Raw genomic sequence first — 129,602 nt, forward strand, 5'->3', positions numbered from 1 at the left:
GAAGATACCTCCAGGACATGACAAAGTCTGCGGCAAACAGCCAGCATCCCAGGTAATAAGCAAACAGCAATGGTTCCATGAAACTCAGGGTGTAGACAAGAATGTGGATGCTCACAACTTCTGCCCAGTCCAGACTCCAAAGACGCCAACAATTCAATCCATCAACAAAGACGCAAGATCACAATATCTGACAGGACAAGGCAGAAGCATTGCTACTTGCATACAGTATGACTGTCTTCCTGGAAACCCCAAGGAAACCTGGGAGAAACCACGGGACAAATGAGAATGCTCTTTAAGGCAGCTGGCTAGGAAAGCGATATTCACGAATCCAAGTTTTCTACACACCAGCAATAGTTAATTAGCAAACACCTGTGGAGAAGAGGAGCCACTATAATAGCAAAAGAATTTCACTCACCATAGTAATAAAGGTCTAAAACACTGAGTAATTAACTTAATGTAACAAGTAGAATTTCTATGGAAAGGGCTATAATGACAGGAGCTGCTCAAGAATGTTTGTTGAATATATGGGATGGGCTTCAGAACACACTGTCCCCAAATCTGGCACCTTGACCTTGGCATTTGCGAAAATAGCAGTATCAGGAAGGCCACTTTCACCTTCCTCACACCCTTCTCCCCTGGAGCAGGTCACAAAACCTAAAGTGGTCACTCTCTGAGCTTCTCCCACCCTTTTCTCTTGAAGCAGGTTGGAAAACCCTCATCAAGAGATGCCCTTCATACACCCACGGGAAAGGAACATCCTTATCTCTGAAGACACAGGAACACAGGGGAGAATCTGAGCAAACAGGCCTCGGCAAATTCCTCCCAATTTATTACTATAAGATCACACTCCCTTTGTCCAATCAACTATCTCCACAACAATCCACTTTTTCATCAAACCTAAGAATAAAAATACACAAGTTTACCTGCTTCTTTGGGCCTTTGTTTCCTCAGGCAGGCTCCTGTGTCGTATGTAAAACTTATGTTAAATACAGTTGTATGCTTTTATCTTTTCTCTTTACTCTACCTTTTGTTATAGGGGCCTCAGCCATGAACCTAGCAATGAGTGAGGGAAAAAATATCTGTTCTTCCCCTACAAATGAATAAATACGACTTTCTTCCAGAGGAATATGAAAGAGGTAAGAATAAAAGATGTACCTTGCTTCGGAATGTGAAGACTCAATACTGCAAAAAGAATTTATTCTCCTCTAATCAATTTCTAAGTTCACCAAATTCCAACTAACATACCAATTCTATGATTATTTTTAGAGCCCAACAAAATGATTCCAATATTCCAGTGTAAGAATAAACAGGGGAGGACAGTTAAGAAAATCCTTGCAAAGAGAAGGTGCATCACAGTGGAGACCTCCCTTGTGAGAGAGTAAAGTATAATATAAGGGGAAGGTGATTTAAATAGCAGGACACTGACCCAGAAAGCATCAGACATACCTATGGAATAGAATATAAGTTCAGAAACAGACCAACTATATATAATGTGTCATTTCAAGTAAGCAAAGAAATGAGTCATTCAACAACTGGTATTGGGGCACTGGATTAACCATTTGGAAAACTATGTATCATTAGAAGTTTACTTTATAAAAAGTAGATTCTAAACATAAAGAGTTAAATATTTAAAAGTCAAATCATTACTGTAACCAAAAGGAGTTCTAAGTGAGTTATTTATAAAGCCCTGGAGTATTTGCAGGACTTTCTAAGCATGACACCAAAAGCAGAAACCACAAAGATATAACTCTAGCTATGTGAAAATCTTTAAAACCCCTACATTGGGCCAGACACGTGGCTTATGCCTGTAATCCTAGCACTTTGGGGAGCTGAGACAGGCAGATCACCTGAGGTCAGGAGTTCAAGACCAGCCTGGCCAATAGGAAGAAACCTCATCTCTACTAAAAATTAGCTGGGCATGGTGGCATGTGCCTGTAGTGCCAGCTATTCAGGAGGCTGAGGCAAGAGAATTGCTTGAACCCAGGAGGCAGAGGCTTCGCTGAGCTGAGATTGCACCACTGTACTCCAGCCTGGGCAAGTCAGTGCAAGACTCCATAACAACAACAACAAAATATTTACCACACATATGGGAGAGAAGATGGATTTTGCCATCTTTTTTTTTTTTTTTTTTTTTTGAGATAGAGTCTTGCCTTGTCACCCAGGCTAGACTGTAGTGGCACAATCTCAGCTCACTGCAACTTCTGCCTCCTGGGTTCAATCAGTTCTCATGCTTCAGCCTCCCGAGTAGCTAGGACTACAAATGACAGCCACGACGCCCAGCTAATTTTTGTATTTTCAGTAGAGACAGGGTTTCACCATGTTGACCAAGGTGGTCTCAAACTCCTGACCTCAGGTAATCCACCCACCTGGGCCTCCCAAAGTGCTGGGATTATAGGCATGAGCCACCACTACACCTGGCCTGATTTTACCATTCTTAATACATAAAGCAGTTTCACAAATCAGCAAGAAAGAGCTACTCATATTTTAAAAAATAAGCAAGAGATACAAGTCAATTCACTAAAACTGAAAGGCTCATTAAACATTTAAATACATTCAACCTTTCTGATAAACAAAGAAATGCAAATGAAAGCTTACCCAACTGCCCAATTGACAGAGCTTTCGATTTTTTTTTTTTTTTTTTTTTTTAAGAAATAATTCTCAGTCCTGTGCTCTAGGAAAGGGTCTCCACATCCACTGCTGTCTGAGGACAGCTCAGCAGGAAGAACACTGTCGGATGCCAGTGGAGGTCCTGCAGTGGGCTCAGGGGGCTTCATCCCCTCTATGCCACTGCCCAGCTCTGAGGTCTTGGGCAAGTTACTAAACCTCTTTTTATTCCGCCCCCACGCCACCCCACCCCAGATGGAGTCTTGCTCTGTTGCCCAGGCTGAAGTGCAGTGGTGCAATCTCGGCTCATTGAAACCTCCACCTCCCAGATTCAAGAGATTCTCCTATCTCAGCCTCCCACATAGCTGAGATTACAGGCATGTGCCACTATGCCTGGCTAATTTTTGTATTTTTAATAGAGGCAGGGTTTCACCATGTTGGTCAGGCTGATCAGGCTGGTCTCAAACTCTTGACCTCAAATGATCCACCCACCTTGGCCTCCTAAAGTGCTAAGATTACAAACGTGAGCCCCTGCACCTGGCCCAAGTTACTAAACCTCTCTAAGCCTCAGATGTTTTATCTTGAAAGAGGAATAATAACAGCTCCGACCTCTGCTATGAAAATTAAACGAGATCATGCATGTAAAAGCCCATAATAAGCTGTCCACAAATGGCAGAGACGACTGTGTTAAAACACTGAAAGTTTGCATCCCCTTTGGCCCAGCCAAGGCCAGATTCTAAAACTAATCATGGAGATGCACATCTATTTTGTTTCAGGGCTGTATGCAGCAGCCTTGTTTAGAAAAGAAAAAAAAACAACAACAACTAGAAATAACCTGCATGTTCAACAACAGAAAATTATCCAAATAAATTATGGCCTAGTGGAATTTTGGGAAACCACTTAAAAATATGAAGTAGAGACTCTGGCACAGCCAGAAAGCTCTTCAAGATATACAGTAAAAGGAAAAAAGAAGAATGCATTTTACCACAATAAAAAAAAAAATGGTGGTAGGGGGTGGGGTACAAGTAATAAGCAGCAGATGATCTCAAGTCTGTTTTTTTAGTGTGATGAAATCACCATGGTATCAACAGTGATTGTGTTAGATAGTCAGGTTACGAGTGATTTGAATTTTCCTCTCTTTATTTGCATTTTCTAAATTTTCTACAATAAACATAAATTACTTCTATAATAAGATAAAAACACCACTAGTTATCTTTTTTAAAATGCAAACTCCAATATGAAAATAGGAGTTTATTGTTAGGACGATTTTTCAGAAGATGCAAATGTCCTTGTAAGTATGCATTTCCCTTCCCAGCTGGGAAAGGTCCAACCATCAGTGGTGACGGATTCCATCGGCATGATATTGGCTAAAATCCAAAGTCCAACCAAAACTGCTCATGATATTCAATGATATCTATCAATTCCTTGGTACATTCTGGAAAGGGGGCTTGTGATTCCAAGATAACATATCTATCCTAAAACATCAAAACCAAGTATTGTGTGATACTCTACAGTAACATTTCCCAAAAACAGAGTGAAAACAATATCTATGGTAGAGATAAACCTTGCCCTATCCAAAGCTTCTCTTACTACGGATCTGTATTTCATCAGCACAATGTCCTCTACTTGAATTTGCTGCCTCAAGGATGGAATTCTGGGCTTTCCTTAAGGCCAGCTCCTGCATTACTACCTCCTCCACAAACTGTCCTGATAAAGGCAGAAGGAAGCCTTGTTCTGATAGTTAATATTGAGTGTCAACTTGACTGGATTGAACGATGCAAAGTATTGTTCCTGGATGTGTCTGTGGGGGTGTTGCCAAAGGAGATTAACATTTGAGTCAGTGGGCTAGGAGAGGCAGACCCACCCTCACCGTCTAATCCGCTGCCATCATGGCTAGAATAAAAGCAGGCAGAGGAACATGGAAGGACTAGACTGGCTGAGTCTTCTGGCCTCCATCTTTCTCCCGTGCTGGACACTTCCTGTCCTTGAACATCAGACTCCAAGTTCTTCAGCTTTTGGACTTTCGAACCTACATCAGTGGTTTGCCAGGGACCTTTGGTCACAGACTGAAGACTGCACTGTCGACTGCCCTACTTTTGAGATTTTGGGACTCGGACTGGCTTCCTTGCTCCTCCACTTGCAGACGACCTATTATGGGACTTCATCTTGTGATCACGTGAGTCAATAGTCCGTAATAAACTCCCCTTCATATATACATCTATCCTATTCGTCCTGTCCCTCTAGAGAACTCTAATGCACTTGTCGAATGAATAAGGGCATGAATGATGCTTCAAGCCCTCAGTGCATACCTTCTGATTTAAATTATGAATTATTTCTTTCAGGTGTCTATCTCCCCACTAGAATTTGAGCTCCAAATGTGCAGGTCTTCTGTTCCTGCATTCTTGGATCTCTTTGTCCTAAGACAAAGAGTGTCTTCTTGATTAAACGATAGTTTTTAATTTTATTTATGTTTAAAGACAGGATCTCACGCTCTTGCCCACGATGTCGTGCGATGGCACCATCATAGCTCACTGTACTCTCAAACCCCTGATCTCAACACATCCTCCTCATCAGCCTCCCAAGTCGCTGGGACTACGGCCACGATCCATCATGCCCAGCTAATTTTTTTTTAAAGAGATGTGGTCTCACTATGTCGCTCAGGCTGTTCTCAAATTCCTGGCCTCCAGTGATCCTCCGGCCTTGGCCTCACAAAGTATCGGGATTATAGGTGTGAACAACTGCACCCAGTCTACTAAACTTCAGTCAGGCTCCTCTGCTCCTCTTCCCAACTCAGCATTGACCTTTGGGCCTCCATGTCTTTGTATCATTCAATTTTAACAATTTTACTTAGCTAGAATCCTTCACCCTTGATATCTGATTAAATTCCTCATCCCCCACCAGCTCCCAGGGATGTCTGATCTCCCCAGTTGGCCTGCCTTCAGCAAGAATCCTGTTTAGGCCGGGTGTGGTGGCTCATGTCTGTAATCCCAGCACCTTGGGAGGTCGAGGCAGGTGGATCACGAGTTCAGGAGTTCAAGACCAGACTGGCCAACATGCTGAAACCCCATCTCTACTAAAAAATACAAAAATTAGCTGGGAATGGTGGCTTGTACCTGTAATCCTAGCTACTTGGGAGGCTGAGGCAGGAGAATTGCTTGAACTGGGTCCCTGGAGGTGGAGGTTGCAGTGAGCTGAGATCGCACCACTGCACTCCAGCACTCACTCTACAGAGTGAGACTCCATCTCAAAAAGAAAAAAAAAAAAAGAATCCTGTCTAGTTGGTTCAGCCAGAATCACCCCTTATCCGACATTTCTTCATAATAATTTCTCATCCCTCCCAACATGCTCTTGGGGTATGGCTCACCACTGGTCCATGCTGTATTTGGAGCTGAGCCCAGTTCTATCTGCACTGGGGTCTCTTTTCCTCTATTGCAATAGTCCCTGGATAAAATCTGTTTTTTGTTGCTGTTGTTGTTGTTGTTTTGAGACACAGTCTCACTCTGTCACCCAGGCTAGAGTGCTGTGGGGTGATCTTGGCTCATTGCAACCTCGACCTCCTAGGTTAAAGTGATTCTCCTGCCTCAGCCTCTCGAGTAGCTGGGATTATAGGCACACGCCACCACACCTGGCTGATTTTTGTATTTTTAGGAGAGATGGGGTTTCACCATGTTGGCCAGGCTGATCTTAAATTCCTGACCTCCAGTGATCCATCCATCTTGGCCTCCCAAAGTGCTGAGATTATAAGTGTGAGCCACCACACTGGGCCTAAAATCTATTTTTACCTCTTTAACTTCTGTCTGGCTCTGGTTTTCTTTAACAGCCACAAACCCTGCCCCTTATCCAGGGCTCAGTCACTGAAGGGTCCACCATCCACACAGCTTTAGCTCCTTGCTTCCTCCCTTTCTGTCACCCCTACAACCCATCAACCAAATACAACATCCCTCCCAGCTCTACCTCTCCCCAGCCCTGTACCTCCAGCAGAGCCCACATCACCCCCCTCAACAGAGTCAGTGCTTCTAAACAAACAAGACATGTATGACCTTCTTCCGTACCTTAAACTGGTTTCCTGCCCTGCCTCAATCCACAGACTTCCCTGTCCTCTTGGCCCTCTCCTGCTGAGGGCTGTCAAGGAAGGCCAGATCTAGACAGTAGTTAAAGCAGTGAAAACAAATTTTATTCAGGATGTTATTGCAATGGGGGCAAGAGACCTCAGTCTAGACATGGGCTCAGTTCCAAGCAGAATAAGGGCATGTGGGGATTTACAACCAAGGGGCCGGGTGAGAAGTCAATGGATGGAACATTACTATGAGGAAATGTCAGGCGTAAGGGGGATTCTGGCTGAACCAACTGGACAGGACTCTTGCTGAAGGCAGGCCAGGGTGATCAGATGTCACCTGAGGCTGATGGAGGATGAGGAATTTGATCGGCTATCAGGGGTGATCAGATATTGAGGGTGGGGAACTCTTGTTCCACTGACTTAGCAGGATTCTTGCTAACATTGGGTGATGCAAAGATGGACACAGACGCCCAAAGGTCAAGGCCTAGTTGAGAAGAGGATCAGAGGAGCCTGACTAAGGTTTGGTCAAGGAGAGACTGTCAGGGCCACAGCGCTGTTTCCTGCCCTGCTTATCTTGGGGCCTGCTCTGAGATCTAGCACCCCACTGTGTTCTCCACCTCCTGATTACACAGCTGCCCACCTTGCAATGACTGGATTTTCCACAACCCAGTCTAGCACCATTCCACAGGTCCTTGGCACCACCCACACGCAATGCAGAAAGCTTATTAGCTCCACAGGACAAGGGCAATGCTTGGGACCAGCCACCAATGCCCATCGCAATGCCTGACACACAGAGGTCTTGTAATAAGCATCTGTAGGAAGGAGGTAAAAGGGAAGGATCTAAGATGAATCCAAGGCCACCAATGGAAGTGTTTTCTCTCATTTATGGGCATGTTTGATGGTCTTACTGGGATCACCTTCCCCAGTACATGCCCCAGAGGACACCCCTTCTCAGCAGACCTAGGGGCTCCAGCCTGCCAGGGTAGCCTGAATTTACATGAACACACACTGAGCAGCAGGCCTCAGCTTGCCTGCCCTCCAGAGATCATAATGAATCACGGTCAACAAGGGCCTCTGCCTTTATTCACACCTACTCCCCCTAAGGCTCATTGATTTCGTCTTGTCCTTAAGCAGTTGGTTTTTTGAAACCAAGTGTCCGATGACGCAGTGAATCCTGAAAAAAGAATCTTGGAATCCTGGAGCAATGGAGTGAATGTAACAAGAGGAAATTTGTTTTTGGCTCTGCCATCTCAAATATTTGCTAATCCTCCTATCTTGGCATCATCAGCAAAATTTGATCGGTATGACTTTTATGACCTTATCCAAATCACTGATTTAAGAAAGAATATGTGGTTTCATATATATATATATATGTGTGTATATATATATATATCTGTAAGTAATCTGCGATGGTTGTCATATATATATATGACATGGTTGACGTATATATATATGTCTGCAGGCAAAGAACAGAGTCCCATGGACAACCATCGCAGATTACTTACAGATGAACATCTTTTGGGTTTGGAGTTCCAACAATTAACAGGTGCACCTAAATAGACCATCTTTATTTTGCTGAAAAATTATGAGATTTTGTCAAATATCTTCACGGAATTCACATCTGTTAGGACCCAGCCCTCTGATCTAATCAGTCTAGCAACTTTCTCAACAAAGAAAGAATGGTCAGTCCTGCAGGTCTTGCTCTAAGTGAACCCAGGGTAACCCCAGTGATCATCACTTCCTCTGGTAATTGTTCAAACCACCCTCTGAGCATCCACGTTGGAATCACAGCTGGTTATAGTTCCCACCAACCTCCATGTCACCCTTATGCAGGCCTCTGGACAGCAGGAAGGGGCATTTGAAGGAAGGGTCCTGGCAGCCAGGTGAACCAGGCAACACAAGGAGCACCTGCTGGTTCTGGAAAGGGAGAGTGCAAAGCGTGATGGAGATGAGAAGGAAGAGCCCGATCTGAGCCAGATGTTGATGTTGCCCTCACTGTCTCAGAAAGGGGAAGCACGTTCAGGGCAGACAAACCAAAGGCAAGCGCAAATTTCTGGAGGAGGTCACCACTGTCATGAAGACTCTGGTTCTAGTCCCAGTCCTATTGTGTGGCTTTAGCAAGTCAAGCCTCTTTCCTTCTCTGGGCCTCAGTTTTCTCATACGTAAAATGGGGATAACAATCAGATTATCTGTGGGAAGACAGGCAACTGCACCAGTTGATTCATTGAGGTCCCTTTGAAAGCAAGACATAAGATAGTGGTGCATAATGTTTAGGGATGTGGGCCCTGGAACCAGACTGCCTCAGTTTGAATCCCAGCTTACGAGCCATGTAACTTTAGTCAGGTTATTGAATCTCTCTGTGCCTCAGTTTTCTCATCTGAAAAATGGGAGCAATAAGAATGCTTGCCTCATAAGGCCTTGGTGAAAAGTAGATGATTTACTACATGTAAAGTGCTTAGATGAGGCTAAGACTGTGGAATGTGTTTGCTTTGACAATGCTGGCAGTGCTAATAGTAGGATATGCTGCATTTTTTGCTCAGACAAGCTCATGGCTGCACCTAGTGCATGTAGAAAATAAGCAAGGATTCCCACACTCCAGGTTTCTGAAGGATCTTGTACGGCTCCAAACAAGAGGAGCTGGACTGCAGAAAGCAGCTTTTGCAGCTAGCAAAAGAGCCAGGATCATCCTCTACCCCCGACATCTCCTTGCCCGCTTTTCTTCAAGAGTCAGAATGAAAGGGTTTATGGCAGTTACTCTCTTCCTGACGCTATTACGTCAGTTATCATTACATATACCATACAAAGATCTGAACGTTTTTAAATTGGCTTCTTATACACATCCAAACCATACAAGAAACTCTTTTCAGGATATATTTATTTGTCTGTTCAGGTGGGCCTTAAATCTACTCTGACATTCTGACTTCTGACTTCTGGCTATGGAGAAGGAAAGAATCCAACTGCCCATTTTCTTCCTTACAAAGTGAATTCCGACTTAAAACAAGAAGAGATAGCTCAATCTTTCCATCTACTGCCCTATTTCCTCCTCAAATTGCAAGGACACCTACTTTAGTCCCCATTATCGTGGCAACACTGCTGTTTCTGCAGCTTCCATGATTTCCTCCCGCACACGTTCAGACACCTGTCACAGCAGGCTCTCATGGAAACACTTCGCAATCCCAGATATGCCCTTCTTGACTTTGGTCAAGGACTTTCCAGTGCCATTATCTAATTTAAGCATAACATCACCCTGAGAGGGGTTGGGGTGGGTGTCTTCCCTCATTTTACAGGTGAAGAAACGGAGTCACAGAGAATCCAAATTTCCAGGAACCAGGACCAAGCTTTCCGAGATCCAACCCTGTATTCTGAACACATCCTTCCCTTCCCTTGGGCTCCCCCAAAGCCATTACAACTCTGTTTTGCTAAACACCTAGAACTGATTTATTTTTGGTAAAAATCCAATTTCATCTTTATACATCAGCCTCTTTGTCAGTGGTTGTAAAAAAGCACTGTATTGCTCTGTTCAGAATCTCTTCCATCCAAATGTGTACAGAAGAAAAAGCTCGCCCTTCTCTACCCAAAGAAGAAGACATCTGTGGCAGGTAGCAAGGGGCTGGAACCCGGCAGGTCTCAGGAGGAAAGCCATTCAGCATCCACACTGGGAACCAAGACCGTGATCCTCTCAAGATGGGCTGATTAATCCCTAGACTCCAGAATGACAGTGGCCCCCAGGAGCTCTGCTGTCCAAACCCAGGACCTAGCCCATCAGGGAATAAAGGAGAACCCAACCCTGGCCAGATATGCTGCTACACTCTGACAGAGACAGGTCCTGGGGACCAGCACTGTGTGTGGCTCACCTACACCAGAAGGGAAACTTCCTCTGCAGCCAGACTGGCCACCCATCAGCCCAAGGGACAGCCTGCAGAAGTCAGCACCAGCCTTCTGCCCTGTGACTGCACAGCCAGGCCTGCCAACCTGGCCTCCCACTGCTGAGTTCTACGACAGTTATACCAGAACAGATCACTGCTACTCTCTGCTTCCCTTCATCAAGAAAGCCATTAAGAGAACCGTAAAGCTGATTGCATCTATTATGTCCACCTACAGACCCAACTTAGAGTAAGCTTTAAACTCCCTCCCGGGCACTCTTCAAGACCCTGAGTCATTTTTCGATTGCTAAAATTAGAATGATCTCAGGGCAGACTTATTCCCAAATCTAAGTGATGTCAAACAAGGATGGGTCCCATTCCCATTCAGTGTTATCAGGCATCCGTAGTGTGCCCAGCTCCAGCTGGGGTGTTTGGGAATACATACTCTCATCCTAGCCTCACAGACACACCCTGCAAGGCAGGTAAACCCATATCCCTGTTGCACAGGGGGAATGACAGGCTCGAAGATTTACAGGGCTTGTCACTCTGAGGAAGTGACAAAGCCAGGGTTTAACTCCAAGTCAGCCTAATCCACCTTAGTCTAACTCCAAGTCAGACTAATTCCTGTGCCCTAGTCTTTGCAATGTCCCTGGAGGTGACCTTGCCCACCTATCAGGTGACTGGGGATGTGTTCTCCAGCTTTGACCAACAGGAAACTCTTTGCCGACAGCAAGGCTAGAAGCCAGGACCTTGCGGAGGCCCTCGGTGAGCACTGATTGATTAAAAAATGTGCTTTCAGCCACTGCCGGCCAAAGGTGACTGCTCCCCAGGCCTTTCGGCTCTCTATCCACAGTGTCTCTCACGGTCAGGCACCTAGGTGCTGGCCACATCTGCATGGCTCAGCATTATTCCCTCAAAGTCTTACCTTCCAGGCTTTGCTCGCACAATTCCCTCTTCCCACAGTGTTCTTCCCACATCTACTACCTCCTGTCCTTCAAGGCCAGCTCAAAGTCGCTTGCAGTGAAAGGCCCTTCCAGATTCCACCCCATGAGAATTCAATTCACCACCTCCTCTTCGTGCTGCTGGAGTTCTTATCACTGCCTCTGCTAAGAGGATCTTCAAATCTTCCTCACAGCATTTTTGTATTTGACACTATTATGGCACTTACTGTGTATCAGGCAGGGTAGAAGTCCTCAGCCGTCACTGATAACCATCAATTTGGTGGCCATCCTATGAGGCAAGCACTATCAATATCACCCCATTGTACAGAGAAGAATGCTGAGATAAAGTGGCTTATCCAAAACTAACACAGCTAGTAGATGTTCTTACCATGTTCTTACCAGGGTCACTTGTCTGCATGTGCGTGGCCTACATTGTCCTGTGAGTTCCCTAAGGCAGAGGTCACACCAGAGTCAAGTTCAGATGGCCCAGGGCCTGGCAGGAGGCAGGGGCTCTGAGCTTGCTCCTGAATGGAACACAACGTGCAGCATGAGGCCGCCTCCCCTGTGTGGCAAGCTGTGATGGTCTGCAGTATGGATATTAGTCCACCCAACATCCAGCCACTCTGAGCGCCTGCCTAGGCCACCTTTAGAGTCTTTCTTGAGGTGCTCAGGAGGGTGAAATAGAAAGTGCATTCTCATCCATGAAGCCAACAGTGTCTATACATACTGCTCACCATCTACAACCCTTCTACCCTCCCTGGGGCTTGAGTTAAGGGCCTTTGGGAACAGCCATGATAGGTGATCCCGGAAAACTGGCTGGATCCCAGGACCCCAAACAAGAGAACAGGACCACAGACCCCACCTGGCTGGACTGCAGCATGCCTGGCAGCTGTGGGTGGTGCAAAGGGCACTGTGCACAGAGTCAGGCCAACTGAGACTCGCTGTCTCACCCCAGGCTTGCCATGCAGAGCCTCAGTTTCCCCAGGTATGAATGGGACTAAGGGCAAGAATTCTTCTCTTGTCGTTTAATCTTTAAAATAATACCAACAATTAAACAATGAGAATTACAAATGCTGTGCAGTGCTAGAGTTGACAATTTTTTCCAAATGCATCGTTCAGTAACACCCTAGTAAGAGAAGAACCATTTTATAAGAACTAAATGAGAAACCAACCCCCTTCAGACTTTACCAGGTTGATAGAAATGACATATTCCTTGGGATGCTCAAAGAAGAGATGGGTAGAGCAGTCTGGGCTTCCTTTCGGCAACATTTGGCCCAGTTCCCCCTTGGCCCCCGGCATGGCCTATTGATGGATACACCTCGAGGTTCCTCGATCCCAGCCTCTGAGCCAGGCCTGGCTGCCACCCTCGGCTCCCTTCTGCTCTGCGTTGCTGCCATGGCCTCATCAGAAGCCGAGGGTCTCCTCTGAAACCAGGATGAGGTCCTGCCTCCTGAGGCAGCCAATCTTGGGATGCAGGCCTCCTTCTCCAGGGCCAAAACAGAAACTGAGTATTGCAGTCCTAGGCATCGTGCACTGATCCACACAGTTGCCATCCCTGCCCCGACCCATGAGGTCAGGTGGTGGCGGCCAGGGGGCGGGGGTGCTCCAGTATCATCTATATTTCCAAACTAGCCTTGCCCTTGGCAGCCCATGCTCTGGGTCCCCACTTAAAGCAAGGTCTCCCTTGCAGATCTTTTTGCCTTTTCTGCTAGCAGGCCCCACTGCATCCTAACAATCTCAACCCAAGTCTGGGAGTCACTCTCATTCCTTTCCTTCCCAGAGGACCCTCTGTTCTTTAGACAATGTGACCACTGATCCAAGGTAACTTTAAAGCTTCCTAGGGGGAGGGGCTTATAGAATGTCATCTCAATACAGAGCCAGACCAGAGCTCAGAGTTGACCCCGGGCCTCTCCAGCTCACAGGTTTTAAGCTCTTTCTACTACACCTTGCCATTATCCAGGTGCACATATGAAAGCAACCACACAGTGCCCAGCATATAGTAGAAATTCAATAAAGACCTGGCCCTGTCACTTTGTTTTCTCTATTGTGGATACAAGGCTGGAATTAGGTCTTCCAGGCCACAGCATGCAGAGAATTCTGAGCAGCCAGGTCAAAGCTCATCTGATGGTCTAAAAACCCAGTGTCCACAGAAGCCTAGGTGCTCTCCTTCTGAGGAGGAGGTAGCCAGCTAGCAACTGGTACCCCCAAACTCTCAAGCCAGATTCATCATTTCCACACTGCCTGGTCCAGAACCCTGAGATCTCCACCAAATATGTGTACATCTGCTTGGAGAAGTCAAAGCTCTTTCTGGAGAAAATGAAAACAGCCCAGCACAAAGGCATTCCAGCTGCCCACTCCTGGGCTGCAGTTGATTGGCCCAGTCTGGGTATTTCATATTTTAAGCTGCTGGGCTAGGCTCTGCCCCAGCCATCCAACTAGTAACCCCTCATGATTTGAGGTCCACCTCCGTTGACGGCTGGGATCCCAAATTGATGCTTACAGAAGACAGCTCTCACTTTCTGGCCCCCAGGTTTCTGCCCTAAGACCCCTGATCAATAGCCTGGCAGTGGATGGCCTTGGGCCTGACACCTGCAAAAGACAGATGACTGACTTTTAAAGACATTTGACAGATGAAAGGAAACACGTTAACTACCTCTCGTCCTAGGCTCCTCGGTAAGACAGACTGCTAGGGTCACAAAACCTCAGCCCCCTGAAGAACTGCTTTCAGAGTGTTATAATCTAATAGTGTCTTCCTTTATTAGGGGGTTAAATGAATCACTTACATGAATGAGATCACTGTGTCTTCTATAAAGATGTCATTGGAAATATCCAATGGTCCTGAGAGAACAACCCAGAATTAATGACTCTGTGTGTTTAGTTTCAGGCGTCTCTTATAGCTGCACCTCTGTACAGCCTCCTAAAGCCCTTTCACATTAATCTTATTTCTCTCCCTTCCTCACTCTCTCTCTCTTCCTAATCTCTACAATAACTCTATGAAAAAGCAGAGCAGACATTACTATTCTCATTTTATAGATAATTAAACTAAGGTGCAGAGAAGTTAAATGACTGGCTCAAGGTCATCCACTAGAGTGTCAGCACTGGGTCACCCATGGAGAATCCAGAGCTCTTTCCACTGAGCCGCCCTGCCTCTAACCTAAAAGATTTGTCTCTGGAACCTAAAAGGAAACGTGTCCTCATCACACAGGGACATCGGAGCATCTCTCTCTCGCCTCCAAATCCTGTGTTCAACTGGAGCAAGCCACTCCTCACAGATGCCCAACATCTTCTCTGTCTGTTCCACTTAGGGGCTCAGTGGTGATTTTATTCAGAATTGCTCTCTTTTACCTTGTGTTTAGCACCACTCATGCAAAATGCATTTGCAATGTGCCAGGGGCCATGCTGGGTGCTCCGGACACAGAGACCTTCATTCACTCACAAATATTCTCGAGTACCTGCACCTTGCCATTACCCAGGTGCACGCTCTGTCCCAGGCTTTGGAGTATGGCAGACACCAAACGGATGCTATGTCTGTCCTCATGGGCTGGCCCAACTCACAGCCAGGTGGGGCAGTGGACAATAACCAGCAGTGATTATAAAGCAGAGTTATAAAGCAGATTTCACTGGGGATACTAGCCCCAAGGGCCAGTGAAGGGTTCACCTCGAAGCTCTCGGTGTACCTCAGATCCTTCCAGAAATGGATGGGGCTTAAAAACATCCCTTACCTTAAAAACCCTGTTCAATGAAGCTCAGACACAAACTATAACTTCTTCATTGGCCTCAAACACACAATCCCCCACTGAAGTGAACCAGTTTTTACACAGTTACATAGTGTTTCACATTTTCATATGCATTATAATAAAATAATAGTAAAAGTATTAAATCTACTCAGTGTGGACCACTGTGCTCAATGCTTTACATGAATGCTCCAGGTCAACCCTCAAAATAACTCTCTGAGAGAGTATCATCCCTGTCTCACAAACAAGGACACTGGGGCTCAGGGGACAGGCAGTGTTGGCATGCACACGCAGGTTGACTGATGCTCAATGTCTTTCTACAGCGTCCAGCTGTCTCCCCCACACCCCACATGCCCTGAAAAACAAACTAGCATGCCGTTTATAAACATCAAGATTGGCCTCAGAATCCTCTGGTGTTCGTTCATTCAGTCTACAAATAGTTACCGAGCACCTGCTACGTGCTAGAAAGCGCACTGGACATTATGGTGAGCCAAACAGACCAGTTCTTGCACTCATGGAGTTCACAATCCCCTTGTGGAACAGGAGGGAGACCAACAGGGATCAAATAATGCAACAAAAGTTAAACTGCAGCTGTGATAAGCACTAGAAAGGAAAGTTCATGGTTCTTAGAGAAAACCTGATAGGGGATTTTGCCTAATTGGGGAGGACAGAGAATGCACACTTGATCAAGCATTTAAGGGATGAAGAAAGGTGGCAAGAGCATTCCAGACCACAGTAACAGCGTGTGCAAAGGCCCTGTGCTGGGAGGAGCACACTCACCTAAGACACAGAAAGGACCATGTGGCTGGGCCCGAGTAAGAGAGGGAGAGTACTCAGCAGCAATGCTGGGAGTGAGCAGGGCAGACCCCAGGGGGCCTGCGAGGCTGTGGGAGAAGCTGTGTTTCCATCCCCAGAACAATGTTGAGTTACTGCAGGGTATCAAGCTGGGAGCCGTTGCACCAGATTGCTGGGTGAGTGGTCTTAGCTGCCTTCTGTACCTGGGGTGCCCACCCACAACATCACACTCCTCATGCTGTATGGTAACAATCCGGGGGGCTCCTCCCACATGTGCCTTTGAAAGCACAGCTATTTTGGAGTTATGTTCGTATGCTCTGTAACAAACCCAGGGCCTGGCACCAAGTAGGTCCTTAGCAAGTATAGCTCAAATTCCTAGAGGAAACGCCACTCTTACCCTTGAGATGATCTATCAGGAAACGCACTCAGACATAAACACTGCCACCCTGAGTAAACACAACTGAAGGTGACAAGTTCTGCAAGTGACAAGTTCTCCAGGTGCCAGGGGATAGAGAGCAGATCTGTGCGAGTCAGGTGTGTAGACAGACATGCTTAAAGTGAGTAGAGAGTGCAGGGTTGGCTGTGTATGACTGAGTGGGAGGACAGAGAAATGGGAGAGGGTGGGGTTGAATCTGAGGGAGAGGCAAGCAGTTGGGGGTGAAATTTGCAAGCAAAAAAAAAAAAAAAGCATCAGCTACTGACAAACTTGCTGCTTGCTTTTATGGGTGGAAGATAACTATATGAAGATGGTGGCTTACTCAGAGCAAAAGCTGCAGAGATCAAAGTCAGATCATCCAGATTCAAATCCCAGCTCGACACTTGGTTGGTTGTGATGATGTTAAATAAGTCACATAAGCTCTCTAAGCCTCATCTGTAAAATGCAGACTATAAGAGTAAGGACCTCATAGGATTGTAGTGAAGACTAAACGAATGAACGCTGCAAAGCACTGACATAGGTGCCGACATAGAGTGAGCGCTGGATGAAGGTGAGCTGCTGTTGTCTGGCCTCTTTTTCTTCATCTGTCCACTGCAACTAAATGTTTCCATTTCCTTCTCCTTTGTTTATGACCATGAGATTAGAATTCCCAGAGTCCAGGAAGGACCTCTGAAGGGTCAGTGGGGCTCCACAGGATGCTTTGTGGAGTGACAACAAAGCCAACTTTCCCTTTTTTTTTTTTTTTTTTGAGACGGAGTTTCACTCATGTTACCCAGGCTGGAGTGCAATGGCACGATCTCGGCTCACCGCAACCTCCGCCTCCTGGGTTCAGGCAATTCTCCTGCCTCAGCCTCCTGAGTAGCTGGGATTACAGGCACGCACCACCATGCCCAGCCAATTTTTTGTATTTTTAGTAGAGACGGGGTTCCACCATGTTGACCAGGATGGTCTCGATCTCTTGACCTCGTGATCCACCCGCCTCGGCCTCCCAAAGTGCTGGGATTACAGATTTGAGCCACCGCGCCCGGCTTGCCAACTTTCCCTTTATCAAAGGCAGGGCACTCTTTCGGCTGGGCTGGGTGGGGGCTTTCGTGTGGGCTCTGGTCATCTGCCCCAGAGTGAGCATGCGGGTCCCCATCTGCCAGTTAAATCCCTCAAATAATTCTGGGCATTTTTTCAGAAAGGCTTTAGTGAATGGTATTTCTAGAAACAAGACGATTTGGATAATATAGTGATGATTATTATAAGTATGGCTGTTGCTTTCAAAATCAGTTCTCTCTGAACAAAGTCAAGTGGATCATAAGAAGAGTGTGAAAATATCATTTTTCTCTGTGCCACCTCCTGACCCCGTACCATGAGAGCAGCAATAATGCATCACTCCACAAAGTCCTTCTTTGACTAGATTTTGTCTGAAGAGTGACTGATGATGTCCTTGCCAAATGGCAGGAAAAGGGGTCTGCCTCCGCCAGCAGCTGTGGAACATGGGCATTGATGAAGACAGATGTGTCCATTCACTCAATACTTTGGATCTACCACTAATTTTCTAGATGACAATGACACTTCATCCTTCCAGGATTAGACTATTCTAAAAAGAGTAGAAAAGTAGAAAATTGGCAAAAGAATGCCCCAATCAGCCCAAAAAAGTGTTCAACATTCATTCATACAGGCAAGAATTTTCAGACTCTTCAACTCCAGCTCATAACCAATTTACTCATACTTTACTCAGTATTCTAACAAACTTGGTTATCTAGTTCAGGGTACAGAACTATACTGTCACCATCAGAGAGATGGTCCCTTTCCAGCTGAGCATACCCAGTTCCTGAGTCAGTGCTGGCCATAGAAGTATAAAGAGCGGAAGCTTCTGGCCCAGGAGCAGGGAGCTTGGAAGAAGCCTTGCTACTGGGGGATTCCAGGGCACATCTTTTCTCACTATGCCCAGACCCGCACTGGACCACCTGACTCACCACGGCTGATGACCTGGCTTCATTCCCACAGTTTCTACTAGGACAAGAGCCCAGTCTAGCCTCCTTTGGCTCTCATGCTCTCTGGAGGCAAGAGTGATATATCAGAATCTGTTTCCTAAGTCCTCCATCCACTGGTTAGCGTATTGCTGCAATAAACTGACCTCCTAAAACCATAATGCTTCTCAGAAGCTGGAAAGTATTTATTTCCTAGGTTTTGATATGCCTTGGAGGATGCAGCATATATTTGTCAGAGAAGAAGAGAATGACATCAGCTTTGCACAAAATCATCTATTGGAACATCCAAGCACCCTTTCCTCTTTTCACACCACAACTACAGAGCCCCCGAAAGCACCAAATAATAAGAACTCAAAAGAATGAATAAAGAGCAAGCAGAAAGCTCACCCCCACACGGCTTGGCATACAAAGCATTTCCTCCATTTGTTAAAACTCTGCCCATTAATCCTGTTAGAACTGGAAAGCTGGAATCCAGGCTTTTAGATCTATTTGTTCAATAAATATTTATTGAGCTCCTGCTCTGTGCCTGGCCCTGAGACAGTGCCTAGGGGGAACACAGAGGAGCCAGACACACCCAGTGCCTGCCCTTTTGGTGCTAACAGTGGGGCGGGGACCCTCCATCAGTGCTGCAATTCACAGAGAGCAGCAAAGACTTCCCTGTGGTCTCGGCAACTAAACCCAGCACCAAACCCAGATGCTGACCCTGTCTGGGGCTCACACGCCCACAGTTTCAGCCTGCCTCCTCGGTGCATCCCTGGAAGGCCGGGTACAGAGGGGAAGACATTTCACCAGCCTCACTGTGCACAGTTACATAACGTTAAAGAAGAAGAAGAAAAGAAAGAAGCAGATAGAACCCAGCTGCTCACTGGGCAAACTATGCCATTAAATTTCCTCACCTTCCTAAAACCAAATTAAGTAACAAAAAACATTAGAGATAAGAAGTCACTTACATTTCACTCCTGAACAACATGAAGGATGACCAACCAAGTGCCTGGAGAAGGGGAATGCCTTCCCCGACATCCTCTGCTAACCCCGCCTGTGGCTGGGCCACGCCACGTGTAATTGATTTTGTCAATCTTGATCACCTGTTGGACCGTGAGCTCCTCAAGGGCAGCAGCTGTGTTTCATCCATCTCTGTATCCCAGAGCCTAGAACATGGCCTGGTGTAGTAAGTAGTATGGCACTGTGGAAGAAACAGGCACTGTCTATGGCAGCCAACCACGTAGGCCCCACCCTCCTTTGAAGATGGAACCTACAGGAGGAGATGCAATCAGCTAATGGTTATCAGCTGCAGTACCTTCAAGGCCTGCCACAGCCTTCAAGCTAAGAGCAAAATCTCCCATGGCAGATCTCAGCCAATAACTGAATTGGGTGGGGATTCTAGAGCCTGGTTCATTGGGTCTGAGAGGAAACTCCTGTAAGCAGGCAATCTTGGCTCTGGAGCTCACCATTTTGCCGGCCAAGACTTTCTGAGAACTGCATTCCAGTCTGAGACTGTTTCTACCCAACTCTCCTTCCTTCCCCTTCTCCTTCCACAGGTGTCAGAACAGCATCATGGACAGAGCATTTCGCCACCTATTTTGTCTTTCATTGGTATGGTTTCCAAGATCTCTTATGCTTACAAGACTATCTTGGCATCTCCTTCCTGAAGGAACCCCAATCACAAATGTCCACAGCATCCAAATGCTCCTTATGTTTCCCAGCCTCCTCTGTCATTAGGCTTGCCATTGATTATTTCTGGCCAATGGAATATAGGTAGAAATAACATGTGTCACTTCCATGTGAAGGTGGTTAAAAGTCCAGTGTGCCTTCCTCTGGATTCTTCTCTACCTTCTTGAAGCCTTAAGATGGGAGAGTCACAGTACAAAAGTGGCCTGGATCCCTGCATTACCACCTGGAGGAGAGCCACCCAGGATGACCTCTGACACACACTGGACTTTGTGTGGGCAATGAATAAATTTACTGTGTTAAGCAATGGAGATTTCAGGATTTGTTTGTTAATGCAGCATAACCTCATCCACCCTAACTAACAAAAGACATATATTCTACATACTATTTGTTTAGTATCCCTGTTGCATCGCTATCTTACGCTTCCAGCTTGCTAATTTCCCTGCTGAGATCTCAGATCTTTATATGAAGAAGTTGATATTACCCTGCCCACAGGGAGGGAAAGCCAAATACACAAAGAAGTTCCCTTTAAAGATAAAGTTAGCATGCTAAAATTCTTAGGCCAATACCAAACACTAAACAGTTCCACCCACCACTCCAACTCATTCTTGAAAAAGGAATTTGGGGACAGAGAAGGTATGCCCATGAGTGCCTGGCTAGGTCTAAGGAATTTCTGGGGTGCTGGTGTGGGCAAGGCATTGCCCTCATATTGGGGAGCTCAGGGGTTGGTGCTGGTGGGCATATGCAGAGGGCAGCTACAGCTCAGCAGTCCGCTTAACCCTGATATGTGGCACCACCTCAGTCTTTAAATGAGGGAGGAAGACCCTGGAGAAGTGACAAGATCAACCATCCCAGGGGATGCTAACTCAGAAAGCAGGCTCCAACGGATGCACCAGTTCAGCTCCTCACATTTACTCACAATAGTTCACAATAAGCCCCATAATGCCCCGAGGGATGAGGCTGGCCCTGCCCTCAAGAGCTGCTGGCCAGCAGGGGAGAAAGTGACAAACACAGCTATGACACAAGGCAGAAGGAAAGACACGCCGGGAGACACACATGAGTCAAGGCCTCAGTATCTGCACCCTCTTCTGCCAACACACCTTCTCTGCAACATGGCACCAGAGAACAAGAGACCCGTCACATTGCTTTGTGTTTACTTGGGGCTTTGAGCTGCCTCACCCACTACACTTATTCCTTATAACAGCCCTGTGAGGTCAGCTCAACGATCCCCAGATTGTACGAAAATGGTAACAATGGGAACAACAGAGCAGCAATATTTCCTGAGCTCGGGCAGTGTATCCAGCATTGATTGGATTACGTCACCTGGGTCTCTCGTTTGTCCCTTTACACACCTGATAAGGCAGTTAGTATATCAACCCCATTTCATAGGTGAAGAAACCGAGGCAAACAGACCTCCCCAAGGTCACGAAGCAGGTGAGGGGTACCCAAATGAAGATACAAACCCAGGTCTCCTGACCCTAGAGCCAGGGCTCATTCAACAGGTGTGAGGTGAGCATGTGGCCCCACCCCTGCAGGGGTCCTCTCTCCTTGTTCCTCTACAGTGCATCTAATTCCAGTGACTGTGCTGCCAACAACACACACCCCCTCCCCAGACATCAGTTCCTTCTCTGTTGCCCTCCTGCCCCGTTGGGTCTCAGTGCTGCCGGTTATTCACACCACCCCCTCCTGCCTCCCTGTCTCCATTCAGGCCCCATCACCTCTGCCTTCAACTGTTACAGTAGCTTCCCTGCCCCTCCGACTCCAGGCTCATTCTGTCTCCAGTCCAGCCTCTCCATGCCCACCAGCCTTGATAGGATCACACCCACGTTCAAAGTCCTCCTGTGGCTCCTTGCAGCTCCAGATTAAAGTCCAACCTTCTTGACACAGCATTCAAGGCTGTCCACACCCAGCACCAGCTACCATTCCTACCCTGCATTTGGACAAAAACATAACATCAGTGATCTCCAAACACACTACCCACTTTGTTGCCTCCATCTTTGATCTTGGAAACACTTCCTGGTATCCAGCGTCCATTTTCCAATGCCCCCACCTCTCTCTATCAACTTTATATTCACTCTTACAGGCCTATCTTCTCCTCAAGGAGGCCTCTCTGGACCAATATGATCTTCCCTTTCTCTTAATGCCCCTGGCTTCTATTGTTTCTTTCTTCAATTTAGCACTCCCTAACTGCCTCCCTTGGTGGCTCTTTGTGATCTGTCCCACTAGTATACACACCCTCAGTGGCCTCTGATTTCCCTGGAGGAATCACCTCTCCCCCACTCTGTATTCATGGGATTGGGTGAAGCTGACCTCACCTCCCTCTCTCATCATGAAAGGAGGACAGAAGTTCCAGGCCTGGCCCATCAGGGTCACGTGATTTGTTCGTGGCTAAACACATGACCCAATTCAAGCCAATGACGTATAAGCTTGAGACTTTTGCTAAAACAGTTGGGAAAGAAACACTCTTCTTACTGGAGTTTCTAAACTGGAAGTGTGTAAACCTGCAGCTTCTAGAGGCCATCTGTGCCACCACCTGGGGAGAGTCTGCCTGAGACTGAAGCCAACACAGAAGAAATCAAAGCCAAAAGGCAGAGAGGAAGATATTTTTAAAGACATCATTTGAGCCCCTGGATTCGGCCATGCCTGAATACAGCACACCTCAGGATTTTTCAGTTCGATGAACCTGTTAAAGCTGGGTTTCTGTCACTTGCAACAACTAAACAACACATTAAGGGCCAGGCAGCATGCTGGGCAGCGGGGTTGCAGCCGCGAAGACGACGTAAGCCTGAACCTGAAAGAGGTCAGGTTCTTTTTAACATTTTTTAATTTATTTTTTTTTTAATTTTTGAGACGTTCTTGCTCTGTTGCCCAGGCTAGAGTGCAGCAGTGCAATCACAGCTCACTGTAGGCCTTAGCAATCCTCCTGCGTCAACCTCCCTAGTGGCTGGGACCACAGGCACATACCACCGTGCCAGGCTGACTTTTACGTAGAGACAGGGCCTCCCTATGTTGCCTAGGCTGGTCTTGAACTCCTGGGCTCAAGCAATCCACTCACCTCAGCGCCCCCCAAAGTGATGGGATTAAAGGCATGAGCCATCACACTCAGCCTATCTTTTTTATTTTTAAATAAAATAAAAATTTAAAAATTATATATTATTGTATTGAGATTTAATTAACTATATTGAGACTTAATACAGTTAAATCTGTACTGAGATTTTAACTTAAAAGGGTGATGTTTATATCTAGATATCTAGATATATAGATATATATAGTGTATAATTCCATGGTTTTTAGTATATTCACAGAATTATGCAACCATCTCCACTATCATTTTCTACGTTGCGTTGGAAATGATGAATACGTTCTTGCCCTGTTCTCTATTCACCAGCTGCCTCTCTCAAGCCCAGGGCTATGTTTAACACTTTTCTGCAGCATCAACAGCTCCAGTAGGTGCTCAGTAAACACCTGCTGAGCTGTACTCAGACCTTTTAAGGAAGCACAGTCTCAATTCAACAGTCCTTTAAAGCCTTTCTAGAGCATAGTGAATAAGGGGACAGATACTTGGCAAAGCCACTCAAGAAAAAAGACATGCTCACCAGTCACTGGGATTTCCACGTTGGATCTTGGCATCAGGGTGGTCTTTCTGACCATTGCACCCCTGAACTGGACTTTTTGCCTCCCTGGACTTTCCCTAAGTTTATTATTGAATGATTTGAGATACTAACATGTGAGAAAACATGTAAGCCTAACAACGGAGGAATGATTAAATACATATGGTACAACCACAGGATAGAATAGTATACAGCCACCAAAAAATCATCTTTACAAGAGGATTTGAGGACATGGGGGAAACCCACGATACCATGTTAACTGAAGGAAACAAAATATAAACGAGTACCTGGAGTATGATCTCAAGTATATCAAATAGTAAAAAAAAATGGCAACTGGAAGGGAATTGTGCTAATTATTAGATGTTATTTTTGTGTAGATGGATTATAAGCAATTATTTTTTATGCTTCTCTGTAATTTTCAGCTTTCCCACAATGAATATTAATCAAATTTTAAAAACCAACATTACTTTTAACTTATTCCTTGGCTATTATATTATTTTATTAATGTGACTACCAAAGAATAAGAACCACATGGAGAACATTTCTGAAGGCAGGAAGATCACTAGAGCCCAGAAGGTCAAGGTGGCAGTGAGCTATGATATACCACTGCACTCTGGCTTGGGCAAGAGAATGAGACCCCCAGGTCTTTAAAAAAACAAAACAAAACAAAAAGACATTTTCTCTCAAATTTTTAAAATCGAACATGTAAGTAACATGGTACATTTATCTTTTTACCTTGACTGCCGGGAAGCCCAGAGCTAAAATATAGTACTCAGGGCAATAACCATTTTAGCCCAGGTTCTTCGTACTGTAACTTCTATGTTTCTGCATAGTTTCTGATGCTTTCTTTTATCTGCATTTTCACTTGTCTTGTTCAAATCCTCATTGGAATATATAAACAAGTATTTGCCGAAACCATTTGACATTACACCAGAGAAGCACAGGTTCTGATAGACAGGTATTCTGTAAGACTGTTTCATTTTTACCAACACATGGCATTGAGTGGGGCTTTGAAAACCGACCACTATTCTACTTACAGAAGAGAGTCAATCTGGATGTAGGAGGCTCCTTCATTGAGACAGATTGTCCTCAATGACCAGATTAACCCATTCCTTGCTAAATCTCCATCTCCCTGCAGACCATATGGATAAAGGTCCATACTAGTATCCACAGTCACTGGCTATTGAGGCCACTGACTGACAGCAAATATCCACAAATCCAGCCAAAATCTGTTCACCACAGCTACCCTATGTTCAAGTCTACAAACAATGTGACACAGCCTGCAAATAATTAGGCAGTATCCACAAAGGCAGCCAATCTGAGTAAACTGGGCCCTAAACACTCTAACACTGGCCACAAACATTCTTTAGATCGCTCTGGATTTTGCTGCAAATTACCTAGACTGATCCTTCCTTCACTCCGGCTCAGGGAGAAAGCACCTCTACTTAAGACAAGGCCACTTGAAAAAAATAACTAATTATATCACCTAGACACTCTCCCAAATGTGATACCTCATGGCAGGAGATAATATATTTGATTATTAGCCAGATTTCTTTTTTTTTTTTTTTTTTTGAGACAGAGTTACCCTCTTGTTACCCAGGCTGGAGTGCAATGGCGCGATCTCGGCTCACCGCAACCTCCGCTTCCTGGGTTCAGGCAATTCTCCTGCCTCAGCCTCCTGAGTAGCTGGGATTACAGGCACGCGCCACCATGCCCAGCTGATTTTTTTGTATTTTTAGTAGAGACGAGGTTTCACCATGTTGACCAGGATGGTCTTGATCTCTTGACCTCGTGATCCACCCGCCTCGGCCTCCCAAAGTGGTGGGATTACAGGCGTGAGCCACCGCGCCCGGCCAGACTTCTTATTGTGATAACTTTACTGTTTCTCCGTAAGACTTCAAAAACAAGAAAAAGAAAGAAGCAGCTTAATATTTTAGTTGTGACCATTTTATCACATCTAAAGCCACAGCGTCTTACTTGTGAATTCACAGCAAATAAAAATGAAGGAAGGGGCCAGGCGCAGTGGCTCACCCCTGTAATCCCAGCCCTTTGGGAGGCCGAGGTAGGCGGATCATCTGAGGTTGGGAGTTGGAGACCAGCCTCACCAAAATGGAGAAACCCCACCTGTACTAAAAATACAAAACTACCTGGGTGTGGTGGTGCATGCCTGTAATCCTAGCAACTCAGGAGGCTGAGGCAGGAGAATATCTTGAACACAGGGGGCTGAAGGTTGTGGTGAGTCGAGATCATGCCATTGCAGTCTAGCTTGGGCAACAAGAGCGAAAGTCTGTCTCAAAAATAAAAAAAAAAGAAGAAGAAGAAGAAGAAGGAAGAGGAGGAAGGGAGGCAGGAAACATTTATTTAGTGCTTACAGCCAGAGCACTGGCTGCTGAGCCTGCCAGCTCAGGGCATCTTCTATGCTGGCCTGTTATCTTCCTTAAGCTGCATGTCACCTGCAGAGTACACATAATATTCCCACCTTTTTCATGTGGAAATCTAGGCTTAGAGAGATTAAATACCCAGCTCAAGGTCATCCAGGGCAGAAAGTAACCAGTTTCTCACTCAAACCCAGGCCCCACCTACCCCAAAGCCCTGGCTGTGGGCCCCTTCAAAAAGCTAGAGACACTTCTCTGTTTGCACGAGGCTAAAATTATCTTCAGTCCTCCTTCCCACTGTTTTCTAAATATTCCCACGAATTGAAGAGTCTTCTGACTGTCTCATCCTCTTGACTTTGGGTCCTCTCACTCAGAAAGTCATCAAGACACACTTAAAAAATAAAATGTAAAGGCTTCAACCCACACCCTGAAACGAAGCACCCATCTCTTTGCTGCCACAAACAGGCCAGTATGAAATCTCTTTCAGGGACGCTTTCTAAAGGGAAGAAACTGATGATGAAAACATTATGCAGCTGACAACACTTGGTGATGATGCAAGCAGGGCTGCCCCATCTAAAAATGTGTTTGTCCCCAAAGGACCGGCTTTGCAGTGACCCCTCCAGAAGAATATGTGCAGTAGCAACAGAGAAACTGTCAAGAAGATATGCCTCCGTGTAAAACTGCATAGCTGTCTCCATTTATGTGTGCTAGACAAGTGCCCCCACGGAACTTGAGATGCTCGGGCAAAGACGAGGGCCATAGGAATGTCATTCGGAAATGATTTCACACCAGGTTAGCCCTGCACAGCCAGCCAGCTTGCATCCTCTGGAGCAGAGGACGCCTCTCCGCCTGCAGCAGCCTGCGCGCACCGCCGCCAGCTGCCACCGGTTCCTTCACCTTTTATTTACAGCGCAGAGCAAGCTGATTTACCAGAAGCGGGGGAGGCAGGGAATAAGATACAATCTAGATTCTGCTCTTTCTCTGAGGACATAAAAAGGGCCCGACCGAGGTGGAGGGGAAGCCCAGATTGTACCACCAGCGCGGTAGCGCGACCCTCCTCCCAAAAGGGTTCTGCACCTGGACTCCCGCAGAAGCACCCGGAGAGTCCCCTGAAGCCTCGGCCCCGCTCGGCGCAGTGGAAGAGGCGCCAACCGAGCGTACTGCACAGGAAATCACTGCCCCCTTCAGGCCGCGTCTCAGACGCCGTGGCCGAAGCACAGGGACTCGCTCAGTCCGAGAAAACTCGCAAACCCGACCTCGCGCGGCCAGCGATCGCTCCTCCAGAACCGCTCCGCGCGCTCCAGCCCCGGGCTGGCGATGAAGGTCCGCTTCGGGGCTTCAGGCAGAACCCAAACCGAGGGAGGGGGTCTTGGGATGGAAAGCTCTTGGCTCTCTAGCTGCACTCAGGACAGCTCTCCAGGTCCGTGCTCCAGCTACTAGGTAGGATGCTCCAAGTCTGAGCCGGGAGAAACTGTGCCTGCTGCCGCCTGGCCAACAGCAGCTGCGCGGCCGGACACCACCACACGTCCGGGACGAGAACTGCCAGGGCACTCTGAGCAACTAACCCGAGGCGGGGGGTCTCCTTCTGAAATCGCTCTGGCCACAGGCAGCGCCAGGCATGTCCAGGCAGAAGCGCTGCAGAGCCGGTGGCCCCACACCTGCCCGCGCCGTGCCGGCTCAGAGCTGCTGGCGCGCACCACGCGCCCGCCCAGTTGCACGCTGAAGCCCCTCGGGTTCCGGAGCCTTCCGGACCTCAAAGCGCGGCTCGGCTTCCCTGGGGGTCTGTGAGCAGGCCCGCGGCCCCTCCGGCCGGGGTGGCCCAGTTTGCAGTCATTGCGCCTGTTCCTCCCACTCGGCACCTGGCAGCCCCATGAGCGGGACCTGGGGCAGGGGCAATCAATGTAGGCCTTTGGGGGTCCAGCTCCCACCTTCTCCACTCCGTTTTCTCTGGTCAAAAGAGACCCTAGTCTTCTATCTCACCCCCACCCCTCCCCACACACACATACACACACATAAGCCCAGAGGAGGGGGTGCTCGGCAAATGTTACCAGCTATGCAAGCCAAGCCCAGCAGGACCGCGGGGGGTGAGCACTGGGCACCAGCCCGCGGTGCCCTCGGCAGGCGCCGTCCGGTCAATCCAGGCTCTGGCCAAACAACCCACCCCATTGCCCCCCGAAGCCCCGACGGCATGGGCAGCCGGGCACTCACCTCGGTGTCATACAGCCGCAGGTCGAGGAAGTAGGGGCGCAGGAGTGACTCGTTGCGGATCTGCTCGATGGCCAGTTCTACGGCGGGGAGCACACCGCGCCCGATGCTGCCCTTGGCCACCTCCTTGGTGAGCGGCATGAGGCCCATGATGGAGAGCGGCGGGCTGCTGGGCGGCGGCCGGGGGGCGCCCCGCGCCCAGCCCCAGGCCCCGGGCGCCAGAAGCAGCAGCAGCGGCAGCAGCAGGAGCAGCAGCAGGCGCGCGGGCGGCGGTGGCGGCGGCGGCGGCGGCCCGGGCTGCCCGGAGCTCCGCGGGGAAGCCATGCCGCGCCGCGGGCTGCGGGCGCCGGCTCACTCGGCCCGCATGGCCTGGCCCGGCCCGCCGCCCCGCGCCAAGCTCTCCCCGCTGCGCCCGCGCAATGGCGCCGGCCCGGGCCCCGGCTCAGTATCGGGCTCGGGTTCCGGATCGGCTCAGAACGGCCGCGGCGGCGGCGGCAGCGGCGGCGCCCGTGACGGATCAATCACGCAGGGAAGGGGTGGGAGCCAGCGGAGTGCGGGAGGCGGGGAGCAAGCGAGCAAACGCGGAGAGGGGGGCCGGCGTCTCCGCGCGCGCCTCTCTCCAGCGCGGCCGCCCAGCACCGGGCCGCCTCCGCCCGCCTCCGTGAGCGCTCTGAACCGCTCTCCCGCCGGGAGCTGCTAGGCGGCAGCCCCTGGAGCCCCGCCGGGGGAGGGCGGGCGGCAGGAAACGCGGGAGGCGAAGGCGAGGCTGCTCAGCGGCGGCTCGGGCCGCCTCCAGGGACGGGGACGAGCGGTGCGCGCCGGGTGAGGGGGAGGCGCTGGCGCTGCGGCGGCCGCGGGGAGGGCCACCTTCCCAGCACACGCACACACGCGCCCCCGGCCCTCCGCGGCGCCGGCTGGCGCTGCCCGCCGACCACTGACCTCCGAGAACCAGAGCGCCCGGGGACAGCGATCTGGGAACCCGGACCGCGCGCTGGCACACGCAGTGGTCGCCGCCGCTCCGCCGAGCGCTGCCTGCAGCACCTGCACGGTGGTTTGGAACTGCTTCTCGGAGGTCTGGCCGGGAAGGTCTGGGCAGGCGAACGTTCCACGAAGGCGTCCCAGAGGCATCTGCAGTCTGCGCTTTCCTGTTCTGCTCTGGCGCCCACGAGCCCCTGACCGAGTCCAGAGGGTCCCCCGAAGACGCCCGCCGGTGCCGAAACGCCCGTTGGTGCCAGGCTGCCCGGCCCTTAGGGCCTTGGTTGAGGACACCCCTTTCCTCCCCACCGGACGGAGCGATCGGCCTTTACCAACCCCAAGCAAAGCTAGGGTCCCAACCTTACGTGCGCTACTGCCCCCTCCAGGCATTTGACCTCCCCGCGTCCCCATTCTTGACGGGCCCCGCCCTAGAAGTCTCCGGGGGTGAGAGCACTACTCTCAGGCCAAGGCGGGGCGGCGCGTCCCTGGACCTGGCCCTCTCTCTGCCAGGTCACACTGGTCAATCTTTGCCAAAGCAGTCCCAGGCAGATGTTCCCGGGTGAGCTGACCTAAGACCTTGGGTCCCTTGTGCCTCTGCATACTTAAAAGAATGGGAATCGAGGTCATTAATCTATAAAGTCCCAGGGGCTAATTAATGTGAAGAACACAGTAGGGCATAAAATCACAAAACATACTTGAGCCTGAACTAGGGGCTGTGGGGGATATCAACGACCTTGTAACAAGAATAGGAGTTTTACCTTCGCTGAGTACTTACTATGCGCCTTATAGTGTAATCCCCACAACGGCCCTGTAACTAAGGGTACTGTGTTGCTCACCCTTACTTTACAAGTGAATACACTGATGCTCAGAGAGGTTCTGTTGCTAGTGGAAGCACGCAGATCTGCTAGAGGACCGGAACCCAGAGCCAGCAGGAACTAGGTGCACAGCGCCGTGGGAGCCAGAGATTGGGGCCGCAAGTTTCCTCTGCAGGAGGGGCACTGCCCTGACTCAGTTGTTCTGGACATCGGTTCCTTCTGACATATGGTGAGGGATTTAGACCAGATGATGGCCACACACCAGCTCTACTGGAGTGAGGCAAGGGCAGCCCTGAATCCAGGCTGAGTTACTAGGAAGCATGAAGACGAGAGTGGAGCCTGAGCAGACCTACTAGAAAGTACCTTGGACAGCGCCAGGGAAACCCGGCCAAATTCTCCCTTCCCTAACTTCTCTTTCTAGGCTTCTGGAGACACCACCTCGCCTGGCTTCACTTGGCATTTCCTTTTCCCCAAGCTGGAGGGTTTGAATGAGCAGAGCTCACCTGAGCATCTCCGGAAGGAAGGAAGGAAGAAAGAAAGGAAGGAAGGAGGGAGGGAGGGAGGAAGGGAGAAGAAATGGTCCAGAGGACAGTGTAATGCTCAGACACTCGTTCAACTGCTGTCTCACTTAACATCACAAATATCCTCTAGTCATAGGCTCTGGCACCTGCCACATTCCTCAAACCCTCAGCTCAGGTTTCTGAATGAGCATTTTCACTTGTTTTTTTCTTTCTTTCCTGTAGTTGTTTGTGTTCTCCTTGCAAGCTGTGCCAATATAGAGTGTCCACTGACACCTACATCTGGGAATAAGTTGAAAGCTGGGTAACTTTGCCTGACATTTACTAAGGGGTTGAATGCCCTGCCTGGCATCCTGCCCTCCAGCCCCTCTGTCTCCACTTATGATGGGGTGACCTGGCCCCAAGACACATGACATGGGATCTGCCCTGACCCGGGGGGCACCAATCTCATTCTCCATCAGCATGACTCCAGGCCAATCTCTAATCTCACAGTCCACTCCTGACACCTGGGCATCCCTCTGATTCCAAGATCTTACCCTGGCCTGGTGTTACAGTTTAGGTAACTGGGTCTCCGATGTGCTTCCTAAGTCTGAATTCCTGCCTCAGTCACCAGCCTAAAATGCATGTTCCTCCAGAGCTGGGGCTTCAGCCTCTTGCTTTATAATATTCATTCATTCATTCAACCAGTGTTGTGAAGGGCATACTACCCACTGGACAGTGTCCTAGGAGCTGAAGATATAGGAAGGAAAAAAAACAGACCAAAATCTCTGCCCTCATAGAATAACATTCTAGTGGAGAGAGACAAAAAATAGGAGGAAGAAGATATGTTAGTGTGTCCATTTATGAAAAGAGTTATGGTGAACAAAAAAGCAGGAAAGAAGATTGAGACTGGCAGAGTGGGGTTGCAATTTGAAATAGGGAGGTCAGGGGAAGACACACTAAGGTGACTTCTCAGCAAAGACATAAAGAAGGTAAGTAAGAAAGATAGGCAAATAAAGTTCCATGCAGTGGAAGAGCAAGGGCAGGGTCTCCAAGACAGGAGTGTGGCATGTTCAAGGAACAGGATGCCAATGTGATGGAGCAGAGGGGGAAAAGCAATTGGACCCAAGGTCAAAAGCAGGTGGGACCATGTGGGGCCTCAGCACTGGGAGGACATGAGAAACGGAAACCATGGGAGGCTACTGGGTGGAGCAGTGACATGATCGGATGTATTTTAACCAGATCACTCAAGCTGCAGAGTGGAGAATAATTAGCAGGGGAGAGAGTGTGAACAGGAATGCTGGTTAGGAGGCTCTATTACAATAAGCACATTTGGTGGCCAGGCCAGGGTATAAGCAGAGGAGAGGATGAGAATTGGCTAGAGTAATCATTGTGCTTTTTATTAATTGGAATAAAATGCATTGGCTAAGTCCCAGGATGTGGAAAACACTTGATTCCCAGGAACTTATCTACCTCCTAATAGATGTAATAGACACTTAGAAAGCAATGTGCTAAGGGTTGCACCTCCAGGAAGTGATGAAACATTCATGTTAGACCAGGTCTGTATGGCTTAAATTATTATCTTGTTTCCATAATCCTGCTTCCTTAGCAATCTTTTCTCCCAAACCCTCTGCCTACACACAGAACTCAGTCTCCAAACCCCAGCTCAGATGTTAAGAGATGGTGCCCACTTCCTTTCTGGGGATTTTGGGTCTCCATGGTCCATCTAGCTGCCTGTCAACCGGACACTCCATCCCTCTGAACAGGATCCTGACACTGGGAAGCTAACCAGGCCTCTCTCTGCTGTCTACTCTCCTTCCTTATTGGGCTGCCATCCCCTGCCACCCAGGGCTGCTCGGATCTGCCCTCCAGACCTGCCTCCTCCCAGGAACTGGGTCCAGTTTTTAACACCCTTTTCCCAATTTGATTGTTATCCATGCCTGCCTCTACTCCAGCTCCTAACAGCAGCAAGGTCTTCTCTTACTTTCTTCTTTAAAACAAAACAAACTATACACACACACATACACATATATACATGTATATATACACACACACACACACATATATATATACACACATACATACATATATATTAGGTAGGTGCAAAAGTAATTGTGGTTTTTGCCACTGAAAGTAATGGCAAAAACTGCCATTACTTTTGTACCAAACTAATATATAGGGTTGAGACTGGCAGGGTGGAGCTGCAATTGTGTGTGTGTGTCTCTGTGTGTGTGTATGGTTTACACACACACACACCCACACACAGAGACACACACATGCCATCTTTGAAATATCTCCCATGTTATTTCTCATTCGTGTTTATATGGAAATGTTTCTTTCAACCAAGTAGTTGGCAGCCTATTTTTTTTTCTTGAAGTGCATTATTTGTTTTCATTTCCTTGATTTTTAAAAAATGGTAAGTTATGAATGATGACTCTAAAAAAGACTAACTGAATGAATCTAAGTTGAATATCTTTTCACAAGCCACGTTTTTTAAACCATAAAATTAGGTTTCAGGCATCAAATGCGGACAGGTGACACAGCTCGAGTAATAACAATTGCTACCATTTATTAAACACCTACCTACTCTGTGCCAGACACCTTGGTATGCATCATCTTAATCTTCACATCTGCCTGAAAAATTGGTGTTAGGATCTCAGTTTTACAAATCAAGAGACTAATAATGTCCAGCTTGATGAAATGGTATGCCTAATGATACTTGGGAGAGTCAGTGAGGGCTCTCAAACCCAGTCCTATCTGGTCCCAAACTCCTGCATTCGTCTCTGCTCCACTCGCCTCTCCTTGAAGATGCCTTTATAGAAATGAGTAGAACAGCCTTAAAGAGGCAAAGAACATTGCTGAAGGTCCACACCAGAAAGAAGGGAAATGAGCTGGCCAGGGTACTCCACTGAATTAGAGAGAAGCTGGGTCTTGAGTTATCAGGGAAGAGAGTGTCTGGCCTGTAAAGTCTGTGACTAAATCCTTCAAGAGTCAACAGCAAGCCTAGGACAGGCCAAGCAGGGCCCCAAGCCTCCTCCTCTACTCATACTCCTCATGTGGTCCTGTGGAAGACTGATTAAGGTTAGTGGGACAGGTCCTGAATGAACACAGAGAGGACATTTAGCTTGTAACTGAGTGGTCTCCAGAAAAACAGACTGGCAACAGGGATAAAATTCCCCTCTCACTTAGAGGCTTCAAGAACAATCAGATCATTGACAAAGGGCACCTAGAATGGACAAGAGGCACAGTTTTAGAACAGAGCCTTAGATGAAGAACAGACTTAGGAAACCTCTGTTTCTACCCCTCCAAACATACGAGACCCTCTCTACCCCTTAGGGACAGTGGTGAGTTTCAGAGTCAGGCAGCCCTGGCCTCAAATTCTGGCTTACTAAGTATTAGTGGTGCAATTTTGAGTAAGACACTTAACTTCCTGAGCTTCACTTTCTCATCTGTAAAATGGGGACAATAATGGTTCCTCTTTCATAGGGTTACTGTGAGGATTAGATAATGATGACAGCTAAAACGTAGTGAGCATTCACATGTGCCAGACACTGTTTTAAGCACTTTGCATGTAATTATCTCCTTTATTAAGATAATGCATATAAAGTTCCTAAAACAGTACTAGGTACCTATTGGGCATGTAATAAATAATTATATTCCTGCTAAAGATGGCAAGATCAGTGCCTGCTGAGGTTCCTACTTCATTACTTGATTCATGAGGTTTTCACGTATTTTTTTCTTAGGCTCCACCAGTCGGCCTTCCTACAGCTTTTACCCGGTTTTAACCTGTTGCAGGAGTTCACAGTGCTCCCTCTCACCCATGGCAGTTCTTTCCCAGAGACAGTTCCCAGGCATCTCCTCATTCTCTACCTCTAGCCAAGTCTTCTTTGGGAGAAACGCCCCCAAACCTTCCCTGGCCATGAGTCTAGAGTCTACTAGTGGCTCTCCTCAAAGTCATTACCCAGAACCAACCACAAAACCCTCCACCTGGGCCAAGAAGCATGTAAAAGAGCAGGGCCGCCTCTCTGTGCTCAGACCTCTGGACTGCTGTCCCCACTGTCCTTACAGTCCAGATTTCCCCACATTTTGCTAGTAGCTGCATCACCCCTTTGGCTTATAGGAAGCTTATGGTTCTCCAAGAGCCATAGGTTTGGTTTCTATGGGGTTATTTTTGCTGATGCTTCAAATGAACAGCAAGCCACATCTCTCCAACATCACTTATCAGCCGTTTAATTTGGAGGCCTATGAATAGAATTGAAACATTTCACCTTTGACTATGTCCTGATGTTGTAGCCTGTTGAAGGCATCCTGCATGGTGAATCTGTTATCACTCACATTCACCATCTTCTCAGTGAATGCCATTGTCATTGCACAATCAGATTTTCTTTCTCGTCCTAAAGCATTAGTCAAAATGTTAAATAGGAGAATGTCAAAGGCACAGCCCTGTGACTGCCCACACTGTGGGTCATCTGCCCCCTCTGGCCCTGCAATTAAACCTATTGAAAATTGCTCCCAACTTCTACATTCTGCAATCCTCATTTCTCTATCTTGCACTCCCCAAAATCATGAAAAGTCTTGCTAAAACCCATGCTGAAACCTTGACATATGCTATCTCTTAATTTCCCTGACCTGTCAGATGAATAACTCCATGAATAAAGGTGATTGTAACTGGGCTGGTTCTTGGTGAACACACCCACTCCTAGGGAGCACTGCTTTCCTCTGTGGGATCACACGTTGTTTGTACAATCAGTTCTTCTCAAACGCTGCTGACAATACACCTGAATCCCCTATTACTGAAGCCACCGTTTTAGGCTCTCAGGAAACCTGAGCCCTGCTGCATCCCCTGCCACCTAGACCTTCCTTCACTCATCTCCTAAAGTTCCTTCAGATGCTCCTTCTGGATCCCAGCTACAGTGTCCTGCTGTCTTGACAGGTATTTAATCTGGGCCTGGAGACATAAGCTCATTGAAAGCATCTAGGTGCCCTCTGACAGTCTCCTTATCTTTCATTTTATGCTTGCTCCACTACCTCCTGTTTGCTGGTCATTCTCCCCAAGACATCCTCTGTGTCTCTGTTACAGGTCTGGAGATGAGAAAGTTCTGCATTCTTTTCAACATCCATCCACGCCTTCTCCTAATGCCCCATACGAAGTCCCTTTTGAGGTCCGTGACATTATCCCAATGCTTCAGCTCATTCTGGGATTGAGCGCCTGCAGGGTCCAACAGCTTCTTGCTGCCTCCATTCCAGATCCTGACTTCCAGTTTCTCTGCATGGCCCTAAGTATGTTTCGTAAACTTTATTGAAATGTAACGGACAGTTAATGAATTTTCCCAAAGTGAACACACCCATGTAACCAGCATGAAGAAACCAGAGCATTACCAGCACCCACAAGTTACATTGCTGTTCAGTCACTAACCTTCCCAAAGATAACCAGCATGCTGACTGCTAACACTGTAGATTGGGTTTTGCCTCTTCTTGGGCTTGATATAAATGGAATCACCTTCTGTCCTCTTCGTTCCTGGTTTCTTTCACTCAACATTGTGAAATTCACCCATATTGTTGTATATGATTGTAGATCTTTTGTTCTCATTGCCGTATGGTTGCCTTAACCTTTTAAAAATCTGACATCATCACAAAGGTCCAAGTGTATGGTTTCCTCTCCACCCAACCCCAACCTGGCTGGTTGCAGCCTCACTTGTGTCTATTCCTGCCTCTATTCTTACACTTCTCCACCCTATCCTTCACTTACCCTGCCAAACCGACCTTTCCAAATCATGTCACACCCTCCACTCCAGCTCAACGCATTCAACGGCTCCCTGTTACCTGTGGGGTAGAAACTCCCATGCCTGGTATTATAAGCCATTTGCAATGTGGCTCCAATGTTTCCAGCTTTAGCAACCAGCTCTCTCTCCTCGCACCTTTTATATTCTAACTACTTACAATATATTAGCTGGTCCATAAACGTGGACCCCTTTTCTGCCTCCACACCTTTGCTCATGCTATTCCTTTAACTTGGAACGTTCTTCCCACTCTTTCTCCCGCTGACAAAATCCTTCAAAACTCAGGTCAAATGTCACCTCCTTTGTGATAACTCCTCCAGTCACTCCAGCAGAAATAATTGCTACCTTTTCTCAGCATCCATAGTAAGGCTTGGTTCATGCTGAGAGATAATACTTATCACTTCTTTAAAAGTTAATTACCACATTTCACCATTCTAACACACATTCTTATTCATCTCTGGAATCAGGATGCACTTTGCCATTGATGGCATCTTATAGTTGGAAGCTTTTTTTTTCTTTCTTGTTGATACATAAAATAATGGTGTTTAAGATTCAGTGAAATACAGTATTTCATTTTTATCTCAGCATATTCTAGAAAAGCTTTTCACACTGCATTGTATAGCTAGTTGTCTACAATTCTGTGTTCCTTTTTATGTGTGAGACCATAGGCACACACAAAGCCAGCAATCTGTTTGTTGAATGAAGAGATGTGCACCGTTCACTAGTACCTGAACATTTACCAAGTCATGGGAGGCAGCGTGGCAGGGAAGACCTCTGAGTGAGGTTCTTCATGAGGTTCCTCACAAGGCTGAAAGAGTTACTTTTTCCCAGCAGACAGTGGTGGAGGGCAGGAGAGAGCCACAGAAATCTCTCTTCCATGTGGCTGTCTGTCATGTCAGCGCACATTGGGGCAGGGGAGGGGAAGGTACATGGGATTAGTTTAATGCCCAATCCTTGATCAGCAAAGCAAGCTTCATTCAATTATAACATCATTCCTATTGGGTAAATAGGATTTGCTTCTCGAGGATCTGATTTATGGCCTGGTTTTCAGGAGCACGCTGTGATAGAAAGCAGTAGCATCCCGTGTGCCAATCTTATTCCACGCCTCGCTTTCTGAGTAACAACAGTGAGTCTTTTAATTTGCTTTTTCCTAATGAAATCAGTTATTTCTCCTGCCCCTACCTCCACTCTATGTTATATTAAATAATAAAGGACACAGATAGGCTGGCATCTGACTTTAGTGATATTTCAGTTACCTGTTGCGCATTTCTTAATAGTTCAGCCTTTCAAATTCCATAGGTGGTTTAGGTAAAGGCCAGTATGTTTATCTTAATCCATTTGGGCTACTATAGCAAAGTACCTTAGACTGGGTAATTCACAAACAGAAATTTATTCCTCACAGTTCTGGAGGCTGAGAAGTCCAAGAGCAAGGCACCAGCAGATTTGGTGTCTGGCGAGGAGCTGTTCCTCATAGCTGGAGCCTTCTGTGTCCTCACATGGTGGAAGGAGGGCAAGGCTCCCTCAAGCCTCCTTCATAAGGCCATTTATTCCATTCAAGAGAGTGGAGCCCTCATGACCCAATCACCTCCCAAAAGACGCACCTCTTAATACCACTACAGTGAGGATTCACTATAGTAATGAAGTAAAAAATAAATCTGTTTTTACCCTTCCAGTTATTTCTTAACCTTAGACCTATTAGCCAGAGTTTGCCACTCTTGACAGAATGAAACTTTTTATTTTATTTTATTTTATTTGCACATTGCAAATTCTTCATAATTCTTTTTTCTTTTTTTTTTCTTTTTTTTTTTTTTTTTCCTTGGAGACAGAGCCTTGCTCTGTTACCCAGGCTGGAGTGCAGTGGCACGATCTCGGCTCACTGCAACCTCTGCCTCCCAGGTTCAAGCAATTCTCCTGCCTCAGCCTCTTGAATAGCTGGGATTACAGGCACACACCACCATACCTGGCTAATTTTTTAAAAAATATTTTTGGTAGAGACAGGGTTTCACCATGTTGGCCAGGCTGGTTTCAAACTCCTGACCTCAAGTGATATGACTGCCTCGGCCTCCCAAAGTTCTGGCAGTACAGGTGTAAGCCACCATGCCTGATCAGTTTTAACACAAATTTTAGAGACACAAATACTGGGACCATAGCAGTGTCCTATCAATTTTTCATAGGCTCCTGAAATTTGGAATTACAACATAGTCAAATGCTTTGGGATGATCCACTTTATATGGTGAATGATACTTTCATACGTTGCGTAAGATATGGCACTATCCTACCTGCACAAGACCCCCTGAATTCAAATGGATCTGTGGCTGTGTTTAAAGGATTGGTTGAGGAGAAAGTTTGTTCCTGTGTTCATTAGGATTGCTGAACAAGGTAATGGTTTTACAAGATTTCCTTCAGTTTCAGGTTGGCTTTGTAAAGAATCATTGTATGTACCAGGTATTGCTTTTTGTTAGATGGTTTTCATGGATATTTCAAGGGTATGGGGATTGCCAGACCAATGAGCATGATAAAGTTCAATTGCATGGCCATCTGGACTTCCTTTGGGGAGTTTCTTTGATTGATATCTTTATTTTGTCAGGATCCAGAAAAACACTTAATTCTTTCATATGATGTTCATTATCTTTTAGCAAATTAGATGCCTCTGGGAATTTTCTAAATTCCATCTTCTCCTTCAGAAAATGCATACCATCCCTTACAATGTGCAAATTAAAAAAAATAAAATAAAATAAAAAGTTTCTTTCTGTCAAGAGTGGCAAACTCTGGCTAATAGGTCTAAGGTTAAGAAATAACTGGAAGGGTAAAAACAGATTTATTTTTTACTTCATGCCCCTCTACACCGAATTATCTTTTACCATAAGCATATATTTCTTTTATTTAAAAAAAGGTTCTTGTATCACGTTGCCATTTTATTATTGCTTTTGTTTCTCTCCTTTTTTTTCTCTCCTTTTTGTTTTTCTCCTTTTTTTATTTTCCTTTTGTGAAGTTTGTGCAGAGGATGACGAGTTCAGTTCATTTTAAAAAACTCCAACAACAAAACAGCAACCAACCCACCATATTTGATTTCTATATTTACTATTGTTTTTCCTGTTTCAATTTTCTTTTTATCTCTGCTCTGGTCTTTCCTGATCTCAGATTTAATTTTATAATAGAAATAATAATAATTTAAAAAGTCAGCAGCTCTAAACCTTGGGAGGGGGAGCTGTTAGGAACCCTTTAGAGAATCTGGGTGGTTGGGGGCGGGCGTGGTGGCCCACACCTGTAATCTCAGCACTCTGGGAGGCTGAGGTGGTCAGATCACCTGAGGTCAAGAGTTCGAGACCAAATTGGCCAACATGGCGAAACTCTATTTCTACTAAAAATACAAAAATTAGGTGGGTGTGGTGGCGTGAGCCTATAGTCCCAGATACTCGGGAGGCTGAGGCAGGAGAATCACTTGAACCCAGGAGGCAGAGGTTGCTGTGAGCCAAGATTGTACCACTGTACTCCAGCCTGGGCGACAGAGTGAGACTCCATCTAACAACAACAAAAAAGAATCAGGGGGAGCTACAGATTCTCATGCAAAGGAAAAGTGCAGGCAGCTTCAGCATCATGCCCTTCCCCAGTCTGAGGCTAATATCTTTTCAGTGCAATCTAGGGTATATTACCCTTTGCATGTATCATTGCATGTAATTATCTTTAATAATTCTGTGAGGCATCTCTATGCCCACTTAGGGTCTCAGAGAGGTTGAACAATTTGTCCAAGAGGGCACTGGGATACTGACAAACCTTGGATGGTAATTTTGGATTTAAGGAGCCAGCTGGTCTTTTTTGCCACACCACAGTGTGCAGGTTAATTAAACAACTGATTTTGTATCTTTTCAAATTATTGACTCCCCTTTGTTGAAAGGAGGTGTTTGTTGCCTCGTACCATTTCTTTGCTGGTTCTTTGGATGAGAAGACCTGCAGCTTGCATGTTCTCCGGACATTGTTTGATGCTGAGTATGAGTCTCTGAGGAGGTCAAGTGATTTACTGGCACATTGGAGGTTCTCAAAACACAACCCAGAATAGAGTCAGAGGCCCTGGAGTTCCATCCCTCTCACTGCAACACCTCTGGCATGGGGGGCACCACATCTGGAGGCAAGGAAGGCAAGTGGAATGAGGGAGGAGACAGAGCGGAGCCAAAGGAGGAGAGGAGACTTGCACCTGATTCCCATCATGCTGACACTTGGGGGCCCCTTGGCCTTGGTTCTTTTTAAAATGGGATGAGTGATGATTGTGAGCAATTTTAGCAACATAAACCATATTGAGCATTTACCATGTGCTGGACTCCATGCTTAGCACTTTACAGCTGGGAAGGGGCAAAGCTGGGGTTCTGACTGGTCTGAAAGTCTCCAGAGCCTTCTGCTCTACAAACTATACCCTCCCACCCTGACTGTGAGGCCCTAACGGGGCCCCTCCAGAAGACTGGCAGCAGATCAAAAGGAATGAGAAAAGAGATGCCCTGTCCTTCCACATACCTCTGTTCTCCCTTTTGTGAAACGTTTCTTGACAAAAAGTCTACATTTCCCATGTTTATGAAAATAATATTATGATCAATGAAAAATTAATGTTCTGTATCTATTCTTAGGTGTTTGAGGTCTCCCAACCCATGATAACGTGAACTATTTTGAAAGAAATCTCACTCAATTTGGGTTCATTCTTCCCTAATTCACATAACCAGAGTGATCATTCGGGCTTGCTTCAATTTTAAAAGATCTTTTCATAGGTGTGGTCTGGAAAGTGTATTCAAGATGGAGAGCAAGGTGATCACCCCTCATTGTGACGATCTGATCGCTTTGGTACTGGCCACTTCTGACTTGCCGCTGCCCACCCAAACATCATGACCTGTGTGCTTCTTTGTATATACAAAATCCTCCCTTTGGAAAGCTTTCCTCACCGACTTTAAACTCTGCCCACTTTTCAGGGCCCAGATGAAACTCCACCTTCTCTGTGAAGCCATCCCGGTGTCTCTCCAAGGAGTTGGCTCCTCTGTCTTCTACATGCCCTCAGTTCTTTATCTCCACCTCCTATGGGGCCCTGAGCACTTTCCACCTGCACTAGCACTGCTGAGAATCACAGCTACCTCTCGACCACACTGTGTCTATCCTTTGTCTCTTCTTAAGCCCAGTCCAAGGCCTGGAATATAGTAGGTCCTCAGAGATCTGTTGAGACACACTGGCAATACCCAAGACTCATCTTCCACACACTCTATAATTTCTCCTATATGCCCATCAGCTCTCAGCATCCACTGGGTCTAATTTGCTCCTACTCTCTCTGGTCCTCCATGTACTCTGTCCTTTTCAGCTTTCCCCCCAATCTTCACTTGACACTGGTTTTGGTAATCTATTGCTGGCAAAACAAACCACCCCCAAATGTTATGGCTTAAAATAACCACCACTTGATTTGCTTATGACTGTAATTGGGGCTGGCCTCAGCTCAAAGTTCTTCTTCTGACCTTCAAAACGGCATGGATGTGGGGAGACACAGTTCACAGGGGCCACCAATGTCACAGACATCTCACCTTCAGTCAGGGCTATCTGAGTCTGTGTCTGTCTCCTATGAGTGGAGCTCCTTGAGGGCTGGGGTTGTGTCTCCAGAACCAGCACAGTTCTCAGCAGAGTTGGGGGCTTGGTGAAGAGGAAATTCCCTAAAAAAAAGTCATGAAATTCCAGCGCTGGATCAGTTTTGTCCCACATGACTTTGTGCCAATCCCCGCCCCTCTCTGCATCTGCTTCCCCACCTATAACCATGAGAGGTTGAACAGATCTTCCAGCTCCTTTGAGTGTGGCTGTCATCCTGTGATTTTATAGGGCTGAGTCTAGCATCCTTGATAAGGTTCCTGAGGCCTCAAGAGCCTCCCACAACCCACTTTTCCAGCCACAGACCCCAGGCCCCAGACACATCCCACTTCTTGCTGTTCCCTGAATAAACAATGTCTAGGCCTCCATTCCTTTCTTAAGTTACTCCCTCTGCCTGGGCTATCACATCCATCCTTTGAGAATAGAGTTTACATTGCTTTAAACCTCATTTGCAGAGCCTGGGCAAACCACCTCTTCGGTTACAGACACAGTCAAGACCCTTTTCCCCTTTCGTTTTTCCCTTCATCCCTAATTTTCATTCTTCTCCCAACCTCCATCATGGTCATTCCTCCAATGTGCCGGATATATGTCACATATTTATCTATCTTTACAAAATATTCATTCCTCTAGCAGTAAGTGCCCATGCTACCTCTAACTCTCCATTTTTTACAAACAATGCTGTGAATGTCCTTGTACATCTTCCCTTGGGGGCCTGCAGGAGAATTTCTCTGAAGGATATATATTCAGGCTCAGGACTGCTGGATCACAGGTATATTCATCAGTCTCACAGAAAACAGAAACTGCTTGAGTATGTAACACAGGGAGACTTGAATGCAGGGAATTAGTTACTCAGAGGATGGAAGAGGCAGCCATCTACAACAACAACAGCAGGAAACTGTCCCCTTCCCCAAGCTGGAGGGACAGACGAGAGAGGTTAGCTGGTAAAGCTGGAAACCCAGCTGAGCTGTTTGTTCACAGCTGGCCCTTTGGAGATGCAGCTGCTGCTTGGAGATGCCACCTGAGGCCAAGGGAGGAGGAGAACACCCTGGCTTCTCCCTTCCTCTGACAGTCTGCTGAACTCATATTTCTTGTGATGGGAGCAAGACGGTAGAATAGGAAGTCCCAGGCTCATGATTCAGTTCTTACCCTAAGCTAACACAGCTCAGTGCTGAGAGAAAAAATATCTTCAGTGCCTAGAACACAGTGACTTCTTCCATGAAGAAGAGTAGAGCCCATCAGGGCCACTCAGTGGAAGTCAGATGACAAGAAGCCTGGGAAACAGAGGCTGGAGGGAACAATCCCCATGACACAGCCTACAGCAAGAGGAGGGCAAGACCCATCTCAGGGCACACAGGCCTGGGGTGCTGCACCTCAGGCAGGCACATACCCAACTTCCCTTAAATATGCCAGAGTGCTTTCCAGATGGCCATGCCAGTGAACGTGATCCACATCTTTGCCAACATGTAGCATTATCCACCTTTCTAGTTTTTGAAATTAGTGGGTATACAGTGGATCTTACTGTAATGTGCACGCCTCTCAGTTACTGTTAAGGTTGAGCATCTCCTCCTATGCTTGTCAAATATTCAAGTGTCTGTTTCTGTCAATGACCTTTTCTTGGTTTGCAAATATTTCTAGCTACTAATCCCTTATTGATCCCCTGTCCGATTTAGATACTGCAAATATCTTCCCCCATCTGTTCACATTGTGTCCTTCATTTAAAAATAAATCTTTAATTTTTATGTAGTCAAATCTTTTATTATTATTTGCTTTAGGGCGTTATGCTTTTTGTGTCTTGTTAAGAAGTTTAGCTCCACTTACCAGCTCTCTCACATCCCCGGTTTCCTGGTTTGCAATTCTATAATCCTACACCTGTAGAGGGAAGAAGCTTGGTTGCTTCACCAGATCTTCTACACGACCCAGCTTCAAGCTATTTTCTCAGATAGAGACGTTCTCTACCTGTGTTTCCCAAGCTGAGTATTCATCACTAAAGAAGACTTTGCTTTCTGGGGTGTTAACTTCCCAGAGAACATACTAGACATTGTCAGCACAAACACCACCACAGTTGAAAACAGCAAGGAAGAATATGAAGGAAAGATGCATGAAACAAAACAGGTTTCCAAACCAGGTGCATCTTGAAACTGCAAGAAAAGGAAGCAAGTAGAAAGTTGAAAGTGAGGACTTCTCCGTTCTCACCTTTCTCAGGTGTCATGTCTCAAGGGAACAAACATGCCTCACGTTCATTTTCATTCCTCTAATTAAAAAAAAAAATTCAGAAAGTGATACATATCATGGTTGTGGAAAGACAGAAAGAACTTTGAACTCAGATGTCAGACAGGCACCAGTCTAACATGGAGCTGGCTTGTGATCTTTCTACAAGTCATCACACCTGTTGGAGCTGAAGTTTTACCTGGCCTGGAAAATGCAACTTACCACATACACTTCTCCTTAAGAAGCTTCACTCGGAGAGTGGAAATGAAAGTGCTTTAGAACTTTTCCAAATTTTTTAAGCACCTACTAAGTGCTACACACTGGGGATACTTTTTCTTATTTAATCCTCACCACCACCATAGAAGGATAAATTTATTATACCCATCTTACTGTTGGGGAGACTGAGAGATCCAGAGGTTCAGAGAGATTAAGTAACTTCCTCAAGCTCACACAGCTAGGATTGTTATGCCCCTTCCCTTAGCTGGATTGGAAACATGGAGCTTTCTGCTTTGGGGACCTTAGCTTTTATGTTTTGTATTTGTCAAGTTCTTTCAGACTGAAACAACCCATTTTCCTGCCCTGGGAACCAGATTAGAAACAAATTTCAGATAGTGCTTTCCAGGTCTTCCCTCCCCGCAGCTGAGGCGGTTCTCCACGCTCTGGCAACCCCAGAGATCTCCAAACCCAGCTGCAGAGGCTCAGAGGGTCCCCTGAGACAGCTCTGAAGTGGTTCCCATAGCTCCTAGCAAGTGGAAAAGGGATAGGAGGACCTAGCCTATCCCAAGGGGCAGAAGTTGAGAGCCCTAGAGATGTAGCTACCCATTAACACAATAGGACCCAGCCACAGCCCTCAGCAACACACAGGGAAGGACATTACCCAAGAGGAAGGCTTTCCCTGAGGTCTGGGGGGCTGGGAGATTGTCCAGCTCCACAGCCCCCTGACCACTCCCAGGAGATGAAGCTGCCTGGAACCTCACTGGTGGACACCCGGCAGAGGTGCTGAGGGCACGGCCTGGGTGTCCGAGGATGTGCTGGGGTGACTTGGAATAAGCATAGCATGAAAGGATAGGTGCCCTGGCAGCTACCCTCAGGTGTCACCTGTTAACTCAGGCTAATGATCCTGAGGCCATGACTGGGGATGGCAGGCTCAGGTGTGGCTTTCCCCTAGCGACTGGATAGAGACCATTTCCCTCCGAGCTCCATTTTTGGGAAACTCCCAGGTCCCAGTCGGCAAGCGCTGAAGGACCCAGGACTGATCCCTCTCAACTCAAGTTCATGTCAGCGGGTGAATAAAGCATCAGGTGACTCCAGGAGCAATGAATCTCTTTTCCTTTCTTAGAAAATGATTATCAAGTCACAGAATGTCAAAGCTGGAAGAAACCTCAGAGATGGTGACATCAAACCTGCCTTACAGTGCACATGGGAAAACAGGCTCAGAGAGGGCAAGCAAGGCTGCTCAGCACAGCAGATGTCACCCTGAGCCTACATTCCCACCGATGCTGTCTGCTTAAATCATTCCTAGCAGCCCCGTGAGAAAAGTCCTCATCCCCACGAGCCCTTTGCCAAATCGGGAGCTGCACTGAACTAGGGATATTCCCCCAGATTTTGAAAACCTTAAGGCATAGCCCTCTTATTCTTAACATTTCACCTTGAACCATTTTGTCTCATGTTTACAGAAATTTTGTTTCTCCAAAGAAAACAACAAATAAATGATGGCTTCCTGTGTGAAATCCCCGGGAGGTGTAGGACTGAAGAAATACTCTGCTTCTCCTCTTGTAGAGCCCATGGGGAACCATAGAAATCCCAAGGCTAATGTTTCCCAGGGAGCATCACTACAATGCTGGAACAAATATCAAAGGAAGATACGATTGGTGGAGTGGAAAAATAGTGCATTTGGAGTTGAGACTTAGGTGCAAGTTTGTTTCGTCACTGATCTACTGTGTGACCTTGGGCCAGCACCTTCTGGTTCTGAATGTTTATCCCCCATCATTTGGAGGAAAGAAGGGATGCTCTCTAAATTCCCTTCCAGCTTCAGCATCCACTGGGACCCCAGGTCTCCCCGGTGCTGTCCCTGGGCACCACCTCGAGCTTTCCTCCTGAGCTTGCAAAGCCTGGGAAGAGAAGAGGTTGGGGGCTTCTCTTCCGTTTAAGCTCAGACTTATTGACTTGTCCATATTTCTCTGGAAGTGACAGCCAATGAATAGGGAGTTCCTGAGGCACTTTGTCCAGATCTGACCATGGAAATCAGGAGAAAGACAAACAATCTCCAGATTGCCTAGGTTGACGTTGCTGCTAGAGGATGATGTTAATTCTGCTGTTTACAGAAATAAGTCCACTGTGAGTCGAAGCTTTTTGGTGTCTAAAACCAGATGGTATTTCCTGCCTTGATCAGCCTCAGAGCTTTGGTTCCCATGGCAACCCTGAAGTTCCACCTACTGCAACTTCCCCATTCTCCAAGCTTCTTCCTCTTCCACCATTGTGCTGGGTCCATGGAGAATAAAGCCACTAACCAGCATGTGCACAGCATTTGACAGTTTACAATACACTCCAGCAGTTGTTACCTCATTTGATCATCACCACAGCTTTGCCAGATAGCATTTCTAACCCCCCATTCTGCAGATGGGAAAACTGTGGCTTCAGAGATGAGGTGATCTGTGCTTTCAGCCCTTGATGGTGTAGGTAGAAGTCAAACCCAGGTTTCATGATTTGGGACGTCCACTGCGCCAGGATGGATATGAATACCCTGCCCTGCAGATCACCTACTATGCTTAGGATTCCTAAATGGTCATTTCCACAAATAAATCAGACCTAATCAAGGTATGGCAACTTCAGGCAAGTTACTTGATTTCTCTGTGCCTTACTTTGCTCATTTGTAACATGGGTAGTAACAACGGTACCTCTGGGTAGATGAGAAGATTAAGCATTTGTAGAAACCACAAGTGCTTACTGGGGTTGAAGGGAGACCTGAGAAGCAGGGTGAGTCTCAGTTCTGCCCTACTTATCTGTGCAACTCTCGGTGGGTCATCCTGCCTGCAGAGGATGCTTTCCCTGGTGTAGGAGGGAACAGCACCACAGTGCTCACACGCATACAGTGCTTGAGAAGATGAATGTGCTGCCTCTCACACTGCAGTGCGCGTACGCATCCCCTGGGGACCTTGCAGGGTCTGCATTTCTACCAAGTGTCCATGGGCAACACTTAGAGTGGCAAGGCTGTAGCTAGGCATGCCCCACACAGGTGTTACGAGTAATCAATCCTGCAAAGAGCCACGCCTCCAGCAGTAGAAAGCTCAAGAAACTTGAAGAGTCCACTGCAGGTGAGCAGGAGCCCCCCTGAGGGGGGTTATCTGGGTGTGAGATTTCTGTCTGAAGGGCTCCTTCTGCCCAAGCTCTGGACTCTGCATAGCCTGGAACTCCTACAAGGTTCTAGTGAAAGCTGTCCCTGATCTTGCTCTCAATAGAGGACATAAAAACATCAATGTGTTACATCTTGCACAACAAAAACATATTTACTGGTAATGACTTGTGAACACTTTAAAATAAACTTTAAATTAAAAGCGAAGTCAGTGTGACCCAGGAATAAGTGGACGATGTTAAGTACATGACAGAAAGGGGATCCATGTAGACCAATCACGTGGCTCTGAAAACCAGTCTGCACTTTGTGCTTCCCCCCAATCTCTTTTGCTCCACATTCTTCCTTATGTGACTCTGGTTTGTAAACTAAATTATGTGTGTTTATTGCTACCTAATTAACAAGTATTTTACATTCATTCTTCCAGTGAGTCTGGCCGGTGCATCCCTGGGCCTTGCCACAGGTCCAAATCCCAGCTCCTATGCCTGCTGTCTGCTCCAGGGGCACTGTGGCTACTGATGAGGAGCTCCTATGCTCTCCAAGGAACAGTGAGAGGATGAATGATTAAAAGTGTCTGTGCCTGATGATCACCTCCATGTGTCAGGCACTGTGCTGGGCATTGAACTATGTGAGTGCTCACAGCAGCCCTGTGAGCCAGGGTATTGCGACTCCAGTGGATCACAAGCTCCTAGAGGGCAGGGAATATGCTTTGCTCCCTGGTGCGTCCCCCATGCCTACAAGGGTATGTCATCAAGGTCTGCTGCATGGACCTGCTTGCCTACCTGAGAAAGGCTGTCAGCACCCCACACGGCCACCCAGCTATGTGGCACCCATGAAGCCACCCCACAGAAGCTGTAGCGACAATGGTGTGCAGTCTCCAGCTCTAGCTCTTTCTTTGTCACCAAGGTTCCCCTCCACGCACAACACAAATAAACGAAACCTGTTGTTTAGCCTCTGCAGCTTGTTCACAATTTGGAGAGGAGGGCTTCTGAAAGCTATAAATAGCTTGGCGATTCTCTGTTTCTTTTAGGAATTCTCACAAGTGGCCTGGCACGGCGGCTCATGCCTGTAATCCCAACACTTTAGGAAGCTGAGGCTGGAGGATCCCTTGAAGCCAGGAGTTCAAGGTTGTAGTAAGCTATCATCACATCACTGTACTCCAGCCTGGGGGAAAGAATGAGACCCTGTCTCAAAAGTATGAAAAGAATTCTCGCAAGTTGGGACTCCTTGTTGATTCTTTCCCGGTCCCAGTAGCTCCTATTGGTGCGCTTAGCCCTAGGGGGCTTTAGGAAGGTGTGGGGGGAAGCTGGGAGGCCCTGGAGGCTGGGGCAAGGGTCTGGGGAGGCCATGGGCATGAGGCCAGCACTCTATGAGAAAGAATTTTCCAGGGATATGAGCTGGAGCTGTAGAAAGCCCCCTGTCACAGGCTGGCTTCCCTGGAAGTGCTCTCTGAGCCTGTTGCCAAGGTCTTGAAACAGACACCTGTGGAAGCGAAGGCGAAACATAGGGCTGGGCGGAAGGAGAGGCCAAGGGCTGTGGCTTAGGTGGGGGAGCAGGAGTCCATGGGAGTCCACAGGGCAGCCTCAGCTGCCTTGAGGGCACCCACAGCTGAACAGGTCAGTCAAGAAGGTGTCCATGCCAACGCCTGGGTGCTTCAGGAAACACTCATCTTCAGACTCAAAGGGAGTGTTTGGGTCGTGATGAAAGAGGAGACAATTATCCTGCTAAAGAGCTGTGAGCACATGAGGTAGAGAAGCTCTGAGCCACGCTGAGCCAGGAAATGAAAACCAGAGGAGTGGTGAAGGGGTGCGGAATAGGTGAGATGAGCTGGTGCCTCAAGGGCGTCCTGACCTCTCCCATCTGCAGGACCAGAACAAGGCAGCCCCACTTCATTTGCTGGTTCATTCTCAAAGCATTTTCTGTGCTGGGCTCTGGGGATACTGGCTGAAGACCCTCAGTCTATCTAGGCTGCTCTGACAAAGGGCACACACATGGGAGAGGGAGAGGAAAGGGAAGACCCCAGAAGGGCCATACACCTGTCACACTGACCAGCACGGCAGAGATGAACAAGACTCACTGAAGGCAAAACACCAGCCAGGTCATGGGCACACCCCCACACCCCATTTAAAAAAATTATAGTCATTCATATATATATATATATATATATACATATAATCATAAAACCAGTCATTTTAAGTTTATAGTTCAGTAGCATTAAGGACATTCATAACGCTGTACACTACCACTAGCTAATTCTACAACTTTTTCATCACCCAGAAAGGAAACTCCCTATTCATTAAGCAGTCACTTTCCATTCTCTCCAACCAGCCCCTGCCAACCATAAACCTGCTGTTGCCATGAATTTGCCTATTGTGGACATTCCACATAAATGGAATCATGGAATATGTGGCTTCTGGTGTCTGGTTTAACCTAGCCTAATGTTTTAAAGGTTTACCCAGGTTGTGGCATGTATCAACTTTGTTCCTTTTTATGGCTGAATAATATTCCATTATGTGGACATAAATTCTGTGTATCCAGCCATTGGACATTTGGCTTGTTTCCACCTTTTGTCTACTGAAAATAGTGCTATGAATATTCACGTACAAGCTTCTTTTGAATACCTATTTTCAGTTCCCTGGGGCATATACGTAAGAGTGGAAGTGCTGGGTTCCATGGTCATTCCATGTTGAACTTATTGAGGAGCCGCTCCCCCTTTTTACAGCTTTTCATAGAACCACTGGGCTGGAAGGGATCACAAAAGTGACCTAGAACAGTGTTGCTCAAACTTTTGGATTTCACACGCCAGTAAAACTAAAACTATCATCACCACACCCAGCCTCTCCCAAAGTAGAAGGGACTTGTGTTGGAATGAAGGCCAGCATGTAAGATGAAAATATCCAGCCTCTCCCAAAGTAGAAGAGACTTGCGTTGGAATGAAGGCCAGCATGTAAGACAGAACTATCCAGTGTCAGACAAACTCATGGCCTCGTTCTTGTTTTTCTCATATAGCCTCCACCTGGTACTGGTGCATGGGCACCAATGACCAGGTCCAATCCCCAGCCCAAGTCTGAATGCCCTCTCTAGCTGCCCTGGCACAGGCTGGCCCAGCTTCTGTGCCTGCCTGAGGAATGCTCCCATCCCTGGGCAGCTCAGGTCCCTGAAATGTTCTTTCTCATGGAGCACTGGCCCTCTGTCCATGGCCTCTCCAGACCTTTGCCCCAGCCTCCAGGGCCTCCCAGCTTCCCCCTACCACCTTCCTAAGGCCCCCTAGGGCTAAGCCCACCAATGTAAGCTACTGGGACCCGTAAAGCATCAACAAGACAGTCCCAACTTGCAAGAATTCTTTTCATACTTTTGAGACAGGGTCTCACTTGTGTCCCCCAGGCTGGAGTGCAGTGGTGTGATCATAGCTTACTGCAACCCTGAACTCCTGGCTTCAAGCGATCCTCCTGCCTCAGCCTCCTAAAGTGTTGGGATTACAGGCATGAGCCGCCGTGCCAGGCCACTTGTGAGAATTCCTAAAAGAAACAGAATCGCCAAGCTATTTATAGCTTTCAGAAGCCCTCCTCTCCAAATTGTGAACATGCTGCAGAGGCTAAACAACAGGTTTTCTTTATTTGTGATACTGGCTGGGCTTATTCTAATTCCACGTTCCCCTCTGTGCTGACGACAGGCAGTAAGACACAAGGAAGAGTGTGTCAGGCCTGCACTCGGACCAGGCTGTCCCTGGTCAGCTGTGTGACCTTGGCAAAGTTGGTTAGTATCTGTGTGCCACAGTCGCCATATCGACAGAAAGGGTAGTTTCAGGCTACCTCACAGGGTTCCTGTGAAGACGAGGCAAGGTGACTTTTAGAAGCTGCACCTGGTGGACCCAGGGGCTTCCTGTATAGCAGCCATCACAGGCAGGAATATGGGCAGTGTTTTACATCCTGGATGAATGCAGTCAAAATGGGGAGATAACTTCATGTCATTTAATATACACAGGCCAATAAACAAGAATCTTTCAAAGAATTAAGTCCCTACACAAAGTCTATGGTGAGGAAAATGGAAACTCACTCCCTTGGGCAGAAAATAAAAATAGCATCCTAGACTCTTGGCAGTGGGAACAGTGGCCCTAGTGAGGGTCCTACAGGGGAAGGCCAAACCCACTCCAGCCACCTGGGGGTGGAGACAGGGCCTCCCTGACTAGGATGGCCATGCCCTATGTCTCAGCCCTGGGAGAGAGCTCCAGCAGGAAACGGGAACCTGGGAGGGCCCCTATGCTAATGTGAGATGGCACCAATCACCTGGACAGGACCCCGAGTTGGAGGGGGAGTCCTGGAGGGAAGGGGGTTTTCAGGGACAGGGAGATGTGGTCTCAGCCTTGGGAAGGAAGTATAGTGCCAGGGAAAGGGAGCTGAGGACAAGTGGCCTGGGCTTTGTCCTTGAGCTCACTACCTGTGATTCTGTGTGGATTTCCCTTCCGTCATTCCCAAGCTTTAGCAACAACTATATTTTTGGGTCTGGCTTCTCAGCTGGGGGGCTGAAATTAAGGCCGGGTATAAATCCACTCTTAGGCTGTATGTTAAGGAGGAGCAGAGCCCCCTGAGGCCAGAGGACCCACCTCACCCACGGAGATTCCCTCTGCAGGCCAGTCCTGCAGAATCTGGCATCAGCTTTTTTAGGGAAAACATCAGGTCTTTTTACATGTTGGACAGGAACTGCTGGTTAACAAGACACAATTAACTTGCTAGGAATGGACAAGGAGAGTGACAGGATGGTGCTTCACAGCGCCTTCTGCTGACGGCACCTTCATTCTCGCTGCAGAGTCCTCTGAGGAAGGGTCCCGGGCCTTTCAGGAGGCATTTACTTGGAAGCACAGGTAGTGTAGATGTCCAAAGTTGTCTAGCCTCTCACCTGGCCTGTGTGATGATGTCTTCAGGCAGCTCCTAGGTAAGCAGAAAAGAGACGGGTTCCTTGCCCTCTTTTTGCCGAATGGATCAGCTTCTATGACTTGGCCAAACTGTCTTTCTTTCTGTCCGCTGTGCTGAGAATCCCAATGACACCAAGACCCAGGGTCAGGCACATTTGGAGGGCAGATCCGTCGGCCACCCCTCATTTCCATGGGCTCTGATGCCAGCAGAGCCACTGCAGCAGCTGCTACCTCTTGCCAGACGCAGTTTCTTCTGGTCTCACCCACCCAGCCATGGCTATGTCCAGGCAGAAGGGAGAGAGATGAGAGGTAAGAGAGAGGATTTAAAATGTGCAACCATCTGTGAGGTTTCTCACATCTGCACCACTTCACAGTGTGAAAAGGGCTTTCTCACTTTCACCTGATCCCTGGGGGCTTCTAGCACCTTGTAACCAAAAGGGAAACTGAGACTCAGAGGGAAGAAGAAACATGTTCAATGTCATGCAGCACTACCTCTGACTCTAGGCCCAGTGCTCTTTCCAAGGTAACAGGTTGCTTCTACTCATTTCAAAGGACCAAAAGTCAGAAAAACAGGCACCAAACTGACCCCTCCTTCCTGATGATCTATAACTTACACATTACATGTTGCCTTTGCACATGCCCCAGCTGGGATGCCCTTTCTGTTTCCTGCCTAAACCTGACCTTCGAGGTCTCACTCCAGCTCTCTGCGCTGAGGCCTGCCCAGGATGAGCCTGAGCCATCACTGGTGACTTTCCCTGAGCGGCGTACCCAGCACACTTCATCACCGCACCATCTCACTGATGTGCTTGTCTCCTCTAAGGCACTGCGGGGTTCCCTTGAGGGCAGAGAAGTCCTTTTTCATCTTTGGAGGCAGAGTACAAGAGTGGAGCTGGCACAGAGTAGATGCTAAGTAAACGTTCAGTAAACAAAAGAATTAAAAAGTAAACTTTCTCCTCACAAACCAGCTGGCCTCCATAGAATTTTGTGGTGCTGAAGTAGAGAGGTAGGAGCCCTCCTTGGCCAGCGGGAACATGGACCACCAGCACCTAGGACACAGCAGCAAGACACTCGTGGGTGCTGGGAAACAATGCCCTCCACCCCACAGGAGAGCCTCAGGATGGAGCGCTCTCGGAACAGGGGCCCTGCCATCTAAAGCAGGCCCCATCCCCTGATGTCCCACTGCCAGGTAGGCCACCTCTGCAGAGAGCTGCTGGGGAGAAAAAAGGTGGCCACCAACGGCCCTGACCCACTACCAGGGCTGCGAGGCCTCATGGCTGCCACTGTTCCCACCAAAGCAGGGCTTCCCCAGTGGTGTCCAAGGAATTTCAGTCTAGCAAAAGCACCTTGGAGAAGTGATCAGAGTAATGTGGGAGACGCTACAAGCTTCCTGGCCCTGTGAAGAGGCCTGAGGCGTGCTGGCATACTGAAGGTTATACGAGGCCTGCAGCAAAGATGATCACGTAGCTCGCTTTAGCTCAGTGTCTGCCAAATTACTCCACCAGGGAACCTCACCCAACTTTCACATACACACCCCTCCTACTTTTCTTCATGAAAAACCTATTAACTTCCTGTGGAACTAGGGTTCCAAGAAGCACACTTTTGGGAAATGCTGGTGAAGGTCACCAAGCAAGGGAGGTACTTCTCGTGGGGAGAACAGCCTCCTGGAGGCAGGCTGGGGACACATGTGGGCTGGGAAGGGGGTGACCAAGGACCAAAAATCAGAAAAACAAGCACCCGACTGACCCCTCCTCCTTGACGATCTATAAGTTACACATTACGTGCTGCCTCTGCACATGACCCTGCTGAAGTGCCCTTTCTCTTCCCTGCCTACCAGCCACATCCAAACCTGCCCAGAAAGGGTGCCAGGGACCGTTTGTGAACCAGTACACAAAGTGCCTAGGGGAAAAAGCCTTGGACACTTGAGTCCAGTGAAAAAGAAAAAAGAGGCATTGTCTGGAGCCTCTGTTGTCCTGTCTGCAAAATGGGAATAGCCTCGCTCTGTCCAGGGTCATCCAGTGCATTCATGGAGGTCTATATCTGTGGGAAGCTGAACCCCTGGCATAGCTCCTGTTTATCATTGGTGTTTAAGCAAACTTACCTGAGTGTAAGCTATACCAGTATACAGTTATCAAAGAAACAGGGCCATAGCAGAAAGCAGGCACAAAACCTCAAAGCACATAATGTCAGGGGCCAAGAATTTCAGAGGCAAACAATTCTAGGTCTACTGTTAATCCCTGAAGCCATCAGTAAACTAAAACAAGAATCATAAGTGCTTCTAGCTCTAGGAGTCTATAGGAGTTAGTGGAAAAGGCACAGACTTGCAAGCCCACCAGGTCTGGTTCTGAGACCGGATCTGCAGCTCCCCTCTCCTGAGCATCCATTTCCTGCATGTGCAAGATGAAGTTACACAATGCCACCTCCAGGGTGGCCATGAGGATGAAATGACAAAGGTAAAGCTGCCAGCACATAGTAGGTGATGAATGAGTGTGTCTCCTTAAAAAGGCTGGGACATGAGAAACCTTTGTAAATGTGTCTGTCAGTAACAGATAAATGAAATACTTTGTCTTCAGTCCTGTGGAAAGCTGGCTTCTGTGGGTGGAAGGCCGAGAGGATTTAGAGGAAAAATACCCACTATCAGGGCAGGGGAAGAAAACTACGAGGCTCTGGGCAGTAGGGTAACGACTGCCTCTGAAAGCCGGCATAGGGGCGTGGGCTTTCATGGCTGGGGGAGGTACAGATGAGAGACGGTACCACCCAAGGAGACCAACATGTGGCTCACGCAGCGCGGGGTAGGGACTAGAGTTCTGTGAAGCCTACCATCTACTGGCTACTTCCTGCAGACCCAGCACTTCACGCACACTGGTTCCAAGCTCCGACTAAGAGGCCATAGAGCTGCATGTGAACTTTGAACCTGAGTCCAGGGCACGGTCTGTCCACTCCCCCAAGCTGCCTCTCAAGGCTGTGACTGTCTGTTTACAGGTATTATCTTGCCTGTCGAGAGCCTGAAGGCTCTGGATTGTGTCTGCACACTCGGTGCCTGGTATCTAACATGAAGGCAATAAGCACTGGCTGAATGAGTGATTCATTGGAAATCACTTCAAAAGCCACTGGGTTTTAAAAGTCAGGCCCCCTCTAATATAATATGATATAATATGGTAGGCAACAACACAAGCCAATTCCCTTTTGAGGAACACAGCATTAACAGGATCTAGACAAAATTCCAAATTTGTCACTTCTTTGCCTGTTAGAACCTTTGAGCACCAGAGACTCTTTCACAATGTGAGCCATTAGTCTTCTGCTTCCACTTTCGGTGCAGAAAACCCTGCAGTGATACGGGTGAGCACTGTGGAGAAGCAGAGCATCATCTGGTCTGATCTTTCACCTTGCAGATAAGGAAACTGAAAGCTAGGGAGAAGAGATCCACACAGCAGGCCTCCTCTTCTCTCCCTCTAAAATAGATTGGAATAAAGAAAAATGCATTTGGCATACGCATCTAGAACACGCGCTGTAAGCTGGATGCAGCAGGTGCAGTGGAATGCTAGAACAGTCACATACACAGCAGGAAGGCACCCAGGGGTTGAAAGGGGGTCAAAAAAAAAGACTTCATCTGAGAGGTGACTTGGACCAGGAGGGACAAGTTAGAAGTTTTAAGGGAAGATGTGGCAGGGGGGCATCCCCCACCATAATACACACCCCCCATCTAAGTCAAAAGTTGTTGCTGGGAAGCCACTCTATGGAGACTGCACATCCCAGCCTCCTCTGCATCCAGGTGGGGCCACATGACTACCAGCAGCCAAGAGGACCTAAGCAGGAGTGATGTGTGCCAGTTAAGAGCAAGGCAGGTAAGAGGCAGCTGTGCCTTCTCCATCGTCCGTTTCCCTTGCTGCCAGCCAGAAGCAAACTCTGAGGCTCCTGGGGAGGGTAGAGCACAGGATGAAAGGAGCTGAGTCCCCGCATCACTGTGTGAACCCACCTGCCAACCAGAAGCACCCCCACTGGAATGTCACATGGGAATGTCTCTGTATGAAGTTTGTTACAGTAACAAGTACTACCAACGAATGCAGTGGACATGAAGTGGGGCATTTCGAGCAAACGGAAATAATGTGACTAAGGCACAGCAGTGTGATGGAGGTGGGGCTGGGGCCCTAGACATGCGAAGGGGTCCCGGGATTCAGAGAGCTCACGCTGGTGGCTGTGGGAAGGAGGATCACGCACAGGGGCTGTTGCCAGGCGCCCTGGTGTTGCTGGCGCTGCTCTCAAAGGAAGAATGGAAGTTGTGAATGGTTTCCTGTAAAATCTGTCTCTCGCGTCCCTGTGGAGGAAATTGAAAACAGAAACAGAAAGTCCTGTTAAACCTTTTAACCATTAATTCAATTGACAGTGTCGTTAATGTTCAACTCATACTTGAAAAACCCATGGGCATCTTGGGGGAAATAAATTACTAATTGAAAGAGTACCGAGTTTAATAAAAAAACATACTGAGTCAGAATCGCCCCAGCACCCACCATTGCAGGCTGTCAGTGCTGCAGAGGTCCTGAATGTAGGACCCCAAGCCCCTGGACACAGCGGGAGGCTGGGCCCGGGACAGGACTAACTCCTGAGTCGCGTGGCCCAGATGCCAGGTCTCCTTCCCTGCACCTCTGTGCATCTTTCCAGTCCTCAGATTGCCAGAAAATTCAGTATGAGCCAAGTTTCCTTCTGCTACAGGATTAAGGGTTTGAACTGCCTTTGCTCCCTTTTGCCCAAAAGCTGTCAGATTCCTCTTCACAGAGATTCACTTCTCACTGTATTCCTACAACACCCCCTTCCCCCTTATACACACATTTTCAGATGAGACAAAAAGGTGATGTGAATGTTCTGTTAAGCCCAGAAAACATCATCACTGCATACCAGGCTGAGAAGCAGCAAAACTCAGAGGTTAAGAACAGAGACTGGGTCCTAGCCGGAGCAATCAGACAAGAGAAAGAAAGAATGGGCATCCAAATTGGTAAAGAGAAGTCAAACTGTCACTGTTTGCTGATGATATGATTGTTGACCTAGAAAACCCTAAAGACAGCTCCAGAAAGCTCCTAAAACTGATAAAAGAATTTAGTAACGTTTTCGGATATAAAATTAATGGACATAAATCAGTAGCTCTTCTATACAGCAACAGCAACCAAGCTGAGAATCAAATCAAGAACTCAACCCCTTTTACAATAGCTGCAAAATAAATAAATAAATAAATAAAATACTTAGGAATATACCTAACCAAGGAGGTGAAGGACCTCTACAAGGAAAACTAGAAAACACTGCTGAAAGAAATCATAAATGACACAAACAAATGGAAACACATTCCCATGCCCATGGATGGGTAAAATCAATACTGTGAAAGTGACCATACTGTCAAAAGCAATCTACAAATTCAATGCAATTCCCATCAATATACCACCATCATTCCTCACAAAATTAGAAAAAACAATTCTAAAATTCATATGGAACCAAAAAAGAGCCCGTACAGCCAAAGCAAGACTAAGCAAAAAGAACAAATTGGAAGCATCACACTACCTGATTTCAAACTATACTCTAAAGCCATAGTCACCAAAACAGTATGGTACTGGTATAAAAATAGGCACACAGACCAATGGAACGGAATAGAAAACCCGTAAATAAACCCAAATACTTACAGTCAACTGACCTTTGACAAAGCAAACAAAAACAAAAAGTGGGAAAAGGACACCCTTTTCAGCCAATGGTGCTGGTGTTAGTTGGCTAGCCATATGTAGAAAAATGAAACTAGATTCTCATCTCTTACCTTATCCAAAAATCAACTCAAGATGGATTAAGGACATAAATCTAAGATCTGAAACTATAAAAATTCTAAAAGATAACATTGAAAAAACCCTTCCACACATTGGCTTAGGCAAGGATTTCATGAACAAGAACCCAAAAGCAAATGCAATAAAAACAAAGATAAATTGCTGGAACTTAATTAAACTAAAGAGCTTTTGCATGGCAAAAGAAACAGGAGAGTAAACAGACAACACACAGAGTGGGAGAAAATCTTCACAATCCATACATCTGACAAAGGACTAATATCCAGAGTCTATAATGAACTCAACTAAATCAACAAGAAAAAAAAACAATCCCATCAAAAAGTGGGCTAAGGACATGAACAGACAATTCTCAAAAGAAGATATACAAATGGCCAGCAAACATATGAAAAAATGCTCAACATCACTAATGATCAGGGAAATACAAATCAAAACCACAATGTGATACCACCTCACTCCTGCAAGAATGGCCATAATAAAAAAATCAAAAAACAGGGGATATTGGTGGGGATGCAGTAATCAGGGAACACTTCTATACTGCTGGTGGGAATGTAAACTAGTACAGCCACTATGGAAAACAGTGTGGAGATTCCTTAAAAAACTAAAAGTAGAACTACCATTTGATCCAGCAATCCCACTATTGGGTATCTACCCAGAGGAATAGAAGTCACTGCATGAAAAAGATACTTGCACACACGATTATAGCAGCACAATTTACGATTGCAAAAAATGTGGAAGCAATCCAAATGTCCATCAATCAACAAGTGCATAAAGAAACTGTTATATTTATAGATATCTATGATGGAATACTACTCAGCCATAAAAAGGAATGAATTAATGACATTTGCAGCAACCTGGATGAGACTGGAGACTATTACCTAAGTGAAGTAACTCAGGAATGAAGTAACCAAACATTGTATGCTCTCACTCATAAGCGGGAGCTAAGCTATGAGGATGCAAAGGCGTAAGAATGACACAATGGACTTTGGGGACAGAGGGGAAAAGGGTGGCAAGGGGGTGAGGGATAAAAGACTACATATAGTGTGCAGTGTATACTGCTTGGATGATGAGTGTACCAAAATCTCACAAATCACCACCAAAGAACTTACTCATGTAACCAAACACCACCTGTTCCCCAATAACCTATAGAAATAAAAAAAACCTTTTTATAAAAAAACAAAGAACAGAGATTGGGCTGGGCAAGGCAGCATATACCTGTAGTCCAAGCTAGTCGCAGACTGAGGTGGGAGGATCACTTGAGCCCAGGAGGTCAAGTCCAGCCTGGGCAAAAGAGCAAGACCCTGTCACAGTGTAGGTTCAGAGTCCATTTCTCTTATTTGCTAGCTGGGTCACCCTGAGCAAGATACTTAATCTCCCTGGGCCTTGGTTTCCTCATCTAGAAAACAGGGATGATAACAGCCCCTCAGGTGATGGCTGTGAGATGATTACAAGGCCTCACATACAAAGCTGCCCACTGCAGCACCATTTATACAAAGTTTGGAAATCTATATAACCAACAGGTAGAAATTTAAAAAAAATTAATTTTAGCACATTTACCCATCAGACCCTGTGTGGGTAGCTGGAGGCAGACAGGTTCTATCTTCAGAGGGCAGCAGTGGATTAAACATATTTTTTAAAATTAATAAACAAAATCGAAATGTAAAGTAAATTAAAAATGTATCATGTCTGGCAGATTGTTCTCTACTAAGAGTGAAAAGGGGGAAAAAATTCACTGAATGAGCCCAGATTTCAAACTTTCTTTTATTTCATGGACTCCCCCCCAGTCCAGAGGGGCCCCTCTCCAGACCCCTACACAGACACCTCTTGGGTGGACAAGGCCTCCTAGACTCAAGAGGACATTAAGATTCTCCCTTTATCCCAACCCATCCAAGCAATTTTAAATAAGCTGGAAAAATGCCCTCCAGATTCTATTGACAAGATCCAAAGGCTGCAGGGTATGAAGAGCATCGGAGGCCAAGTCAGAGGATCTGGATCCCACTCTACCACTGATTAGTGCCAGCATCCAGGCCCGCCCCTTTTCCGCTAAGTATCTGTAAAATGGGGATAATGTTACCTGCCAAGGCAGCGCTGAAGCTCACCCTGAGATAATGAATGGGGTGGCACTGTGCAAACTGCAGAGGGCTCAAAGATAAATGGAAGGGTTGACAGCAATTTTGTTATTGTACACCACCTTAGCCTTAATTGCCTGAGAAATGAGGTCAGGGCGAGATAGGGTTCCGGCCCTTGCTGCCTGCTAACCTTAGGAGGGAGCTGTAGATGATTAAAACCATAATCGTTTCCTGGATCAACAACTGATTGAAGATGATAATGATAACTGCCCTTTAAAAATCCCTAAGATTCAAGGGACCTGCCTGATAATTCTCAAAAGGAAAAAAAAACAAACAGCTAAATGTAGAAAAAAGATTCACCTATCTAGTATTTCAAAAAGTGCAAATTAAAACAAGGTACATTTTTTTACCTATCAAATTATTATAAAGATTAAAAAACAAACTGATAGTAATACTGGCAAAGCTGCAGTGAAAAGAATAACAAGCTCTCACACACTCACAGCTAGTCGAACTGCTCACTGGCTCTTTCCAGAAAGTTATTCGGATGTACATATACCTTGATTCTGACTCTTGGACTCTTGTAATTCCACTTTTAGACATCTATTGTGAGGAGGTGATTAGAAGGCCTTAGACACAAAGCTGTCCATTGCAGCACCATTTATACAAAGTTTGAAAATTTACATAACAGGTAGAAATTTTTTTAAAATTAATTTTAGCACATCTATGCAAATTTATATGAAAAAATAGTTCTTAATGACATGAGTAGCTGCATATATTTCATGTTAAAGAAAGCAGGATATAAAATTACAGACCCAAGTTTATCTTAGTCATGTTTAAAACAAATTTAAGGATGTGGTAATACGTGCCCATAACCAAGATACTCAAGAGGCTGAGGTGGGTGGATCCCTTGAGGCCAGGAGTTTGAGGCTAGCCTGGGCAACACAGGCAGACTTCCTCTCTTTAAAAAATAAAACAAAAAGGACACAAAGCACTGCAGAGTAATCTGCCCAACGGTGAACACCGTTGGCCTCTGAGTGAACCGTGATTTCTTAAAAACGATTCTTTTCACCATTTTGGTACTGTGTAAATTTAATAAAATAAGTATGTACTGCATTGACAATCACAAAAAAGGGCAACAGAAAGAAATAACGGCTTAGGACCAACTAACTCCTCACTTCTGGTAAACCTCCAATATGAAACTCGTTCAAAACTAACAAACTAATGAGCAGACTCAAGCATACATTACAATTCCAACACTGGGGTGGCCTCATCTGGAAGTGACATGACTTGCAGGCTGAGGGTCCACGTTTTACTGATACTGCTGGGCCTAATAAGACTTGCTGATATTATATTATGAGCCAGGTTTTTGGTTAATAGGCATTTAAAAAAGTTTTTAGGCCAAAATGCTCACTCTTATTAATTATGTAAAAAATGCATTTTACATCACACCCTGTTTTCATGTAAACACATATAACTGAAACATTTTGTCCTATCTGCAAAAGCATGTTGCTATTTTCTATTTTATTTTCTAAAATGCTGCTCATGCCCCATTAAATGGATTATATAAAACCCACCAGCGTGCTGTGGACCACAGCTAGAAAGACACTGGGGCAAGGAAAGCTGGGCCTCGCCCTCTCATGTGTCCTGGTCTGGGCTCTCCAATGTGTACTGAGCACTTGAGCTACAACAGGTAATCTCTCGGTTATCTATGCTTGTGTCACAAAAGAAAGGGTATGAATGTTACAAAGAGAAGTTCATGCCCTATAGCAAAATTAAAGAGGCAGGAACCCCTGATGTCAGGGTCAGGCAAGTCCAGTCTAGAATACCCAAAGCCCAGTGCATCTGAAGGCTGTAAGGGCACTGAAGCGGTTCTTGGAAGCCACCTTTGGCCTGAAGAGTTCTTTGCACATCTAAGAACCAGCACACTGTTGCAGTGCTAACTTAGAAAAATGTAGCAGAAGTTAAATTGGCTTTTGTACTATTACACTTCTCCTAAACATGTCTTTTCTGTGTAACTCATGATGATATGTGGTTTTCACTTCCAGAGGACTTTATCTGGTACTGTTTACTCTTGAATAACAGGGTCTTTCTCCAGGGAAGTGGTTCAGATCAGCTCCTTCCCCTTGCACCTATTACTGTGTGGAACTGCCTGACTTTGCAGGGTGGATGCTGCCTACTGGAGGGACATGGGTGGGACTAAGTGGTGTCCTTGGCCTGGCATGTTGCAGGTACCTGGGCCTCTTGGTTGGAAGCTGGTGAACTGGGCCCCTAAGCAGGACCACTATCAGCTGTTTCTTCTGCTTCTCCTGATGGGGCCTGTTTAGTATAGGATACAGACTGCTACAGAACAGGGAATAATAGGGGGGCAATGAATTTGAGAGGAAACTGAAAAAAAGGCCCCAGTCTGTAAAACTTTAAGAATGTCCTCCATTGGGATGTGCTCAAGATGTCATCATCATTCACTCTGATGATGCCAGTTAAGTTTCCTAAGGTTTGCAAACTAGCCCAGTCTGTCTGCTTTTTTGTGATCCTGGGCCAAGGAGGCCATAGCCACAGAGGGCAGAGGGGAGGTTCCAGAAGCATTAGCAGTTGCCATCTGGTGGCATCAGCTCCTGGCCTCTCACTGGTCCTGCCTCCAGAACCTTTTCCGTCCTTCTTTCTTAATCAGCTTAAGCCTAAAATTTCCCCACTCCATCCTCTCCTTGGCTCACACATCTGGCCTCTGGAGGCCAGGAGGAGGAAGGGTCCTCTATTGCCTGGGCCATAGCCCCTCCCCATCACTCGCCCACCTCCCCTCCCCAAAGCCCTTTCCCTTACTAGACTGAGTCACTCTCTACCATCCTGGTGGCCTTGCTCTGTTCCTTGGGCCTCCCCACATGTCATGGCTCTTGCTCTGTGTTCCAGCCATTTCTTTAGTTCTTCAAACACACTGCATACCTCACCACAGGGCCTCTGCACGTGTACTTCCCTCTGCGGTCTGCATTTTTCTACTACCCCTCTACCCAGTGGTTTCCACTCTTGCTTCACACCTCAGCTGCCCTGCCACTTCCTCAGGGATGTCAGCCCTGGCTATAAGCCAGGGGCTCTCATAGCACCACCCACCTCTCCTTTATGTGCTGTGGGTTAGTTACACCGAGGCAGCTGGTGCTCTTGGGTGAATCCCTCAACTTCTCTGAGCCTTGGTTTCCTCATCTATAAACTGAAACTGACCTCAGCAGCTTTCATACAGATTAAATGAATAATTATAATGTGTGACATGCTCAGGGCACAACGCTAGGCATGGAGTGATGCTGAATGGTCAATACCCACATGGTGCCTGAGACACAAAGGCTCTTTTTCATGAATAAATTAATGTCCCAGTCTTTAAAGATTGTTTTGGTTGATTCGCCTTCTGTGAGCCACCCTCAGGCTTCAGTTTCCTGGATGATGCCCTTCCTAACAGCCCAGACCTGCCTGCTTCTGACAAGCTCCATACCTGCCTTGCCTCCCCTGCCCTCCCCGCTGACATCTAACAGCAGAGCAGAAGTGGTACTGGTCTGGAAGTCAGGCATCACTGCCCAACTCTGAGGCTGGGCTTCCCCATACGTAAAGTGAGGTGGGTTCAGGCCCATACAACAAGCAAGAAATGTTGAGAGTCAGGCCATTTACAGAGGAGAAAGAACTAGTTCAGACTGGAGGAAAGCTGTTTGGCCTTGGGATGCCCGAAGCAATGCTAAGGGCATTGCTTTGAAGGATCACCTCATAGCCTTCAGGCAGGTAATACGAATGACTATGGCGACAACAAAAAGAACTACTTTCAATCCTGGCAGGGCTGGGAGGAGCTGCCTCTGCACAGCACACTGCGCTGCAAAGGTGGAGAGAGAGAGGCAGGAGGCCTGGTTTAGCTTCCGTTTCCACTGCCCACCACCGCATGACCTGTGCACCATGACTCTGCACCCTCGCCAGCCAGACGAGGTAAGTGTAAGGACACCAGCCTCCCTGCGCTGTCTCCAAAGACCGATGAGGAAACATATGCAATGATTTATAAAGGATAAAGTGCTGGGTAAACATTTATTTGCTGCTGGTGCTATGGGTCTGTTCAGTATTTCTGTGCATAGTCCAGCGACATACAGAAAGAACCATAAAAATGGCCATGCTCTCTGCTATCACTGCACATCGTGGAAGGCAGCTCAAGGAACAAATAAAAAGAAAGAAAGAGGAAAAAGGCAGAGATATCCATTATGGCAATATTTATAATAGCAAAATTCCAGGCATGAAACTATCGTCCAACAAGTGGCAAGTTGCTAGGCAAAGTGTGGCAGCAGGTAAACAGGTACTGCGCATTGCTGCTGGAATAAGAAACAGAAAGGGGCATCCTATATTAAGAAAAAAGGGGGACGACGAAGGAGTTCGAATAGCCCAACAGCAACTACAACGAAGCTTGCAATGTAAGTGGTGATTCGCCTTTTTTCTTTTAGTTTTTGGTGTGTGCCTTTGGTTGGGCATGGGGTGGGGGCACTGATATCTTTAGCTTTAAAGCTGATGAGAAATTTAACATAAGACAAAACTGTGAGAAGCCAACAACAGTGACTGACGGCTGTGTGTGTGCCAGGAGCTCTGCTGAGCATTTTAGTCCTTGCCACAATTCCATCATCCTCACCTTACAGACAGGGACAGCGAGGCTCAGAGAGGTGTCTGCCTCAACCCACACAGTGAGTAAAGTGAAGGAGCTGGGATTCAAACCCAGGCCAGCCTGACCCCAGGGCACATCTGAACCAAAGGCTTGAAGGCTCTGCTTTCACAGTGCTCCCGAGGGCAACACCTGGCCCTATGCATTGACACTAGCTGAGTGAAGATTTATAGCTGCATCTGGGGAGAAACCTCCTGGGGGAAGAAGTCTGAAAATGGAACAGGTCATGCTGGGAGGTAGTGAGTGCCTGCTCATCGTCACATATGACAGAGGAGAGGAAGTAAGACCTTCCCAAGATCCCAGGACCCTGGTGATGCTCTCAGATGTCTGACACAAGGAAATGCAACAAACAGAGAACAATACCTTGCCTGCGTTCAGTTCAGAAATCGCTGCCAGAATCTGCTGTCTGGACCCATCTGTCTTAATTCCCAGCTCCTTCAAGTCGCCGTCAGTCAGCGTGAGGAATGCTTCCATGTCCACCTGGAAGGAGAGAGGGGATTCGCCACCATCTGCTGGATGCCATACTTTCTTCCCAGCCCCAACAGAAATCTCAGGGTTATGAGCGGTGAGTGCTTATTAGTAGTAAACTGATAATGATTTACTACTCCTCTGTCCTCACTTTACGTTTAAAGCTTCATTGAAAACATTTTTAAAAAACAAACTCTCCTCAGATCTAGCTCTTGGATTTTCTTAACAGATACATTTTAGGAAGACCCTTAAAATGAGCCAACTGAGGAAAATCTCTGAGATAGTCATCCGGGTGGCTAGAACAGGAGGAATCCAAATCCTGCTATTAGAAAGGTAACTGCAATGTTGCTGCACTTATAACAATATCAGATACTGTACAAACGTATGGCAGTACTCACCTCATTTCCCCCACCACGCACGAGACAGAGACAGACTGTGGAAAGACAGAGTGAGGAAATAAGCAGAAGCAATAAAGGAGATAGGGCTGTGGAGAATGAGAGCAGAGCTCAGAATAAGGGCATCTCAAAACTGTGCGAGCCTTGGTTTCTATGGGTGAGGTCCTAACAGCTGTCAGCCCTGACTGGGCCTGGGCAGGAAATCAGGCCCTCTGCTCCACTGGCTTCTGTTCCTCTACGGCAAGGTGGAGGAAAGGTCGGAAGGGGCTCAGATGAAGCATGCATATCCATCACCCTGCATGTCCAACAGCGACCTCTGGCATGGGGGTCCACACCTGGCAGGATCCAATCCAGGTCCACTGGGAAGCCAGTCTCACCGTCAGACCAGAGGAGGGCAGTCAGTGCAATGTGTGCAAAGCACCTTCTGAGGACTTCACACAGATGAGTCATTTAACCCTCATGACATCAGAGGGGCAGATCATTTTCCCCATTTTGGAGACAGGGAAACCTGAGGCAGAGTTTTTTTTGTTTGTTTTTGTTTTGTTTTGTTTTTAGCACTCAAAGTAACATGGCTAGTAAGTGGCAGAGCTCCGCTTTGAACCCTGGCAGAGGGCTCCAGCATCCTCGCCTTTCTCCACAATGCTGCGTCACCCTTCAGCTGCAGATTCCCTGGCCTCCCTTATGGGCTTTTCCTGAGGGCAGCAGCCCCCTTGTTAACATGACTTGACCTTCCCTTAGCATTAAGGGATTGGGTCCCTGGTCCAGCCTTTCCCCCTGCGGAGCTGCTGTTGCAGACAACACTACAGCTTCACAAATCAGACTCCAACAACAGCGCTCCTCTGGGAGATGGGACAAAGAACTGGCTGCCCACACGCATGTCTCCAGCTGGAGCTGAGGAGGAGGGGGCAGTGTTGTCCTGGAGACAGATACGGTGCCAATTCCTACTCACTGCCGGGGGAACTGGGCAGGTGGCTTACCTCAGTTTCCCCACCGAAAAATTACAAACAAGCCCACCGTATAAATCACAGGGTGGATGTGGGATCTATAAAGAGAGTTTACAAACACCTTTACGATCTACATTTACAAACTATGAGACACTATTACACTTTAGAGATATGCTATTGTCATTTAAAATAAAACTTCCATAACTTCTTGAGAATCCTTAGTCTTTTACTTTATAAGCAGGCTTTATTTTCTATTCCCTCATACCTAACAAGATTAAATTTTTTTTTTACTTTAAAACATTTGACTTATGGAGGGATAGAGATTTTCTTTCTGAAATTGTCCCCCCCCCCCCCCCCCTCTTTCCTTTTCTCTGTTAACAGTCATTTTACTTTTCTGGATTAAAAACAAACACAAACCTTGAGTCAGGTTTAAGTCACTGGGGAAGAGTCTGTTCCCTTAACCAGTCCTTAGCCCTCTCTGAGAGGCAGGCACCCCCACCTCTCTGGCAAAAGTAAGCTCCTGGCATCTCTTGGGTGCTTTATAGCTCACAGAGTGCTGAGGGGCTGAACGGATGGGTGATGTAGTTTTAATGGAAACCATGTGACCCGGCCCTGCTGGACACAAGTCTCTCCCCACCAACCCAACCCCTAGCAGGGACCCCACATTCAGCCTGGCACCATGGCCAGTCCTCAGCAACTCTGACATCCTCCACACCTGCTCTCTTGGTGAGGGGCCCTCCACCTCCTAACTGGTTTCTCCCTCCCAGTTATTCTTCCCTTTCTGCCTCTCCAACCCCTGTCCACCTCCACAAAAGAGGCTACAGACCTTTCCAGCCAGCATCTACCTTGCAGCCTGTGGTGCACAGAAGCAAGTGCACGCTGTCCAGGCCCTGCCTGGTCAACCTCCACTCCGTCCTCCTGATGGGCTTGCCTTGGTCCCACTCCAGCCAAGCCAGCGTGCCATGGCCTCCCTCGATGAGTCCTGCTCCCTCTCCCAGGAGCCCTTCCGGGTCCATTCCCCCCATTTCTCCAAAGTTCAGCTTAGCTCTCAGCCCAGGTCTTCTCATTTCACTGGGCTCCAGAGTATTCCAGGCATCTGTATTTCCCAGCACTAGGCTCTGGCAGAGGGTATGGCGGGCAGAGTCTCAAGTACTTAGTATGTGTTTGCTGACTGAATGAATGACTGCATCAATCAGTCTTCTGACTCTCCATCTGCCCTGACCTTCCCAATTCTGACCTCCGTCAACCCTGGGGGATACCAAACCCTCATGGCTTATTCAACACAGAGGGCACCAGAGATGGAATTCCTCTCCTGTGACTACTTGTGAAGGAGTAGCAGGAATGAGGCAGAAATACCCCAGTATCTTTTCAATATTCATGACCTATTTTTTTTTTAAGCAACAGAATCCCAAATTTTAGCTGGGCACATTTCCACATAGTTAAAACATTATATTTCTGAGTTTCGTTCGCAGATAAGTATTGTCAGGTGATAAACTTCTGGTAAATGAGATACAAGACTGGGTGGGACTTTGGGGAAGTCTCTTTAAAAAGGAGGGAATGTGTCCTTTTGCAGTCTCCTTCCATCCTGCTGCCTGGAATGTGGATGTGATGGCTGGAGCTCCAGCAGCCATATTGGACTTTGAGGATACATGTCACATACACTAGTGGGGGTGGAGCAGAGAGCTAGAAGGAGCCTAGATGACTCATGTCCAAACTTTCTGTGGAAAAAAAAAAATCACCTTATATTTTGTTTAAGGTACCATCATTTTCGTCTTTTTCAATACGCATAGTTAAATCCACCTTAATACAGGTAGAAAGATGAAAATTATTAGTCTGCCTTTAGTTTCAATATGGCAAGATGAGAACATGAATTAACTTCATTCCTCTTCCAAATTGTCACTGATGACTATAAGTGCATATAAACAGGGAGAACTGTTTATTGGTAGAAACTAGGGAAAAGTGCTATGTACATGCCAGATACTTCCAGGAGTTTCAGCAAGGGACTAAGAAGTACCCCTGAAGCTATGGCCACTGGGTCTGGAGGCAAGGGGGGTGGCAATCAGCAGGATTAAAACCTCAGTTCTACTAAAGCCTCCAAGTGGAACACTGGGTTGTGGGTCCATATAGAGAGTGCACCCCCACAGTGTAGCCAGCTCATATGTTGCCAGAGAGAAACTAAATAAAAGGAGGAGCCACTCAGCTTGGCCCCCAGCAAGCATAGGCACCTGTGTCAGGCAGAAACAAGGACAATGTCTCAGCTAACCTCATGCGAACCTAATGCACAGAGAAGTCCACAGCCAGTGGCTGCAAGCCCTCCCCATGGCACTGCCTCAGGCCCCAGCTCCTTTCCTGACCCCAGAGGCTGTGGAAACTTCTAGGTGGGTGAGTTATTAAAACTACAGCAAATCTACATGGCCTGCCTTCCTCTCCCTGTGAACATTCTCGAAGCTCTGTATGTCAGCTGAAATATTCCTCCGTTCCCTGTGCTGGACAACCACAACTACCTCTGAACAACGCAGGACAGGTGAACTCGCAGACATGCCAGCTCAAAAAAGGGGTAAGGCCAAGAAATCAGAACAAATGTCACCTTACGAGCCAGAGACACGATACCTCAAGAAGCAGAAGTGTACTTTGAGATGTGTTCTCTGTACACTCCAAGAGGGCATAAACATATCAGTAAAAGCAGGCGGCAATCAGGAAAGGTTTCTTGGAGAAAGTCATTGCTAAGGTTTAAAACACCAGGGAGGCAGGAATGGCAGACTGCATACGGCAGAAAAGCAAACAGGAGGAGGAAAGCTACTGCACCCTCTGTTTGTTTCCTGAATACAAGCTCCTCAACTGCACCTCAAGCCTGGTGGGGACAATGAGTGATTCTCACGATTGCTCTGCAATTGTGACAGTTTTCACCTACTAAGCTACTCACTAGAATGTTCTAAACCAGTGATTATGCCTTGGTGGCTGGTGGGCCCGTGGAGGAGTTTTACTTGGTTAAAACAGTAAATTTTTTTTAACAGCTTACTGAGATATAATTCATCCACCATACAATTTGCCTATTTATACAATTCAATGATTTTTGGCATATTCACAGAGTTGTGTAACCATCACCACACACTCCGTTTTAGAACATTTTCATCACCCCCAAAAGAAACCATGTATCATTCTAGTCACTCCCTACTCGGTCCATTCTGCCCGCCCACCCCTCCACCCAATTCTCTGGCAACCACGAATCTACTTTTTGTGTCTATAGATTCGCCTCGTCTGGACATTTCATATAAATGGAAGCACACTCTATGTGGCCTTTTGTGACTGGTTTCTTCCACTTAGCAAGACGTGTTCAAGGTTCACCCATGTTGTAGCATGTGCCAGTATTTCATTCTTTTCACTGCTGAATAGTATTCCATGGCACAGGCACATTTTATTTATCCATTCATTAGTCAATGGACATTTGAATGGTATCTACACTTTGGCTTTCATGAATAATGCTGCTATGAGCATTTGTGTACAAGTTTCTGTGTGGACATACGTCTTCATTTCTCTTGGGAATATACCTAGGAGTAGGACTGCTGAGTCATATGGTAACTCTTATGTTTAATATTTTGAGGAAGTACCAAACTGCAGAACAGTAATTTTTTTTAATGTGAATCTGAATGCTTCCAAAAAAACAGCAACTCTCTCCGACTACCACAGACCCTACATTACAGACACATTACACAGGTTCCGTTAGGTTTTACAATCAGCCCACTTTAAGCCTATAACTCTGCCAGTTAATCACAGGCAACAAAAAAAAATGTTTTCAGGAGAGAAAGAAACTTTTCTAGAGGGAGCAGTGCTCAAAATGACAAAATTCTACCATAACAAAGCAAACCATAAGTCCCCAGGATTTCACAATAACAAACTGAGCTAGACCCGCTGAGCACAAATTCTATTTCCTCAGCTGTCTCAGTGCAAGAGATCAATCTAGGCTTGCAAAATGAAAACCTACACATTTAGACAAAGTTTTCTTTTACAATAAGATTTAAATTGACATTCAAAAAGAGCATCCTTACCTCCTGTTCCTCAAAAATGGGCTGATATTTCTCAAGGGATAATTTCTTAAGGATTCCAGTCAGTTCATCTTCAAGAGGGAAAGGTAAAAAAAAAAAAACAACACATTTTAGAATTTGGTAAAATGTAGCAAAGAAGTGGTCTTTAAACTTCTATAAAGTAGTGGTAATCTTATTTCAAATGAAATTCTAGATAAGAAATACCAACACAGAAAGCTGATCTCAGCCAGCCTCTTGCAGATGAGGCTGGAGGTAGGTCCTGAGCTACCTGCACCCTCCCTCTTCCCCTCAAAGCAGGCCCTCAGCAATCGCCAAAACTCCACATCAGGCTGCAAAAACACGGACAGTCAGGGCCAGGACTGACTGATTCCCTCCAGACTGTGACCCTCAAGTTCTCGGAGTTCCAGCTGCCAGAACTAAAACTCTGCCTCCTTCTGTGCAAGAAGGCATCGTAAATGCCAACACCTGCAGTATATGCCAATGCCAGTGAGTCCTCAGCTAGTCTGAGGAAGAACTTAAGAAAGAAGGTGGTGGGCTTCAGACCAGAGCCAGGGTTTGGCTCAAGTGTGCAGAGGCTGTGGCCTTCCTGAAAGAAAAAGGCATCTACGTGGAACAGCAGAGCCAGAAGGGCACTAGGGGAAGATATGGGGTGTCAGGACAGGGAGGATAAAGAAAAGGAGACAAGACCAGCACCTGAGGGGCTTGGAGAAATATTCACTCACATAGTCAATTGAGATTTGACAGACTAGGCACTGGAGGACTCAACAGATACCAAAACAGACAATAGGAAGGCTGACAGGGGCCAGGCAGGTGGTGCACGCCTGTAATCCCGGGGCTTTGGGAGGCCAAGGATGGCAGGTCACTTGAGCCCAAAAGTTCAAGACCAGGCCTGGCACTAACGAGATTTCATCTCAGATAAAATTTGAAAGTAATTAGCTGGGTGTTGTGATCTGTGTGCCTATAGTCCCGGTGACTCTGACATACAGTCAGATTTTCCTCCTTGGTCTATACTCCTCCATTTGCACCTGCCAGGGCCCCAGGTCTCACCATAGCTCCCTCCTTCTCTCCTTCCCCCTCTCAGCTCCTGGGGGCCACCAGAGGGCAGTTTAAAAGGATGGATTCCTTTCTTCATCTGCCTTTATCTTTCCCACGGCCTGACTGCAAACCCTCTGCTCCTGCCCTGCCACCCACTTCATCCCCTGCATGGGGGTTGTGGAGCCTGGAATTCACAAGGCAGGTTCCAAGGCTCTCCTGGCTTCAGCGGACAACAATTACTTTTGCTTGCCCTCATCCATCCCCCTTCTCCTGGAAACAGTATTTCCAAATTTTGCTTTGAGAAACTATTTCTCTCCCACTTCTAATACACAAATGTCAGCAGGTTGGACCCCAACTCCAGCTCCAAAGCAGACAATTGACCCGGGGGCGTGGCCAATCAACACATTCTAAATACAGTCAAGCCAATGACCTTTACACTTGGGATTTTGCTGGATCTACTGAGAAGGTAGCACTCTTTCTTCTGGGGTTGAAAAATTAGCAGGAAGACAAAAAAGTATGCCTGAAGCTGCTTGCCATCACTTGGAGAGAGCCTGCCTGAGACCTGGAGAGAAACATTCCCAAAGCACCTGGATTCAGACATGGCTGAGGCACACCCTAGACACTCACATTGTATGAGCCATTGAATTGTTAGGTTCCTTTTTTTTCCTTGAACCAGTGTGAGTGGAGTTTCTCTCACTTGCAACTGAAAGAATCTTGACTGGTACAGGGTCCAGGGAAAGTAAATACGTTAGTGCTGGAGAAGCATTTTCAAGGGTGTATGCTTCACCTATACTCAAAAACTCTTTGAGGGAGGTTACCATATCTTTTGCACAGTGAAGACTAAAATAAAAGGTAGAATCAGAGAAGAGGAGGGATATGTTCATTGTAAATTTTCTTAAAACCTGACCTAGGATGGTTATAGCAATTAAGGTCACCTTGCAGTTCCTTGCTGCCAGGTCATCGTGGTGAGAGGAATAGGTGGGGTGTTTCAGGCTGTCAGGGGACTCACCCTCATCTGTGATGGTGCCACTGCTGGAGCCCCCACTGCTCCTGGACTGCCGATGGGACGAGGAGGAAGACACTGAGGACTCTGCAGTGTGCCCTTTGGGTGAAGGGGAGGGCGTGAGGGTTGGGGAGGTACTCTTGGAGGTAGTGGAAGTTCCAGACGGAGGCCTTTTGCTGGTCTCCAATTTCTGCTGAACACAGTAATGCAAATACATAAGCCATCGCCTGGAGGGTAGAAATGATGAACACAGACACCTACAACAGGGAACATGGGTAGTATTTGACTCAACATGATGTTTAACCAGGGCTATGAAATCTACTTTTAAAAATATGCAAAGCAGAAACAGCATTATCAGAACAATTACAGGATAATCCAACTCTGGAGCAGAGAAAGGGTGAGATCAAATAGTGGCACATTGAGTCAGGAAGCCCAGTCCCAGTCCTGCTCTCCAGCTACTTGCACTGTGTCCTTGGCCAAGACTCCCAAGCTCTCTGAGCCTCAGTTAACCTGCTGTAAAATGAAAGTGTGCCTTACGGAGGCACAGTCCCTTTCTGGTCTTGATGTTCCTTCCTCTACACCAGTTACTTCCAATCTTTTCACCAAAGAACATGTATTCTCCCCTTTTCTTCATTGGTTAGCTTTAAAACAAAGGTTTTTTATATTAAAATAATTCTAGACATATAGAAGAGCTGCACAGATAAAACGGAGTTCCCAAATACCCCTCACACAACTTCCCAATATTCACATCCACATCATCACAGTATAATGATCAACACCAAGCATCTGACATTAGCACAACACTATTAACTAAACTACAGACTTCTGTTTCACTGGCTGTTCAGCTCATTTCCTTACACTGGTCTGGGATCCGATCCAGGACCCCACGCTGGACAGAGCTGTGCTGTCTCTCGTTAGGCTCCTTTGACCTGTGACAGCGCTGTCTTTCCTTGTCTTTCATGACCCTGACACTTTTGAAGTCTTGGTCAGGTGTTCTGAATAATGTGCGTCATTTTGGGATTGTCTTATGTTTTCCCATAATTAGATGTGCTTGTGGATGTGTAGGGCAATGACCACAGAGGTGATATGCTCATTTCAGTGCAGCATATGCAGGGAAGACACAGTATCTGATTACTGGTGATGGTAACCTTCATCATTTATATGAGGGCATGGCTGCCAGGTTTCTCCATCATAAAGTCACTATTTTTAAGTATTATTTGGGGGAGAGGATTTTTTAGGTAAATATTTATTTATTAAGGTTCTGCCCATTAATTTTGCATTCATTGGTGAGTCTCACTGAAGCAAGTGTTACAGTGGTGTTCCCATGGTGATTTTCTATCGCCCTCATTCCGTCCACATTTATTATCTGTAATAATTCTATAAGGAATAGTTGTTCTTTCTCTCCCATTTATCTATTCAATCATTTATTCATAGCAGTATGGACTCATGGGTTGTTTTTTTCTTTAAGTCTGGGAGTATGCCATCTCGACTCACTGCAAACTCCACCTCCCAAGTTCAAGCAATCTCCTGCCTCAGCCTCCCAAGTAGCTGGGATTACAGGTGCCCACCACCACACCCATCTAATTTTTGTATTTTTTGTAGAGATGGGGCTTCACTGTGTTGGCCAGGTTAGTCTTGAACTACTGGCCTTGTGATCCGCCCGTGTTGGCCTCCAAAAGTGCTGAGATTACAAGCATGAGCCACCGCGCCCCACCCTCATGGGTATTTTTTATTCTCTGGGCCATAATCCAATATTATTGTTATTTTGTAGCTCATGATTATAGCGTTGACCACTGGGAGATCTTTCGGGTTGGCTCCTGTATCCTTTTGACATGTATCATCTTTCTTTCTTTTTAAAAGTATTTCCCTACTTTCTGACACCACAAAATACCTGAAGCTCATCTTGTATTTCCACTGACCTGGTACTAGAATAAACTACTTTTCCAAGGCTTTCCAAGGTCCCTTTTATTAGAGAATGGTAGTTAGAAACCAAAATCTGGGCACCAGGTTGCTCACTGGTACTGGGCTGTCCCTGCTCATAGGCCCTCAAAGTGGACAGAGTAAAGAAATATATAAACACACACTAACCCATGTATACAAACATAGTCATATCTACTTTTGTATCTACTCTGTGTGCGTGTAACTCATTGTGTGTGCATTTAAAAGCATGCATTCATACTGATACTTCTGACTTCAATCCAACATCCACAGGGTTTATTCTAGCATTCCTCCTGTGATTCTGTCTCTGACAGTAAAACTGCTACTTATTTATTCAATCCTGGTATATATGTTAGGTGTACGTGTATGCCAAAACATTTTATACATACGTAAAGAGGTTTCAGAATTGTTAGCCCATATACTGGTAAGAAAAAAAATTACCAATAGAGTACAGTGCTTGTATACAGTACTTTTTGTCTTCAGCTTAATATCCACTCAACATATGATTCTCTCCTCCACCTCCTACAGTGTGGGTAGGTCACTCATTTGTAATATAGTTAGATCTTTTGTCATAGTTTGCATTCTATTTTGGTTCCTGCTTGATTTTTTTTTTAATTTGCATACAGTAAAAAACAGCTCTGCTGTATACAGTTTTATGTGATCTGACAAACACATAGTGTTATGTATCCACCAACAGAGTACCATACAGAAGAGTTCCATCATCCTCTGAATGTCCTTAAGCGGTCCTTTTCTAGTTAATCCCCCTCCTAATCCCAGGCCAGAAAAACAACTGCTCTATGTTCCATCCTGTGACTAGAGAAGAAAAAATAAAGTATTTTTCCTCTGTTCTTACCCCATAACAATCAACACAGAATGTGTCTGTGACCAAACGTGTGGCACTTTCTTCCCCTACACACCAAGCAAGCAATCAGTTCTGCAGTGGACACCAGCTGAGTATCCTCCAATTCAAGTCTGACAAGATCTATCTGAACACACAGCATCAAATCCCACAGGTTGAGGGCTCAGTTCCAGAAGACTGCCCCCATTGCAGATGGCAACTGTAAGCCCCAGATTATTTTACCTGTGCTTCTGGCTGACTGGCTATAAATCAGTGTTCCCACAACTCCCTCCTTGGGTTTGATTAATTTGCTAGTGGCTCACAGAACTCAGGGAAACACTTATTTACATTTACTGTTTATATGGAATATTATTCAGCCATAAGAAGGATGAAATCCTGTCATTCAAAGCAACATGGATGGAATTGGAGGACATTATGTTAAGTGAAATAAGCCAAGAATGGAAAGTGAAACACCGCATACTCTAACTCATATGTGGAAGCTTAAAAAGATGATCAGTGGAAGTAAAAAGTAGAACACAGGATACCAGATGGTGGGAAGGGAGAGATAGGAAGAGATTTGTTAAAGGATACAAAATTATAGCTAGATAGGAAGAACAAGTTCTAGTGCTCTATGCCACTGTGGGATGACTACAGTTAACAATAATAGTTTCAAATAACTAGAAGGAGGATATTGCATGTTCCTGACACAAAGAAATAATAAATGTTTGAGATGATAGATATACAATTACCCAGCTCTGATCACTATACATTATATATATCTAAACACCACTATGTACAATTAAATATGTACAATTATTATGTATCAATGAAAAAAGTAAATAAAAAAATCTGAAGATATTTCCAGGATATGGTAAATAAATGCATATGGCAAGGCATGGAGGAAGGAGCAAGGAGCTCCCATGTTCTTCCTGGGCATCCTACCCTCCAGGACTCTCCAGGTGTTCAGTTGTTTAGTTTTCTGAACCAAGTCCTTTTCAGGTTTTCATGAAAGCCTCATTACGGAGGCACGACTGATTAAATCATTGGCCACTGATTATCAACTAAACCTTCAAACCCTCTCCCTCTTCCCAGACATTGTGGGGTAGAGTGAAAGGCTCAACCCTCTAATCCTGCCCTGGTCTTTCCTATGACTGGCTCCCATCCTGAAGCTACTTAGGGGCTGCCAGCCATGAGTCAATTCATTAGCACACAAAATGACATCACTTTGGAGATTCCAAGGGTTTAGGAATCATATTACAGAAAACTGGATGAAGAACAAATAAACATTTCACAGCAACACATACCCCTACAGTGTTGCTGTTTCCAGAATGTCATATAAATGGAATTACACAATATGTAGACTTTTGGGTCTGTCTTCTTTCACTCAGCAAAATGCCTTTAGGATTCATTATCACATGTATCAATAGTGTGTCCCTTTTTGATTCTGTGCTGTGTTCTATTGCATGAATGTACAATAATTAATCCATTCACCCGTTGAAGAACATTTGGTATACTTCCAGTTTGGGGTGACTATTTTTAAAATAATAGAAATATTCAGATTTTTACATGAAGGTAATTTTCTTTTTTTTTTTTTTTTTTTCAGAAGGAGTTTTGCTCTGTCACACAGGCTGGAGTGCAGTGGTGCAATCTTGGCTCACTGCAACCTGTGCCTCCTGGGTTCAAGCTATTCTCCTGCCTCAGCCTGCCAAGCCGCTGGGATTATAGGCACCCGCCACCGTGCCCGGCTAATTTTTGTATTTTTAGTAGAGATGGGATTTCACCATGTTGGCCAGGCTGGTCTCAAACTCCTGACCTCGTGATCCGCCCACCTCGGCCTCCCAAAGTGCTTGGCCGCCACACCCAGCCAAGAAATTTTTTAAAAATCCACTTGGGTAAATACCTGGTAGTCAGGTAGCTGGGTCATATCATAAGTGAATGTTTAGTTTTATAAGAAACTGCCTCTTTTTCAAGATGGGTGTACCATTTTGCAGTCCTACTAGCAATGAATGGGAGTTCCAGTAGCTCCACATTTGTCACCAGCAAGTGTACCTTTTTAAATCTTGGCCAGTCTAATAGGTAGATAGTCCTCTCTTAATTATGGTTTTAATTTGCATTTTCCTAGTAACTAATGATGGTTAAACATCTTTTCATATGCTTTTTTTTTTTTTTTTTTTTTTTTTTTAGTTGGGTTTTGCTTTTTTTTTTTGGCTTGAGTGCAATGGGGCAATCTTGGCTCATTGCAACCTCTGTCTCTCGAGCTCAAGTGATTCTCTGCCTCAGCCTCCTGAGTAGCTGGGACTACAGGTGTGTGTCACCATGCGCAGCTCATTTTTTGTAATTTTAGTAGAGACAGGTTTCACCATGTTGGCCAGGATGGTCTCAATCTCCTGACCTTGTGATCAGCCTGCCTCAGCCTCCTAAAGTGCTGGGATTACAGGCATGAGCCACTGTGCCCAGCCAGCTTTTCATATGCTTATTTGCCATTGTTGTATTTCCTTTGATGAAATATCTGTTCAAATATTTTGCCCATTTTTAAATTTATGTTTTATTGTTGAATTGAGGGTTATTTAGTCTGGATAAAAGATTTGTGTTTTGTTTTTTATACAGATAGGGTCTCACTCTGCAGCCCAGGCCAGAGTGCGGTGGCACCGTCATAGCTCACTGCAGCTTTGAACCCTTGGGCTTAAGCAATATTCCCACCTCAGCCTCCTGAGTAGTTGGGACGACAGGCATGAGCCACCGCACCTGGTTCCTGGATAAAAAACTTTTACCAGATCTATGATTTGAAAATATTCTCTCCTAGTCTGTGGTGTGACTTTTCATTTTCTTAATGGTATCTATAGCAAGGCAAAAGATTTGAGTTCTGGTTAAGTCCAAATTTGCCAATTTTTTCTTTTATGTATCATACCTTTGGCACAGTGAGATATATGTGGAGGTTCACTTTCTTGCAGTATGAACATCCAATTGTTCCAGCACTCTTCCTTGAAAGGACTACCCTTTCTGCACTGAATTGCCTTTGTACCTTTGAAAAAAGAATTTAGTTGGCTTATCTTGTGTGGGTCTATTTTTGGGCTCTCTCTTCTGTTCCACTGATCTACGGGTCTGTCCTTTCACTAATACCACATTGGAGCTTTACGGCAAGTCTTGAAATTAGGTAGTGTGAGCCTGCCAACTTTATTCTTTTTCATGACTATTATAATTTTTGTACCTCAATATAAAATTTATAATCAGTTTCTAGATCTCTACAAAATGAGCTTGCTTGGATTTTTATTGGGATTACACTTAATCTGTAGATCAAACTGCAGAGAATTGGTATCTTCACAATCGCAAGCCTTCCATCTCTTCATTTATTTAAGCCTCTTTATCAGTGTTTTGTAGTTTTTGACCTATTGATTCTACACATATTTTATTAGATTTATCCCTAAGTATTATTAAATATTTCATTTTCACATAATACATTTTCACATAACTTCAATTTCATACATGTTAAATGTCTTATGTTATTTTTTACATTTCAAATTAAAAAGTTCTAATTATCCTAATGTTAAATGTTCCTTACTATAGAAATTGTACAGAAATATAGCTGACTTCTGGATATTGACCTGTATTACATCCTGAGACCTTGCTGGACTCACTTATTCATCCTAATAGCTCTTGTATAGAATCTTTGGAGTTTTCTATGTGGACAGTCATGTCATCTAAGAATAAAGACAGTTTTGTTTCTTCCTTTCACATCCGTATGCCTTTTATTTTTCTTGCCTTATTATACTAGCCATAGTTTCTGGTACAAAGTTGACAGCTGGAGGTAACAGGCAACATTCTTGTTCTCAGTCTTAGGGGCAAAACAATCTTTACCATCAAGTATGATCCTGGCTATATGTGTTTTATGTCAGATTCAGGAAGTTTCCCTCAATTCCTAGTTGGTAGAGAGTTTTAATGATGAATGGATTTTAAATTTTGTTAAGTGCTTTTTCTGCAAATTCTTCTTTAGTCTGTTCATATGGTGAAGTCTAGTGATTGATTTTATAATGGTGAATCAGATTTGCCTTCCTGGGATGAACCCAACTTGGTCAGAAGGTATTATCCTTTTTATTTCATCACAGGATTAGATTTACTCATATTCTGTGAAGGATTTTTATATTTATATTCATGAGGGCTATTTGTCTGTCATTTTTCTTTTCATGTTAGTCATGAAAATGCATCCTTGTTCCCAATCTTAGAAGAAAAGAAAATCTTAGGCATGTTCTATAATAATACAGGGGTCAATTATCCAAGACATGCAATCTTAAATGTGTACAGAGCTTCAAAGTATGTGAGGCAAAAACTAGAACTGAAAGCAGAAATAGACCAAACTGCAGTTACAGTTGGACACTTTAAAACTCCACTTTCAGTAATTAATACAACAAGTAGATAGAAAATCAGTAAGAACATGTAAGACATGAACAACGCTATCAACCAAGTAGACTTAATTAGACATTTACGGACGTTTATAGAACTCCTCTCCCCCAACCACAACAACAGAATGAATGTTCTTTCCAATTGCTTATGAGAGATTCACCAAAATAGATCACATTCTAGGGTACGAAATTCACCTCGAAACGTTTAAAGGATAGAACTAGAAACATAACTATAATTAAATTAAACTAAAATCCCCAACAACAGAAATATTTCTGGAAAACTAACAAATACTTGAAAAATAAACAATACATTTCTAAGCAATCCATGGGCCAAAGAGGAAATCTCAAGGGGAAAATATTTTAAACTGAATTAAAATTAAAATATATCAAAATTTGTGGGATGTAGAAAAAGCATCACATAGAAGTAAATTTATAGCATTAAATATTTGTATCAGAAAAAAAGAAAGATCTTTAAGCAGTAACCTAAGCTTCCACCATGAAAAACTAGAGAAAGAAGATAAAACTGAAAGCAAGTAGAGGGAAAGAAATTAAAGAGTGGAAATCAATGAAATTGAAAACAGAAAAACAATAGAAAAAATCACTAAAACCAAAGTTGGTTCTTTGAAAAACACCAATAAAATTGATAAACTTGTAGTCAAACTGTCAAGAAAAAAAGAGAAACGTCACAAATTGCCAATATCAGGAATGAAAACGGAGACATTCCTACTGATCCTATGTAATAAAATGGTAACAGATACATACTTTTACAAACTCTATATCCATAAATTCAACAACTTAGACGAAAGGGAACAATTCCTTGAAAAATACGAAGTATAAAAACTCACTCAAGTAGAAAAAGAGCACCTTGAATAGTCCTATATCTATTAATGAAATTCATTCTGTAAGTTAAAACCTTCCAAAAGAGAAAATGGCAGGCCCAGATGGTTTCCCTGGCAAATTTTATCAAACATCTAAGGAAAAGGTAACAAGAATTCCACACAGTATCTTCCAGAAAGCTAGAAGGGGAGATAATACTTCCCAACTCATTTTATGAGCCAACATGACTCTAGTTTTTTCTTTCAGTACTTTAAAGATGTCACAACACTGTCTTTGATTTGCATGGTTTCTGACTAGAAGTTTGCTGTAACTCTAATTTTTGTTTCTCTATGTAATTTCCTTCAAGAAAAGGCTGCCTTCAAGATTTTCTCTTTGGCTTGTTTTCAGTAGTTTAAACATAATACAGATAGGTATATTCTTTTTGGTATTTACCCTGTTTAGTGTGTTCTGTGAACTTCCTGGATCTGTGGTTTGGCATCTGTCATCAATTTGAGGAAATCCTCAACCATTATTTCTTTTCATTTTTTAGCCATCATTTCTTTACCTGTTCCTTCTGCCCCACCTCTCTCTCTTCCTCTAGGGATTCCAATCATCTGTATGCTATGGCATTTGATATCATGCCATGATTTTTGTGCACTGTGTTTTGTATTTGTTTCTTTCTTCTTTTGTGTTTCAGTTGGGGTAAATTCTACTGACCTAACTTCAGTTCACTGATTCTTTTCTTGGCTGCATCAAGTCTACTGAGGTGCCTGCCAAAGGTATTTCTCAACTCCATAACTGTGTTTTTTATTTCTAACATTTATATTAGATCCTTTCTTATAGTTTCCATCTCTCTACTAAAATAGTTACCCATATGATCTTGCATGCTGTTTATACTTTCTATTTGCACCTTTAACATATTAATCATAGCTATTTAAAATTCCCTGTCAAATATTCTGACACCTTTGTCAGACCTGATTATCATGATTGCTTCATTTCTAGGGATAGTGGTTTTTCTTGTCTTTTTGTATGTCTTGTAAATTTTGCTAAAAATTGGATATCTTGTATAGTAGAGTAGAGACTAAGATTTCTAAGCATAAATGGATTTATCTTTCCTCCTACTAAGCCTTTAATGCTCCTTCTAGCTGATTATATCCCTGAGTAGAAAAAGACCCTCCCATAGGTTTTGAAAGATTTTGCCAAAAAGCTGGCTATACTACTAATAAATTCCTCTCTCTTTCCTCTGTTCTTTCCATGAAGACAATCTGAAACAGAATTTCTGATTAAGCAGGAGATAATTAGTATATCCCCCATAGATCTATCCCAGCCAAAAGCAAAGAAACATGATACTCTAGACCATATGGGCAGCATACTGGGGAAGAAGTGGGTAAATATAAGATTATTTGGGATTCTGCAAAACATATGAATTGTTCTCAATATCCCTTGAGTGGTAGGCTGATTGTGTTAATGACCATCACCTCTACCCCTCTCTCTGCATGTAGTTCTGTGTGCTCTCCTGCCATGCTCGGCATACCGACTTGCTTAAACAACCTGATTGGTTTTCAGCCCATGCCTTCAGCCAGTCCCATGAGAACATGTCCAAGCTCACTGTAGACACATGTGACTCAGTTGTCCTGGCCACCTCGCCACCAGCCAGACAGGTGAGTGATCCCTGCAGACCAGAGAACTGCCCAGCCATGTCCAGACTAAACTGCTGACCCACAGACACACAGGCAGCTAAGTAAAAGTTTTTGTTTGAAATGACTGAGTTTTAGGGTAGGAATAGAAAGCTGATATATCTAGCAGGCCTTTTGGCCTCCAGCGATCTGGGAAGTATTGGTACACACTCTGACACCACCTATGCCGTGTCTCCTGGAGCTCATATCGCCCTGCTAGATGCCATGCTTTGTGGATATTCCACCATTACAGTGAGTTGCTTTAAGCAAAGTACAAAAACCAGATTCAGGAGGCTCATATTTTGAATACTAATTTCTAATTTTTACTAAGGGAGTCTTTGAAGAAGCACTTTATGTCTCTATTTTGCTGATGGGATAGAAAGCCCACTCCTATATCCTTTGATTTAAGGCTATGGTTTCTATGAGCCCTGGACTAGGATGGCTGCAACAGACTCTCTGCAGGAAAAACACTCTCCAGACCCTCCCCTGAGGGTCTCATTCAGGCATGCTGAGGTGGAGCCCAGAAACCTGAATTTTTGGACAGCTCTCCAAGATCATAGCATACTATTATGTTACAAATGTCAGGTGATGGTTGAAATGCATGGTTTCCCCAGTTTACTGCTTTTTGAATGCATCTTTTGATACAATCTCCTTTCATCAGAATATAGTTATATATAGATTATGTATGATCAATACACTAAAGTAATAGTTAATATAATAGGGAGTAGTAATATAATTTATAACTTGGAAATGCTTGCTTATTTCCAACAATAATTAAAGGAAGCTAGTATCTAACACATCCAATAAGACCATCAGAATAGTTTAGATAACAAATAAAAACTGTATCAAAGCCTCAAAACACTAGACCTCATGAGTAGTCAAGTTTCCTAGCAGCAAAGGCAAAAAGAGAAATACAATAGTTATAAAAATTCTTACTATCTGATAAAATATATCAAAGTATCAGTAGAGACTTTTTCCCCACAGCTGAATTATAAAAGGAACTTAATCATATAGGATCTATTACACAAATTATTTTGAAGATAAAAAATGGAAAATAAGCTGATGTACAGAGAGAAAGAAACTTTTTGGAGCTATACTGTAAAGAGAATCTAATTATGTAGGTCTTATTGCATAAAGGATCTTGAATAACAAAAAGATTTGTGTAACCAACAGTGGTTGGGCAGAAAATGACTATTTCTCATACAGTACATGTACATCCTGGGAGCATAAATTTCCGGAGGTGCTTCTTCGGTGTGCAAAGGTCTATGGATGAGGCTTTCCGTGTTCAGAGTTTCTCAGGAAGGAAGCTTAAGACATCTGAGAACTATGAAAAGGGCGCTGTGCCCAGACACAGTGTCCCCTCAGAGGAGGAAAGGGCTACGCTGCACTACTGGGGAGCACTCGGTGGAGGAGCCAGTTCATACTCATGACCAGTAACCCGCACTCTGAGGGCTGACTCCAGAAATCAACCAAGGCAAAGAGGTTCAGGAGGCAGAGGCGGAGTCTGAAGACACTAAAAACCTTCTTGCTCCAGGAAGGCATCTAGGTTTCTCGTCCACTGCATACTCTGTGGACTCTAACAATGTGGTAACTGTTCTCTGGTTGCATTAATGGAAGCACAGTGCCCAGAAGCAGGGAGGCAAGGTCCTGGCTCTGTCCTGCTCATGTCCTTCCTTCAGCTCCTCCCTTCGGCCATGCTGTCACTTCTGGAGTGCTACACAAGTTGTCCCTTCACCCCACAACAGTCACACAAACACCCCTGGCCCACCCATATCCCTTTCATCTGGCTCCATCCTCATCCTTCAGATCTCCATCCAGATGGCCCTGATGCCCTCAAACCTGGGTAGGGCCCCCCACCTGTGCCCCCACAGCATCGTTCCTGCTACACAACAACCCCTATCACACTGAGCTGTGACTGCCTGTGTCCTTAGAGTGGTTGCCAAATTTCCCGGTTCACAGTTGGATCCTCACTGTTAGCTGTGCCAGGCAGAGCTGATGCTCCCAGGATATACATAGTGGATGAATAAGGTTGAAGGACAACAAAGGCCACTAAGAATGCTGTCAACAGGAACAGCCAACACAGACATGGGCTTACTCTCTGCCTGGCCCTGTTCTAAATGCTGAGTGAGGTATGGGGCTGAGAGCTGAACCCAGGCAGGTTGCCCCTGAATACATGTTCTTAAACCATTCACTGTCATCAATGAACAAATGTGTGCAGCGTGAGGCTGGGTGACCTGTGGGGCTGCAGGAAACGAGTGTGTACCCTGCCTCTGCCCAGCAGCCCAGTGCTCCCCAAACCTGGAGATGTGAGGGGAGGTAAACGCCTGGTGCAGGGGACCAATTCGGCCCTTCTCATGAAGCCCAGGAGTGGCTGGCTGGCTGGAAGGGACCATGATCTGTCCCATGACTAAGGCACTGCCAATGTTCCCTGGCAAGTGGGCCATGCTAGGACAGAATCTGAGTTAACAGGAGGAGGCCGCGCAGAACAAGCACCTTGCCAACGGGAATGCTGCCACCTGCAGGGGAGGCTGGAAGCTCAGACAGGCTGGACCCCAGTGCTGGCCCCACAGGGGCTGACCGATGGCTGGGTTTCTGCTCCGATAATCCAGCTGCTTTCTTCCTCTGGGCAGCGATCTGGGACAAGACGTTGTCTATACTGCCACCTGAGGAAACACAAACAGGAGTGAACACGGGCACACAGGGCTTATTCCAACACAAGGGTCATGGACTGTTGCGTGATGACTGGGTTGGAGCCAGTCTCCCACACTTCCTTCCCCACGTGGCTCCAGGACAGGGCTGACCACAGAACTCTGCCTGAGAACCGGGAGGTGGACATTTAGGCAGCAGGCCCTGTGCTGTGAAGGTGTGATGGTAAGAGGTGGGAAGCAACAGTGTGGGCAAGACCCAGTCCATCCTCGCTTTTGCCGTGCCACGGCCAGCTCGTGCCGGCCCCAGCCAGGCACAGATGCAACATCATGCACCAGATGCCCTCAACAGCCCCTCAGCAGTGCCAGCCAGCAGCTGCACAGGCTGTCTTGTCCAGCCACATCAGGGCTTCAGGAGGGCTGGAGAATGACTCATCCCTTGCCCTGTGACTGACTCCCTTTATGTGCCCGCCTACTCCTACTACGACTGAGTCAATAAATTCCAAACTCCATAATGCTCAGAGTGGTTTGCTTTCTGACTGAACCCTGACTGCCATTCTCCCTCAGCCTGCTGCCCCAAATCTACTGGTAACCTTGAACTGTTATAAAAGAAAAGGGCTGGGCATGGTGGCTCACGCCTGTAATCCCAGCATTTTGGAAAGCTGAGGCGGGCAGATCACGAGGTCAAGAGATCGAGACCAGCCTGGGCAACATGGTAAAATCCCATCTTTACTAAAAATACAAAAAATTAGCTGGGAGTGGTGGCGGGCACCTGTAAGCTCAGCTACTCGGGAGGCTGAGGCAGGAGAATCACTTGAACCAGAGAGATGGAGCTTGCAGTGAGTCGAGATTGCGCCACGCTGGCGACAGAGCTAGACTCTGTCTCAAAAGAAGAAAAAAAGAAAGAAAGGAAGGAAGAAAGTGATAATACCCAGGGCTGGGGGTGCTCAAGGGAGGACACTAATGACTAATATTTATAAAGGATTTACTATGTGCCAGGCACTGCTGTAAATATTTCACGTGTTTAAACAGAGCCATTCTGGAGGGCAAAACATATCAAAAGCCTCAAAAACAGGCATACTCACAAACTCAGCCACCCTGATTCCAGCAAATTTAAATTACAGAAATCACTGAACATGTAGGCAAATATGGAGGCATAAAGGTATTACATAGGGAGGTATTACCTACAAAAGCAAAAATCTAGGAACAGCCTCAGTTTTTAATACAGGAAATTAGTTAAATGCACTTGATGCCTCATACGAATGGAACACTGTTGGATTAAACAAGATTTATTAAACAAGCTGTAGATATATGTGTACCAACATAAAAAGGTGCTCACAATCTAGCAATGTGAGGAAAAGGAAAAAAGCAAGTTACAGAGCAGTTTATAGTTTAGTAACACACGTGGTTCCAAGAACATGCTCTGAAGTCAGACTGCCTGGGTTTGGATCCTGGCTCTGCCAACTAATAGCTATGTGACCCAGGCAAGTTATCTAACTGACCTTAGCCCAGGTCCCTCATCTGTAAAAGAGAGGTGGTAACTTCATTGGCTGCTAGGGGACTGAAGGAGATAATTCATTTAAAGGGCTTGGCATGCTACTTGACATATATTAAGTGCTCCATAAAATTTTTTTTTTTGAGACATTGTCTCGTTTTGTCACCCAGCCTGGAGTGCAGTGGCACAGTCTCAGCTCACTACAACCTCTGCCTCCTGGGTTCCAGCAATTCTCCTGCCTCAGCCTCCCGAGTAGCTGAAAATACAGGCATGCACCACAACACCCAGCTGTACCTGGGCTAAGGTCATTTTGTATTTTTTAGTAGAGACAGGGTTTCACCATGTTGGTCAGGCTGATCTTGAACACGTGACCTCAAATGATCTGTCCGCCTTGGCCTCCCAAAGTGCTGGGATTACAGGCATGAGCCACCATGCCTCACTGTACTATGTCTTTTTATAAATATACATAATCTATATGAAAACACTTTGCAAAGATATATATACATCTTTGGTATATATATACATATACACCAAAATGTTGGTGATCTGTAGTGGGTGAGATTATACCTTGTTTTGTTTCTTGGCTCATCTGGTCTTAAAGCTTTTTCCACTAGAAGCAGGGTGGCTGATATGGTTTGGCTGTGTCCCCACCCAAATCTCTTATTGAATTGTATCTCCTACAATTCCCACGTGTCATGGGAGGGACTGGCCGGAGGTAACTGAATCAGAGGGGTGCATCTCTCCTATGCTGTTCCCTTGACAGTGAATAAGTCTCATGAGATCTGATGGTTTTATAATGGGGAGTTTCCCTGCACAAGCTCTGCTCTCTCTTGCCTGCCGTCATGTAAGATGTGCCTTTCAGCTTCTGCCGTGATTGTGAGGTCTCCCCAGCCATGCGGAACTATGAGTCCATTAAGCCTCTTTTTCTTTATAAATTATCCAGTCTCGGGTATGTCTTTATTAGCAGCATGAGGACAGACTAATGTAGTGGCTAATAAAAAACTAATAAAGCTGGTTTTTGTTAATCCTGGATAACCTTAGGGAGGACTAGAAAGTATGCCACGAGCCTGTAAGAACTATGGGGCACTCTGCTTTGAGACCTAATTGCCACCAACTTGCTGTGTGACCCTAAGTAAATCTCTTGCCCACTGTGAGCTTCAGTTTCCTCATCTGTTCAATGAAGGGGCAGAATGAGAAGTTCTCCAAGGTCTAACCTTCATAGATTTTAAATACCATGAAAACGCCACGCATTTCTCTTAATTTCTTGCAAAATTTTACAATCCCTCCATCTCCGCTCACCCACATCCCCAAGAAAATATATAGAGCTCTGAATCGTGAATTCAATGAAAAATCTCTTAGCCACACCAAGGAGAAAGTCCCCCCTGTGCAGTCATTTCTGGGACTTTCTACAGCCTGAATATCCGGACAGCTCACACCCTCAGTTCCAAGGGATCATCCCACCTCCCTGAATGGCCCTGCCCAGCTACTCACCAGAGCGGTTAAGCAGTTCCCCAGCGTGTCGGCTCATACTTCCTACCCCACTGGAGCCTCCAGATGAATGAGGCGAGTGGTTGAAGTTTCCAGAATTGGTGGGAGAGGCTGGACTTCTGGAGAGGCTTGGAAATTTAACAGGCCTGACAGGTGTCTGCAAGAATAAGGTGGCACAGCACTTAGGGAGGCTGCTCCTTCCTCCAGCCATGGAGGACCACAGTGTGGGGGCACCGGTGCTCAGCTGGTACACACACGCCCCACCAAAGCGCGTTGTGCACCTCCCTCCAGCCATGCAGGACCATGGTGAGGGGGTCCTTGCACTCAGCTGGTGTACGCCCCACCAACGCTTGCTGTGCCTAGCATGGCACTGCTGGGACCCAGCTGGGGAGTCCCTGAGGGATGGAGCTTGCTTCTATGTGCTGACAACCTGCCCATCAGCTCAGTAAGCCCATGTCACATCCTTTCCCATGGGCCATTTTGCTTTCAGTCTCATTCAACTCCAAGGCCTTCCAGGAAAAAACCTGCCATGTCATTCACTGACAACACATGGAGGCCTCAGCACATCCAGGACAAAATCCAGCCCTTCAGCACAGCCTGGCACAGTGACCAGCTCCCGACTCCAAGCCTGCTTCTGTGATGCTGCTCCTGCTTGTCCCGCAGACTGAAATGGGTCTTCTACTCCCTACATCTTTCATGGCGCCTTCCCTGGCCCCACTGTCCCTGGTGCCAGTGCCCCGGTCACGTCTCCTCCACCCTGACCTCACTCCACCTTCTACTTCGCTTGCTCTGCTCCAGGCACACCAAACTCCTTTGGGTTTCCTGAAAATGCTAATCCATTTTGCGCCTCGGGCCCTTTGCCCACACAGCCTGTTCTACATGGACCCAGCAGCCCATCCTCATCCCACTCCTCCCACAGTGGCTTCTCCCTGTTCTTGGGTCTCAGGTCTCGGAGGTCTTTACTGCCTATGCGGTGTCATGTGGGCTCTGGTCTAGGGTGGGCTCCCGTGCAGGGCAGGCTCCCCAACATACATCTGTGCTCCCTTCAAGCATCCTCTTTGCTTATACCACAACTCTTAACCATGGCTTGTGAGCGTATGTTTACTACAGTCGCCTTGTGTGTCTGATGCCCCAGTGGACTGTCAGCTCCATGGGGACTTGGTTCTCTGCTGCATGCCTGGCACCCAGCTCTGGCCTCGACACAAAGAAGGTACTCAGTAAACATGACTAAAGGTTGGAGTGGGCTGAACTGCAGCCCCCCAAAAAATACACAGTGTCCTAATTCCCAGAACCTTTGACTATTACCTTATGAGGTATGAGTGAAGATGAGCTTATGTGTGCTTGCCTAAGATGTGCTCAAGTCAAGGATTTTGAGAGGAGGAGCTTATCCTGGATTATCCAGGTGGGCCCTAAATGCAATCGCATGTATCTTCGTAAGACAGAAGGCAGAGAGAATTCTGACAAACGAGGAAGCAATGTGACCTGAGACTGGAGTGACGCAGCCACAAGCCAAGCGAAGCCGAGAGCCAAGAGAAGCTGTCAGAGGAAAGAACAGATCCCCCTGAAGCCTCTGGAGGGAGTGGGGCCCTGCTGACACCTTGATTTCAGGCTTTCTGCCCCAGGACTGTGAGAGAATACATTTCTGTTGTTTTAAGCTACACAGTTTGTGGTGACTTTGTTATAGCTGCCATAGGACACCAAAACGAAGATCCTCTTTTCAGTCCCCCACTGTGGGCACTCCTAAGAGAGGGACAGTGACAGACCCCCAGGGCCCAGAATGAGACCCATCTGCTAAGTGAAACAGAACACACTTGCAAAGGCCATAGCTCCTGTTCTCTCTCCCTTTACCTGGGATGCTGCTGCCTGCACTCCACTGGGGAGAAAACTCTTCCACAGCCTGCAGATTCCAGCTCAGCTGTCTCCTCTTCCTGGAGGTCTCCTGAGTGCCCTATCACACACAGTCACCTCTCTGGTGCTCCCACACCCCTAACACCGCTCCCTGCCTCGTGTGCTGTGCCTGTGTCTTTGCCACCCAGACCACTGCCTCTTCTAGGGCAGAATGGGGATGACCGGGCTACATGGCGGTGGGATTCAGTGAATGTCCACTGAGCGAGCGAAGCAGGTCAGGTTGATGTTCTGTCCTTCTAGGGTTAACAAGGAAACGCAGCCATAGAAATCTCAGGGATGGGTTCTACAACTCCCCATGTTCCTACCTGACAGAGAATAGTGGACTAAACGCAAACCTGTCCTGCCTGTTTTGAGAGCATCTCCAGGCGACAGGCACTTGGTCTCCTGCTGGAGATCTGACACTACCATAGCCCAAGGAAGCAGCAATGAGTGCTAGGGTCAGCCCCATCTTATAGAGATGGAGGCCACAAGTTTCTCCAATCACCCAGCCCACAGCAACAGGGTCAGTCCTGAATCCCTCTGTCCTGCCCATTTGCTGCTTCTACCGTCTAGGTACAGGCTACACAGAGATATCTCCCACACTGATGGCGCTGTCAATTTCAGAAACAGACCAAGAACAACCCAAGTTAAAAATCACTACAGGCAAAAGGATAGAAGTCACATTCTTGGGCACAAGAAAACACCAGTAGCACACACAGTGGCCTCTGAGTGTTTGATCCTGATCATGGACGTGAGCAGTAATGTAGCACGGGACTTGATTATCAGCCAAGGATCTGGTTTCTGCCTAGGTTCACCCACACTTGGCTGGTGATCTTCAGCTATTACTCCCATTCTCTGGGTCCCAGTTTCCTCATCTACTAAAAGGAAGTTTGAATTAGATAGATCAGGTCTTCAAACTGTGCTCCTCGGAGCTCTAGGGTTCTAGTGAGGGGACAGATGCTCCCCACTACCTCAATATTTTAACCTATTTTCCATATTGAGTTGCTCTGTAGGGCTTCATTAGACAAAAGGATATCATCCATTGAAAAGAAAGAGAAGTTATAACCCCTCTGGATTCATCAGTTTGAGGTCCCTCAGCCTGGTACACACCATGATCTCAGTGAACGGTGAGTGATGTATAAAAGTGTGTCAGAAGACAACTCACGGTATCTGTGCTCACACTGCCCATGGGGTGGCCCCTGCTGGCTCTCTGGGGCAGCACAGTCTTCGTGGGGTCTGCCTTCCCATTGTGACGCGTCCGGGACCGATCAGAGCTCCACAGTTCAAAACTGGAAGGGGGAAGGAACGGCGGGATGACAGCTTTCAGCTTGTCACTCGGGAGTCTGGTGAGGGGAGCTCCGTTTCGAAGCTGAAAAAGACAGGCTGAGGGTTAGGCTAGCCCAGGTGGGCTCCCAACTCTGTGGGAAAGACTCCAGGTTTTTCCTGCTTCTCAGGGCATGGTACCACCATCCACCCCTCCACCCAAGCCGGGAGCTAATTGGCATCTGAAGCTCTCCTCCATGCAACATCCATGTCTGCTCTGCACCAACTCCAGGATTCTCCTGGATCTGTCCTCACAGCAGCAAGATCAGAACGGGGCAGAGGGGACAGGGCGCCAAGGAGAAGCAGGTGATACTGGTATGCTGTGGGGGAGGCAGGGGAACTGGGAGAGCACAGAGGAGGGGCACCCCTGCTGCAGTGAGAGGACACCTTTGTGAGGACTGAACAAGAGTGCAAGCTGGCCCACTGAGGACCAGGAGGGGCATTCCAGACTGTGTGAGGGGCCAGAACATGGAAAGGCCTGGAACCTAAAGGAGCAAGACACAGGTGCAGAGCTGCAAGGAAACCAGCATGAGCAGTCCTGGGGGCCAGGGGAGGAAAGGGCAGGGGAGAGGAGACCAGTATGAGCAGCCCCATGGGCTGGAGGAGGAAGGAATAGGGGACCAGGAGGCCAGCAGGAGCAGCCCTGGGGGCTGGAGGAGGAAGGTGGAGTGGAAAGGGCTGGGGACCAGCACCATTCTCTTCCCCAGCCCCTCACATTCCAGCTTGCTCCAGTCATGCCTCCTGCTGCTGACATTTAATTGTAATTTAATTTTAAATTTTAAAAATGTGATTTGGGGGTCAGTATAAACTCCACACAGTAATGATTGTTGGATCATCAAGGAAAGTGTTCACAGACCATGCTCACCTTAATTAAGAAAAGAAAGTGAACTTTGTGCCAGATGGTGCTTTGCAGCAACGGGCACCCCATAGCTAAACCCGCCTCGGGAGCCGAGCAGGCAGGCATCTCCACACTGACGGCTGCACATGCCCATCAGCGGGGCAGCCGGGCCACCCCTACCCACCATGGGCGGGCAGGCACACTGGTGCCCTCTATAGGGCATGAGCGGTCAGGGAACGAGTACACCTCCCAGGTTCCTAGGCTGTAGCTCCGTCCTGCTTTTCTTAAAGTCTGGAAACAAATGCGGTCCCCTCTTTCCCTCTAGACCACAACAAGCCCATCCAGCAAACGGGGTTGGGCTGCACACTCACAGCAGCAAACACACCATCACAAAAGGGCCTTTTCCCTCCCTGGGGTAAGAGTCTGAATTGTTGCTACCTTTCTGGAAGCCAATGACATTCACCACCTTTGACCCAGGAATTCAATTTCTAGATGTTCATCCTGAGCAAATAAACAGGCAAGTGGGGGAAATGAAGGTATTGGGACATTCATATGAGCTGTTAAAATAACAAAAAACTAGAAATCCCAGAGTCTGACAGTTCAGCCTTGGATAAAGAGACACGCTCTTACACTGGAATGTTCTAATGTAGCTATTAAATATGACGTGGCCACATGGTGTTTGGTGACACGGAAAAGATGGTCACAACATATAAACTGCAAATAAATTGGATTCAACACAATATGGGAAAGATACTAACAGGGCCAACCTCAGGAATATTAAATGAGCTAATATATGCAAAGTGCTGTGAATAGTAGCTGGTACTTAATAAGAGCGATAGTATTTGCTATTATTATATATGACATAATATCATATTTATACATGCTAAAAACTGCTTACAAAAAATACTCAAAACACATATACCATAAAATGCTAACCATGGTTATAGCTGGGTGTGTGATCACGGGTGAATTTACTTTCCTTATGTTTTACTGCTTCTTCCAAAATTTCTAAAATAGCATTTCTGTCTTCACACCAAAAGTAATTATTGCTATTTAATAACATGATCAAATGTCAGGCAGCACAAGCCCCACAGTCAGTGTTAGAGCCATCAATTTACACCTGCTGGGGTGGCAGGGAGCCACGGGCAGATCAGGTCAGGAGCCCTCGCTGGGCTCTGCAGTTCCTGACGCATGCTGCTGATGCCTTTCCTGGGAGCCCTCTGCTCCCTGGTCCTCTGCAATACTGCCCTCTGCTGGCTAGTATTAGGGTCTTAGAGCTAAAGGGACTCAGGTCCAACTTTAACCATTAGGCTCTCATGTCAGAAGAAAGGAATGTAAAGCCCAGAGAGGGGAGGTAACACATCCAAGGTCACACCATGGAGCTTATTCTGGACCAGGCACTATGCTAAAAACTTCTTGGGAGTGATCTTGTTTAAAAACCATAACCATCCCCTAAGTCAGAGACTGCAAATTGCCGCCAGTATCTACTTCTCACATCTCAGAAATGACACCCCTGATGATTATTTAGATGGGCGCAGGACCACTTGGAACAAAGACATCATTTCCAAGCTTCCCCACTGTGATATAGGCAGAGTAGTTGCCAAGAAACTTTTTTTTTTTTGAGACAGAGTCTTGCTCTGTTGTGTAGGCTGGAGTGCAATGGCGCGATCTTGGCTCACTGCAACCTCTGCCTCCCAGGTTCGAGTGGTTCTCCTGCCTCAGCCTTCCGAGTAGCTGGGATTACAGGTGCCTGCCACCATGCCTGGCTGATTTTTGCATTTTTAGTAGAGACAGGGTTTCACCATGTTGGCCAGGCTGGTCTTGAACTCCTGACCTCAGGTGACCCACCCACCTCGGCCTCCCAAAGTGCTGGGATTACATATGTGAGCCACCACACCCGGCCCAAGAAGCTTCTTTAAAGACCACTGCCATGTGCCCATGGCTACCTTTTCTCCCCTCTTCTCTCCTGCTAGCTGGAATAAGGCTGTGATGGCCAGAGCTCCAGCAGCCATCTTGACCCAAGAGGTGACCTTGGAAATAGAAACTACACCTGGGGGACCAACAGACAGAAAGTCCTTAGCTCCAAGGAACCATATACTAGTTCTGAACTTTATTTACTTGAATGAAGTAGGCTGCTAACTTATTTACACCATTGTTATTTGGGGACTTTCTGTTACTCACAGTTGATCCTAATCCTAATACGTTTCTAGTTTATCGATGAGGAAACTGAGGCCTCCCCAGCTGAAAATATACTCTTCTCTTTGACTCCTCTCTCCCTGGTCCTCCACAGCCCAAATGGTGAGTCTCCATGTCTCATGCTGCCCATCAACTCCCTCCTTCCTGATCAATTCCCTCAATCCCCTGCCTCCCTGAGAACAGGGCCAGGGCTGACACCCATCAGCTGAGCACCAGCACAGCCCTCCACAGTTTAGGGCTGGCATCTGTTCTGACTCCTCAGTGCCAGAGCTGAGCCCATTGTTAAACATTCTGATCACCAACCCCATCTGTGACCACCACAAAGACAAACGCCCACATGCCTCTTTGCAAATCAATCAACTAATGATTGGTGGAGACCTAAAATGCTTTTAGAAAGGCCCCATGCTCACCATGATTGTCAATAATGCGTCTTCCTTTTCTCCTCTTGTGCTCCCAGGACCTGAGAGACAAATGGAAATTTCCTGAAATGACCCCTCCACGTGTCCACAGCATAAGGATGAGTGAGTGGGGCAAGCTTCATCCTGGTAAACCAACTCTCCTGGGTGCTTAAATATTTAATAATAATTGGTATTCAATATTTTAATAGAAGGAAGGCACTTAAAAGATATGCTGGAGCATGTTTTCAGCTTTTCCATAAACCACTGTTGTGCTGGGTCAGACAGTGGTGCCCTCAGCTCAATAGTCTGTCTCGGACAGTGGTACCAGAGGAACTAATCCAGTTATGGGGAATCTGACTGTTAGAAGGGATCTTATCTATGTTCCAGTCAGTATGGGAAGCTCCTTCAGCAAACTGACAAAGTTATCCAAGCTGTTGAATACCTCGAGTGATGGGGAGCTCACTACTCACACCCTTCCAGTAACTCATTTTATTTCAAGATGCTTTCAGTGTCATAGACCAATCACATTTCATAGGTGGGGAAACCAACTATCAAAGGCAAGAGAGAGGCACTGAGTGGCCTGTTGTCTCTCAGCAGGGAATGAGGGACAGGAACCTGAGCCTTTCATCCCTGGCCAGCACCTTCTCATTCTGTCACACTCCTGGTGGTTGTATCCCTGTCTAAGTCTCTTTTCTACCAGATCGGCCTCTGCTCCAGTGTCACATTCCAACATCATCTCACCCCTGATGGCAGCCCAGGAGGTAGGACAAAGAGGAGAGGGCGCAGGCTCAGACCATTCCGAAAATTTTGCTGCACATGCAGACTTTTCTCACCATTGTCTTTGGTCACAGGAGCTGCATCAGGGAGTGCAGAGTGGCTTGTCTTGTCCTGGGGGGCGGCCCTCATTGTGGAGTCCAGAGCTGGCTCAGACTCGTCACAGAAAGGCAAAGGCTGGTTGCTGGATAGCCCACGGGGAAGCGTCTGCATCAGTTTGAGCTTTCGGAACCGATTGGACATTCGGTTCCACCAGGACTGCCAAAGGAACGCAGAGCAGAAGTCATGCTCCAGGAAGGGCGAGGAAGGCAGGCCCAGGACCCGCCCAGCCCAGGGACAGTGACTACATTCACATGCACCTGCCCTCCTATCTCCTGGGGTCCGGACAGACATTCCTGATCAACCACAGCACCCATTCCCAATAAGCCATGGTTGCTCACTAAATCTCTCCTATCCCGGGCCTCAGACAGTCATTTCCAATAACCTGGAGGTGGCAGTGAACCCTATTTGCCATCCCTCACCTAATCAATCTCCTCATTGCACAGGTTGAGAAATGGAGACCCAGATAGGAGTGCTGACTTGCTTGAGTCTTACAGTGAGACAGGGACAGATGGAAACGGAGGCAGCTCCAGATCCCTAGGCGTCTATCATTGCATAACCTCTCTCCTCCTACTCCAGTGATAACGTGAGAGGCATCAGGATCTCTACACCAGGGCCTGGGCCAGCTGCTCCGATAGCTGATCCCCACCTAGAGAGGACAGGCACTAGCTCCCAGGGACGCTTATAACCCATGACCACTCAGAAGTTAATGAACAGCCACAAACGGCGTCTGTGAGGGCCTGGCCTATGGAAACGGCAGTTAAGAGCAGGAATGAAGGGAGCTCTGAGAACACCGCAGTGAGGAAGGTATGAGACTCAGCCAGCAATGGACACGAAAGAAGCGCCGAGTCTGCAGCCTTCAGAAGGCGCTGCCACCCCATGCAAAGGGGAGAGGTCAGCAGACAAGGCCAAGGTGCTGTTTTGTTTTCTCAGGCATAAAGTAAGTTTGATCTCAAACAAATAAAGTAGGGCGTGGAGGATGAGAAATTCAAAGAGTAAGTCTCAGCTTGCAGTTACAATCAGTCACCAGAGCTTGTTTCTGGTGTTTCCGGGAAGCTGGCAGGGCCTGTAGACTGGCAGGGAGACCCCAAAATGGCATCATCAGCAAATGTCCTGCATAGTAAAGCAGAGGCTGCAAACGGATTCCCTGGGAAGAGAGGCGTTTGCTTCGGCCAGCTTAGTACTACATCATGCAAAATTTTTAAAATTCCCTGTACTTATAAATTAAGATTCCATATCAAAATATGGATTTCTATTTTTTCTAAAAAAAAAGAAAAAGAGATCTAGCAATATGGACCCACATTCTTTGTTGAGAAAAGGTCCTGCTTGTCACCCAGGCTGGAGTGCAGAGGCTCGATCTCGGTCACTGCAACCACTGCCTCCCAGGCTCAAGCAATTCTCCTGTCTCAGCCTCCGGAGTAGCTGTGATTACAGGCATGGACGCACATTCTTACAAAGCAGCCACTGTCCTGGTCCCCCTCATTTCCTATTGCTTACCGTCAGCTCACCTGCTGCCCCTGCTGGGACTCCCCAGCATAAACCAGCCTAGTGAAGAGGAGGCAGCAGGCTTCCCACCAGCCCCCATCTCCCTGGCCCCCTAAGTCCCTTTAAGACAGGAAAAGGCAAACCTTCAGCCCACCCTTGTCATCAGGCAGCACTGGGATGCTCCAGGGCTGTCGGACCTTCGAGTGGGGCAGGGGTGGCTGGTGGCTCGGCCGGCCTTTGTCTTTATTCACCTGCATGCAGACAGATGCCAGCAGTCGAACAAGTTCCGTGTCTATGGACACAAAAGGCAGCATTTTACCTGCAAATATGTCTGTTGGGCCATGAGAAGACTCAAGATGACCCCTGTCAGACTTAGAATTCAGCCCTGCAGCTCCAGGGTCTGTGTAATTCCAGAATCAAGGCACCTGCCCCTCCGTCTGATCTTCAAAAGGTGGCAAGCTAAGCCAGCAGGGCTCAACCCACTTAACCAGAAAGAAAAATTGGAAGCCTTCTTCATGAGGAAGGCAGGGGGAGAGAGTGTGTTTAAAAGTACAGGCTTCACAGCCAGAGTACAGAGGTTGGGATTCTGCCTCTGTCCCTCCCTGGCTGTGTAACTGCAGGTAAATTACAAAGCCCCTCTGTGCCTCTGTAGAAGTCAGTGACATGAGTACCTACACAGAAAGGTATCCTGATGATTCAAGGAAATTCCTTTAGTGCAACGTAAGTGCTTTAAATATATTATTACAAAATTACTATTACCTCAACTAGGTTACAAAAAAAAGCATTGCAAACAATATTGAGAATACTCCAAACTATTAACAATGCTTTTTCTTGATGACTATTTCTTTTCTTTCTTTTTTTGAGACAGAGTCTTGCTTTGTCGCCCAGGCTGAAGTGCAGTGGCGTGATCTTGGCTCACTGCGACCTCCGCCTCCTGGGATCAAGCAATTCTTTGCCTCAGCCTCAGCCTCATGTGTAGCTGGGGCTACAGCGCCTGCCACCACTCCTGGCTAATTTTTGTATTTTTAGTAGAGATGGGGTTTCGCCATGTTGGCCAGGTTGGTCTAGAACTCCTGGCCTCAAGTGATCCACCCACCTCAGCCTCCCAAAGTGGTGGGATTACAGGTGTGAGCCATCCACGCCCAGCTGACTATTCCCCTTTTCTCTCTCCAAGTATTTAATAATAGAGATGGGTTTCTTCCAAAGTTTTATGTAAAAACTTCATTTAAAATCCCACTAGGAAAAAAATTCCTAAGAATAGACTGTTTTATTGGGAAAGGGAATAAATGGGAGTGGAGCTAGGGGAAAGAAGAACACTGAAAGAGATGAGTTTGTCAGAAAAAGCATGTGAGATCCAGTGAGAGTGGCTGGGGGCTGATTCCGAATAACAAACTCCTGGCACCTGAAGAAGGTCTCCAATTAGGTGGAGTGGGATCACGGGACTTAGGGCAGAGGACCCCAACTCTCTGGCTGGGACAGATCACTTCCCTAGTCTTGGCAGCCATATCTCTTCAAGAGTATGTGAACCTCTGCTTTCCCTCTCAGAACTCTTCGAGGGTCAAATAGAACCAAGTGTGCATCTGTGAAGTGCAGGGGACTGCAGCAGGGAAGGGGTGGCAAAGGTGGCAGTGCTGTGATGAGGAAGGGTAAGCCTGCTGGCTACCCTTCTAGCTAAGAGTGGCAGCAGGTGACTTGTGACTGCAGGGATAAAAGTCTTCTCTCTCCACAGTTAGCAGCTAGGATCCCAGCACAGGGTTCAAGCCCAGTGGGTCAGAAGGACCTCAGGGCTTCTCTGTCTCTGGGTTGAAACTCTAGGGTAATAAGAAAGATGACAGATCAGAGACCCTCTCCCTTGAGCTGGCTAATAAGAAAGATGATAGATCAGAGACTCTGTCCCTTGAGCTGGCTAACTGGAAGCCCAGGTCCCAAAAGAAGGCCTGTCATAGCAGAGGAGGGTCATAGCAGGTACCAGGCGAGGACCAAGAGGGGTGGAACTATGGCGATAGGAGCCTTGACCCTGCAGCCTCTACCTACACAATTAAGCCGAGGCGGGATCAACGGTCCATCTCCCATTCTGCTTGTCAAAGGGATCTTTATGTTTCCACCTGAGTGACTCAGGGTTTCTGGCTGTGAAGCACAGATGCCATTGTAGGGTCTGTGTGGACTGCAAAGTCAGACACGTCTTGTTTTCCTTCCCTCTCTGGAGACTCCTAGGAGGTTGGTGCTGGAAGAGGCCTCCAGGATCACCTGGTCCAAGTCCAGTGCTTCAGTGGGGAGGGAAGGGACTTGCCTAGGATCATGCAGTAAGCTCCTGACACTTGAGAATGACATTCTCCCAAAGTCAAAGCAAGTGCTTAAAACACAGGTCACAGGGGAGGTGGCTGTCTTGACTCCCAGCCTGAGAAAGGCTGGGTAGATTTACAGCCCTTTTCTTGAAATTACCCACCGGGATCATTCAGCAGCATCACCAGGTCAAAGGCTGTGTATCCATTTTTCGCACGAAGAGTGACATCAGCCCCTTGGTTTAGCAGATATTTGACAATTTCCTTATTCCTGGAAAGAAAATGCTAGAGTTACATTCAATGAAAGCAAAAGCATGGCTTTGCTCCTGGGCAACAGAACCAGCAACATTAACTACAAAGCTCAGTCTCCGAGCATCTAAGAAGGGCATGGAAGGGCAGTCTCACACTCCCTCATTCTCTAGCATATGGGTAGGTCAAGTGGGAACATGATTTAAATCAAAGTCCTAAGTGTTCTTTTCAGGAACAAAATGAAAACCAAGGCTGGATGCAGTGGCTCATGCCTGTAATCCCAACATTTTGGGAAGCTGAGGCGGGAGGACCACTTGAGTCCAGGAGTTTGAGAACAGCCTGGGAAACATGGGGGGGCCTGTTGCTACAAAAAATTTTGCTTGAAAATTAGCTGGGTGTGGTGGTGCAAGCCTGTAGTCCCAGCTACTTGAGAGACAAAGATGGGAGGATTGCTTGAGTCTGGGAGGTCAAGGCTGCAGTGAGCCACAATCACATCACTACACTCCAGCCTGGCAACAAAGTGAGACACCATCTTTCAAAAAAGAAGAAAACCAAAGGCTCTTCCCCTCAAACACTGACCCCATGGGAGACCCCACTACTTCCACCCTAAATAAGGGCATCTCCATTGGGAAAGACTCCTACAGACCAAGAAATAAAATTTTGTCTTGAAATTCAACACTAATTGAATAAGAAAACAGTTTTCAGATGACACAGGAAAGTGATCTGATCACCTAAAAAAGGGCAACAAAAGAATCTCTAATTGGGAGTCAGACCACTTAGCAGCCTCAAGATGCCCAGCCCAAAAAGGAGGACTCTCAGAGGAGACAGCCCACCCTGCTGGGATGATCACATAAGAAGGCGTTCATAAGCACCCAGTAAACACTGAAGCCTATTCAAAAGGAGAAAGGCAGGACACGTCTCACCACCAATCATAAGATGACAATGGTATGAATAGCCAATGTTTACTTCTTAACAGGGGCTACTTAAGGAGGTGTCTATATCTCAGCATGAAAACTCCAATGAACTAGTCACTGTGTTCAACCAAAACCAACCTAGAAAACCTTATCTCTCTGCATAAAATGTTCTTGCTGCATGGTTTTTCATGGCCACTGGTGAAATTCTCTGATGGGTAACAGGAAATCCGGACACAGAAGTGTGGGAAGTAAAGGGGCCTGTGCCACTTTCATTTTTTTTGCATGCCTCACTGTCGTCACAGTCCTGAGGTTTGTATGCAGCATCTCAGGACAGAAGAGCCACCAGGAATCCCCATCTCAGGCCAGAGCATCTGTCTGGCCTTGTTGCTGAGGGTGTGGAGCTGGCACTGACCCATGGTAGGTGGCCTGCATGAGGGCCGTCCAGCCATGCACGCTGTCCTGCTTGTCAACATCCGCATGCCTCTCCACCAGTAGCTGCACCAGTGCCAGCTGCCCTGTAACAGCCGCTAGCATCAATGGGGTCGCCCCGTCCCCATTGACCAAGTTCACGTGGCTGGGGTCTTCATCGGCAATCTCTTTGACCAGCTGGAAGTTTCCTGCAAACACAAGCAAGAGTCCGGGTGATCTGTGGGCCTGGCACCACAGGCTGATTTATCCCATGGTTCATGTAACAAACACTTGCTGGCCCTGCCTCTGCAGTGGGCTGCTGGGCATCATAGGGGATACTAAGAGGGCCTGGAGATAGCCCCTACTCTTGAATGCCTCAGTCTACGTGGGATGGAGACAAGCATACGAATGGGTAGAAATGTTACTAAAAGACAGAAGTGTTGTTAGTGTCTTCAGAGAACAGATGAAGGAGACAGAAGAAGACAGAAGAAGAGCTCAGGTCTTCCTGCAGGATGAGGATCAGGAAGGGCTTCCTGGAGGCAGGGGCTGTAACAAGAGAGAAAATTTTAGGCTCAATGCCTCTTTGTCACAAAGAGACTGGGGTGGGTGTGCAGACAGGCATTTCAGAGTCAGGAAGAACTGGGGCATAGCCAGCCAGTGTTTGGCTGGCGTAGGGCTGAAGGCCGTCTAGAATCTATGTGTAGAGCTCCATAATAAATACTGGCCTCCAGGATCTGAACTTCCAAACACCAAACACCAGAATGCCTGTTTCTCTCTCAAATACCCTGGGTGGCCTTGAAAAGGACTACAAATATTAGGTTGGGGGAACGTAGCCCTGTATTCTTAAATATCCAAAAAGATTTTCTAAAGCACTTACCCATTTTCAATGCATGGAAAATATCAGGTCGCCTTTTCTCCTCATCTGGGTAAACAAAGATTTTTAAAGTTAACCACGGAAAGGTTTAATAAAACAGAAAAGTCACAAGGGTGTAACAACACAGCCTGGCTTTAAAAAGCATCTAATTCTCAAAAGCAATCTAATTGGAGACTTGTGTAATGGACAAATCCAGCAGCTCTTCTAGAAGGTTTATTACCAAAGAATATCTGAAAACACTTCAGAGATAGATCTTGCCAACAAACACGAATGAGCAGCAGATCACGGCCCGATCTCATGCAAATAAAGCAATCATTTTTAGGCAAAACAAACACTGGCATATCCTTTCTTAGATATACCGAAAAGTCTTAGGGTCTTGGAAAACCCTGGATTTCTATAGACATTATTTCAAAAAAACGTTTTTTTCTTCTAAAAAACTAAATGTGCAATCACAATTCCAAAGCAGAGGACCCCTGAGATACTGAACAGCTGAGCTCTAAGGAAGTTCACAGCCACAGCCAACAGAAGAGCCAATGTTCAGTTTCTTTCCCTCCCACGTAAGAAGCAATCAGAACATGTTCCCTGCCCCAAACCTGCATACTCAGCTGCCCAAAGGCCACTGCCCAACTGCTAGGCTGGGACCAGACCCCACATCTACCCACGCAGGTGAGCCTTGCTGCAGCTGCCAGATGCTAGCCCCTCCCTCACATACTCCTCCCAAACCTTCCTCCAAGCTTGAGCCAGGGAGGACCCTGCTCCTGTCAAAGCAGACATCCTCATGGCCAGTCCACTTGCTGGGTGGCTGAACGCAGGCCTTCTGTAGCCTTTAACTGATCCTGGGGGATGGAGCAGCTGCCAGAAGGCACCTGTGACTCTGGGCTGACCTGGACTTGAGCAGCTGGGAGGAAGCTGCAGCCTGGGGCAAGGAGCACTGAGTGTGGAGTCAGTGCATGTGAATTTCAGAGTACATTTTTAGAGTAAGCTGCCTCTTCATCACGAATGTGGGATAAGAGCCCTCTCACCTGGCTGTTGCAGGGATCAAATGATAACGCTAAGGCCCCATCCAAGAGCAATTATTTTCTTTACTAGCAACCAGAAAGATGAACCCCAGAATTATTTTTCTGAGATGGAGTCTCGCTTTGTCAACCAGGCTAAAGTGCAGTGGTGCAATCTCGGCTCACTGCAACCTCTAATTCCTGGATTCAACTGATTCTCGTGTCTCAGCCTCCCAAGTAGCTGGGATTATAGGCGCATGCCACCAAACCCGGCTAATTTTTGTATTTTTAGTAGAAACAGGGTTTCGCCCTGTTGGCTAGGCTGGTCTGGAACTCCTGACCTCAAGTGATCTGCCTGCCTTGGCCTCCCAAACTGCTGGGATTGAAGGCATGAGCCACGAGCCAGAAATCCCAAATTCTTAATGGGAAGTAAAGACACTATCATGGAACACAGTATCTAATTCTGCCTGTGAAATACTATCCAGAAACAATTCTGTACCTGATTTTTAAAAAATATGTCATGTTCCTTCAAGTATTCAAGAACCAACTTTGCTATGGGCTGGCGTCTTCTCATGCTAAGACCTTTTCAAAGAAAAGACTGTTACTTGGTCTTAGTGTTGGCTGCTAAGCAACCATCTGACACAAGTTAAATGACAGCTGAGCCTGACCCCAGGAGGCAGGGGCAGCTGTGTTCTGATACCCAGTGACTCTGGGCTAGTCTCTTCCTCGCTTTGGGCATCAGTGTTATCATCTATATCTAAGCAGCCCCAGGGACCCTGCCACATCCCAAGGAAACCAAATCTGCTCCAACCTCCACACCACAACCTCAGCGGGGAATCAGGGGTATCACAATGACAGTTACAGCATCTAGGGTACCCTGTCCTGCTGCTAACGCAAGGGAGAGACCAGGGGACCTCAAAGGCCCTGGTGAGGGCTGGATTTCTGGGCACTGCACAGTAAGAGCTGGGGCTCCTATTATTTTATCATCTGTCATTATCAAAGCACAGTCTGCGCCCTACCTGGGGCTCTTCCCAGGGATCCCCCAGGGCCAATGCATTCCCTCAGCTCCCGCATGTCTGCTGCAGTCTCGCCTTCTCAAGGTTGCCCAACCACTCCACTTCACACAGCAACCGGCATTGTCCCACCTCTGCCACAGCCAACCTCTTTACATTGCCCTTGTTGTTGTTTTTTTTAAGCCCATGGCACTTACCACCTATCCTACTATATATTTAATATGTTCATTTCCTCTTTACTGCCTGTCTTCCCCTTTTGGAGGCCACAGTACTCAGTGGCAGGGATTTGGGTCTCATTTGTTCGCTGATGTATCCAACATGCCTAGAAAGGTGCTTGGTACATAGCAGGCCTCAGTACATCTTTGGAAAGTATCAGAATGAACGTATGATCAATCAAAACACAGCAGCTTCCATTTACTGCATGTTGTCTGTGCTAGAGAACTGTGATAAAAATTTTATAGGCATGATCTTACTATTCCTCACAAAAATCTCCCAAGAAAAGTGCCTTTATTATGACTATTTTACAAAAAAAGGCACTGAAGTCCTGCAGGGCCAATTATACATGACCAAGACCACCTTGGTACAGAGAGGGAGAACTGAGCCTCAGACTGGGTCTGCTTGACGGGAACATGACCCGATTCTGCTGGAAGACCCAAGGTTTGCTCCCATCAAATATGCCAACAACAGTATGGAGTAATGCCACTTCTCACATGCTCCCTCAGAGCCAGGACGGATCTCACGTGATGCCCTACAGCAGTCCTGAGGTGGTGTCAGTCCTACCACCCATTTGTGGAGAAGGAAATGGGAGCTTGCTGAACTCAGGCAACCAAGGTCCCTTGGCCAGCAGGGGCACAGCCAGGGTTGAACCAAGTAGATGGTGACCTTGCCCACATCCACCAATGTGTCTGAGCCTTTGCATCTTGGGGAAATGAGGGCATCATCATCCCACAATGCCAGGACAATCCTAAAATGAGGCCTGTCAGAAGCAGCCCGAGGGCACTCCATGAAGATTCAAGACGCAGAGGCTGATGAAACCTGGGAAGGAGAACACACACACAGCAGACGAGGCACAGCTCGGCAGGCACAGGTGGGTGCAAGTTAAGGAGTGCCCACTTCTAAGCCTGAGTTCCCTCTGCTGCAAAATGGGACAACACCCTCCTCAGAGGGTCCCTGTGAGGGTGAGGGGAGATTCAGCACAGCAGGTGTGCTGGGCACGGCAGGGCCTGGGGAAGGGCAGATCCCTTCCCCACCCCTGCCACAAACAACCCAAACCTTTAAAGGAGAGCAATGGCCTTACATCAGAAAAAAACAAAACAAAACAAAAACCCTGTCCTGGGAGACTGGGGCCCTAATTTCTAATTGCAAGCCTTTATGAGGTCCTAACACTGTTACTGGGCTGAGTGTCTCACATGTCAAAGGATAACCGGCTAACCAGCCTTCTGCTCACCATCACCCATAGTAATTGTTGTCATTGTGTCCATTTCACAGATGAAGCAAACGCTCAGGAGAGGCACATGAAAAACCAGCTTCCAGAGCCCCTGCAGGAGCTGCTGGTGGGCAAAGTCACCTCAAGGTGCTCTTCCCACGGAATCCTCACCTTCTGAGAGTCACTCACTTAACTTCCAATGGGTGTATGACTTTTGACCAGCTTTCTTCCCTCCCTGGGCCTCAGTTTCCCCCTGGACAAAGTAAGAGGTCTCTTGGCTTCAGATAGGTCTTTCTAAACTTCACTACTTTTTGCTTTTCATTTGAATGTCCTCTTCATTACTGCCACCTCTTTGTCATTACAGGCTGTTAAAATATATTTATTTCAGACTTGTTCTGATTGAATGGTATATTTATTTTTTATTTTTTGGATGGTGTATTTCTAATAAGCACTTACCAAATTTTCAGCATCTCTTGATTGATGGGGCTATTGTACATTCTTTCAATGGTAACAAACTTAACACTTTCCAAGTCTTTTTAGCCAATGTGCCTGAAGATAACTTTCTTCAGTTCTTTACCTCTTGTTGCTAGATGCTTATACACTGCAGCCCACCCGCTGTTATGCCCTGGGCTGTCAGTCCTGTCATCAAAATCAGGCCTTTTACATATACAGAGGGTACCAAAGCTGTGCATCAAGATCTTATTGCAAATGGTGCATTAGAGGTTTTGAAAGGCAATATGTCATGTGGCAGATTTGCTAAGGATTGTTCAGACAACTCCTTACATGCCAGGGAGATGGCAAGAAGGCAAAAAAAAAAAGGATGCACTGCTAGATCTTTTTTAAAAAACTAATTTTCACCAATTTTACATGAATTAGTGTTTGGGGAATGATCAGGGCAGAGGGGGTCAGGCACACTATTGTAGAGCAAGGGCTAGCAAACTATAGCCCATGGGTCAAATATGCCCCACTGCCTGTTTCTGTAATTATAATTTATTGGAACCTAGCCACACCCAGCTCATTTACATATTGCAGGTATAGCCACACCCACTCATTTACTCATTACTTATGTAAGGCTGCTTTCACTCTAGCAGAATTGACCACTGCAGTTTTAACAGAGACTGTATGGCCCATATAGCCTATTTGGCCTTTTACAGAAAAAGTTTGCCAAACCTTGTTCTAGAAGGACCCCAGAACCCCCTGCATCAGAATGATGTGGTTGGGGAGAATGGCCTTGCTATGGAAGCTTCCAGGCTCTTGCTCAAGATTACTAAATCAGACTCTCCAGAGACTGGGCTGGAACCTGCATGTCACAGGCAATCTCCTCCATAGTTAGGCACATCACTTCCTCAGTATCACCAGTCTGCACGGCTGGACTCTGATTTCTGTGTGTCCTTCCAGTAGAGCAATCCTCAGCTTAAGCCACATAAACACAATCGGGGTCCTCTATAAAGTCCTAGGGGGCATGCAGCCTGACCTGTTTTGGGTCTGACGGTGGTCAGCGGGTCCAGGTAGTCTACAAGGTCCCTGTGCTTGCAGTCCAGTGCAACCTCGAAGGCAGTCTTCTCCAGCACGCTGAGGTGGTCAGGGTTGGCGCCCTTCTCCACCAGCTGCTGGGCCACTCCAAGTCGCCCAGTGAGTGCAGCCAGCATCAGCGGGCTCCAGTTCACGGTCCGGGCTGTGCGGTTGGGATCTGCGCCCCACTCCATCAGTAGACGCACCACAGCCTCATGCCCATGCTGGATGGCGGCCATCAGGGCTGTGATGTCCAGGGGCTCATCCCTGCTGCTGCCCAACCCCGGCTGCTCGCCCGAGGGGTGGTGATGGTCCACAAAGGCACCAGCTTCCAGGAGCAGCTTCACCACACCCAGGTGGCCACCTCGAGAGGCCACAGTGAGCACACTGGCCCCCAGCCGGTTCTGGGCATTGACATCAGCCCCATGATCCAACAGGAGGTGTGCCACACTCACATGCCCAAATCTGCCAGGAAGATGGAGAATGAGTGACACTAAATGCAGAGCAATCAGGAGACAGCTTATGGAGTCTCTATCTGTCATGAATTATTAGTGCTGACAGCTGCTCATAATAAGAGGTCTTATTCTTATGCCAGGCACTGTGCCAGCCCCACAGATGCAGATGTACCACCATTAAGGTGAGCAGCTGCCCTGCCTGGGTTCAAATCCAGCTCTCCCCACCACTTGCTGTATGACCTTCAGGAAGAACTTTGTGCCTTCATTTCCTGATCTGTAAAATGGGGCTATAACTGTATCTACTTCCAGGGTTGCCGGGGATTAAATGAGTCATATGTAAAGCACCTGGCTCTGTGCCTGGACACAGGAAGCATCACATCAGTGTCAGTGATTGTTAGCTATTATAATTGTCCATGTTACATTACTCAACGTGTCAAGGGTTACCTGGCTGGTAATGTGTGGCATCGGGTTCAGAACAGGTCTTTGTGAATCCCGCTGCCCTTGTTTTTTCCCCTACACCACGCTGCCTCCGACATTTCAGACAGACCATTTTATTATGCTTTATAGCCTGGAATCTGTCTGCCTGTGCTCTAACTTCCCCACAGGCAGGGCCCATGTCTGATTCATTTCTACCCTCCCCATCCCCAAACACACACATCCCATGCCAAGAGGTGTGGCAAGGCTGTGGTCAGCAGATGGGCTGGGCACCATGGTCCGGAGGCCTGCTGCCACCTGCTGGCAGGAATGTTTACTGCAGGTGGCTGAAGAGCCAGCCTGGGCCAGACTTTTCTCAATGAAGTCGCTGCTGGGCCCCTGGAGAGAGAGATCTGCACCCACCAACTTCCTAATACCAGGAGAAGGAAAACAGATGCCTCTTCCCAGCAAAATCTCTTCCTTATTTAACACCAGAGGGCAGAAAAGTTCTGTTCTGGTGGGCTCGGCGCTGTGTGTCTCAGAGCTGGAAGCAGCCCTGGACTAACAAGGAAACAATGACAAGAGAGGGGCTGTTTACACCACATTTCCCAGACCGCAAAGCCACTGTCATGTTCACATCTGTGAGGAAGCTTTTTGGGCTTCTCGATGCTCAGCCTTCCTTTCCAGGAGCCAGTTTTGCACCTCATCCAAACACAGGACCTCCCTCCTCGTGGCGGCTGGCAGCTGGCAGCCAGAGCTGAACTCTCCGAGGCTCGGGCTGAATACCTCCTGGGACATGAACCTGAACTGTATGGGGCTCCTCAACCACGGAGTGAAAGCCTAGTGACCCAGCTCCATAAGCAGCAAGGGGCTGGGCCTCTTGGCTGCCACTCCCAGAGCAGAAAGGGACAAGACAAACTGAAACCAACTCAAATGCAGAAAGCTCCACCCTAGTGTCTCCTTGCCTGCAGTCTAGTTCCCTCCTGCCCATCCTCCATGCGACCCCAAATGATATTCTCCGAACCCAAATCTGTCACTCCCCAGCTTCTGATTGCCAGAGACCTGCCTGTTTTGCCAACCTCTCTTCCTCCTGCTCCCACATCACACCTTCCAGCCATACTCACCAGTTACTACCCTCCCTCCCCAACACCACCTTCACCATCCTGACCCCACCACAGGACTCTCCTGTCCTCATTACTCAGCACACCCTTGCTGAAGGAGTCAGCTTAGATCTCACCTGCTCCGTGCAGCTTCCAGACCACCCCTTACCAGGCTAGGTCAGTGGCCCTCATCTGAGCAACTTGGCCTTTTAGTATGTATTAAGGAGGTCGCCTCTGGCTGCACTTGAGCCCTCTTTCACTGCCTCTCCTACTCAATGGCGGGCTCTCCAAGGACAGGGCAGGGTTCCTTGCATGTTGCTTCCCCAGCTCCTACCATAGTAGCTGATCCACATCCGAGCTCAGTAAATTTTGTCAAATAAGTGGGTTGAGAAAATGAGTGCATAAACTGCATAACCATGTAGGGGAAGGTCCTGAGGTGAGCAGTAGAAATCACTGAAGAACTGGTATATCCTCCACTGGAGTAGAGATTTCTAAAAAATTACACTGTTTAGTTATCAAGCAGGAGATAAAATCTATCGTAATCCCTAACAGCAGATTACAAGGTGCTGTCACATTCTTATCTCATTTGATCTTAACAAACCCTGAGATAAACTCACAGATTAGGAAACTGAAGATTACGGTGGAAAGCAATTAATCTAAAGCCTCTCAATTTGAACATGATAGAGTCAAAGGTTGAACCTGGACTCAAAATTGCAGCTCCAGTAGAACCAATTTTTAAGGAGGAACAAAAGGGCTGAATTAGGGCAGAAATAGTGAAATTTGGAATGTTTTCTGAATGTGTGAGTAGCCAAAGAGAGCATTCAACTATGCTGAAAATATAAAAGGATTCAAGCAAGGCTGAGATAATATTGTGGATGCTAAGTTTCTAATAGGTAATTACCAGAGGTGGGCATGCTAGGGGCTTTCTGAACAGGTGCTGTGATTACTGATGAATTTCAGCGATTAACACCTGTGCTTAAAGAGCTGGCACACATTTTCCCCTCCCAAAAGCACCGGGCTGAGAGTCTAGCTCTGCCCCACTGGCAGGCAGGAAATGAAGGGTAGGGAAGGAAGGTAAATACTATGCAATCCTATCCCTTGGACAGAAGTCTCTGGCAAATTTAGCAAGCTGCTTCCTCACCACCAACACCAAGAGGGAAACTATCAGTTACAGAATTCATGGCTGGGAACACAGGCTCTGGAGCCACCTCCCTAGGTGTGAATCTGACTAGCCACTTGGTAGCTATGTGTCTTGGGCAAGTTATTTAACTTCTCTGTGCCTCAATTTCTCATCTATGAAATAATGGTGACAACAGTACCTCCTTCCTAAGGTTTTATATAGATTGAATGAGTTAATTCATTTAAAGCATTTAACACATTGCTTGACACAAAGTAGGTGCTCAATAAAGGTTACCTTTTTGTTTGTTTGTTTGCAACAGAGTCTTGCTCTGTCACCAGGCTGGAGTGCAGTGGCGTGATCTCAGCTCACTGCAACCTCTGCCTCCCAGGTTCAAGCAATTCTCCTGCCTCAGCCTCCCAAGCAGCTGGGACTATAGGCACATGCCACCATGCCCAGCTAATTTTTGTATTTTTAGTAGAGACGGGGTTTCACCATGTTGGCCAGAATGGTCTCAATCTCTTGACTTTGTGATCCACCCACCTGGGCCTCCCAAAGTGCTGGGATTACAGGCATAAGCCACCGTGCCCAGCCAAAGGTTACGTGTTATTTTAAGAACAGGAAAAAACACTAACATAACCATTTCTAATGCTAAAACACCCACAAGAAACCAAAGCACAGGGTGTCTGACAGTCTGGCCTGATCCAAACAGACAGCCGGGATGATAAATAGATGCTTACTTAGAGCCAGCGTGGTGGCTGCCAGGGGTGTGATTTTGAGCAGGATTCTGGGGCATATCCAAATCTAAGGAAGAAGAGCACAAGGCTGGAAGGTGTTAGCATACAGGCCGTGCATTTGCCTACCCTGATCTGAACGACAGACACCGTACATCCTTCCGAAAGTCTTCCATACTAGACATACTACTCCTCAACTTGATCTTTTAGTATGAACTATGCAGCAGAAAGCTGGAGCACAACTCAACACAGGCAGAGGTGCTACCTGAATATAGAGTCAGTGTCACATCAACTGAGGACCAGCACATTTTAAAGTACCCAGGCTGAGACTATCCTGCAGAACCTGTGGTCTCTGAGACATTCCAAGGCATGTCAGTGCTACAGTCACAAACCTCACTCAGTAAGTTCCTCGGTGGATTCACTAGGTCCCCTCTGCACGCACTCGGTGGACTGCAGAGATGAGACACACATCAGTGGCTCCCAAACCTACCATACAAGAGAATCATTGGGAGCCTCTTCTCACACAGTCCCTGTCCCTTACTCCCGTCACTGCCCCAGGCCTTCTGAATCATAATCTCCAGAAAAGGAACTCAAGAACCTGCACTTAGACAAGCATCCTGGTTATTCTCATGCGTGGCCAAGTTTGGGTACTGAGGAAGCCAATCAGCATTAACACGTGTGGTGGATGCTACCACAGACGCCTTTCTGCTGAGGAGGAACCAGAGAACAAGGAGACACCATGACATGCTTCACAGAAGCAGCTAAGCTGAGAGGAAGAGGGGGTTTCATGAAAGGCAAAAGGGGCTTCCCTGTATGTGGTTATAATAAGCAGTCTGAAGTCAGACTCTCCAAGTCTACTCTAACAAGCTGCAAGCTCATGAGAAAATTTTGTAATCTCAATCTCAGATCCTCATCTGTAAAGCGGAGACAGTATTCTTGGTACACAGTAAATGCTCGATAAATGTCAGAAAAAAATTAGATATAGATATAGATGTAGATATATAGAAAAGGCCTGGATGAAACTATCTTGGCCAGAGTTTAGGAAGCCGAGAAAAAAGCAGAAGAGAGGATGCAGGAGGGGTCTGAACGTGAGAGCCTCCAATGCCATGCTAAGTGCTCTGGCAAGAGAAGCCTGCATGGGGGAACATGACCACTCGTTCCAGAAAGATCTGGAAGCTCTGTAGAGGAGAGATCAGAGCAAAAAGAATGATCCTGTCCAAACATCAACAGTACCAAGGTAGAGGAAACCCTGGTATTAACAAACTCTGGAAGGTTATGCAAGAAACTGAGTGATGGGTGGGGCCGAGTAGATGGTGGACAGGGTGACAGACTTCACTCTATACCACTATATGTATGTGTGTACACTGGGAGAAAAGGAGAGCAGTGGAGACCACTACAAAGGTCTGGCCTGAGCTGAGGCAGAGGGGATGGAGGGAAGGGTGTGGGTTTACAGGCTACCACAGGTGCAGAGTGGGCAGATTTGGACATGGGGCAGATGGGTGGCAGGTGGAGGATGGACCCGGAGTTTTAAAGCTTAAGAGAGTAGGTAATGAGACTAAGAGGGAAGAAAGGCTGATAGCCTGAAAGGCTTTTTGATCACCTCAGGTTGCTCTAGGCAAGAAATCAGGTGTCCGAACACACTCACAGGTGCAGAAAACACTGAACTTAGTACACCCATGTGAACAGGCAGCCCACACATTATAAATGGGCTGCATTTCCAAAGTATGTTTGTAGATTCACATAGACATCCAAAGGCTGGGAAATGGTTAAGCAAAACGCAGTACTGTTCCATGGATGGACTATCCCACAGCAGTGGAAAACAATATAGTTGAAAATAATGCAGAACAGAATTTAGCTGGTGATACAAACTGAATTAGATTAGAACTGTGTAACATTTGGAAAAGATCTCAGTGATATAAAATATTATTGGGTCACAAAGAGGAAATTATGGGTAAGGCCACGCACTTTGTAATTGCCACACTTTGGGAAACTGAGGTGGGTGGATCACTTGAGGTCAGGAGTTCAAGACCAGGTTGGCCAAACATGGTGAAACCCTGTCTCTACTGAAAATACAAAAAATTAGCCAGGCATGGTGGTGCATATCTGTAGTCCGAGCTACGCTGGTGGCTGAGGCAGGAGAATCACTTGAACACAGGAGGCAGAAGTTGCAGGGGGCCGAGACTGCACCACTGCACTCCAGACTGGGTGACAGAGCAAGTTTCTGTCTCAAAAAAAAAAAGGAAAAGAACAAGAGAAAATTATGGATAAGAATTTTGGGTTTTCAATGCCTTTTAGAGAAACGAAGGGCTCATACATATGGAAAGATGCTTCATTTCATTTACCACTTAAAAATGCAAATCACAGCCAGGTTGAGAAATGATTTTTCACCCATGAGATGGGTAAAAATCCAGGGCTGACAACATACTGTTGGCGAAACATGCTATAGAAAAACAGGCACTCACATGCATTGCTGGTAGTAAGCAGAATAATGGGCTCCCAATGATGTCCCCACGCTGATCCCAGAAGCTATAAATGTATGTTACATGGCAAAGGGGAAATTGAGGTTGCAGATAGAATGAAAGTTGCTAATCAGCTGGCTGGCATTGAGCAGAGCAGCCTAAATTATCCAGGTGAGCCTAAAGTAATCACAAGGTCCTTTGTACGTGGAGGAGGAAAGCAGAAGACTGAGTGAGAGGAGATGTGAGGATGGAAGCAGAAGTGGAAGTGATGTGATTGCTGCTGGCTTTGAAGCTGGAAGGTGACCAAGAGCCAAGGAATGTGCGCAGCCTCTAGAAGCTGGAAAAGCAAGAAACTTCTCTTCTAGAATCTCCAGAAGAAATGCAGCCTTGCCAGTACCTCTATTTCAGCCAAGTGAGGCCCATTTGGTACTTCTGGCCTCTAGAACTGTAAGATAGCACATCTGTGTTGTTTTAAACCAAGGGAGTTGCAATTTCTTAAAACAACCATAGAAAACTAATACACCTATGTGCATAGCAATTAGGTAGTACACATCAAGATTACAAATGCGTATGTTCCCCACTTACGGAATTTCTTGCAGATCCACTTCCTCATGTGTGAACTGACATATGTATCAGATTATGCATTGCAGCATGACTGTAACAGCAAGTGACTAGAAACCACCTAAATGACCATCAACAGGGAATTGGTTAAACAAATTATACAAAGAAACACTGTGAGGCTATCCAAAAATGAGGAAGGTTTTTACAGAATATGGAAAGACTGCCAAAGTACCTTAAATGAAAAAAAGCTAGCTACAGAATAATGTGTAGCGTGTAAGAAGGGGGCTGAAGAGAAAAATCAACAACCTTATTTGCTCATATGTTAAAGCAATGGCTCTCAACTGGGGGCTATCATGCCCCCCAGAGGGACATGTGGCAATGTCTGGAAACACTGAGATTATCACAACTTGGTTGCAGGGCGGGTTACTGGCACCTAATGAGGAAAGACTAAGGATGCTACTAAACATCCTACAAAAAAGAATGATCCTGTCCAAATACGCAAGAAACTAAGTGAAGGGTGGGGCCGAGTAGATGGTGGATGGGGTGACAGACTCCACTCTATACCACTACATGTACGTGTGTGTAGTCTTATGTTTAAACCTTATGAATATATTATTCAAAATTAAATGTAAAATGCCCTTAAAGTTTATTATAACATTGCTTTAATTATAAACCTCTTAAAAAAAAAATGCTGGAATTCAGAAGCATTTTTCTATGAAAAACAATGTTTACTCAGCTTAGAGAACTCTCCTCCCCTTCCCACCTGAAGCCTGCCGGTTACTCCTTCATGACTGACCTCACGGGCAGTAAGATGGCTCAAATCTCTCCCATCCTAAAAACCATCTTTAGATCCTAAGCAAGTATCCTGCTTCCCACAAACCCAAGCCCAGTGAAAGGGACATGTGCACTTCCTGTGTATTCAAACTACTCACTCTTCTACCACTGCAATCCCACCTGGACCCCCACCCTCCAGAGAACTCTCCCGCCCAAGCCCCTGATGTGTTAACCTCCTGTGGTCAATCAGTCCTTCTCTTTCCTCTCCCTCTCTGCAGTGACACTGCTGCCAGCACTTGAGATCCTTCCTTAATTCCTGATTATTCCTTTTACTGTCCAATCTTTAAGTGCCTATGTTTCTCTGGGTTCTGCCCTGGTGAAATGGTTAGGAACAGGCAGCTCTGGAGTTAGATTGCACAGGTCCAAAACCTGGCTCTTCTACTTGATAGCTGTGTGGTTTTGGGCAAGCTACTTGACCTCTGTGTCTTGGTAGTAACAGTGCCTACCACATACAGCTGTTGTAAAGGTAAAATGGGTTGCTCCTGGAACAGGGGTTGCATATAGGTGTTCAAAAAATACTAACACAGAAGTTGCAAAAATTATAGCGGTTATTCCCCTCCCTGTATCCAGGCTCTTGGGAATGTGATTTTGCAACTCCTCCCCATCGAGCAGTAAAACCTATCTATTCTCTCAATCTGGGCTGGACTTGTGACTTGCTTTGGCCAAGAGAAAACATAAGAAGAGATCACTATGCTTCCAATCCTAAGGACCCTGCTGCTGACCCATGAACAAGCCTGGGCTAGCCTGCTGGAAGAGTAAAGAGAAGCAGTCCGGGTACCTCCATGGCCACAGCAGACATCCAAGCCAGCCCTCAGCAACAGAGTCACCTAGGTCCCTTACATAGACGTGAGCACGGTGCTGACGAGATGTACGAAGAAGCCAGATGAGACTAGAGCGGCAAAACTGCGCAAAAGAAACACCTGTTGCTTTAAGAAACTCACTGGGTTTCTGGTGGTTGTCTTGAGACAATGGGTGATTGACAGTCATCTACCATGACTAGTATCATTCTTACACTGCACATTCACTTTGGCTAATTCCTTCTACCCCAAAGTTCCCATTGTCATCAGTATGCCAGTAACTGCCTGAATCCTTAGGCCCAGACTCTCCTTTGCCCTCCAGACTCTCATCTCCAGGTGCCCGTTGGAAAGCTCTTCTTCTTCAGAGTGGAGAGGGGTGCACAGACTCTTACTTGAAGTGTGCTTGAAGGTCGGGCTCATTCCCAAACCTGGGCTTTCTGTGTGCTCTAGCGCAGGGCATTCACTGCCATCATGCCCAGTCATCCAAGCCAGATCCTTGCTGTCTCCCTTAACCCCTCCCCAAGGGCCAGTCATCAACTCCCTGAATATACTTCCTGAATATATCACAAAGATCACTCCCTGATTTACTCCCTGAATATATCAAACTCATCTGGGTGCCCTCCTGACACTGTCTCCATTCTGGTCTATGCCACCATCACCTGTCACTCAGACCGCAGCAAACTCCACCTAACTAGCCTTTTTGATTCTAGCTTAACTCTCTATTGTCCCACTTCAAGGAAAGTAATTTTTCCAAAACATAAATTTGATCATCACGCATTCTGCCTAGAACCTTCCATGGCTTCCTATTACCCTAGGACAGCTAGTGTTTCTCAGCCCCACCCCCACCGCCACCCCCAACCCACCGCCCACTACCTGGCATGTGCCTTCTCTCCAGGGAGGACTAGTACATCATTCTACCAGTCCTACCAGCTTGTGCACCTAAGCCTTTGCATGGGCCTCCCCTCATGCCCTTCCCACATCCCACTTGTTCTGTCCTGGCTAATTCTTAGGCATCCGCAGGTCTCCACGTGGATATCAACATCATTTCTACCAGATACCTTCCCCCATGGCTCCAGAGCTACTCAAACCTGTGCGGTCAAGCCCGTTCCTTTGCCTGGCCTGCCACCACTGCCCTGGGTGGGGACTCTGCCTGGGTCTCGCAGGATCCTCAACGCCAAGCCAGGGAGGGAAGGCAGGTTGTGAGGAAACCCTTGCTGCAGTAAGAAATAAATTAAATCTCTAAGGTTCTGAGTCTCTACGATTCCATTCGCAGTCTCCAGATTCTATTCTGAAAGGCCACAGTTTCTAAGAATCTGATTTTATGTTAATTCAAAAGTATTTCCACGTCTGCGCTCAAAGTTTACCAAAAACTACTCAAAGTTTACCGTTCCAACTCTAAGGAGTCCTTAACTCTTTACCTCCCGGGGCATCTGGCCGCCGGGGAGATCCGGCTGCCGGGGACCGCGTCCCGGGCCAGCGCCTAGCACCACTCTGGTCCGGGTCCCCCGGGCCCCGCCGCCTCACCTGGCCGCCTGCATGAGCGCGCTCCAGCCGTAGTGGTTACGGCTGTTGACCGAGGCGCCGCGGCGCAGCAGGAAGCGCACCAGCGTTTCGTGGCCCCCGGCCGCCGCGAACTGCAGCGCGGTGTTGCCCGCCTCGTCCGAGCAGTCCACAGGCACCGGAGCGCCGACCGTAACCGCTGTTGAGGCCCCGGACCCGGCCGCCTCGGCCCCCGCTGGCTCCGCCCCCGCCTCCGGCTCCGCGCCGCGCTCGGCTGGCTCCGCCGCCCCCGGTTCCAGCAGCCGCCGCGCGGTCTCCGTGTCGCCCTGGTCACACGCGCGCAGCAGCAGCTGAAAGGCCGGGGGCAGCCCGCCTTCGCCCATCGCCGCCGCCACGCGCGGCCCGCGCCCGTCCGCCCTGCCCGCCGCGCCGGCTCCGCCCCCGGATACTGCCCGCCGGCGCCCCCTTCCGGCCACCCCGCGCGCCGGGCGCCTACTGTGTGCCGGGCCCGCGCGGGAGCCGGGGCCGCGCGCCTACTGTGTGCCGGGTGCGTCAAAGCCGGGGCCGCGCACCTCCTGCGCCAGCGTTCGGGGGTCCAGGGAAGCTCAGAGGAGCGCCCGCCCCAGGCCCGCGTGTCCCCTTCTGCTTCTTCGGCGTCCGCTCGCCTCACTGTCCCGGGGCTCCAAAGTCTTCCTGCCAGGGCAAAGGTAGGAGCGGCGGCCCCAGCCCCTCTGCACGCTGCGGCCAGGGCCCTGCGCCCGAGTCTGAGCTGCATGGGCCTTGACTTGAACAGCGGACTCCGCTGACCCCTCCGCAGCCCCTGGCACTGAACCTCAGCTCCTTGAGCAGGAAGCGGTTGAATTAAGGAAAGAACGAGTTGTTTCCTCACAGTGTCCTGCGGTGCCCTTAATGCCACTCCTTCGTCTGGGCCGGGCTGCTGGGGCCACTAGCGCCTCCTGTCCCTTCTCTCTCTCTTTTATTTCAACTTTTATTATAAATTAAAGGGTACACGTGCAGGTTTGTTACACGGGTAAATTGCGTGACGCTGAGGCTTGGGGTCCCAGCGATCCCATCTTCCAGGCAGTAAGCATAATACCCCCCAAGTGGGTTTTCAGCCCGCAGTCCCCTCCATCCCTCCCTCGTCTAGTGATCCCCAGCGTTTATTGTTCCCATCTTTGTGTCCATGTGTACTCAATGTTTAGCTCCCACTTATAAGTGAGAACATGCAGTATTTGGTTTTCTGTTCTTGTTAGGTCGCTTAGCATAATGACCTCCAGCTGCATCCAAGCTGCTGCAAAGGACATGATTTCATTCTTTCTCATGGCTGCATAGTATTCCATAGTTTTCCATCGTATATATGCACCACATTTCTTTCCTTCCTTCCCTTCCCTCCCACCCCTATTTCCCTCCCTCCCTTCCTTCCTTCCTTCTTCCTTCCTTCTTTTTTTGACAGGGTCTTGCTCTGTCACCCAAGCTGGAGTGCAATGGTGCAATCTCTGCCCACTGCAGCCTCTGCCTCCCAGGCTCAAGCAATCCTCCCACCACAGCCTCCTGAGTAGCTGGGACTATAGGTGCTTGCCACCATACCCGGCTAATTTTTTTGTGTTTTGGGTTGAGACACGGTTTCACCATGTTGCCCAGCTGGTCTCGAGCTCCTGAGCTCATTACCTGCCCACTGCAGCCTCCCAAAGTGCTGGGCTTACAGGTGTAAGCCATCATGTCTGGCTCTGTACCACATTTTCTTTGTCCAGTCTACTGTTGATGGGCACTTAGATTGAGTCCATATCCGTGCTATTGTAAACAGCACTGCAATGAACATAGAGGTGTCTTTTTTGATAGAATGAATTATTTCTCTTTTGGTATATACCTGGTAGTAGGATTGCTGGGTCAAATAGTAGTTATATTTCATGTTCTTTGAGAAATCTCCAGACTGCTTTCCACAGTGGCTGAACTAGTTTGCATTCCCACCAACAGTGTATGAGTATTCCCTTTTCTCCACAGCCTTACCAGCATCTATTGTTTTTTGACTTTGTAATAATTGACATTCTGACCAGTGTAGATGATATCTCCTTGTGGTTTTGATTTGCATTTCTCTGATGATTAATGATGTTGAGCATTTTTTCATATGTTTGTTGGCCTGCCTCTATGTCTTCTTTTGAGAAGTGTGTGTTCATGTCCTTTGCATAGACACAATGAACAAAGAAAACTTCAGGCCAATATTACTAATAAGCGTAGCTGCAAAAATCTTCAGTGAAGTATTACAAACAGAATCCAGCAGCACATCCAAATGTTAATTCACCATGATCTAGTAGGCTTTATTTCCGGGATGCAAGATTGGCTCAACATATGCAAATCAATTAATGTGATTCACCATGTAAACAAAATCAAAAATAAAAACTATATGATCATCTCAATAAACTCAGAAAAGGCCTTCAATAAAATCCAGCATTCCTTTATAATGAAAACCCTCAAAACAGATTAGGCATTGAAGAAACATACCTCAAAATAATAGCAGCCATCTATGACACAGCCAGCATCACATTACACGGGCAAAAGCTGGAACCATTCCCCTTGAGAACCGGACGAAGATTCTCAGCACTCGCATTCAACATAGTACTGGAAGTCCTAGCCAGACAACCAGGTAAGAGAAAGAAATAAAAGGCATTCAAATAGGAAAAGAAAAAGTCGAACTCTCTCTCTCTTCACCTATAGTATGAATCTATACACAGAAAACCCTAGAGCCTTTGCCAACAGGCTCCTGGAAATGATAAACAAATTCAGTGACGTTTCAGGACAGCAAATCAATGTATAAAAAGCAGTAGCATTTTGATTCGCCAATGACATTCTAGCTAAGAACGAAATTAAGAACACAGTCTCATTTACAATGCCCAAAAGAAAACGAAATGCCTTCTCTCTCTTTATCAGCGGTCCTTGAAGTGTGTCCTACACTGTAGCAGCACCAGCACCAGCAGTGACTCTGTTACAAATGCAGATTTTTCTGGCCCTACCCCAGATCTACTGAATCAGAAATTCTGGGTGTGGATTCAGTCAGCTGTATTTTAACAAGCCCTCTGGGTGATTCTGATGCATGCTAAAGTTGGAGACCCACTGTCTGATCTTCATGGCAGGCCTGCCAGCCAGGGGGGATGGCCCAGGTGATCATCCCCAGGTTACAGAGGAGGCAACTAAGGCACAAAGAGGTTGTGTCTTGCCAAAGTCTCCACAACTATTCTGCAGGAGAGCTGTGAGTAGGACTCAGGTCTTCTGACATCGAGTCCAACTCTCCTTCCATTCTCAACGAATATGTATTGAGTGCCTGCTATGTCCAGACACTGTTGTAGTTGCTGGAAAAGCTGCAGGATTTAGTACAAGGTTCTTCTGTAGCTCACACATCCCATGAGAGCCTGAGAACCAGTTCTGGAGGCCCCACAGCCAGGAACAATGACCCAAATATCATGCAGTAGATACACGCTGTAGCAAGACGGGGTTGGTTCCGGCCCTTTTTGGTATTACTGGCTTCAGATTCAGAGGCTGAGGCAGGAGTGCCTGATTGGCCGAGCCTGGGTCATGTGTGCTGCTTGACAATAAGGGAGGTTGGGAAAGTGAGTTTCTGGCATTTTTGGCATCTATAATAGTGGGAGGTAGTTTCTGTCCCAGAAGGTAGGGGACTCCCAAATGTAGGAAGGGGATTCAGATGCTGGGCCGTCAAAAAAGATAACAAATGTCTGTTATGAAATATTCCCTCTGGACACCCTTTTTCTTTTGGGGAGCCTTTCTCCACTACTCACAGTCTGTGAACGTCAGTGGTTTATCACATATCATGATTGGCCTCAGCCCAGGACTTTTTTTTTTTTTTTTTTTTAATGGAGTCTCACTTTGTCTCCCAGGCTGGAGTTCAGTGGTGCAATCTTGGCTCACCACAACCTCTGCCTCCTGGGTTCAAGTGATTCTCTGCCTTAGCCTCCTGAGTAGCTGGGATTACAGGCACCCACCACTACGCTTGGCTAATTTTTGTATTTTTAGTAGAGACGGGGTTTCACCTTGCCCAGGCTGGCTTTGAACTCCTGACCTCAAGTGATCCTCCTGCCTCAGCTTCCCAAAGTGCTGAGATTACAGGCATGAGCCACTGTGCCCGGCTCAGCCCAGGATTTTTCTTGAGAATGAGGTCGTCAGCTAACAGGATGTCAGGATGTTATAAGCCAAACTGGTGTGCACTCTGCCACCACTTGAAGATAGCCTGCCTAAAGTGAAATCACCTCAGAAGAAGCAGAACCAAGTGATACAGAGAGATTAAGTTGGAAAATCACTCCCCACATTGTTTTTGGTGAGGTTTATTTTGAGCAGCATTGTCGTCACTCGCATTCCAAGCCTTAACAAATGTATGATTTACATTTTTTTGTAAATGAATGGGTTCATCCTATGCAGGCTATTCTGAATCTTGCTTTTTTCTTTTTCCACTAACGAATGGGCACCTTTCCATGTAGATGAATACAGACTGCTGTATTTTTTAAAATGATTGTGTGAAATACTGTTCAGCAGATGTACCATAATTTATTTAATCATTTTACTTATTTATTTTATTTTTATTTTTTGAAATGGAGTCTCAGTCTGTCATCCAGGCTGGAGTGTAGTGGCGCGATCTTGGCTCACTGCAAATTCTGCCTCCTGATTTCAAGTGATTCTCCTCCCTCAGTTTCCTGAGTAGCTGAGATCACAGGGACCCGCCACCATGCCCAGCTAATTTTTGTATTTTTAGTGGAGATGGGGTTTCGCTGCTGGAACAGTAGTGGTATGTGCTGAAAAAAAAAAAAAAAAAAGAAAACAAAAGAAAAAGAGATGAGGTTTTGCCATGTTGGCCAGGCTGGTCTCAAATTCTTGATCTCAAGTGATGTACCTGCTTTGGCCTCCCAGAGTGCTGGGATTACAGGCATGAACCACTGCACCCAGCCCGTTTAATCATCTTAGAATAAGGCACAGTTGAGGCCAGGTGCCATGCTTCATGCCTGTAATCCCAGCACTTTGGGAGGTTGACCGGATGGATTGCTTGAGGCCAGGAGTTTGAGACCAGCCTGGCCAACATGGTGAAATCCCGTCTCTAATATAAAAACAAGAACCAAACAAAAAAACTCCGAGTGTGACAGCACATGCCTGTAATGCCAGCTACCTAGGAAGCTGGCACGAGAATGGCTTGAACCTGAGAGGCAGAGGTTACAGTGAGCCAAGATCACATTGCACTCCAGCCTGGGTGACAGAGCAAGACTCTCAAACAAACAAACAGAACCAAGGCACAGTTAGCTTGCTTCCAGTCTTCTGCTCTTATAAAAATACTGCATTGGACAGCATTTGAAGCAGCAGTCCCACCAAGAAACAGATGGCACACTTGGCTGAGGAGCTGGGGAATGCTTACTAAAGGACCATTTACAGAAGCGTAGGCAGGACTTACTAAGTACCACAAGGGATGGTGCAGTACTCCAGGGCTGGTAATAGTAGAGAGCTGTTACCACCCCAGGCCAGAAGGGGAAAAGGGGAGAGCAGATACCGGAATTCTGCAAGAGAGAAAACTGCAGAGACCTACCTGATAGGAGCTACAGCCTTTGGTAAAGGGACAGAGCCAACCCACAGCAACTCAGTAGGGAGCTCTTCTCAGAGGAACCTAAACCTCTGACCTCACTCTCCTCCTACCCTCTGATCTCCTGCCAGTGCTCCTCATTAGTAAACCCTACTGGAAGCTAGATGCTTGGAGCTGCTGATGTAGTTCATGCAGTCAGTCTCCTAGGGCACAGAACAGGGTGAAGAGAAACAGCAGGGGCAAATGGACAATGTCTAGCCCCTTGCTGCTACACCTGTGGTTCTTGGACCAGCAGCATTGGCATCACCAGGGAGCTTGTTAGAAATGTGGCATCTTGGGCCCACCCCAGACCTACTTAACCAGAACTGGCATTTCAACAGGATCTCCAGGTGACTCACCATACATTGAAGTTTGTGAAGCACAGATCCAGCACATCTTTCTATGCAAGTGTAACTATAGCCTTATTATTTATGAATTCTCTTCCAGCCTTTTTTTCCCCCATTGATCCCTCTGCTGGTTTGGATCCTCTAAGAATCAGATGGCTAGATTTTTTTTTCTGGAAAAAATACCTACAAAGGATAAAGAGTATAATCCCAGCATTTTGGGAGGCCAAGGTGGGTGGATCACTTGAGGTCAAGAGTTCGAGACCAGCCTGACCAACATGGTAAAACCCCGTCTCACTAAAAATCCAAAAAAAAAATTAGCCAGACGTGGTGCCATGCACCTGAAATCCCAGCTACTCAGTAAGCCGAGGTATTTGAATTGCTGAAATCTGGGAGGCAGAGGTTGTAGTGAGTGCAGAGATCACGCCACTGCACTCTAGCCTGGGCGACAAAGTGAAATTCTGTCTCAAAAAAAAAAAAAAAAAAAAAAAAGGGAAAGAGGAAAGAAGAGGGAAAAGGATGGAGAGCCCTCAGACCATGATGCAACATGGTCTTCTTTCTCTGACACCTGAGAAAGGAGAGTGGGAAGTGAGGAGGCTTGGGTAAGAGCTTCAGACTGCAGTGTAGTTCTGGGAAGTCTCGGCCAGGCAGATGGGGGATTTCCAAGCACAGGTTGTGTCCTACATCATGTGGATGTGGCCAGGTTCTGGTACCACACCATGCTTGGTCACTGACTGGGAGTAGCCAGAGGATACCACAAAGGATCCAACAGCATAGCCACTGGGAGCTTGCAGTCAACTGTTCCCCTGAAAGGTCCTGAAGGGTGATCTGGGCAATGCACCTCATTGCCAACACAGTTCTATTCAACCAACTTTTTTAAATTAAAATTTTTGCTTACTTTTGAATTTTTTAGACACAGTGTCTTTCTTTATCACCCAGGCTGGAGTGTAGAGGCTGTTCACAGACGTGGTCATGGTGCACTGCAGCTTCCCACTCCTGGGCTCCAGTGATCTTTCTGCTTCAGCCTCCTGAGTAGCTGGGACTATAGGTGTGTGCCACTGTACCAGCCTCAGCTAGCATTTACTAATTACCTTCTATGTGCTAGGCATTATGTGTGTTGAATGCTAGGAACATGGCCTCATGGCTCCCAGGGAATCCCGCATGATTGCAGAATGGGGTGTCTGTGAATTTTCATCATCAATTCAAAGGAAGATATCACAGTTTGGAGGATGCCGCTGACAGCTTCATGGGAGAGCTTGGCTATAAGTTGGGCAGAAATAATGGGTGGGGTCTAGGTAGTTGTAGGAAAAAGGAGGAAACATATGGGAAGGAGAGAGCAGGGGGATAGAAAGACTAGAGGCTGATGCAGTGGATTAGGCAGGAGGGAAGGAAGGCTTTGAAGTAAAATAATCTGTGAAGAGTACAATATTTACTTTAAATGTCTAACTTTTTTCCCCCCAACACAGTAATTATTGTTTTAAAGAATTCTGATGTTGTAGAAATATAGAATGCAAACTCCTTGAGATCAATGGCTTTGGACATTATTTACCTTAAATCCTCAGAATCTAGCACACTGGCTCCCAAAAAATGATATGTGATCAATAAATATTTGTTGAAAAAAAATGAATAAATGGAACGGAAGTGAAAGGACCACAGAATCTCACCCATCAGAATTAAATATAATATAGTTAGTGGTTTAGTAACTATTCCTTTAGATTTTTTCCCCTTTCATATGTTAACATATATTCTTTTAGAAAAATAGGATCATACTATTCATATAACTCCACGACCTGCTCTTCACCTCTTTACCATGCATCTTGAACACGTGTATGTTAAATGCCTACAATGAAGTCATGCTTGTAAATAGCACTATGCTATATTATGGTACTGTAGGGATGTGCAGTATTTTATGATCTGTTGATGGAAATTCGGGTTGTTTCCGACTTTTTGCTTTTATATACAATACTGCCATAAGCTTCCTTGTATGCATATCTTTTAAGCACTTACGAGTCTATTTTTGTTGGATTGATTCCTAGATGTGGAACTTCAAAATCAACAAGATGTTAATATGAACATTTCTAATAAATGTTGCCTAATTGATTTCCAAAAAGTTATACTAGTTTGCATTCCTGCCAACAGTGGATGAGAATGTGTTTTTTCACATCCTTGCCAACACTGGAATTAACATTTTTCATTTTTGCCAGTCTGATAGGTGAAAAATTATTTCAGGGCAGGTTTATTTTGCATGTATTTTAGAGAGTGAGCATATTTTCATACACTTATAACCCATTTATATCCTTTTGGGTGGAACTGTCTATTCAAATCCTGTGACCATTTTTATTTCTGTTTGTTGTCTTTATTTTCCTGTTGATTCACATACTGGGTAAATATCATCTGCAAATATCTCTTTCTGACTTACCTTTTGTTTCTGAACTTTGTATTATTTTGGAAGCTTTACAGAATTCAAAAATTTTTATACAGTCACATTTAGAAATATTTTCCATATGGTTTCAGGCTTTTCTCATTCAATACTTTTATTATTAAATTCCTTCCTTCCTTCCCTTTCCTTCTCCTTCCTTCCCTTCTTGCTTCCTTGCTTCTCTTTCCCTCCCCTCCCCTCCCCTCCCCTCCCCTCCCCTCCCTTCCCTTCCTCTTCCTTCCTCTCCCTTCCTCTCCCCTCCCTTCCTTTTTCTCTTATTTACTGTGGCATCTTTAGATCATTTGGAATTCATTTTAATGTAAAGTGTGATGTTGGGACTTGATTTTTTTCCAAATGATTATCAAGTAGTCCCAGTTATTGCTTGAATTAGTCACATGTTCCCCACTAATATTTGAAATACCACATTTACCATAGATCATATTAAACTCTAAAAGGAATGTAATAACCCCTATGAAGAGGACTAATATGACAAATTAAAAGCTCCTTCTAGAGAAATTGACTTGTTGGTGAGCAGCCGATGACATAACATGGTACAGTTAGTGAACCAATAAGCCCTCTAAACATAGCAACAAACCCAAGGGCTTTACCTCTGTGAAAAAGATGCTGTAGTTTCAACGAGCTCCCAGGTGGAACCAATGCTTCTGGTCTAAATACCACACTTCACGCAGCAAGGTGCTGGACATCTTCCATTTGCCTCGCTGTTCCTCTCTCCAGTCTGTTTTGTGCCCTGGGAGGGTGACTGTGTAGACTGTATCACTTCATCCTCCCAACAACCCTACTCAGGTGGTGCTGTCATTCTATCACCATTCAATAGATGAGCAAATTGAGCCCAGAGAGGTAAAGGTAACTTATCACACTTCAGTCCGTGACGGGGCTGGGTTGAGCTCAGGCCAGTGGGCTCCAAGGTTGTGTTACCCACTAAGCTAAGCTGCCTTTGGGTCTGATTGCATCCTGCCCAACGGTGAGTAGTGTGGTGGGAAATCCTGGACTGGGAGTCAGGAGACCCAGATACAAATCCTTGCTCTGCCACTTGCATATGTGTAACCTCAGGTAAGTTGCTTCACTTCTCTTGAGCCTACGTTTTCTCATCTGTCAATTGCCAGGTTGTCATAGGGTTGTGAGACATAGCGAACTCCAAGTTTCTCTTCAAAGAGTCAGTATGTCAATATGCTCAGTTCTTTGTCCTCCATTTTAAAGTTTAACTTCCTTGTAGTTTCAGTAAACAACCTTTTCCACCAGTTCTAATCAGTAGTTCGCATCTGTTTTCCCGGTTCCCTGCTTTGTCCTCACTCATCCTGGTCACCTGCTCCGGTCACCTGCTCTAACCTAGGTCATCCCTGGCTACCTGCTCTGACCTGCCTGTAACCTTCCCTTCTGCCAAACTACCCACCTCACCAAACTACCCACCCCGCCACTCTGGCTCATACCTCTGCTCTCTTTAAAATAGCCAATCAGTATTAGTCTAGAGCGTGCAGTCTAATCCTAGCCAATAGAGGAGCAACACAGAAGTAGGGGCAACCTCCGTCAGGAATAAGTACCCCTTTCACTCCCTTGTCCAGGTGTGTGCTTACCACTGTTCCATCTGTGAGCCACACCCTTCTATAGCAGTAAATTGCCTTCAGAATTACATCTCATGTAAAATAGAATTAACCTTTCTGGGGCAAAGATGGCCACACAGACACAGGTTGGATATCACTCTGTACGACATGTGGTCAGGTTTTAAATACTTGGTGCTTAGATTTACATGCTTGTCCTTTTGGCAAAGCTTTTCATACCACCAGATTTTGACAGTGTAACCCCAGGGTCTCAACACTCCTCAAATATCACACTAGGTAAAAGTATTGAAATGCCACTGTTAAGAATGTCCCCTTCTCATGTCCAGTGTTTATATTTACTACAAATACTAGGTCTCTAAGACCTGGGCTTCTGTACTGTGTAGCATCCCTAAGACCATGACAAAAACGAGCGTGAGAATCAGTGGGTCTTGGACAGGAACCTGGAATTTACCTTTTTCTATCTATGTGGTTTACATGAAAAACATCTGAAAGCCAGAAATGGAAGTAATTTGCACAAGGTTGCCCAGCTAACAAGAGTGGCGCTACAACTCAAAGCTAGGTCCATGGTGCTGCATGAATTTGGATCAGTGTGGGGAAAAGGAATGTCTTAACTTGTGAGACATGATTGGAAACAGAGCAAAAGGGAAACGGGAAGCTAATTAAACATCTCCAGAACCCTGTTATTTGACTGGCACTGAAGTAAACAAAGGAAGGAGGGAAAAGAGGAAGCTTCAGGGGATGGCAGTATAGTCACCAACTATGGAACAGTTACAGGATAACAGATCTGTGGTAGCCGCAATGGAGGTAATCTTTATTAACCAAATTCCATCTACCTAGAAGTATGTCAAGCAATTTAATGCATCATCTTATTTAATCCTTACGACTTTGCAATGAGGTAATAATAATAATTAATAATGACTACCATTTTTTGAGCATCTTTTACATATAGGGTGAACACTGTGCTAAGCGTATCATAAACAGTATCTGATTTTATTTATACAACATGATTATGAGATTGGGACTGTTGTTATCCACAATAGAAGGAGGAGAATATTGAGACTTAGAGAAAACAGCATTTCTTCGATCATGCAACTGGTAAATAGAAGAAATAAATTAAAATCTGCATCATTTTATCAAAGAACCTAATCTTTTAAATGCATCACTATTCTGGCTCTCAAGTACAGATTGCTTAAAAATGAACACAAAAGCATTATTTATCAATACTCATGGTCTTTTATTTTCCTCAAAAATAATCAGATCCAAAATAAAAGTATTTTGCAAAAAAAAAAAAGAAGTAAATTGCCTTGCTGAGGAAATTTGTATTCGAGTGCTATTTGTTTTGCGGCACTGAAAATTTTACTTATAACGGGGTGAAATGAGAAACTACACGACAAAGTCCAGCAGTTTACAGCACACAGTGCTCAGTAAACAACAGCTTTTTTCTATTACCTGGGGCTTGAGCCCATGTCTGGTAAGGCCGAGTTCTATTGCTGTTTTCTCTGCATCTGAACCTCTATTGAGAAGCGTTCCAATTTGGCAAGCTGATCCAAGACATTATGAATTGTAATCCTTGTCTGTTTTCTAATCTGACCGTAGATCTTAAATGTGCTGGGTGTCTGAACAGAGGCCAAACGGCTCAGGTCCAGGCCTACCTATCACACCCGCCTTCTGGCACCAACCAGCAGACTATTCTGTGTGGGAAGCAGGAGAGGCCCTGAGCACTGTGGGCGGAGCTACTTCCCTTGAGCCTAATATTAGCAGCAGGTTGTCCTGAGTGGGAATTGCTGCATGGTTCATCCCAAAACCCCTCCCCTCCTGGAACCTGGGGGAGATTTCCTCTGGGGATACCAGTAGCCAGAGGCTGTGTGATAAAGACAACAGCAAGTTAGATTCTACCTCTCCCTGAGCCACCAAGTTCAAGGTCCTCTCCCCTCACTGAATCTCAGACTCCGCATTTGTCAAATGAGAGAATTGGACCAGATTTGTGCTTTTTAAACTTTCTGGGTTTCTTGTCTCCTTGAGAATATTTGATAAAAAAGCTTTGGACCAACTTCCCATGGTAAAACAACAACAAAAATATCGCTTACACTCTATCCTCTTTTATTTATTTATTTATTTATTTATTTTTTGAGACGGAGTCTTGCTCTGTCACCAGGCTGGAGTGCAGTGGCATGATTTTGGCTCACTGCAACCTCTGCCTCCTGGGTTCAGGCAATTCTCTGCCTCAGCCTCCCAAGTAGCTGGGATTATAGGTGCCTGCCAACATACCCAGCTAGTTTTTGTATTTTTAGTAGAGACAGGGTTTCACCATCTTGGGCAGGCTGGTCTTGAACTCCTGACCTTGTGATCCACCCACTTCCGCCTCCCAAAATGCTAGGACTACCAGCGTGAGTCGCCATGCCCGGCCACTCTGTCCTTCTATAGGGGCTGCAGAACGATTGTTTTCCTTGAGCTAGACACCAGCAGAGGGAGTTCTGGATTAATTTAAGATATGGTTTGAAATCTCTGCTATCACTTTTGCATTCAGATAGCTGTGTAAGCATTACTTCATCAGAGAAGCTTTCCAAAACCCCTAAACTAGATCAAGTTCTATTCTTAGCCCTTTTAGTGCCCTGTAATTCTTCTTCAAAATGCTTTACACAATTCTAATTATCTTTTGAATATTTGTCTACTCCATTAGACTTACTTCGTCCCTGGCAGCTCAAAGCTCCCACAGCATGATCTGAGGAACAAAGTGGCAGCTTCGTGGCCTTTTTTGGTTGTTGTTTAATAGAAACAGGATCTCACTCTGTCACCCAGGCTGCAGCGCAGTGGCGCAATCATAGCTCGCTGTAACCCTGAATTCCTGGGCTCACACAATCCTTCTGCTT

General features: G+C 46.6%; 2 protein-coding genes across 8 annotated transcripts in view; both read right to left on the reverse strand.

Moving 5' to 3' along the window:
- Positions 1 to 29,049, reverse strand: part of GABBR2 (gamma-aminobutyric acid type B receptor subunit 2) — a 421,806-nt gene extending 392,757 nt beyond the window's left edge. Inside the window, exon 1 of the mRNA XM_032240167.1 lies at positions 28,272 to 29,049. Within this exon, the coding sequence (XP_032096058.1) occupies positions 28,272 to 28,592 (321 nt within the window). The 5' untranslated portion in view covers positions 28,593 to 29,049. The remainder of the gene's footprint in view (positions 1 to 28,271) is intronic.
- Positions 29,050 to 51,967: 22,918 nt separating this feature from the next.
- Positions 51,968 to 117,212, reverse strand: ANKS6 (ankyrin repeat and sterile alpha motif domain containing 6). 7 transcript variants are annotated; one of them, XR_004257473.1, is made up of 17 exons: positions 116,809 to 117,212; positions 106,776 to 107,278; positions 101,871 to 101,915; positions 100,998 to 101,202; positions 99,587 to 99,693; positions 97,284 to 97,432; positions 95,616 to 95,814; positions 94,795 to 94,844; positions 91,193 to 91,396; positions 88,144 to 88,297; positions 85,006 to 85,175; positions 72,854 to 73,037; positions 70,813 to 70,880; positions 65,826 to 65,860; positions 65,323 to 65,439; positions 56,627 to 56,723; positions 51,968 to 52,688 (listed from the first exon to the last, which is right to left on the reverse strand). XR_004257473.1 is itself a non-coding variant. In XM_032240169.1 (16 exons), exons 1-16 carry the CDS (start codon positions 117,165 to 117,167, stop codon positions 52,639 to 52,641), a joined length of 2,661 nt encoding a protein of 886 aa, XP_032096060.1. In that variant the 5' UTR covers positions 117,168 to 117,212; the 3' UTR covers positions 51,968 to 52,638. The 7 variants fall into 7 exon arrangements, 5 of the variants coding, with proteins under 5 accessions (XP_032096060.1, XP_032096062.1, XP_032096059.1 ...); XR_004257472.1 differs by having other exon boundaries at positions 51,968 to 56,723; positions 72,854 to 73,040; XM_032240169.1 differs by lacking the exon at positions 65,826 to 65,860.
- Positions 117,213 to 129,602: the final 12,390 nt, after the last annotated feature.

This window comes from Sapajus apella, unplaced genomic scaffold (assembly GCF_009761245.1).
Source record: "Sapajus apella isolate SASKATOON/1434 unplaced genomic scaffold, GSC_monkey_1.0 scaffold46, whole genome shotgun sequence".
NCBI classification, from domain to species: Eukaryota; Metazoa; Chordata; class Mammalia; order Primates; family Cebidae; genus Sapajus; species Sapajus apella.

What these genes read in the sequence shown, in the direction of transcription:
- ANKS6 (XM_032240168.1), bottom strand. Translation starts at nt 117,167, where the DNA reads ATGGGCGAAGGCGGGCTGCCCCCGGCCTTTCAGCTGCTGCTGCGCGCG. An exon ending in GCAGCATTCCCGTTGGCAAG is followed by an intron (nt 73,041 to 85,005) that starts GTGCTTGTTCTG and finishes TACTGTGTTCAG; the next exon opens with CAGAAATTGGAGACCAGCAA. An exon ending in TGGCACCATCACAGATGAGG is followed by an intron (nt 70,881 to 72,853) that starts GTGAGTCCCCTG and finishes TCCCTCTTGAAG; the next exon opens with ATGAACTGACTGGAATCCTT.